The sequence below is a fragment of the Triturus cristatus genome, chromosome 1_1, assembly GCF_964204655.1.
Source record: "Triturus cristatus chromosome 1_1, aTriCri1.1, whole genome shotgun sequence".
Taxonomy (NCBI): domain Eukaryota; kingdom Metazoa; phylum Chordata; class Amphibia; order Caudata; family Salamandridae; genus Triturus; species Triturus cristatus.
The window spans coordinates 120315037-120459215 of record NC_140579.1 but is presented as its reverse complement, the minus strand read 5'-3'; the positions used below and the strand labels follow the sequence as shown (position 1 = coordinate 120459215).

Below are 144179 nucleotides of genomic sequence, written 5' to 3'. Positions count from 1 at the left end.
TACAGGCTAAGCCCCCGCCAAGTTTCCCAGCTCTGTCTAACCTAATAATATCATGAGAGGGAGGTACTAGGATGTCGAGAATCGGAGTGGAAGTGGGATTTAACCAAGTTTCAGTGAGGATGATAATGTCTAAGTCCAGGTGTTGTATGAGATCGAAGATATCAGTGGCGTGTTTACTGGCTGATCTGCAATTTAGCAGTACACATTTAATTCGTAGTGTCTTTGAGGAGGGAGGAGTCTGGGTGATGTTCACATGAGTGAGGTTGATATTATTGCTACCTCTGTTATTGATCGGCGGTCCTCTATTTGGGTTAGAAAGGATGGACTGTATTTGTCTCGGCGGGCTCCTGTTAGGGTTGGACCAAGTAGGGTAAGAGTTGAGCAGGTCCAGTAGCTCTGCGGACGCAAGGTAGGTCTCAAATCTTCTAGGGCGGGAGGTGTCATTAGGTAGGGGAATGGATTTCATGGTGGAGGAAGGTAAAGGCTTGACCGGTGAAAGTCTATCGCAAGATGGAACATTAGAAAGGTTAGCAGCGTTGAGGAAAGATCTTAGCATGGGGAAAAGGTCATTTGAGAGGGCTTTCAGGCCCTGTAGCTCAGATGTTAGAAGGTGCAAGCGAAGATAAATCTTCTCTAGGTGCGCCGCCCAGTCAGCGTGTTGAGCGAGAGGAGGAGAGTGGGGAAAGGAGTCTATCAGAAAGGGGAGGTCTCGGAGACTACCTATAAGGTCCGAGGTGGTGGGCGGGAGATCCTGAGGAGGAAGATGGTCATATGAGTCTGACTGAAATCCAGGAGATATTGAAAGTGAGGTAGGAGTCTTAGTGAGGGGGGAGTGATCGTTAGGCTGAAGGTTAGGACAAGGACGTAACCGAATGCTTGACGATGCCCGATTATGTTCAGAAGAGGGCATTAGCTTGGATTCTAGCCTCTTAGGAGACACCGGGGGAGGGCTGGGGGAAGATGACTCAGTAATAGGAGGCAAGGCAGGATGAATATCATGGGTGGTCTCAGGTCGGGGGACAGATCGGCTCGGACTGGCAAGATGAGTGTCGGGACTCGATAGGTGGGGCGTAGCAACCTGGGATGGGACCCCTCTATGGTGAACAGGTGGTGGGGCGTGATTTAGATGGAGAAGGGGAGATGAACTTCCTAGCGTAGCGGGGAGTGGACTCGTCAGGTCCTGAGAGATGTGAGGATGAATCTGGGGGACAATGGGTTACTCAAAGCCGCGATTTAGAGTAACGGGAAGATGTTGGTTAACTTAAGTAGATTGGCATTTGATGCTTGGAATAGGATGATACCATTGTTATAGAGGGTGATAGTGGCATTAGCGTTGAGTGAGGACGAAGGGGCTGTTGTGAGCTTGATACCATGAGGTGTTTTCTTAGAACTTGTTATTCTGAGCATAGAGTAGAAGACTTTTCGCCAGCAAGCTCTTTTCCTGGTATAGAAAATAAGGTCATTTACCTTGGGACCATTGATAGTAGAGAAATATACATCAGAGATTAGAATTTCGGGCCAGGCCCTGAGAAGATGATGCTTATATTTCCTGGTTGCAATTTTCGATAGGTTGGGTGGGTAGTTGATGATGGAAGCGTTGGAACCAGAGGGATCCGGAATCAGAACCATTGTGAGTAATGTGACTATTGATCAGTAGATATGAATTGATGGTGGGTGGAGGATGGTGTTAGCGTGGAAGAAAGTAGGCACAATAGAGTGTGAAGACACCAACCAAAAGGCAAAAAGGGATGGCAACACACCACACCTCTACCACTCATTGATCACATCAGTCCATCTCACATCAGTCCATCTCACAACATTCCAAAAGATGCACGGCACCACACTACCTAATTTCACACAGCATGACACCATACAAAATCCCACTACAGCATACAACACATTATCACACCACAACTCGTCCACTCATTGACCATCCCACAGATGCATAAAAATAATAGCTAGGGTGCAGCCAAGGCAAAGCCTGATTGTGCCAGTGTCCTGATGCCTATCTAGCGTTCCATTTGTATTTTCTTCTGAGGGTTGGAGACCCACGGGGGAGAAGAAGAAGGAAACGGGGGGGGGGGGGGATGGGCTCGTGAAGAAAAGAGTAGGATCTGAGCTTGTGATCGCAGACTGAGAGAGTTCGACAGGGAACTCAAGAGGGCTGAGGCCGAGAGAGCCTTAGCCCAGGAAAAAGAAAGGTGTGTAGCTCATGAACTGAGCTTTGCTGGGCTGGAGGTGAAAGCCATGAGGGCGGAGTCTAGCTCAGATGGTGTGAGCAGAAAGGTGATGTCTAGTGCAGAGGGAGAAGTACCCACATCAGATATGTGGTGCTTGACTTCAAGGAGGGGGTTATCAGAGTTTCTGTTGCACTAGACCTCCCAGTAGAGATGGGTAAACCGATGTCAGTGTTACACATCCATTTAGCAGTGCAAGCAGAGTAGAAGGGTCTGGGCTCTGGTGGTGCCCACACTCAGGCTTCTTTTTGTGTGGAAGCCGGTGGATGGCGTATGCAGGGTTCACTTGGAGTGGTGTCCAGCTGGCCTTAGAGCTGGATGTTGCTGTGCTGGGGAGAGGCATCACCTGTCAGCTTGTGCACATCCCATCAGGGTTTCTGGCTGTTAGGCATAGCTCTGGTCATGTCACAGGGGCTCCCAACAATGAAGGCTTTCACACAGGGAGATACTCAGAGGGTAACACACTGGCCTCACATCTGCAGTGACCAGGATTTCAAGAGTAAGATACATTTGAGTGCACCAGAAATGAAGTCGGGATAACAAGTTTAGTCCATCATCCTTCTTTATTTAAACTTGAATTAAAATTGGCCATCCGCCAATGTGTTTCATTTCTTTTGCATAAGGAACTTCATCAGGGCTTGGTTTGTAACATAGAGTATTCACTAAGATCCTTATTGGTCATGGTCGTGTAGCCCGTGTATTCACCTCAGAGTAAGGGAAAATCAAGTCAAATCCAAGCTTGAAATCCAGGTAGTCGGGTATCCCCAGTTACGGCAGCAGCAAAGGCTTTCAAGAGTACCCGATGCACTGTCTTGCGAGTTAGCAATGTCTGAACCCTTTTGGCTTCTGATGGACTCCACAGAGCTGTGACATAAGTGTTAGAGAGGAATGAAATGGAGGCTGATTTAGAATGTTGAGTTTGCAGTTGCACACCAAGAATAAAGACGTGCAATGCTACACCAGCCACCTTATGGGGGCCTGTCACAGTTTCATGAGTTTGCTGCAGGGGCTCCTTGTGTCGCCTCTAGTACTTTGTGGCGCCATCTCTACTGGTGCCAGGGCTGGCCTGGCCATTCTGGCATTTTCCAGAGCAGGGTGAGCTACCATCAGTTAACAACACCCCAACCATGCACCGTGGCGCATTCTGGTAGCAGGTTATGGTATATTATGTTATGTTATTTGGTATCTGTTATAGCGCACGTCTCATCCCCGAAGGGGCATTTCGGCTCTGAAGTAGCTGAGAGTCAGGAGCTGCTAAAAACAGCCATGTTTTAAGCTGTTTCTTGATGCAAGCAAAATCCTTACATGCTCTAATGCCCAAGGGGAGTTTGTTCCAGTGGGACGGAGCCAGGTGAGAGAAGTCCCGTCCTCTGTATTTAGATGTGCAGATGCATAGAGGCCAGAGAAGCAGCTGATTTTTTGATCTAAGGTTTGTATCAAGGCACTAAGGTCTCAATTTGTCCTGTAAAATGTGGCTCCCTTACCTGCCAGAGCCTTCTGTGTCAAACAGAGAAGTTTGAAGATTTCTCTCTTTTTGAGGGCCACGACTCATAGGGCAATAATTATTGCCATGGTCAGTCAGGGAGGGTTCCCGGGGGTGGGTGGCGCTGTGTATAGGGGGATGGGATGGTGTGGGGGGTTTTGCACGTTTGCTGGTGGGGAGCATTGGGAAAAAATAAAAAAAAAGTAATGTTAAATCCTTTTGATATAATAACCTCTAGGAGTCTTAGCAGAGGGTGGGACCAGGATAATGATGGCGGATAGACTCGTACAGGGATCAAGACGAAATCTGGGGTCTTTATGCTGGAATGTTACTGGGTTGAGAGTTAAAAGAAGACAGCGTTTGATTCTTCAATACCTATAAAAATAGCTCGGCTGCAATCTGTATGATTCAGGAAACTCATCTTCTGCAATCTGAGTGTAAGGCATTATTTGACAAGGCAAGACGGGTGGACAAGATTATAGCTTCAGATCAGCTGTGTTGTTCGAAAGGGGCAGCCATTATTCTTAAATCAAATTCAGGGATTGAGCTTATTAAATCTTGTAGACACAATGGGGCGTTGGGTCATAGCAGAAATAACATCTCAGGGTAGCACATATATTATAGTTAGTTTTTATGGCCCGAATGAGTATGACATAGGGCCATTAAACAATCTCTGCTTTGCCCTGGCTGACTTTTATGCCCCTCTTATAATGGGAGGAGATTTTAATGTTCTTCTGGATAATAGGCTGCATAGATCCTCCCCTCGGAAACAGATTGCTGTTCCGCGTGTCAAAGCTCATCTTATGTCCCCTCTTAAAAACCTGAATTTATGCGATGTATGGCGGAAAAAAAGGGTGAGGCTAGAGAATACTCCTTTTTTAGCAAAAAGAATTTGCAATTTTCTAGGTTAGATTACATATTTTTGGACCATTTTGAGTTGGACAAAGTATGTCATATAGAGTACATGCCTATTCACATTTCCGATCATGGGGCTTTAGTTTCTAATTTGGAACTGATTGGAATGCTGATTATAAAGTATTTGCGGGGATCTTGAACAATCGACTGTCTAAAATTGTAGGGCCTATTATACATGAAGACCAGAAGGGCTGCATTCTGGATAGGCAGATGTCTGAACTGGTATACACTCTAATTGGGGCAGCCGATTTGACAGTGTCTCAGAATACGCCTTTATCCATCATTACTGTCGATGCTGCCAAAGCCTTCGACCGTGTGAATTGGCACTTTTTAGACAGGGTTTTGAGGGCTTTTGGTTTTGCCGAAGAGTTCAGGGAAGTACTCAAGAAAATATATAAGTCACCTTATGCCCAGATATTGGTTAATGGAAACCCCTCCCCAATTGTTAAAATTGGTCATGGAACTAGGCAGGGCTGCCCTCTGTCCCCCATTCTGTTTGATTTATATATCGAACCCCTTGCTAAGAGCCTATGTCAGAATCAGAAGATAGCTCCTTTTGTAATAAATGGATTTGAGAGAAAGTCGCGCTTTATGTGGATGACTTAGTCTTAATGTCCTCAAATGTTTCTACCACACTTCCAGAGCTTATGGCTGAAGCACAGGTGTTTGGGAAATTCTCAGGATATGAGGTAAATGAAGATAAAACGGAGATTATGGTATGGAATATTCCAGACCATGAAAGTAAGTCAGTCAGGGAGCTCAGATACCTCGGAGTAATAATTACTCAAGATCTTGAAAAATCCCAAAAACTAACCTAGATAGGGTCTCTAAAGAGGTTGACGTTTTGCTGAAAAGATGGCAGAGTATACCTCTCTCTCACTACGGAAGGGTCAATCTTGTAAAAATGTCTATACTTCCTAAATGTACTTATTTGTTTAATAACATTCCTCTAGAATTTGCAAAAGCAGATCTGCTTAGAATTCAAGGCAAGATTTCATCCTTTATATGGGCAAGTAAGGGGATTCGCTTGTCTTGGAAAAAACTAAGGCGCAAACTGCACTATGGGGGTATGGGCTTACCCGATTTACAGCTCTATTGCTGGGCCTACCAGTTAAAGAATTGTAGGATGTTATTGCTCACCCCAGATAATTCATTAACAGGGAGCATGTTCACTGCCATGTTAGCCGACATAAAGACATCAGGATTCATGTATAAATTTGGCTCCTTTAAGTTCTTCAAAAAAGTGCGTTTGAAGACTTCACAAATGGCGTCCAAATTATGGTCAAGTTGTCGAGACTGTTTGGGCCTCTCATATAATAGCGAGTGGGCCCCTGTGTGGGGTTCCCCAGGAACTCCGGAGTGCTTCCTGGATGTTTTAGCTCGTCCTCTGTTAGAGGCTGGTGTTACGCACTGGAAGGATATTGTCTCAGGCAATGTATGTCACTCTTGGGATCACTGGAACAACATCACTAGAGGCGCCCTGTCGAGGTTCAAATTCTATCAGATTGTCTCTTGGTGTAAGAACCAATGTTGGCCTCTCTTGGAGGAATGCCCCATGGAAAGTGACTTACAAGATGTGGCCCCGAGGAAAAAGGAGGTGGCTCTTTGGTATGGCTACCTTCTAGCTGCAGCAGATAGGAAGATTGACAAGCCAACTCGAGTCTGGGAAAACTACTTGCCGAGAGAGGAGCTAGATCAGGTTTCAGGTTTTAATGTCTTTATTTCGATGATAAAATCATAAAAGACAATTTAAACAAGTATTTAAAAATAGTATCAAAATCTCCACAGTATACAAATTCATGCTAGAAGGATAAAAATCAATTTGTTTATCAAGTATACAATCAGTCTAAAAAAAATACAATTAAAAAAATTATTGAACCATTATTAGGACAAGATATTGGATATAGCTGATCATAAAGGTTGATTTAAACATATGCAGATAAACACTATACACATTGTACTTTATGATCCAGAGACAATTAAGTTCCTCCTAGCTCTAATTGCCCATGCCCAGCCTAAGTACTTAGCCAAGCATATCACAATAAAATCAGAGGTGTTTGTTTTTAGAGCCCAAATAGCATCCGAGGATTTTTTACATGTCATACGTTTAAAAATGGGTTTTAACCATTTTAAGCGGGGTTCTCTGTATTGAGGACAGGCGAACAAAAAGTGACCCTCGGTTTCCTTACATCCGGGGCAGCGACTACAAAAGTTGGTGGAGCTATTGCCCCAAGATGAGGTAAAGGAGTTTAGGGGTAATGAGCCCACTCGGAATTGGTGGTATAGTTTTTTATCCATTGACCTGGGGATAAGGTCCCAGTATGCCTCCCGGGCTGGATCCATTTTAAAACTTAAAAAGCGCCCCGTCAAGTTGTCAGAACTGGAGGCATGTGCCAAGGGAAGGCGAGTTGAGGCCCAAAATAAACCCCTAAATTCCTTTTTCGGTGGAAAGTTGTTCGTACCTGGCGAGACCCACAAATGGCTCAAGCCCATATCATGCAGGCTCCTTTTCACCGAGCGAAGCCATGGGATTCGCTCCGATCCCCACATGGCCTTTACCTCGGTTAGCTCTTTTGCAAAAAGGGCCAAATCCTCCGAAGTCCATATGCGCCTCCAAGTGGACACTACTCTGTATCTTGCCATGTCCGATATTGGGAGGCAGCCCATGTCGTGGCAAAGTGGAATCTGTGGGGTTGATTGGGGCAGCCCTACCAGATTACGAAGAAACCTACACTGTATCCTATACAAACTCGAGAGGTCCATAAAACCCCATAACTCTGCCCCATAAAGTGTCGCAGCATTAATTTTAACATCATAAATTTGAAGGGCGGGGACAACCCTTTTAGTGATTGATTTCTTTTGCTCACGCAAAAGACAACCAGTCAGTTGGGCAAGTTTTAGCTGTTGGGTCTCTATTTGTGGTTTCCAAGACAGTCGGCAATCCAGAGTGACCCCCAGGTACGTCATCGTATCAACTTGTTCCAGGTTAACCCTGTTAAGTTGTACACTACTACGTATTGGTTTTTTCCTGGAGAAAACCATAAACTTGGTTTTCCCCACATTTATCTGAAGGTCGTTCTGTTTACAATATTCCTCAAAGTGATTTAAAGCCGACTGCAAACCTCCCCTAGTCTTAGAAAGGAGAAGGGTGTCGTCCGCAAAGATCAACATTGGGAATTTAGTCCCCGCCAAGGACGGTGCGTCAGTATTAATAGGACCGAAGAATTTCACTACCTGATCTATAAAGAGTAAGAAGAGGGTGGGGGCGAGAACGCACCCCTGACGGACTCCCCGTGAAACCGGAAATGGGTCAGTATATTGTCCTTGTAACCCCCATCTTACCCTGGCAAAGTTATCTTCGTGTAGTCTGATAATCATCTCCACCAATTCTCCCGGCATTCCTAGGTCCCTTAGTACCTGCCATAATTTTCCCCTCGGCACCAAATCAAAAGCTGATTTCAAATCTATGAAAGCAGCAAAGATGGTGCCGCCCCCCAGTATAACGACCTTCCAGAAAATCATGCAGAACCTCAGAACCTGGTCAATGGTACTTATACCAGATCTAAAGCCCGCCTGTAGCGGGGACAGTATTCCTTCTAGTTCAATCCACCCTTGGACCCTCGCCAGAATCATACGGGCAAAAACTTTCTGAAAGCAGTCGATTAGGCTGATAGGGCGATAGTTCCCTGGGTTCGATCTATCACCCTTTTTGTGTATAGGGAGGATCTCCGCCCCCTTCCAAGTCCTGGGTATATGGGCACCTCTCGCTATAGTGTTAGATATGCTGGTTAAATAGGGAACCCAAAGGCCTAGGTTTTGCTTAAATAGGTCTGCTGGGATTTGATCTAACCCAGGAGCTTTCCCTCTCTTGGTTAGGCCTATTGCATGCTCCGTTTCCGCTTCTGTAAAGGACATAGTCACGTTGCCAGGGGGTATTGCCGGTAGCAGATTAGATGCAGACGTAGGGTCAACAGCTACTGTACAAAATTGGGAGGAGTAATGATTTATCCAGACTTCCGGAGATACGTTGTTAGACGGGATACGGAATTCACCGTCTTTTCCGCATTTAACGATATCCCAGAATTTGGTCTGGTTGTTAGATTTACTAGCGTCCAAAAGGTCTGCCCAAAAGTCGTCTTCCCATTCCCTCATTGCCTCCCATTGGACTCTTTTGTACCTTTGTCTGGCCTCTTTTATTGCACTTGAGTCTCTGGATTTAACTTTCTCTATTAGGTGACTGTGCGCCTCTCTACACTCTCTATTATACCATTTTGCTCTTGGAGCATTCTGGTGCCCATTGCTAGGCTTACAAGGTTTTGAGAGAATAGTTTTAAGCTCAGAGAAGCATTTGTCATGTATACCCATGATCTTGTCTAAATCACCCTGACCCCTCTCAACAACAGCAGACCTCACTTTATTTAAAGAATTAGTCACCACATTTTCAATGTTGGCCTGTATCATTGCATCATTTGATATGATTGACCATTTCAGTCTCCTGCGGTCATTTGATACGGTTACAACCCCTTGCCCCCTTGGATCTGGTTCCGCTAGTCTTTTCATGCCATACGTTTTAGCTTTCAGGGACAATGGGTTGTGGTCGCTTTCCGGACGCAATACAATTTCCATATCGACAATTAGACTCCAATATTCCATTTTTATGAGGATGTAGTCAATACGACTTTTCCTCGCACCATTGTCAAAAGTTGGATTGGCTCCAATGTCCGATTTGGTGCGTCCGTTTGCGGCCCTTAGTCCCCAAGTAAGGCAGAAAGCAGTCCAATTCAGGGCAGCCTCCGTTGCTTTGACTGGCTGTTTATTGGAAAGTTCGGGGATTTTCCAGGTCGCATCTTCTTCAAACCCCCAGTTGTCTTCCGGCAGGTACAGTGGTTCAATTGTGCAGTTAATATCACCCGCTATTATAATAAATGAGCCTTTATTCCAACCCATTAGTAATGTGTCTAGGGCGCCTATCAGCTTGGGGCCACGGCCGCCAGGGAGGCCTCTAGAGTATATGTTAATAATAAGCATTTCCTGCCCCCCAACTTCCCTCAGCCTTATAGCCAATATGTCTGGATTATCCACATACAGTTCAGAAACTGAAAAACACCAGGCCTGCTTTACCCAGGTGATCAGACCACCTGACGCCCGCCCTTTAGTACCTTTTATAGCTGGTTTAAAAAAATTTATGTATCCAGCCATATAAGACGGAGATGTGGCCCATGTTTCTTGCAGGAGGACAACCTCATGTTTACCTATAAAGGCCAACCAATCCTCAGAAATCATACGGGTCTTAACTCCAGCAACATTCCAAGATACCATATGTGAAATTAAAGAGTTTACCTCTACATGGTTATTGCTAACATTGGGGGGGGAATGGGAGCTCGGTAAGCTGTCATTTGTTAGACTAGTCACAACTATATTGGAGGTGGAAGCCTCTTCCTCACTTTGCCCCCTCAGCATACTAGTGTTGTTATGGAAAGGGGACTGTTGCTCCTTTACTAATTCCGAAGTGGGGTTAAATGGGATATGCGCTCCCTCCCCCTTCCCTATAGCTGTGTTCGGTAACTGGGTCGGTGCGCATAGTCAGTCAACCCATTCTAGATCTGACAGTGCCTCGAAATGATTGAAAAGGGGAGGGTAGTATTGTGGGTGATGGATTATGGGCTCCCGGGGCATTCCCCCTTTAAGTTTCCAATGATTGGGGCCCATTTGATTAATTGGGTACATATGTGGGTAGAAGTAACCAAGGTGTAAGGTCTGTACATCACCCAAATGGGCAAATCTAGCTTTCCTTTGGATTCTTTCCACCACCCACGGGTCTCTAAATGATACTAAAATACAGTCCCCTTCCAGATCTTTTTCGCCCTTGCCTACCCATTCTACTCTCCTTACAAAGAGGATTTCGGTGGGAGATGACGGGGGCAAAGGGCGATGTTTGTTTAGCCAGAAGATGACCTTATTCCGCAGATCCCCTTGTGATTCTTTAATACCTTCCCTTAGGGGGGCCACTCCGGTTAGAACGATGGTGTATTGTGACGTTTCGGGAGGTAGATTTACTCTGGGTGGCTGTCGTGAGTTTCTGTTGTCTGTCCTCGGATTCCTATCTTGGAGAGTGGATTTCCTCTCCCTGCCCATTATGGAAGTCTGTGCTGGAGTGTTATTAGGTAGATTTACTGCACCATTTGCTGGAGGTTTTTTCCCCTGCGTGTTGTTAGTTGCCACTGGGCATTTAGCCTTTGGTGTTTCTTTAGTAAGGGCTCTGCAAACAATAGTCGATGTAGTAGCTGTGGTTTTTACTCCTGTTAGTGGTTTTTTAATAATAATAGTAGAAGGTGTCCCTACGGGGATAGTTGCGGTTGACCCCCCTTCTTGGTTAGCACCCCCTTTAGGGCCCCTTGCCTTAAAACTAGTAGTCGTTAAGTTTTGCAAGAGGTCCATATTAATATTGACCGCTGCTTCCAGGACATCTATTTTAGCGGACAATATCCTGGTATTTTCTAAGATCGGATGCAATAAGGTTTTAATCATTGCTTCTATTTTTACCAACAGGACATCGTCACTGCTAAAACATGTTGGGCATGGATTAGAAGACCCTGAATGGACCAATGAAGGACAGTACACTATTGGGGGTTCTTGTATGGTCTGGGAATGAGAGGAGCTATTAACATGATCTATTTTAGGTTGTTTTTGTACAATTTCTCCCGTTGAGCTTGGGGCGTGCTTTCTTTTCCGTGGAACCTGATTGGTAAGTACTGGAGGCGAAGCAGGCATGCTGGATAAGGTTAGAGGGTAAAGTTGGGGGGTTCTGGACAGGCTACTCTCGTCGTCCTCCGTATTTTGGCTATCCTCTTCTAAACAGGTCAGGTTATTATCAGATTTTGGTTCAAAGTTATCATTAGACATGGATGTTGGATCTCCGTCCCCATCTACATGAGCTATCACTTCAGTCTCTGAAGTAGAGATACAATTAAATGCAGCATTAGTAAAAGGGCTTTTAACACGGGCCAGGGCACCAATAGATGAGCGTTTCCCAGTAACTAAGTCCAGGGACAATCTATGCTCGGCTAGTTCAATTTCTTTTTCTAGTATCCCTGTGGCTCGGGTGAAAAAAGCGTCAAGGGGGCCTGAGACAACACCCTTAGAGGTTTGAATATGCACAGGGCGCTGTTTACCCGATCTTAGGGCCATAGTTGAAAATTAATAAAGGTGCCACAATATAACGCAAAATGTAGTATGCGGTGTAACGAGACGGTGAATGTACAAAGAACCAAGACTCTAGGCCCAACCCAACCTCGTCCGACCCGGACGGCCACAGACGGTCCCGCCCTTGTCCCGGGCTTCTCCCGGCGCCCTCCCGCGCGCTCCCGCGCAGCGGGAATGTTACCTTTCCTTTATGGGAGATCTAAGGACCCCAAGGGGGCGGGGCCGGCAGGGAGAGGAGCCCAGCTGGTAACGGGCGCGCGGGGACTCCTGGTCCGTGGAGTCCTCCGCTCTACCCTCGCAGCCCTGCCGGTTGGAAGAAGCCCTTTGAAGTATTGCAGCCGCTGTGTTACCGCGAAGCGGGACCCGCGAAGCGGGTCCGGCGAGAAGGGGCGGTACACAGCGGTCGGAGTCAGCGGTAGGTGGCTGTGGTAGTAGTTACAGGTTGTCCAATGTTGATAGGAGAAATCCACCTGATGTGAGGCTCGACTGCCTTTGAACTTTACCGCGATTGGGGGCGGGGCCGGCAGGGAGAGGAGCCCAGCTGGTAACGGGCGCGCGGGGACTCCTGGTCCGTGGAGTCCTCCGCTCTACCCTCGCAGCCCTGCCGGTTGGAAGAAGCCCTTTGGAGTATTGCAGCCGCTGTGTTACCGCGAAGCGGGACCCGCGAAGCGGGTCCGGCGAGAAGGGGCGGTACACAGCGGTCGGAGTCAGCGGTAGGTGGCTGTGGTAGTAGTTACAGGTTGTCCAATGTTGATAGGAGAAATCCACCTGATGTGAGGCTCGACTGCCTTTGAACTTTACCGGCGATTGGGGGCGGGGCCGGCAGGGAGAGGAGCCCAGCTGGTAACGGGCGCGCGGGGACTCCTGGTCCGTGGAGTCCTCCGCTCTACCCTCGCAGCCCTGCCGGTTGGAAGAAGCCCTTTGAAGTATTGCAGCCGCTGTGTTACCGCGAAGCGGGACCCGCGAAGCGGGTCCGGCGAGAAGGGGCGGTACACAGCGGTCGGAGTCAGCGGTAGGTGGCTGTGGTAGTAGTTACAGGTTGTCCAATGTTGATAGGAGAAATCCACCTGATGTGAGGCTCGACTGCCTTTGAACTTTACCGGCGATTGGGGGCGGGGCCGGCAGGGAGAGGAGCCCAGCTGGTAACGGGCGCGCGGGGACTCCTGGTCCGTGGAGTCCTCCGCTCTACCCTCGCAGCCCTGCCGGTTGGAAGAAGCCCTTTGGAGTATTGCAGCCGCTGTGTTACCGCGAAGCGGGACCCGCGAAGCGGGTCCGGCGAGAAGGGGCGGTACACAGCGGTCGGAGTCAGCGGTAGGTGGCTGTGGTAGTAGTTACAGGTTGTCCAATGTTGATAGGAGAAAATGATCATTAATGGCAAGTATCTATAGACACTCTTTATTCGATAATCAAATCTGCTGCACTCAGAAAGAACCACTTCTTTACAATTCACAGGCTATATTGGTCCCCCCTTAAAATCTCAAGAAAGAGGGGCGGTGGAGAAGCAAGATGCCTTAGATGCGGCTCCTTGAATGCAGATGATATCCACATATTTGTCTCCTGTTCCAAGCTACATGAATATTGGAAAAATGTGGGTAAGACCATCTCGAGGGTGCTGGGTTCAGATATAGAGGTAAGCCCATCTCTTATACTCTTTGGGATAATCCTTAAACCTGGGGGGAGGCAAGACATGAATGTATTGCAATATAAGTTGGTGTTTTATATGATCCTCCTGGCCAGGAGAGAGATATGCAAATTGTGGCGTCAGATGGCTCCACCCTCTTGGAATGCCTTGTGGAATTCAGTTACTTATTTTAGAGCTCTGGATCAAAGGGTGAATGCCTATAGAGGTAGGCCCGCCACTGGGTTATTTTGGAACTTGTTGGATGAGAACACAATGGATACTAGATCAGACTAGCTTATGGTTAAATACCAATGATTAAAACCTCTTGGCCAGCTCATGATGTGTACTTTGGGCGGTCCATGAAGGAATAACTGCTGAAACTGAAACCACCAAGTCATCAGCACCAGCGGTGGATCAGGTCGAGAGGTTGCTATGGTTACGGAGGTTATATGATAAATATAAAAAAAAAAAAAAGATTCCTCTCTTTTTTATAGGGAGCCAATACAAGGCTCTAAGCAAAGGGACAGATGGGGTGCCCGAAGGCTGTTTATTAACCAGTCGGGCTACAGTATTTTGAACCAACTGCAGCTTGGCATGTAGTGATGCGTTGGATGCTACTACAAGCACATTTCCATAGTCAAGGTGGCTTATAATCAAGGCCTGGACGAGGATCTTGCGAGAGTCCGATGGCAGCCCCTGGAAAATCCTCTTACAGAGGCGCATTATCCTGAAACATATACCACATGTGGAAGTCACATGGTCCGTCATTGATAGCTTGTTTCAAAGAGGATGCCTACGTTCCTCACCGTGCTTCTAGGAGTGGGGGCAGGGCCAAGCACCATCAGCCACCAGTACTCAGCCCAATAGAGATGAGTTTTTCCAAGAAGTAGTATTTCACTATTGTCTCCATTCAGTTGTAAACAATTTGAGGACATCCAGGTTGCGAGGTACCTTATACAGGAGATGAATCGCGGTTTAACATCCTCATAATCCTGTTCAAGAGAGATGACCAGCTGGGTATCATCCACATAGTAGAGTATCTCGTAGCCATAGGATTTAACTAACCGAACAAGGAGGGGAGACATAAATATTGAAAAGAGTTGGGCTTAAGGCAGAGCCCTGAGGATCTCCCTTGTTCAGGGACACCGTCTTGGACTGGAAAGGACCTAGAGTAATAGTTTGAGTTCTATTTTTCAGAAAGTCTGCAAGCCACTGTAAGGCTGTCCCGTGGACACCTATCTCCTGAAGACGTTGAATTAGGGTATGATACGGTGTCAAATGCTGCCGACAGGTCGAGTAGGACCACCATAGCTGGCTTGCCGGCGTCCAAAGCAAGACTGAAAGAGCCTGTCACTGTGACAAGAGTGGCCTCTGTGCTGTGTTGAGGGCGGAAATCTGATTGAGAGGTATCCAACAAGGAGTAAGTCTCCAGTTAAGATGCCAGCTGTTTATTTACATGAGATTCCAGCCGTTTGCCAATTATTGAGAGAAGAGATATGTGACAATAATTGTCGGGGTCAGAAGGATCAAGGTGAGTTTTTTTAGAATAGGTGTAACATAAGCAGCTTTCCATTCCCGAGGGACGGAAGCTGAAGACAACAATAGGTTACAAAAAGATGTGACTGATGGTACCAGTGAGGAAGCTAGCATGGTGAAAGTATGAGGGGGACATGAATCCGCCGGAAAGACAGATTTAATTTTGACGATAAGATCTGACAATTGGATGTGTTTGATGGGTTCAAATATCTCCAAAGAGGCCTGAGTTTTACTGTAGCAAAAGTTAGCCAGGCAGTTGGAGGATGAAGTTGACAAGTTGTTCTGAAAGTTGAGGCAGATGTTATCTAATTTATTCACAAACTGGGAGCCTGGGTTATCACAGAGTGTTTGGGTGGCCATTGTGGTTACAGTACATGCATGTGGATTGGTATCATCTTTAACCACCTTAAAAAGTTCTTTGGCAGAATTATCTGCTCGTGTAATTCTGTTGATGGTACGTGCTCTACGTGTATTTTTGATCATGGGATGGTATGTTCCTTCCATTCGTTTGTAGTGTTGTTTGTCGAGAGCATCTTTGGTGCGTCTCCATTTTACGTTCCGATCTCTTGCAGTTTGTTTTGGCGCAGGGGTGTAACACAGGCCCCCGCAGCCCCCGCGGTGCGGGGGGGCCCCAAGCCCCAAGGGGCCCCCTTGGCACTGCACTCTGGCCGGAGAGCTTCTGATTGAGCCCGGAGGGGGCCCCTCTACGTACCGTGCAGGGAGGCCCCCTCTCTTTTCATTAAGCCAGTGTTTTGGCGGTTCCCAGGACGGCAGTACACCGAGGGGCGTTAGCCTGCATTGGTTTACTGATGTGCAGACGATTAGGAGGCAATATGTCACATGCCTCTGTGAGAGAAATGGAGAGCACAGTCCAGGGGCATTGACGTCTGTATTCTTCTCTAATTCAGGAGCCCTAACACAGACTGGAAGCTGCTGGGGGTCACCTGCTTCCGATGTCTTGCACTGCCATGTCTCCCCAAGGTGACTTTGGTAGGGATGGCATTGACAGGAATTTTTAATTTTAATAGAAAATGGTCTGTCCATGTCAAAGGTTCAGGTGCATCCATTTGCATGGACTGGGAATCGGTGAAGAGGAGGTTTAGAGGGTGACCCGCGGCATGGTGGGACTTGCGTCAGTCAGATGGAGGTCTAACGTTTTTAAATAGATAGCGAATTGGAGACATCAGAATCCGAAGCTATTTCAGCGTGATCATTGGAATCTCCAATAAGGAAGACATTTTGTGTAGATAACACATATGGGGCAATAAGTTCCACTAATTTGATACTGAAGTCCTTCTCAGAGCTTTGGGGACAATAGACTAGGGCTCCTTTCCATATAATGCAATTTCAGCCCAGTCGGTGAGCACTGAGTTGAGTAAAGTAACTTTGAGTGAGTCTGGGAAGACGATGGCTCCTCCCCCACATGGTCTTCATTTTCTGTCTAGTTTGACTATTTTATATTTTTCCGGTAGTGCTGCGGGAAAGCAAGGACGAGTTTGTGGTTTGAGCCAGGTTTCAGTGATACAACATAAGTCCAGTGATGGCTGAGTTATCAGGTCCCACATTTTTATAGTATGTTTAGGAATGGACCTTGCATTAAAATAGAGACTCTTTAATGTCAGAGAAGGATTAGCTGGTTACCCTTGAATGTATCCCTGGTATGGGTGGATAAGGTGTTATGAGTAAAAGGTACCAGAGGAGGTGTGGTCACCATATTTAAAAGCCCTAGAGGGTAAATTATAAACAGAGCACAAGATCTTACAATTGTGACATGAAAAATGGCCTTCTAAATTGGTGGCTGTTGAGAGGAGCAATGTTGCCCTCTGTACTTAAGTTTCTTTCATTCCTGACTATCATATTTTATCCAAACAGGCGAGTTAGGCTCTGGAGGTGGAGATGCAGGGTTCCTTGTATCTGGCGGGGGTCGGGCGCGGACGGGCGCTGACGGGCTTGCCTTTGGCGTGGTGTGATAGACTCTTTTGAACATTTAGCCGGAGCAGGGTTTGGTTTCCAGTCTGGTTGTGTTCAGGTTGGGTTGGGCCCTAAAGGTAGACCTGACAGTGCTGCGCACCACACTGCAGCACTTTCACTTGGGATCTCAGGCTCTGCTGGGGCAGGGCATGTTCTCTGCCTTCTTCTCAGCAGGGCTCAGCAGCACAGATCTCCTGAGGATTTAATCCCAATCCCTTAAAGGATAACAGCCATGGATTTTGGTCCTGTCCTTTCTCTCCTTGAGTGTGCAGAGCTTCAAAGCGTCAAAAGGTGAACACTGGATAGGCAAGAGAGTCTAACCAATCTCATATAGTGTGACGTTGTACAGTGCCGCGCTACATGATGTTAGGTGGAGTGGTGCAGTCCAGTGTCTTTTGGGGTGCTGTGGGATGATCTGATGCAGTGAATGAGTGGCATTGGTGTGGTGTGTTGTTGTGTTACATGATGTAGAGTGATGTTAACAGTGTCAGGGTGCGTAAGGTTAGGTGATGTGGTGCACTGCTGAAATGTTTAGGGATGTTCTGAGATGGTATGCTGTGGTCAGTGAGTAGAAGAGGTGTGGTGTTCTGTGGTGTGACCGGCTGTATTGTGATGTTGTACAGTGTTATGCCGCATGAAGTAAGCCAGTGTGGTGCAGTGTTGTATCTTTTGGGGTGCTATGGGATGGTAGGATGTGGTTAAGGAGTAGTAGAGATGTGCTGCAGTGTGACCGGCTGTAGTGTGATGTTGTACAGTGTTATGCCGCATGAATAAGCCAGTGTGGTGCAGTTTAATATCTTTTAGGGTGCTGTGGGATGTTCTTCTGAGGTGTGGTGTGTGGGGTAATGAGAGATAACACCAGTAACCCAAGTTAGACAGCGAATCAAATGTTACAACTTGACCCAGACACACTGTCGACAGAGGAATCGAACACTGCATACCTCATATGCAAGTAATTAGTGCCTCTTAGCTGTGTGTTTGCCAGCTAGTGTTTCAGAGGATTATGTGAAGGTGTGTAAAGTGAAGGTCACCCAAAAGGTAAAGCTCAGGGGAGGAAGGGACATAACAAGAACAGGTTTCAATGTGATACAGTTGTTGTCCAACCTAGAATAGTTAGTGTTTACATGATTGAACTGCACTTATGTGACATGTTGATGCTGTTGTCTTGTGTGGGAGGGTTACTGGCTGAAGCCTGCATGAGTGGTTTGAGTTTGTTTTTAAAACATTGGTACATTTAACTTTATTGTGAAATGCACTATAGGGGTGCAGAGTTAAGCGTACTCATGGGCTGAAGTGGAGAGGGGCCCACTCATAGGGAGTGCCTGTAGAAATGCTGGCTGTAAGCAGGCTTAAAAGTCAGGAATTGTTTGTTTTGTGTGGCATAGGGTCTCGCCCTGTGCCCGCCCCCCTGTGGGTGGCCTATGTCATGTATGTCATGTAACAATTTAAAGGTGTCATTATAAGTAAGACAGTTCTACTGGCTTTATCAAAGAGTCAAAACTGCAAAATATATCAAGCGGGCCTATTGACAGTATCAAGGTGTCAGCAGATCAACATATTTAAAGCTGGTTCATTGGCTTTGTCAAAACGTCAACACACAAATTGATTATTACCTACAATCCAATGTATTCCCATGTTTATATATTCCAATGGTTAACAATAATCCTTCCTTGTCATTTTAATGTTTAAAAAAAAGGATTTTTTACAAAACAACCATAGACTTGTTGAGGCTTTCTTTAAAAATTTTCATTGTACAAAAAGCAGCCATAGATTTAACCTCAAAGGATCCCCGCACTCTGACTGAAAAGCATACTGCTCCATCTTGGAGCACTTTAAAAACATGGAAAGCTCTCCTGGGATTGTTGGGATAGGTGAATATGATGTCAATGAATGTCATGAGATGTGCAGGCCCGACAACGGCTATATTAGTAAAAATAATGTGAACGTATGCCATAGCCTGTGTCCACATGACCGCACAATGCCTGTCAATGCAATGTCAATGTATACCGTAATTTGTGCCCACACAGCAGCGCTGACATCAGCAATAATGACACCACTGTATTCCATTATCCATGCTTGTACGATAATACTATTGTTGCCGATACGAACAATGTCAATGTATGTCCAGACCAAAGCAAACATAACCTTATCAATACCAGTAAGAACGATGTTGATGTACAATATGACAACAGTATGTGCAATGTTGATAATGTTGATAAAAATGATACCAGTGGCTGCAATATTATTCTTATGAGTTCCAATCAACTCACATCATTGCTGTCGATTCACCCAAGGTGACCTCCCATCAACCCCGAGTCAGAGATACGTGGTCAGGCGGGACCAGCAACTCACGGTCACAGGTGGGGTCCCCCGTGAACTAAAGGCAAACACACAGATAGATAGTTGCCCCACTAACAAATCTCAAGTAATTGGCCCCAATTAAACCCGTTTAGCTAAAGGCTCGTGTTTGCCAAAAATTCCACAACGCTAGATACCACATGTAGATAGGTACACTCAACCAACCAAGACACAACATGCACACCACACATAGGGCCCGATTCACAGAACTAACTTAAGACAAAATCGTAAACTTACTACCATTTTGGTATTCACAGAAGGCACTTACTCATTTTGGTATTCACAGAAGGCACTTACTCATTTCGGTATTCACAGAAGTTAGGAGTCCTAACTTTAGGACTCCTAAATGCCTTCTGTGAATACCGAAAGTCTTAAAATTAGGATTTTTCTCAATTTAGTAGTAGTAAAGCTAGGACTCCTAACTTTAGGACTCCTAAATGCCTTCTGTGAATACCGAAAGGCTTAAAATTAGGATTTTTCTCAGTTTAGTAGTAGTATAGTTAGGACTCCTAACTTTAGGACTCCTAAATGCCTTCTGTGAGTACCGAAAGCCTTAAAATTAGGATTTTTCTCAGTTTAGTAGTAGTAGCGAGGAAAAAGGTATTACAAGAGGAAGAGTGGGAAAATCTGACCATATCCTATGACCCTATGACAAGAGCATCTAGCATCTTGCATACCTACTTAGTTGATCTCATTGGTAACTATTTATTCTTTTTTGGCTCCACTTGTGTAATAAGATACAACTAGGATTGTTCTGGAGATATATTATGGTTCCTTTACTAGATTCCTTATTACACATACATCCACACTGTGGTTGATTCCTTCTTGCCGAGTGATTTTGTTGTTTTACGCTGGGGCATATAATTCATAGCCCATATTTCACCACCGTTTAATCAAACTACACATTATACACATATTAATACTCTGGGTGAACCTTATACCTTGAGGGTTCATCGTTGCTAATAATACTGTTGGTTCCGAATTCCACTTTTCATAATTCATTATCATCTTAATTAGAGATCATCGTATAATAGCGTTTAAATTATACGCTTTCAAACCCACTTGTGTAGATTCAGCCCTTCTTTTATGTTCTTGGTTAGTATTACAAATGCTTGGTAGGAATATGCGAACCGTCACGGTCTCTATTATCGATCCACCATTTGGTGAATATTAGTTAGTTATTAGGTCGTCATCATATATACAGTCATATTTTTACATCGTATGAATAGTAGACTCTGAGTACTTATTCTTTGGTTCAAACGCTAACATCCACAAATCTGATTACGTATTTCTTACTGGCAACATTCAGAGCTAGAGTTCTATACCAATATGGCGCCTAAGTAATGCGCCTTTTAGATTCAACACAAGCAGATGTAGTCCCTCGTTTATGTTCATGTCGAATACCACATCCGTTCGGCCAAAAACGCTAGCATCTATGGTCGTTTTCACCAAATGATTTCACGAAGCAAACGATATTGCCGGAAGATCGTAACTTTAAGATACAGTATCCAATGCACGCAGCATGCTGTTTAATCGATATACTGTATATTTTGGGGCTGATTGACCGACACTGCTTCTCGTATTCTGTTTACAGCTTACTGACACATTTAGCGCCTTAAAGGTAAGGACGCCTTCCAAATTTTTACATACGTTGGGTCATAGATCCATGCACATATTATATATTCATCACCTGTGTTTTCAGCACAGACTAATGTGGCAATATTGATGTTTTATTTTGTAGACCGTGTGCAAACGCCTATGAGGTAAGCTTCAGTAAACGCATATACATGTATTTCAACAAACCATCGGTTTGTTCGCCAAAGTTTTCAGCATCCGCTTCTTCGCTAAGATTAATGGCTGATATGTTCTGCTCTTTAATCAATTGGTTGGTTAGGCATTAATCATTACTACTTCCACTGAAGGTATGAATTTTCCACATACACATTGTTTCAAATAGTTTTGGAAGACGCTGACGTATTTAGTTTAAACATGACACAGCATTCATCACGGTACATTGTGTTTCTTGAGCCTCCATTTACAAGAAAAATAGATTACAACATATTGTTTTATTCATGTTTTCCAGAATTGCCCCTGAGGAAGGAACCGTGTGGTTCCGAAATGCATTGGGCTCTATCAAATCGTCGCATATATAAATGTACATGTGAAATATCTGTTTGAAAATTAGCATCTACAAGTAATAGATGCCTGTTGTAAAAAGTTTTTTTGTGTAAACAAAAATGTTTCAGTGAAAAATGTTTTGTACAATTACACAGGAAAATAAGGCTCATAGGAATGAAAGAAGTATTTCTGAGAATACAGTTAAGTTAGTTCTTGAACTTATGTTAAAATTTTGGTGTTTTTACACCAGGTGAACAGTGCGCAGCACACACAAGTTTCTTGACTTGTCATTAACTGAATCAATGGTTAGAGTGGCAGACCCTGATGCAGAGGTCTGGCCCGGGACCAGGGTTCAATTCCCGCCTTGGCGGGTCCTGGGCTCAATTTCCTCGAACTGTTAATTCTCGCCTCTGTGCCTATTCTAATCATGGGTCCCACTCTGCAACTCTGGGCAATAGCTTGCTTAATCTCCACAACGGCCCCAACAGTGCTGGGATGCCTGGCTTCACCTTGGGGGTGCCCAGGAGTGGACATTTCACAGGGAAAAGCCAGGAAGGGTTCCACAGCGGTATGAGTACAGCGCCAGGGCACCCTAGGGTAACAGTGCGCTATACAAGTACAACGCATTTACATTTACATTAAATCGTCCCATTTGACTGTTTATCTGCATCCGCCCGGCCATTCCTGCTCCGTGGTCCATCACAGTTACTGCTGTTGAAAAACCTGGAAATCCACTGCAAACATTTGGCTTTCCCACCCCCCGGGTAAACACTTTATCAACAATTTGTGCAATCCCAATCATTTTAACTCCCTCCATTCCCTCCCCCTTCCCAAGACCCCAAACATAACTCAATTCCATTATAACTACATTAACATCAGAATCATATAACCATTAACACATGGTATCCTAACAGCTGCTATAATCTGAATGAAACCTGTCCACAACTGTATCACTGATCCACACTCACATCTAAGACTCATACACTAAGCACTCAGTCATCCAAAATTGTAATCAGACCCAGAGTGTGTTAAAATGCGTCAAGCCACAACTGTGGACCACTCAGCACTCCACCTCGGCTCTCAGCCTCCATGCATTCAGCCGCACTCTCACCACTCATCCACCAGTCCAGTCATTCCATACATTTTTCCTTGAAATATACACTGAATAGCACCCAAAAGTTAGGAAAATAAAGAGATAATAGACTGAAAGTGGGGTAGAAATATAGCTAAGGGAGAAAGAGAGCAGAGGAGTAGGTGAAATGAGAAGGACTCCGCCCATCTTATATTTTAGCATCCAGCACAACTGCTGCTTACACCAGCCCTTACTCTAGGCCCCCATCAGCACTCAACCCCACAGCCTTAGGTTCAATCGCTCGGTTCACACTCCAGTTGAATTTACATACAGATTCCCCACTCAGGCTTGTACTTATATTATCTTGACTGGAGCCAGTTCAGTGTTCGTCTGGTTGTGGTGTATCTTTCACCACGTCACCCGCGCTGGCATCTGAGCTGCACACTGTGACCGCCTCCACCAAGGCTCTTGCCGCCTCATGATTAGCTTGTTGCAGGAGAAGATCTACACGGGTATCCTCTGATCACAGCCACTGGTGTCTGCGGGTTCTAAGTTCAAGGAGCCATCTTGGCGGACCACCACTCGCTAAGTCGAGTGCAATGATTTTCTGGACCTCCCCCCTTTGCCATTGGTGGTGCCAGGTATATTCAATCTCTCCTTCCCCCTGTATACAGTCCTGGCTTCTCCTCAAACTTCCAGCCAATCCCATGCAGCCTCTGGTGTGATAAAAAAATGTGCTAGTTCGTTATGCATCACCTTTAGTTTAGCGGGGTATAGTAGCGGATATTGTAGGCCCATTGTCCTGAGTTTCTGCTTCAACCCACCAAAGGATGCCCTTTGTTGTTGAGCTAGGCGTGTATAGTCCGGAAAGATGCAAATTACCTGGTTCTCATAAGTGGGATCACCCTTCTGGCATGCCGCTCTTAGTATGCAGGCTCTATAGCTATATTTAAGCACTTTGGCGATAATGGTCCTAGGAGGTGCTCCCATGGGGAGCTTTGGTATGTGTGCTCGATGAGCCCTTTCGATCACAAAAAAGGCAGACAATTGTGCAGTGGGGAGAGTGTCTCTGACCCATTGTTCCTGGAATAGTTCTGGGGATCTGCCTTTAGCACCCTCCGGGAATCCCACAACTCTGAGGTTGCCTCTTCGTGACCCCCCTTCGGCATCTTCTGCCCTGCGCTCTAGAATGGCTGTTTTGGAAGCTAAGTATGCAAGGATTGTTTTTAGTGGGGAGACTTCTTTTTGTAATTTGGCTATGTTCTGTTCTGTGTCCTAGGATCTCTCTGCTACCGTGCGGAGGTCGACCCTTAGTAATCCGATGTCCAGGGATATTGCATACATTTTGGCCTGAACCGCCGTGCTCGAGCCTTCTATAGCTGTGAGGATTTGAGCCCACGATTGCTGCGGTTGTAGATTTTCATGCTCTGAGGTGGGGGCCTTCCTTGGATGGTCCAGTTGTGTTGTGCCCCCTGGTGCAGCGAACTGATCCATCTTAGTTTGTTGTGCTCCTCTTTGCGGTCTGTCTTTGCCCATATTTCGCTCTAGCTAGGTGCCCCGAAAGGGCACGAGGAGCACAATGGAGCACCGTAGATGACACCTTACACCAGCGGGTCAGGGTTCAGGACATCAAGTGGATCTTCCCAGGTGCGTTTTATGATTAGTGAACCAGCCCGGGCCTTAGATATTGTAGTGGATCTGTGGTGTTGGCGGGCACTGGGTGTAGGAGAGGGATAGGCTAGACCGTGGTTTACAGTACCATGATTGTTGAGGATCTCAGGCTTTCCAGGGCCTGAGGGGGCTCGGGCCCTGCATTTCCAGCTAGAGTTGAGGTTACTGAGCTGCACCCCCTTGTGCCCACTATATAGTGTGCGTTGTGGGCCCAAGTGTAGTATCTCAAGGGTTCACCGAATCGTGCCAGACTATGCCTCCCCCACGCACCCGTGCACAGGGCCAGTCGGTCTAGTTGGGCCCAATAGGTTTCTGCAGTGTCTTGATCTGTGAGGGCCCACTGATCTGCAATAGAGTTCCTGTGGGGGATGGTTCACTCACCGTTCGCACTGCTTCACATCCATGCCGGAGTCACAGTGTCTTCAATGGGTCAGTGTTCGTGTCCTGAGTCCCCCATCAGTCGTACTCTTTCTCCTTTGACTGGGCCCATGCACTCCTTCTCCTTTGACTGGGCCCATGCACGTTAGTTTTCATATAGTCCAGCAATGGGAGAACCGACCGCCTGCGGGCCCTCCTCTGTCTGCCCCGCATTCCGCACTGGGACATCCTGCCGGATTGCTCTCGGAGTGAGTCCCACCCCTACCGATGCTACTCCGGGCCAATCTGTCTGCGTCGCCCAGGTTGACTCACTCTGGAGACCCGTATCTGCCTCGCCTGTGCGGGCCTTGCTGCCGTTGTTCCCTCGCAGTCCTGGCACTTCACCTTATCGGGCACTCCTCGCAGCCTCAGCACAGTTGGCAATGATTTGCCTGGCCTGCCTGTGTCGTTGTCGGCGGGCGACCTCCTGCCCAGGGAACACAGGTTACCCAGGGGAGGGGACGCTTTCCTCGTGGCTGGGCTCTGCCGAACTCGTCGCCCGGGGAATGTTCAGCCGGGACTACAATAAGTCAGAATGAAACTGACTTCGGAGGCCGGGGTCTCATAAAATGGGCATCTTCGGTACGGCGGAGAGTGGGACTGCTACTGATACGTGATGGTGACAACCCACATATAAAAACTTTCCGCCACCGCATGATGTGCTGCTTGGTCCGGTGGCAGGGGGGACGGCGCAGGCGAAGGGCTCGTGGTATGGTGCACCCATGCCCCGACAAGAGTAGGCGACCATTGTGTAGACAACAATGCTACGGGGTCAACGCCTCCACTCCCCTTCTGCCGTGGGACAGTTTCCTGGAAAATATCTCATGCGGTCCCTGCGTAACCCCAACTTAGAATGCTCTAGTGTGCAGACAACAATAAGCATTCTTGAGAATGTCTACACCACATATGTTATTTAGTGATAGATTGTTGGGCAACTTGTGGGGCTGTCAAAAATCAAGAGCGTCTCACTCAGGTGGATGTCCGTACAAAAGTGTGTAGGGAAGGAAAACACGGAGGAAAGCCCCACCATTCATAGGTAGGTAAAGGCATAAATGCAACATTGGTCTCCTGCACCTGATATGGATTAACAAGGGAAGGTACAGGGATGACTATTTCATTCATTTATCTACAGATCAGTATAAGTTATATACTATTGGCTTTGGATACTGCAGGGGGAGGGACTCAATCATTTTCAACCCTGCCAATATAAGCATAGTGATACACACTTTCCAGATTTGCCCTAAGTCCCAGCCTCATTTTGTTTAAACTCCGCAATGTGAGAAAGTCAACAATGGACTTCCAAAGGTACTGCAATGACCTGCTAATGCTAGATTGCAGCATCAAGTTACCTGTGTTAAAGTTTCCCGGGTGGTTTGGTGCACGGCACCGTCACTTTGTCACCACCGGCGCATGTGACAGTCTGCCACTGGTTGGTGCTGTCTGTCTACCTAAGAGATGACTGCTTCAACAGGCATTGAGTAATTCAAGTCTTTGAAATTGCAGGCATTGAGTAATTCAAGTCTTTGAAATTGCTATTGCTATGTTACTGTTATGCCTGGTCTGCACATAATAAATACATTGATGTCGAGAGTGACCGTTATAACTGGTGTGCAAGAGCTGGGCGGTGATACTTGCTTTGTAAGTGCAATTTTGTTATGCTCCCACTGCCTGTTCTCTAACAGGGGGTCGCTTACCCAGCGTTTTGGAGCCCACCGTCCGCTATCGAAGATGTGTCGCAGGAGCAGAGGCATGCACATGGCCAGGATGTTCCCCCCGTGTCGTGGTCCTGCCACGCACTCGGAGTTCCCTTCATTGAGCGAGGGTTGCAGGTATAACAATGTGTCCAGTGCAGAATATTGCCCAGCATTTCATTGCAGATGGGGTTTTCTCCAGGTTGCGTTGGTTTGAGGGTGTACCGGACACGGTGGCTGGGGTGGGGCTGAATAGGGATTGCCGAGTCTTCGATAGCTCAGTTGGTAGAGCGGAGAACGATAGTGGAGTGACGGACATCCTTAGGTCACTGGTTCATATCCGGCTCGAAGGACTTTACTTTCAGGAGGGACAGGAGTGTGCTGTCTCTGGCTGGGGGGGGTGTATCCAAATACCAGGTAATGCGTCTGAAAGTAGTTGGTAGATCAGACGCGGCACGGGCACTTCTACTGCTTGCTCATGGGAAACACTTGTGCATTCATACTCTCTTGGGAAAGTGTGTCGCCCAATTTCCGAACACGCACAATTTTGTCAATTAAGAATACTGTGTTCCATAGAATCCCTCGAGCCTGACACATTTGAAGGTTGGAAAGTATTTGTAGATCCGTTCTCTGCTGCACGCAGGGATACCCTGTTCTTTCCATGGGTCGATACTGTGCACAGGCATTTTTTACCAATGCCTTATGCCAGCAGCAAGTCTACCGGTGCTATATTTCGACCAGGTGGTTTCTGGTGCCCTGCCCCATCACTTAATTGTCAACTCTGGTGCTTGTGACGGCCCGCCATAAAGCAATGCTGTCTTTCTATTTGAGTGTTGACAACAACAGGCATTGATTAAGATGAATTATCTGAGTCTTAAGGAAGCTGGTCGGGAGAGTGTTGACCGGGCCTGGTGGCAGTGGACTATCACCTCCACTGCAGGGATCAGTGGTTGACCTCTGGGTCGCAGGCTCTACTCCCGGTGGGTACACTCAGCCTTTCAGCATGCAATCTATGATAACACCACAGAAAGGGAAAAGAGCTTGTTGTGTGTTTTGACCCACATGCCAAGTAACTTGACTGCAGGAAGTGATTTTCCTAACAATGGAAGCCTTGAAGGCACGGATGATCGTGCAATGGAAGTCAGTAGAATGTTCATCAGTCACCTGCCTGCTAGCGTCATATTGATCTACTAACAGGGGGTGTTTTATCCACCAGGTGGCACTGTCTTGCTGTTTACATTCGGTTGATGGTGTGTTTGGCAGGTGTGAGCCTACAGTGAGGAAGGTGGGGCAAACTCGCAGCAGCAACACATTGTTTTTGACACAAAGGTTTGAATTTAGTTGTTGTTTAGTATAGAGGCAAGCATACTGCTGGTGGTCATGCAGTGCGGATATCCTTACCATGCGCGGAATCACAGCAAATGTAAAAATACCTGGGTAAGCAAAGGCCTGCCCGAGTTTGCCCGGGCCTACCAGTGTTGAGTACGGCAGCTCACTGTGGGTAATGCAGTGGTGTAGTTAAAGTCCACGGCCTACTAATGCTAAACCCAGCATCAAGTTTACCTGACTAAAAATACGTATATAAATTGCAGGAACAAACGTTGATTGCTTGATTTTCTTGTCCCTTACATGTTGGCGAGAGGCGCTCCGCGGCAGCATGGGCTCAAGACAGGTTGAGGACTGGTGCCAGCAGGCATGGTGGCGACGTTCTGTGACAGTATGGTAACTAGGTGAGAGGTGTATGCAGTCTCCTCTGTGGTGTGCCTAGTGTGCTACTGTGGGTGTGCAGTTGGCACATTAAATTTACACTGCCTCTGGGATAAGCCCTAAGGCGCGGCCTAGCTACCTAGGGGGTGAGTAGAGGTTAGCAGAAGTACTCCCTTCTCCTGACTAGTGGTGGGTTCGGCCAGGCTCAGGTGCAGACCTTAGCCAACCAGAAACTCCACTTATAACATGGGTAGAGAATGCCTAGGAGTTGTTTGCAGTCCATTTGTGATGTAAAGTAAGCGGAGGATGCCTGATGAAGTTGTTAGACCTGCTATTAGTTATTAAAAACACCAGGTACTATGAATTAGTCATTTGTACTCAAATCATAGGAACTTCCAGGACACATGTTGTTCAATACACACACCATGGACAGGACTGCCCCCCCTCCCCCAGCAAAGGGGAGTAAAACATTATAGGGGTTGGCATGCTGTTGCAGAAGTTGGGGGTTAGCTCGCACACATGGTTGTTCTGCTGAGTTTGAGGGCAGGTTAGCATGCTTCATCCTGTCACTTCTCTGTCTGAGCCAGTAGACCCATTTGGGTGACAGCGCGCTCAAATACACATCATGTTGTAGGTAGGTCCAGGATGAAAGGTTGTGCTGGTTATCTTTCCAAGGGGCACATCTGGTTGTGCAGTACATAATTTTAAAGTACAACCGGGGATCCCCTCCTTTACGTCAGATCCTTCTTATTTGTTGTTTCCGCATAGTTGGGACAGGTGAACTGGCCGCATCTTGTCACGGTGGGTTTGAAGTTTGGTCGGGTCAATTGAACGAGTACAGCCATTTTCGCTTGGTATTTCTTAGTGTTGGACTTGGCCCTTCTGGCAAGTTCACCCCTAGAACTTTTTGCAGTATCCTAGCCTTTTTCCTGTGTTGTACTAGTGGTTTTAGGCCACTAGGCGCTTTCACACTGTGTCCCAGTGGAAAGCGCGTGCACTCTGTGTGGTTGAATGAGACTGACCTGCCCTCCCATAGGAATGCATGGGGGATATGAGTGACCGTGCTAGTTCCTGATGCGTGGGGAGTGCAGGGTCGAGTTTGATATGTGCAAACTCGTGAGAGTGAATGCTGCGCAATGATGTGTGCGGCGTTACTGTAGCTAGTATAGAAGCGCCACTTCTAGACACTGGCATAAATGTGCAGTGACTGTCTGGCGTGTGATTGGCTGGTGTGCCTGGCTCCAGGAGTCAGGGTGGGTCTGCCCCAGTGGTGGATGGAGAGCTCTGCAGGTTGATGAGGGGGAGGAGTACACCTGGGACCTGAATAGGGCTGGGCTTTCCCCACACAATGCTGGCTCCGCCCCCTGTGGTGCGACTAATGACCCTGGCCTGTTCTATGAATAGGGAGAGGGGCTAAGCAAAACAAAGTGCTCAAGAACCAGTTGTATCTGGTTCGCCCCTTCCCTGCACCTTTGGAGACAAAGGAACCTGTGTATAAAAAGGGGCTGTGACCCCATGTAAAATGTTCTTGCTCTGACTCGAATCTACCAGGGGCGTGCTGCTGCTGGAGCCCAGGGGAAGGCTTGCCTCCCTGGGCCCTGCACAGCCCCTGGATGCCCTGGCTACCTGGAAGACCTCTGGGACCTTGTTGGATTTATTTTCTTCAACTCCAGGACCTTTGCAGCACTCTTCTGCGCCCTATGAGCGCTATGCTGTAGTTATTTGTTTCCCCCCAGGAAAGGGAAATGCGTGGGATCTGTGCAGCGCTGAGCTGCCGTCTTTGATTCCCCTGTCCTGCCTTTAGTGGGAGCCCACCCCGCGCTTTTGCCTCTTTAATTGATTAATACTGAAGGCGGGAGCCCACCCCGCATACTTGTGCTATCGCGGGTGCCCACCCCGCTTATCTCCGTGGTTACACTACGGGAGCCCACCCCGTGTTGCCGCCGTCGCCGGGAACCCTGGGCCGCCACGCTGCCTGCGGCGACCCGGAAGCAAAGAGAAGTCCCGCCTGGTGGTGGGCGGGGCATTGAGGCGCGCGGCTTGCCGGAGCCTCGCAAGCTCCCTGCCGGCCTTCCCCCTTAGCTGAAAGAGAGGGGGGAGGCAAACGCCGAACCGAGTCCCGGTCCCGAGGAGGGGGACCGGGTGAAGCCAGGCGCAAGCACGATGCGGGGCTCCCAGGCTCGCAGAGAGCCCCGCGAGTGGCACCGCCGATCTACGGAGCCCGTGTGCTCCAACAAGTGAGAACTTCCCTCGTTAGGGGCGGCCTATTTGTTAAGAGCGCGTGACGCTCCAACCCCGGGGGCATTATTGGTTTTGAGTCCCCCGAGCGGGACTCCAACGGTAAAGGGGGCAGAGTGGTTAAAGAGCCTAGAGGGCTCCAACGTTCCCCGCATTGTTTGTTTTAGAGCGCTAGTGCACTCCAACGTGACTGAGGCAAATTATTTGTGTAAGAGCCTAGAGAGGCTCCAACAAAGAGGGCAATCTTTGTCTTAGAGCGCTAGGACGCTCCACGTTACGGGGGCAGATTGTTTGTTTAAGAGCCTAGAAGGCTCCAACGTTTGCCCCCCTCATTTCCTTAAGAGCCAGAGAGGCTCCAACCCAGCATTGTTTGCACAGAGAGCGAGTGCACTCCACAGTACTTTGGGGCAAGTTCCTTTGCTATATTGGCGCACAATTATTTCAGGAGCCCGTGCGCTCCATGGGGACATGTTATTTTCGAGCCTAGGTGGCTCCAACGTTTTGGATATTGTTTCAGGGGCTATTGAGAGCCCATTCTTACTATTTGCCTTCCACAGCTGTGCAGCACTTAGTGCCAGCTGCAGCGTTTAGGCCCTGTTCTTGTCCCCAGCTGCCCAGCAAGTAGTGGGCAGCTGCTACGTTTAGGTTCTGGTGCGACCTGGACCCTAATGTGATTGAGGTGTTGTTGTGATTCATGCTAATGGGATTGGATGCTAGGAAATGTACTGTGTATAGCATGTTTTGCGCACCCTGTGTTTTATACCTCTAAATGTGGTCATTTCTGCCTTGGAGGTTGTTTTACCTGTTTAGGGTGATGTTAGGGAGATTGTACTTCCCTGTGTGATGTACGCCCCTAGAGTAGTTATACTTATGTGGTAAGGTCTAATGCGTCCATGTGGCCCTGTCCTGTGTAAATAGTCCCTTGTAAAATTCTGCCCAGTGCCAGTTGGCACAGTGTAAATTGTGTGAATATTATCTAATGTGTTTTGGTACAATACAAAGGTTATTTTTATATATATCCTTGTGTGGAGTTTCCTTTGTGGTGGGCCTTGGGTGTTGTTGCTGGGTGCGCGCGCAAACGGTTTACACATTGCCTCCGGGATAAGCCTGACTGCTTGTGCCAAGCTACCAAGGGGGTGAGCAGGGGTTATCTTTGGCGTGTAACTTCCCAGCCCTGACTAGAGTGGTGGTTTCTGCCTGGCTTTGGCGCAAGCCCTAGCCAACCAGCAATCCCATTTCTAACACTTAGCATGAAGAAATGCCAGGCAAGATCCTAGCAAAGTCAATTATCGGTACTTATGGGGTATGTGATGTATTATCTCACTGGCAGGCCGCCATGCAAGGGGACCCACATATCAGGCAGAGGTACCCAGTGGAAGCATGGGGGGGAATGCACAGAACAGGACACTGCACAGGTTAGATGCCGGCGAATTGTGGCTGCACTACTGCACATGGCATAGTAAACCTGGACTGATTCACATGCGGGGTATGATGGTGGTGGTCCCTACCTCTTTCCTCAGGATCACTCCCTGTTAGGCTTATCGAACGATCATCTTAATGGGCTTTAAATTTACAGCCTTTCTGGTCTCTGCCATACTGTGAGTAGGTTAGCAATGGACTTTAATAAGTGCTGTGATGGCCCTCTAATGCGATAGTACAGCATTGAGTTTTCCGGTGCTATTTGTACCATCATTAGCACCAGCAGCGGCTCACAGGGGTAGCAGTAAAGCTTCCTTTTATTTTGCCTGGGATTGGAGCTGGCAATGTCATCACATTTTGCAGACAGAAACTGATTAGGCAAAGACATACCTGTAATGGTGCAACGGGCACTCAGCTGTAGAACCAGCTACGTTTCAACATAATCCGGGTATACCGTCAGAGATAAACGTTAGGTCGTGGGCTACACACGAATAGGCACTTTCTGTCAGCTGGGGCGTGATTGTGCCATTCCCAAGTGAGTGCGGGTTGCCTTGTTAGTGCTGATTATGGAGGGGATGGAGCACTTATTCGGAAATCTACCAGAGCACATTTTGCAGTCATAGTTAAGGTCAAATTGATTATATTGTTGGCAGGTTACCAGTTGCTTCAGTGAAGCGGATTTACCTTGGGAGTTGTCAGCGAACATTTGGACTACAATGTTGGTGGTTAGCCGGTTGGCAGGCCTTGTAGATGTGTGTTTCTAGCTCAGGCAGGTCCAAGTACGGGTTATGGTGCCTGAATTCTGCCCCGGGATACAAGTTCACAGGCTGGTGGAGCGGCGGAACTGAAAGGGGCTTGGGTTCAACCGCTGGTCACAGGTTCAGATCCTGGTAGGTCCACTTAGCAGTTCATCCTTCTGTGGTCGATGAAATGAGTACCATTGAGTTGAGGAACAATAACGTGCAAATTCTCCTGCCCTTTAGCCTTGGCTGGCAGCCATGCAGGTTGTGGAAATGGTCATCCAACGAGTGTGCTATGGGCCATAAGATTGGGGAAACCACTGGGTTAAGCACAAATGGGCTACGAAGTATTAAAGAACACTTGCATTCCCAGTATTAAAAAAAGGGCAGGTATTTAGACATATGCTGGCACATGCATCAACAAAGACTTTTGCGATTCCTTAATTGCGATTTTTAAGGAATCGCAATTAAGGAATTGCAAAAGCCTATGCATGTAGGAATCGCTATAAAAATAGCGATTCCTACAAATTCCTTAATCGCGACTCGCAAATTGCGAGTCGCAATTAAGGAATGCCGTCCCATTCATTCCTATGGGCCTCCAGGCCCATAGGAATAAACTGGAGATTGCATGAGCAATTTGCGAGTACCAGTAGATACTCGCAAATTGCTCATGCAATTTCAAGGGTGCAAGGGTGTCAAAATGACACCCTATTGCGCCCCTGAAATTGATCTGTGCACATATGTTGCACACACACATGCTCTAAGGGCATGTGTGTGCGCAACATGAAACTTTGAAAAATGCACAAAAGTGCATTTTTCAAAGTTTTTGCAAATTACCATGAAGTTCAACTTCATGGTAATTTGCTCCCCCTATTAGCGAAATCGCTAATTTTTTTACTTTAATGCATTGCATTTAAGGAATCTCAATTTGGGATTCCTTAAATGCAATCGCAATTTAGGGAATCGCAATTTAGAGATTCCTTAAATTGCGATTTTTGCATTTGGGATGATGCATCCCAAATACAAAAATACCGGTCGCAAAGGGGCAGATTCTGAGAATCTGCCCGTTTGCGACCGGTTTTTACATTGATGCATGTGCCTGATGGTTCCCCTCTGGCTCACACTTTCCTGTCTGCTCCCTGGTATACTAGCAGAAGTTTTGGAGGGCAAGGCGTCACTTAGGGTGGTGACTGGCTGAATGCGATGGACATACTCCGACAAGGGCTATACACAGTTACTGGGTGAGAGGAAGTAAGGCGGGCTTGTTAACTCATACTTCCACCGGCATCCCTCTCACCACTGGGGTCTGACAGCTGGGAGGCAATGATTTGACTTTCCAGGGTAGGAGGGACCTGCTGCCAGAATTGAATTCCCCCTGGTGTAAGTTATGCATCCATCCCTGAACAGAGGGGTTTGGGGTTTTATCAGTCTAAAGTCCCCAGGGAGTTTTAAAAGGATGGGGGCACCTGTCCAGAAGGGGCATGCTGGCCTTCGGTCCTGTATGGGCTTGGACTTGTTTTGGCTGGACCTGGGAGAGGCCCGGGAATCAGCAGGATGTAGGTAAAGATGCCTACCTTGGTGGGGGGCCCTGGTTGTGACGGTGACCTCCCTCTGAGCTGTGGAGGAGTTACAGGGCGATTCAGAGTCTGCAAGGTACAGAAGGGTACTATATGCAGCAGCACAACAAGGGTGCTAAGCCAAGGATACCCAGGGATGTCTTAGCGTTGTCCCCTGGAAGAACTACGGTGCCCCGTTAGTCCTACGGGTGGTTGTGGGTCTGAGCAACCTGGGACTGCCTGGAACGCTTCGCACACCTTTTGGGGGCCGTGAGTAAGAGAGTGGAGTGGACTGGCGGTCCACTGATGGGAGGGGTGGCCCCTCCAATAATTGGTAACCACCGACTGGCGACGGCCACGGTGCAATTTGGCTCATCAGGCGGGCAAGCGGCATAAGGGCTGGCCTGCCCTTGGATCGCCCGTAAGATAACCCACCATGTTGGCATATTTGTTATGCAAATAAACCTGCAGCAATTTTCTCCACTAACAAGGAGTTGTGTGGTTTATTTATGTATGTTGCTGTATGAGAACTGAGGAGTGTTGCCGATATTGGCACTATGCTTCCGGACATCATGCCCGATGTATGCCGCCCTCTGGGAACAGGCCGCAGCCATGAGCTTGGTCTCTCGGTTCCGAACATCATGCCCGATGTCTTGAAGTGATCAATTAATATTCCATATAAATAAACTTGATATGAATCCCTCAAAGTTCCTCTCCCACAAGGGCACCACCCCACTAAAAGCCTCTCCAGGAGCAGCGAGCTGCCCGCACCCAGCAGATACCCCATCCATGGCCCTGGTGCATAGCCATGGCTGTTGAATGCAGGGCCCGAGAGTCAAGAGGGGCCACTAACATAACTGGTGAACTTTCAAGGCTTGTTGGGTTCTTGTCCCCATCAATCTTAAGTAAAGTTTAACATATCATTTATGTATGCGCGCACAAAATAACAAATACACAGTGTTCCGTGCCCTCATACACATCTAGCATCCGTAGGATATGTGAATGCCATGCAAACACACGCACTCATACACACACACAAGCATGCACACACACAGGCACACAACTCACACGCACCCAACACACATAACACACACACAGGCATGCATGCATAAACAACACACACACACACTCTCACACGCACACACCGACACAAAACACAGACAGAACACCCACACTACACCTAACACATACCACCCACACACAAGCCGACGTGCACGCACACACAACACATTCACACTCTCACACGCACACAACACACATAACGCACACATACAACACACACGACACACACATACACACTCAGAAATGCATGCATACACAACACACACACCCAAAACACACACAGAACACCCACACCACACCTAACACATAACACCCACACACAAGCAAACATGCACGCACACACAACAAACACACACACACACATAACACATAACACACAGACACACACAGTTACCTTCTGCGCACAGATTTGTAGGGGATCTCCAACAACGGCTGTGGCAGGATTATCTGTTGAGTACATCACAACCACCTGCTGTTGGTGGCTGGGGAGCCACAATGCCAGCTCAGGTTGGCACCACATGCCCCGAAGGGTGAGGCCAGCTACCTGCTGACCCACTTGACCTCTCGGGTCTCTGCCACCTTGGGCGGTTCGTGGCTGTGATGCTGCCCCCGCCTCATAGACCGCATTTGATGGGGAGGGCAGGCCCTTTTAAGATGCCTGTCAAGGGATTGGCACTTTCAGGGGTAAGTCGATACCGGAGTTTATTTTTTGATTCTGTTCGTCATCCTTGGTCATTTTTCACACTTCTAAGCTTGCTCCAGCTCTCTCCTCTTCTCGATTAATGTGCACTTTGTCATCTCGCTTGAAGTGAATTCCTTCTTTAACAATAATCCACTTGACAGAGCCTCGCCCCCCCTCCTGGCCTGTGCTCAAGGACCTGTCCCCTCCTGAGTGTTTGCTCTGTGGAGGAATGCATGAATAATCATATCTGAGATTAGGCAGCGATTCATCGCTCTAGTGCTCATCAGCTGCCCAAGATCAACCCTCTCTATTGTGTCTGACTCTACCCTGCTGTTTGCTTGCTCTCCATCTCTGGTCTCCTCACCTTGGACGCCCAGAGTTTCCGGAAGCATGCCTTGCTGGTGCTTCACCCAGGAATGTACCCTCTCTGCCCACATCCCTTGACACTTAAACTTTAATTCTGAGTGAGACTTTGACTGTAACTGGGTTGGTGGCATTTAAGGAATTGTTCCGTAACCTGAGCCCTCCAAACCTTATCCGCGTTAAAAGCGTGCGCAGACCCAAGCGCGAGGACATAAGAGGCTTGCTCATTTTGGTGTTTCTGTCGTTGGAGTGGTTCACACAGTGCAGGACAGGTCCGCGAGCCATCATGGAGCAGAAATGTGTGGTGCTGGGGATCCGGTGGAGAGGAGCCCTCACGCTTCTGGTTGTAGCAGGTAAGGATCCTCCAGACCTCCCCAAGGGATCAGGAAGCTGCAGTGAGGAGACCTTCCTTCCTCTGGTTGTGGCCAGTAAGGGGCTTCCAGACCTCCCTGAGGGAACAGAAAGCCACAGTGTTGAGACCCTCCCTCCTCTGGTTGTGGCCGATAAGGATCCTCCAAACCTCCCCAATGAAACAGGAAGCTGCAGTGTTGAGACCCTCCCTCTTCTGGTTGTGGCCAGTATGGGGTCTCCATGCCTCCCTGAGGGAACAGGAAGCTGCAGTGAGGAGACCTTCCCTCCTCGGGTTGTGGCCGGTAAGGGGCTTCCAGACCTCCCTGAGGGAACAGGAAGTTGCAGTGTTGAGACCCTCCCTCCTCTGGTTGTGGCCAGTAAGGATCCTCCAGACCTCCCCAAGGGAACAGGAAGCTGCAGTGTTGAGACCCTCCCTCTTCTGGTTGTGGCCAGTATGGGGCCTCCATGCCTCCCTGAGGGAACAGGAAGCTGCAGTGAGGAATCTTTCCCTCCTCGGGTTGTGGCCAGTAAGGGGCATCCAGGCCTCCCTGATAGAAGAGGAAGCTCCCTTGAGGAGACCCTGCCTCCCCTAGTTGTGGCAGGTAAGGGGCCTCCAGGCTTGAGGGAACAGGCAGCTACAGTGGGGATACCATCTGATTTAACTTGTAATGCTGCTTTACATCCTTTCCCTTAGCTATCTGTTGCCTGCTGCTCAGCCAGTATGAATGTGGTGTGTGGAATGTTGGAATGCCTGATGAGGTAGTGGAATGCTGGAGGGCTGGTGTGCTTGAGAGAGAGACAGTTGGACTGTGTGGGCTGAGCAGCAAGGATGCTGCTCCTGATGGGGCTGAACTGCTGAACCTATTATCCTGTAACCAAGCTTAATTAACCTCATACCTACAACCTACTTCATGGCTACCTATGGACGTCTTTTGGATTACATCAACCCTCTTCTAGTTGTGACAGGTAAGGGGCCACCAGCCTGCGGGAAGATGAAGCATCACTGAGGAGACCCTCCCTCCTCTGGTTGTGGCCGGTGAGGGGCCTCCAGACCTCCCTGAGGGAACAGGAAGCTCCATTGAGGAGACCATCCCTTTTCTGGTTGTGGCTAGTAAGGGGCCTCCAGACCTCCCTGAGGGAACAGAAAGCTCCATTGAGGAGACCTTCCTTCTTCTGGTTGTGGCCAGTAAGGGGCCTCCAGACCTCCCTGAGGGAACAGGAAGCTCCATTGAGGAGACCTTCCTTCTTCTGGTTGTGGCCAGTAAGGGGCCTCCAGACCTCCCTGAGGGAACAGGAAGCTCCATTGACGAGACCTTCCCTCTTCTGGTTGTAGTCGGTAAGGGGCCTCCAGGCCTCCCTGAGGGAACAGGAAGCTGCAGTGAGGGACCTTCCCGCTTGTGATTGTGGCCAGTAAGGTGCCTCCAGGCCTCCCTGAGGGAACAGGAAGCTCCAGTAAAAGATGGGGGAGAAGCAGTGAGACCCGCAAGTTGAGGGTAGGGAAACCTCAAAGAGTCTTCACATTTGACTGAGAATAGATTTCCACCATAGTGAGTTAACCTTGAGCACTGTTGACAGAGTTGTCTTAGTTGAGTGAACCAGGCTGGATGAGTTTTTTTTTATGTCTTTATCTATGCATTTTGGGGTGTAATAGACCATGTCTCAGTTCAGAAAAAACATAGAGTGCTTTTCAAGGGTAGTTCACCCAGTACTGAGGTTTAGTCAATTATACTGAACGTCTGAGGTGCCATGACTCTGTGATGTACATGGCACCCCGCTACTAAGAGCCGGCTTTGGGCTATACATATGCAACATACTTACACACATACAATGATAAACCATGGTTTGCGATTGGTAGAGTGCAGTAGAGTGACCGCGTAACAAAGATACAACGGTAGTGCAGAGACACATGCCATGGTGCACCAATGCTTGCGATCAGCAAGTATTTGAGGAGTGGAGGCATCGGTGGAGCTCCGCAGACTGGGACGGAGTGAGTAGGGGAGCAGGTTGAGTAGCGTCTACAATTGAGCGGGTTACTGTAGGTGTTTCAGGAGAAGGCGAGCGAGTTTGAAAGAGGAGGGAGACTTATCTAAGGTCCTGAGTGACACCGTTCCAGATCTAGATGCATGGTCTGAAGACCTGGAGAGAAGAATGGATCCCTCTTTTAAACATTGAATTTCCAAAACGAATCTTTGCTGCCGGGGGTGGAGTTTCCACCACAAATAAACAGCTGATTTTTCAGTTCCTTTGGCATGGCCATTCTCACAACCAACCTGGCTTTCAGAGAGCTTAGGGGAACAGTTTTGGGAGTTTGTACTTTCAAGCTTTTGAAAGGCATGTATTCACTGTTCATTCTCCAGAGCACCAAGCTGTCCTGGCCAGGCTCTAACCCACCTTGTGTGCCACCACCCCAGGATGTGCGGTAACCACTGACATCTGGAAACATGCTCTGGTTGGTTGGAGGCAGCTGTGACGTCAGTGAGGGTCACAGCCTGTCCCATCTCTGGGAGGTGCCTGCAGGGGTCTTCTGTGTGTACAAGCACTTTGTGACTCATAGGTTGGGGGCTTCACACTCCCCCTGTGTGGCTGCAGTGCTGTCTGAATGGGGTCGGTACCCACATCCCATAAGAATGGCGTCCACTCTGAGAAAAGACTGCATGAAGCAGACAATGGCAGTCACCATCCACCTGTTCCTGGAGCCAGAGACATTTTAAGGGTTTCCGGCCTTGGGAAAAAAGTAATTTGAGGCCCCTGTTAGGAACAGCCTTGAATGATCCAGTTTCTGCTCTTTGGCCGGGTCACTGACAGCGCACAGACTCACTGGTCCAAATTCCAAACATATTTACATCCAATATGTAAGAAAAGTGGTGTGTGTTTCCAGTGGCGGATGGTGACATTTGAAAGTGGTGGGGCGTAAACTTTCTGTCGGAGTGCACCGTGGCGAGCGAGCGCAGCGAGCGAGCTCGACCACCTTAGAGGGGGTTCGGGGGGGTTTTTCCCCCCGAGAAAATTTTGAAAAAAAAGTGGGTAAAGGGTGCATTTTCAAGCAAATTTCAGAAGCACAGAGACTAGAGCTGCAAACACACATAGAGCCCACTGCAGAGGGTATGTTCTTAGGTGAAGTCCTGCTGAAACTAAAATGCATTAACATTATAATCTCAGTTTCCCCACTTAACAAAGAGAGTCTGACTAACGTTATGCCCACTTCGCCGGGCAATTATTAATACTGTCACTGGCTGCCCGCTCTCCTGTCCTTTGCTCATTAATTCTTTCACTGGCTGTTATTCCCCCTTTCCTCTATCCTAATGTTGGCTTGTATGTTAAAAACTACAAACCAACAGGTACATGGTACAGCATGAGGTATCTCAGATACCTCAATGGGCTTAACCCCCCCCCCCCCCCCCCCCCCCTTCCGTAGTGTGGCAGCCTGGGCTGAGACAGCTTCCCTGGCTACACACACACAGCCGCACCCGAGCACTTCACAGGTCTTTAAAAAGACCATTTATGTGTTAACGAGGCTTTGTTGCTTTTCACCCCTTCTTAGAGCCCCTGCATCTCCACTCTGCATATTGCTGGAAGAGTCAGCCCCTCCCCTCCCCGAAATTTTTCGTAGACCTCCCCCCCCCCCCCCCCCCCCCGAAATTTGGCTCTAGTGTTGCACCTCTGCAGTAGACACTGATATTAAAAACCGAATTAAAGCGCAGCCCTCAAACTGGACTGCTGTTCTTGACGCCTTAAGGACGATGCAGTGAACCGTGGAAGCTAATGCAAGCAAATAATACGGAGCCGTCAACTGGGTATTAAAATGCAGCTATTATTGGGGGTGGGGAGGCAATTGGCCTCTCACAACGAAGAGCTCCGGGGCCGCTGCATTTGCGTCACTATTGATAGTTACGACCTTGTGAGTTCGATTCTTTACTGGGAGTGGCCAATTTAGCCCAGGGCCTCGAGAAGCCTTGAAAATATGCTTGTAAACAGGGCCGGTTATTGTTTCATATTTCCAGTTGCAATAGTCATACCAGCGCAGCCTTCGTCTTCCAGCTCATTAGCATAATTTCTGCAATGATTTTTGAGCACTGTCAGAACGCTCATGTAATGAGATCTAATTTATGCCAGAATGTTTCTCACTATGGTCTTCAAATACGTCCACATCCAAACCAGCTGAGTGCATTGCCTAGTCAGGAGGTGGTAGTGGGACGGGGAGGGAGGAAGGAGGGGGTTAAAAAAAAGTTCACTTACCTGTCGGCTGCCTCCGTCCTCTCCCTGGTTCTCGGCCATCATTCATTCCCTATGAGGGCTCCTTAAACACACTCCGCTCGTGCTGCCAATTCTTACATTACTCGCTTTTCTTCATGTCCAGGCCCGCGTTGGCGCCTCTCTGCAACTGCCCCTTCAAACGATCCAGAACACCACGTCCCCGTGACGCAACCCGGCCCTCAGCCAATCCTGGCGCTGCAGCAGCGCCACTGATTGGCTGACGGCACAGCCTACTCCTCGCCCGCCGCCTGCCCATTTAGGAGACCGAGGGGCTCCTAATGGGCATGCGCAAGGCAGCAAAAATACAAGTACGCATGACTGGGCACGGAGTAAAAAATTAAGCTCCATGCCCACTCATGCGCACTTGTGCTGCCTTTCCCAAAGGCGTCCGACAATGATGTCAGTCAACATGACACCGGACCGCCCACGGTCCGACGTCATGCTGACTGACATTCACAGAGGGAGGACTCGGGAGCTGCGGTTGCGGACAGTCACAGAGGAGGGAGCTGCAGCTGCGGGCGCGGCGCGGGCGGGGGGGCTACGCCCCCACGCCCCAATGGACGCACCGCGCCTGTGTGTTTCCAATATTATTACACAGCAGCAGCTCACTAATATTGTTGCGAATCATCTTTGTGCCCCTCCCCCCTATTTTGATCTGAAAGAAACTTGGTTTATGTATGTTGCATGGTGTTGAAAAACAAACATTTCTCCGCAAAATGTCTCTTCTACACACGCCCATACATCACCCACATCATAAACAAACGAAAGGAAAACGGTATTTTTAACACGTTTTCAAGGTCATCAGGGCAGGACTCTGCAGAGCAGAGCTCTCTATGTCCGGGGCCCCTGAAAGAATGGGGCCCTTGGCCAGGGCTCACTAAGCCCCTGCCTTAAAATGCGTCTGTCTGGAGCTGCCCCTGGGGCTGCAGGACACCCCTCTCTGGCTCTGAGCCCTGACGGACACCGGGCTGACCACCTGGGCTGACCTGATCTCGGCACAGATGGTGTGCGGATGAGGGGGTCAGATCTGGAACCCCCCTTTTAGTGCTCCCAAGAACAGTCTGGGAAGTCACTTTACAGGCAGACGCACCGACCACTTAGTATGACGTCTTTTCTTGCTGCGTTCTTACTTGCCTTCCCTGCCAAGTGTGGGGGAAATGTTCCCCCTGTGTGGGAGGCTGTGAAAACTTTTCCCCTTTCTCAAAGTCCTGCCCCAGTAGCTGCGACGATGCTCTGTGTGGTATCATGAGTTTAGTAGCCGCGGCTTACAGTGTGCGCCCCCAGTTTTATGTCACCCCGAGCCACGTGTTTGCATGTGTCTGGAATACAAATGGCTCTGGGTTAGGAGGACAAGCCGAGGGCTGTAGAGGGAACCGGGGCTGTGATTAAAGTCTGAAGCACACGGATAATAGAGTTATTTACGATTTTGTTAGAAAATAGAAAACTTATTTATTTCCAGTCTTAGGGCCTGAGTACAGGAACCTCCAGGCTCGCGGGCTCGGTGGTCCAGCCACCGCCACACCGGTGGTTCCACCGCCCAATTACAACATTGGCGGTCAGACTGCCATTGAGCCGTTGCAACTTCCAGGGAACTGCCGTTCCCTGGCAGTGGTGCGGTGCCCAGGGGCTCAGCAATATGTTTCTGGTTCTCCTGAGACACCACCTGGTATGTTACGAGTTTCAGTACCACCAGGGGTGTCATGGAGGTCTTTACTTCATGAAACAAGCATTTGCAATGCAATCTGTCTCGCCTTTGGAGCCTTATATGCAGGCGCGGTGCGTCCATTGGGGCGTGGGGGCGTAGCCCCCCCGCCCGCGCCGCGCCCGCAGCTGCAGCTCCCTCCTCTGTGACTGTCCGCAACCGCAGCTCCCGAGTCCTCCCTCTGTGAATGTCAGTCAGCATGACGTCGGACCGTGGGCGGTCATGTTGACTGACATCATTGTCGGACGCCTTTGGGAAAGGCAGCACAAGTGCGCATGAGTGGGCATGGAGCTTAATTTTTTACTCCGTGCCCAGTCATGCGTACTTGTATTTTTGCTGCCTTGCGCATGCCCATTAGGAGCCCCTCGGTCTCCTAAATGGGCAGGCGGCGGGCGAGGAGTAGGCTGTGCCGTCAGCCAATCAGTGGCGCTGCTGCAGCGCCAGGATTGGCTGAGGGCCGGGTTGCGTCACGGGGACGTGGTGTTCTGGATCGTTTGAAGGGGCAGTTGCAGAGAGGCGCCAACGCGGGCCTGGACATGAAGAAAAGCGAGTAATGTAAGAATTGGCAGCACGAGCGGAGTGTGTTTAAGGAGCCCTCATAGGGAATGAATGATGGCCGAGAACCAGGGAGAGGACGGAGGCAGCCGACAGGTAAGTGAACTTTTTTTTAACCCCCTCCTTCCTCCCTCCCCGTCCCACTACCACCTCCTGACTAGGCAATGCACTCAGCTGGTTTGGATGTGGACGTATTTGAAGACCATAGTGAGAAACATTCTGGCATAAATTAGATCTCATTACATGAGCGTTCTGACAGTGCTCAAAAATCATTGCAGAAATTATGCTAATGAGCTGGAAGACGAAGGCTGCGCTGGTATGACTATTGCAACTGGAAATATGAAACAATAACCGGCCCTGTTTACAAGCATATTTTCAAGGCTTCTCGAGGCCCTGGGCTAAATTGGCCACTCCCAGTAAAGAATCGAACTCACAAGGTCGTAACTATCAATAGTGACGCAAATGCAGCGGCCCCGGAGCTCTTCGTTGTGAGAGGCCAATTGCCTCCCCACCCCCAATAATAGCTGCATTTTAATACCCAGTTGACGGCTCCGTATTATTTGCTTGCATTAGCTTCCACGGTTCACTGCATCGTCCTTAAGGCGTCAAGAACAGCAGTCCAGTTTGAGGGCTGCGCTTTAATTCGGTTTTTAATATCAGTGTCTACTGCAGAGGTGCAACACTAGAGCCAAATTTCGGGGGGGGGGGGGGGGGGGGAGGTCTACGAAAAATTTCGGGGAGGGGAGGGGCTGACTCTTCCAGCAATATGCAGAGTGGAGATGCAGGGGCTCTAAGAAGGGGTGAAAAGCAACAAAGCCTCGTTAACACATAAATGGTCTTTTTAAAGACCTGTGAAGTGCTCGGGTGCGGCTGTGTGTGTGTAGCCAGGGAAGCTGTCTCAGCCCAGGCTGCCACACTACGGAAGGGGGGGGGGGGGGGGGGGGGGGTTAAGCCCATTGAGGTATCTGAGATACCTCATGCTGTACCATGTACCTGTTGGTTTGTAGTTTTTAACATACAAGCCAACATTAGGATAGAGGAAAGGGGGAATAACAGCCAGTGAAAGAATTAATGAGCAAAGGACAGGAGAGCGGGCAGCCAGTGACAGTATTAATAATTGCCCGGCGAAGTGGGCATAACGTTAGTCAGACTCTCTTTGTTAAGTGGGGAAACTGAGATTATAATGTTAATGCATTTTAGTTTCAGCAGGACTTCACCTAAGAACATACCCTCTGCAGTGGGCTCTATGTGTGTTTGCAGCTCTAGTCTCTGTGCTTCTGAAATTTGCTTGAAAATGCACCCTTTACCCACTTTTTTTTCAAAATTTTCTCGGGGGGAAAAACCCCCCCGAACCCCCTCTAAGGTGGTCGAGCTCGCTCGCTGCGCTCGCTCGCCACGGTGCACTCCGACAGAAAGTTTACGCCCCACCACTTTCAAATGTCACCATCCGCCACTGCTTATATGTATTTAGCTGTGCAGCACATTAGCCTGGGTGATGAAACATCTACTGTTCTTTAACATGGAGGGAAAGTAAGCACCAAACCGCGTGGCACGCCAGGTACATGGTGTTAATGTGAACCATGTTGACCACTTGGTGGCTCTGACGACAGTGCTTAAAAGAGTGTCTTGCGAGATACACTAGATCCCATGTTCTATTATAAAAGATCATACTATAAGCAATTCTCCATTTGGGATGGTGGGAATTAACAATAATATCTGAGCTGCGCAGTCTGTTGACAAAGGTAACAATGGACACCATCACTCCGTAAAGATCAAGCAAAGAAATATAGCTCTGACTTTGCAAACCAGTCCTGTTTTGGAAAAAAATGGGAAGTAACTAAACGAGTTAACTTTGCTTCCAATGCTTTGGCCAGGCGTACACTAGGGGGCAGATTTACAAGCCCCTTGCGCCAATGTTGCGTCCCTTTTCCCATGTTAAAAGTGACTTAAAAGTGGCGCAAGGGGCTTGTTAATCCGTCCCTAGATATTTAAGTGTATACAACTCTAGGGATTACCTGACTAAGTGCTATCAGAAAAAAACGATGTGGCAATTTTAAAAATACATTCTGACAGCATGCGGGCAACAGCATCTACAATGATGTCTTTATACGGCCATCAATAGCAGCGAAAATAGACATGTTTAAAAGATAAAAGGAACTTGTCTCATAGAAACATATTATACATTGGCACAACATACTAACCACAAAAATTGGCCATCATCCCACAGAGAGCGCAAACGGCACATGATTCATCAGCAATGAAGCCAAAGAAGAAGAAGTTATGGGTGGAACCCAAACCTGGCTGATTAGGAATTCTGAGGACGTTTAAAAACATCCAATCACGCATTTCCAGTCGGGTTGTAAATCGAGAAACTTAACCTTGTAGCCAAGCAGAGAATGAGATTTGAGATTTCTTTATTTTTTGCACAGTTAATTAAAACCATTGCAATATAAATGTTTAAAACAAGAGTTAAAGTTTTCAGCAGACAGTCAGTGTAATTTCATCCGTCTTTGCTGCCTTTATCATTTTTAGGTCTCGCCTGGCTATCGCGTAAGCGATCGCACAGCGAGACTTTAGTAAGGGGCTCCAAAAAGTGCTCCCAAAAGCGGATTGCATCGCGAGCATGCACCCAATCACGTGCATCGTGCCGCCATGCAATCCATTTGCCATGTACTTCAAAGGGTCCGCTCACCAGCCTGGAATGCGCTCCCCCGCCCCCGCCAAGCACGCGCGCCACGCTCCGCATGGCTTGTCTTCTTTTTCTTGTTTTATTCGTGCATAGCATCTCTTCCGCCTTGTTGTGTTGGTACTTCAGGGCCGCCGCCGCTGCCTCAGAGCCACGCCAGCACCGCAAAAGCATGGGCATAGTGTGCCATGCACACTAGACCTGCCATACTGTTTGTTGTGTTTGTATGCGCTGCTCCCCGCTCTACTTCTGGATAAGCCGGCGCAAGCTCAGAGCCCTGCCAGTACCACAGCAGCATGGGCACAGTGTGCCCCATGCACACTCAACCTGATGAATCAGGGACAGACCCTGCTAACATGCTGCCCCATGACTTTGGGTGCATAAAAGCCTCTGCCGACCCTGTTAACGCGGCGCACCCCAACTTCCTGTGCACTTCATGGGCCGCGGCGCACATAGTTTCTATTTACATAGATGCCGCGCTTTGTTTGATCACGGCGCACGCTTGTTCTATACTGCCTTTTAATTAATTAATGCAGGCAAGGCGTTAATTCCGGCTTCTTCTCCAGCACATGGACCAAGCACAGATTCATTGAACTTCGTTAGTGTATCTCCTCTGCATACGCAGTGTTTCAGGTATTTTTTTTTTGTTTAACCATGTTCCTTCTTTCACCTCCCTCTCACCACTTCCCCATGCTGCTGACAACCCTTTCCCCACTTTTCCCGTCATCCGCGCTTGTTTACCGGGTTGGCAGCTTTCCTGGGCCATCGTTTTGCAGTGTTTACATCGTCTATCTCCGTGGCAGGGAGACAAATGCAAGTCCCTTCACTGTACACCTTCTGTAAATGTACTGTACTTTTCAACCATAATTTTCCTTCTATGGCTGGCTCCTTCATGTTTCTGCTCAGTTTGTTTGCTTGACGTTTTATAAGCCTTGGAACCACATCCCTCCAGTATTTCTTATCACACTCCAAGCTCATCTCCGAACTCCGTCCGAAAATAAACAATCTCGCCCCCAAATACACATGAACCATCTCTTTTCCGTCACGATGCGCAATCTGTGCAGTTTTTGTTTTCCATAATGCTGCAAACATCATGTTTTGTCAAAATAACGTGGCTTGTGAGCATCTACCTCATGTTTTATCTGTTGTTGCGTTCTGTTTACTTTGGTCTTTTCCTCCCTTTCACTATTCCTATCCCACACCTCTTCCTCTACCTCTCTCTATATTCCTCTTCCACTCTCTCCCATCATCTTGCTCCCTCCCTTGCTCGCTATTTATCTGTCCATTCTTTAAATAGGAAATTAACATTCCGGTTGAAAACAAGCATTTGCAATGCAATAGGTCTCGCATAACTGAAAATTAGAGCTGTTGGTGTTGCATTATTATTTGCTGCGCCAAAAGTTCAAACTTTTTTTAATGCGAGACCTATTGCATTGCAAATGCTTGTTTAAAATTATGAAAAGCAATCTTCAGATAAAACCCAGTTAAAACCCAAAGGTAGAATATTCTTCACAATTTAAAATCAGACTTAATCGTAGTCACTAAAAATGTCATTAAGTAGCTGAATGTCGTAAGTTACAGGCTCATATCTATTAGTTCCATCCTTGTATTCCCTTTTATCAAGTCATGTTAAGTATGTCGTTCAAAGTTATCTCCTCTTGTTGCAGGAATTATCTCTTTTTCTGCTGGCAGTGTGTCCTTGGAATGATGTGGCTTGAGACGTGTTCCCGTCAGCAGGACAGCCTGTAGCGTCAAGGCCTTGTGGGACTTTTGATGTTTTGGGCATTTTATGTTCAGCCAGCATAAGGAATTTTACCACTTTGCAGTTTAGCTGTATATTTTCTGGATTTAAGCAGGCTAGCACTGCTTGCCTCTTGATGCAGATGCCTTTCTTTTTGAGAGGTTCTTTTACAAGCTGTTGCCGTGCTCGGTGCAGTTCCTTGCATAAGCAGATTAGATGTAAAATGTCGTCTTGCTTGGTATTACACAGCCAGCACGTCTCTTGTGCTAATGTCCTTAGCCACGGTGGAAAACGTTCAGCGCATGGGAAGATTCCTAGTCTGTGCCTCAAAAAGTTCATTTTTATGGACTTAGGGTAACCCTGGTTGAAAAATATTTGTGGAGCTAGTAATTTGTAGGCGTTGAGGGTCATCCAGGCATGAGATCTATTTGAGAAGCTTGCCTTGTCCTGCACCAAGGAGATTTGTTTTATGGTCTTCCAGACTAACCCTGGGCGTAGTTCGCGAAGTAGCACTTCGCGAAGCTACGCAAAGTGCAGTTCGCACTACGCGAGCTACGCGTAGCACTTCGCGAACTGCATAGTATCTTGTTCGCACTGTGCCAGATGTCGTTTTCAATGATTGCACAGTGCGGACAAGCAACCGGCACTGTGCAATCATTGAAAAATGCATCTTGCACAGTGCGAGCTGTAGTTTTCTGCTGCTCGAGTAGATTTTTACTCGAGCGGCAGCTTTCTCAACGCGAACTGGTAGTTTCTCATCGCGAGCGGTCGCGAGCATACGCGACCACTCGCAATGAGAAACCTGACCTCCTCGCGTTGGGAATCTCGCCGGAAGGTTTATTTTCCATGCTCGCGATCGCCAACTTGATGTTGCTGATCGCGAACAAGGAAAAAGTCTCGCCGGGATGTCATTTTGCTTGCTCGCGGTTGCCAACTTGCCGTTGAGGACCGCGAGCAAGCAAAAAATGACAGCAGCACTACGCAACACTACGCTACGCGTGTTCGCACTGTGCTACGTGCAGTTCGCGTAGTGCGAAGTAGCGCGAACTTTGCAAACTACGCGAGCGTAGCGTAGTGCTTTGCCCAGGCTTATTCCAGACTCGTTTTTTGAAGTTGGATTACCACTTTGCGCATCCCAGAGTCCCGTAAGTTTGGTTGATTCTAGGGCTAGCTGAAGGTAGCTTTTAGCTTGGGAGTGCTCCCCGTGCTGTATATCATACAACCGCAGATAGTTTAACGTGTTTGTGGTGGCACTTCTAATTTTGTGCCAACAAATGATATAAGCACCATACCTGGCTAGAACTTGTTGTAGAAGGCCAAACTCCAACCTTATTTGAGCAGGTGATGTGTAGGGCAGAAAGAAGAACATAGGGGCATATTTACAAGGGCCACATCTCTGCTTTTTTGGCTTTTAAAGCCAAAAAAGCGGAGATAAAAATATCGCCCTATTTACGAGAGGGTGATAACATGCATTAGCGCATGTTAGCACCCTTTTACCCGATGCCTCACTTTGCATCTCTAATGAGATGCAAAGTGGGCGTCACTGGGCAGTACAACCTTGTAAATATCGCTGATGTACACATCGCGATATTTACAAGGCTGCCCACGCATTTTAGCAGACGTTAGTTTTTGGAGAAAACAGCTGTTTTCTCCAAAAACTAACGTCTGCTAAAATGCAGACTTAGGTATACTTACCATTGGGGGTGGATTATGCTGATACGACCACAGGGTCGTATCAGCAAGGTTATCACCGTTTTCCATGGAACATCGCTGGAAAACCAGCGATGTTCCATGGAAAACATCGCTACCGCTGGGAAATTATCGCCACTGCGCTATGCGTTGTTAATACAACGCTAGCATGGCGATAATTTCCGGCGATAGCCAGCGATAACATTTTTCTTGCTAAGAGCGGCCAGCGATAATTATCGCTGCCGCTTGTTAATATGCTCCATAGTGCTACAGGCTTTTACCTGCGTGTTATCCAGCTCTTTTGCATCTCTTGCCCTCATAGCCTCGCTACCAAAAGTGATAGAGAGGAGTAGTTTAGCCAGGACAACCTTCAGAAGCGGAGTCAGAGTCGGTCCCATCAATTTATTTGCAAGATTTTTCATCATCAAAGGAATCAGCAGACCTTTCCTTCTTGCTTCCTCTTTCTGGTACCAGAACAACCCTTCCTTATCGAATATGACTCCTAGGTACTTATATTCATAAACCGGGTTGAGTTTTGTGCCACCAAGGAACCAATTTCTCTGGAGATTATTTTTGTTATTTATTGACATTGTCCTAGTCTTGCTCATACTTATTTTTAATTTGTTTTCTGTGATGTAATTCTGCATTTCCGTCAGCAGATGCTGGAGACCAACGTAAGTGTGACTAAGCAGAACTACGTCATCTGCATACATGAGATTGGACAATGTTTTTCCTCCAATCCTCGGTTAGTGAGAGTTGCAGGCGTCAAGCACCTTTGGGAGGTCAGCCATTAATAGATTAAACAGGGTTGGTGCAAGCACACAACCCTGTTTCAGTCCTTTTGTTGTGGGAACTTTCGAGGAGATGTGTGTACCGCTGCCTAGTTTCACCTGCACCCAAGTATCTGTGTGTAAAAGCTTCAACATATTTAAAATAGGCTGTGGTATGCTCCATTGCGCCAGTTTCCCCCACAGTCTACCCCTTTCTACATAATCGAAAGCAGCGCTAAAGTCAATATGACATAGGTGTAAGGGTTTTTTAGAGGCTTTGGCTGCGTCGATTATTAGTGAAATTGTAAGGATGTTTGTAGATGTGCTGGCCATTTTGCGAAAGCCCGTCTGGTTCAGCGGTATTATCAAGTTCGCCTCAGCCCAGTTTGTGAGCTCCTCTAGTATGGTGCCCGCAAAATATTTTGCTTCATTGTCTATCAGGGCTACTAGACGATAATTGTTGGGCTCAGCCTTGCCTCCCTTTTTGTAGATTGGCACTATTGTCGTGCCCTTCCAGGATTCCGGTACTCTGTTTAGCCACCTGACTTCCAGAAATAGAGGTTGCGGAATATCAGCCCAGTCTTCACTCTTTGCTTTAAAGAGGGCAGGCGGAACGCCGTTCGGTCCCGGAGCCCCTTCTTTCCTTCCTTTGGCAATCTGCTTTTTGATTGAGAGGGACAGGGGGCAGTTAACTGCACCTGTTGGACTGTTTTCTTTGGGTGGAAGCTCCTGCTCCCTCATCTCGATTTTGCTTGCTCCGGCTTGTTCTTCTGACGTCTGGCTATTAGCCATTTGTGTTCCAGCACCTTCTATTTTATTGTTAAAATGTGTAGAAAGGAATTTTACCCAGTTTGATTCCGAAACATAGGACCCAATACCCTTATGATGTGGATGGATAAACCCGTTCACAGTTTTCCAGAAGCGGGCGCTGTTGTTGCAGTTTGTGTCGTGTAAAAGTTTTACCCAAAATGCGTTCTCACGATCTCTGTTGATGTTCCACCTTCCCTTTGATCCTTCAGCAGCGCTCGTACACTGGCGTTCCCTGGGAAAGTTGCATTTATTGATTTCTTGAGGTACATTAGCTGTACTCTTTGATCATTCAGGATTTTATTTTTTCCATATGCTGTCTGGACGCAGTCTTTTGTGGCAAAGGTATCTGCGTGTTGTTCTAGCAGCGTGGCAGTGAACTGTTCCCAGCATGCTATTTTGTCTTCTGAACTGAATACTTGCGAGCTGAAGAGTTGGATTGCTGCTTCGGCCTTAGAGTTTGTATGGTTTATTGTGCATTTAATCCTTCTTAAGTTGGAGGTAAAGATAGACCCCAAAGCTACGTCTGGCCTAATTGGTCTAGCTGAAGACATTTTTTTGGGGGATTCTTGAGGGCGATGATCGCTATCGCCCTTGTCCCCCATTCTGTACCCAGAGATATGTGGGAAGAGAGCGAGACTTGCAAAGGTGTAATCCAATATAGAACTTGTAGTTGGAGAGTAATATGAGTCAACTGGTGGAGAGTCTTCTGGAAATCTTCCGTTTAATTCTCGGAGGTTTAGATTTTCCAAATCTGCAAGTAGGCAGCTGTTACAACGTTTCTTCTTTGCGTACATTGGAGCGCATTGTATAGGAATATTGTAGATTCTGTTTTGTATAGCTACCTCCTCTCCTTGTGGTGAACCTATGAGATGTTGATTTAGGTCCCCTGTCAAGATAAACTTCGGATTTTTCATCACTGTGACATACTTTGCTACTCGGTTTACAAGTTCTATTGAGTCTTTTGCTTTGCTTTTGGGGTGGACATACGAATTGATTAGGCACACCTCTGTTACTTTTTCCTCAAGGGAGATGGTGATTGTAACTGCTATTATTGCATTCGCCGTCGAGCCCATAAGAGTTGTTGAAGGTAAGCTTGTTGTAGAAACAAAGGTGGCCAGCCCACCAGAACAGTGGCCAAATCTGCCAGTCCTAGTTGTTGGTGTAGCAAAGCAGGTGTAACCCTCAATGTGCTGAGGAACCATAAGCCAGGTTTCCTGTAGCAGGATTATGTCAAAGGTTGTAACATACTGCAAAAAGTTTGGATCCTCTATTTTTGTTGCTAAACCATTTATATTCCATGAGCATAGTCTGAGAAGGGGCTCCTTTACTCTGCTATGGATTGTGTCTCGCGAGTCGCGTCAATCCTCCTCTGAGCGTGGAATTATGGTGCGTGATATTGGATCCTTGTTGAAACCTTGGCTTGTTCTAGCAACTGCCCATGGAGATGTTTCTTGTCAGTCCCAGAAGCTACTGGCACTCTGATGACGCTATCTTCCCTGTGCGCCTCTAAGTACACAGTTTGAAAGTTTTTGGCCCAGCACTTGCATTGCTTAATAATGGAGATGGGTAGGCTGGTTTTTGAAAGGGGGCAATAGCGATATCCCAGCTTTGAAATGTGCCCAGTTCCGCTAAGATTGTCTCTGCAGTTTTACTTGTGATCCATGTTGTTTTTGTGGCCTCTGGATATTGAGGGTTGGTGGTGTGTATAAACTCTATGGAGAGTAGATCCGTTGATGTTATTCCGGCGAGATTTGGGATTGACCCTGTTAGTCTTAGGATATTGCCTCGTTTTAATGTGTCCTGATGGCCCTTGGAGGTATAAAGAGGATAGAATACCAGAGCCTCTGTGTTCTTGTGTTTTGATTTGTGTTGCCCGCAGCTGTAAGTTTGCTATGGCCATAGATTCTATTTGAAGTGTGCTGCTGGTTACTTCTTTAAGCTGTGTTTCCACTTTGGTTCTTGCTATTTCAACCTTAGAGTTTCTTGGGATGAGCTTAGGTGTTCTTGACATGGGTGAATTTTGTTTTGTTTCTTGCCCCCTGTGCTGTACCCCTTTGTCCAGAAACCTCAAGCTGGAACTGGCATTAGTTGGTGTGATAGGCCATTTGGACTCTCTGTGCGAAGACTCCAGGTTTGGCCACTGTGGCCTATCTGTCGTTCCACAAGCTTCTCTTCTGGGCCCATTCTCTGGGCTCGTATTGATGTTTTTTTGCTTAAAGTTGATCAGCTTTTGGGTCACAGAGTTGCACAGCTCTCCACGCAGAGAATGGGTGTTACTGGATTCAAATATACACGTGTGCTGGGCTCTAAATTCCTCAAGAAAAATGTATTTTGCCATTAGCCATATATTTTGGAGCTCCACTCAATGTATGTCATGTTCACATATTGATGTCTAAGGAAAAGACAGAAAAGAAAACACAGAGCTTACAATCGTGCATGTCAACAATGTCCTGAATGTTATGTAACAGTGACAAATGTACATGCTTGAAAAAGAATGCCTGAAAACACCTAGGAAAGAGTGAAATGTTCTTCATACAATATGAACCGGGTCGAAGCACCGTAGGCAAACCTAAGCTGCAAGCCACTCCTGCGGTAGCAAATGTTTTCGCCACCCCATAGGCCGTGGTTTTCAGGTGGAAGCAAGTGATCAGGTTGACGGTCTAGTTACTTTTACCTAGCGTCCCAAGGACTCAGTGGAGGCACCGCCCCCTCTGGACCGCGCGTGGGTTTTTTAGCTGGTTTTCCACTGTGATTGCCACTGCCCGGACCGGCTTTGTGAGGGTAGGACAACCGCCTACTCGTTCCAGAGGAACTGTAAGTAACCTGATGTTTGTGCCTGTGATTGCCGCCACCCCCCGGATGCTCGGGCTTGGGCCCCGCTTGTTGTCACCACCCTCCCGCATGGTTGAGTTTAGCCCGGCTGCGCGGCGGTCTTAACACGGGCCCCATGGTACCTATTGACTACGGGCTGGACCCGGCTATTAGTCGGTCATGGTGTAACTGGCACCCATCACCGCTGTTTGTTGTTCCGTGTCTACACCTCCATGTTACGAGGTCTGCATTCTTGTGAGTTGTTGAGACGCTTGTTGTTGCTGGGTTTGAGTCCCATCGTGGGTGAGGGATACTACCCTGCATTCACCATGGTGAGTGTCGGGTGAGCTACCCAGCTCCCTGATTGGGTTCCTTCGCAGTGCACAGCCTCCCACAAACACATATCAGTAAACGGTCTTGATTTCATTTGGAGTTCTGGCCTGACTGTTTGGAGTGTGACGCACTGGTCAGCTTTGTTGGCGACCTTTCTACTCGGTTTGTGCTCCGATCCTGCTGACCAATGCACCGAGGATTCCTTTTCTCATGCTCTCTCCTATTTTACCAACCAGAACACTACATATTAGTGTGTACACGAGCCGGTACTGATGCCACACATTATTGACCCTAATGGGGTGAGTTTTGTCATGCAGTTCTCTTCTCTGCTACGTAGTGTTCTTGTTTAGTTCCTATTATTACTAGCCACCATCAAGTGACCACATCACGCATGCCACTATCCACCTATGTGTAGCATGCTTGAACTGCACCATGAATACTTGTGGTGTACGCTTCTACCTTTTTACCTGAATTTCGTGACATGAATCATTAATGTTGTTATTTTGTTTTAATTACAGGTTGTGTTTTTAGATCTACAGGTACCACTTATTTGGGTGCTTTAATGGTGGTCAATTTCTCACTTCACACCACTGTTGACCACTACCAATAAGTGTAGGTAGATCCTAACTGGTCCTGACGAATTGCCATCTAATAGATTAAGGGGCAAGAAACATGTTGACCTTTTTGACAAAGTGCATATATTTCACATCCTTAGAGTGAAAACACGCGCCCTTTCACTTTTAATTAGGGTAGGGGCCACGTTTCATTAAAATTTTCTTGAGTGGACCACCTCCCCTATTTTGACCCACTTTCTTACACACCACTATCACCTACACTGACCTAGGGCCCTCACACGCACTTCACCCACCGGCATAAGGAATAAAGATCTCCGCCAGGAAGGCCATACCTCCGGTGCCGATCGGGTATTGCAGCGCCGACCCAATAAGGAGCAGACCCGATGATGAAGCAAGACACCTAGCTGGCTGGGTGTGTGAGGGTCTTTTTCCGAAAAGGAGAAGACTCTTCTCCATTTCTCCTTGACTCTACACCACCATGTGGAGCCAATGAACATACACAACCTTTAGTTTTAGTACTTAGGAACTGCATACCACCATTGTAGAGCTTCACCATCAGGCATGTATGCTGGACCTGGATAAAAAATCGCCTGCACTTCCCTCCTTTTGGTTCAACTATCCAGAAGCCAGTCAGAGCTGAGAAGCTGCCTCTGTCGGGTTTCCCCCCTTGAGAGAAGCATATGACTTTGTGAAAGTGAGTGCAGACTATATCTCCACCTTCATGCAGTGGGTGTAATTCAGGCACCACGGGGTGTCGGCAGAGAATACATTGCATACTCCATTGTGGGGACCACCAATGCTCTCAAAGGATGGATCACCCTTGCATATCCTCACAGAGACGAGTGTTCTCATACCATTCTGTGAAGGCGCTACATGTTTTACTCCTACATTGTCACTACACAGCTAGCCAGGGTGCTTGTTATATAAGTCGGATGCAGACGATCTTTGGCTGCTGGATGGGGTGTTTTATGCAATATGCATCCGGCGTAGCTCTGTTGCTTTTCATATCTAGGTCCTTTGCAAACCAGGCTAGTATACCTCCTCAGGCTCTTTCAATAGCGCACAACCAGAAACTTGCTCGGGTGATGTGTTGTCTACAGAAAAATAGCAAAAATCAGAGTGTTGCGCCTGCAAGCAGTCACATGTCTCCCCTCCGAGCCTCACAGTTCACCTGAGCATTCCAGCCCTCACAGCGTCCCACACATTGAAAGAAACCCGAATTATGCTGAAGAGGTAATGACCGAAAAGCTTCTTCTTACCCGATAGGCCTAAAAGGCATAGCAGAGCAGAGTCAGAGCAAGCGCTATCGCGTTCATGTTCACTCTGACGGAGCTTCAGGTTGTGCCCTAGGGCTGAAGCAGAGCACCGTCACCGTTTACTGTTTAAAAAAAAAAAAAAGTCCTCCCTTGAAAAAATTGAGCGGTCGCGAGTGTACACAGGCTGTAGGTTACCACCGACACAGCTGGCAGAGGCACACAAGGGCCTGATTATATTCGTTGTTGGCACTGCTGCGCCCACAGCTCCGCCGCTTCCCCTTCCTCCCGCTGTGTCGGAAGCCTCCTGCACCACTCTGAGTCACAGTGAACCCGCCGCATACTCCCAAAAGGCTCACTCTGGCGCATCGCACCTCCCCACGCCAGTGCCCCCCTGTCTGAAGCAAAAGACGCTAGTAATAAAGGCCTCACTGTGTGAGGGGGGAATATATTTACACAGCGCACACAGCAAAATTTATTGTAGGGAGAAGCTGTGACTAGACAGCCAGCCAGCTGGAAAACCATCACCGCACACCGGAAGTTAGACTGACAGTTGTACCAACGTTTACTACCCTAAAGACTTCCTGGGGCTAGCTCCGCCCTTGGTCAGGCAATCCATCTGACTTCTGGTTTTCGCGGCTCTCGGCGGCGGTTTCACCGGGCAATGGGAGTAGGCTCCCGCTGGATTCTTAGGCTCCCGCTGTAGCAAGCACGTACCAACATGCAGGGTGGGATCCCGCTATGACTCCAGGCAATGCGGGGAATCCAGGCATCGCACGCATGTTAATGCGCACTACTTTAAAAACAAGCATTTGCAATGCAGTAGAACTGGCATTTACGCGAGTCCTATTGCATTTTAAAAGGGAGTAGGGGCGGGCAAAAAGGCACAAACGGGAGTGGGGGGGGTGGAGTACCGAGAAGTCATGGACTACGAAAGGGGAGGGGGTGAGCCACGGAATAAAATTGTGTTTACATTAAAGGGGCAGATAGCCATGGAAGGACACAATTGACAACATGGGCATCAGTAGAAGAGACTAACAAGCCTAAAACCCAATGGGAAGGCTGCATTTCGGACCTAAGCCAATGAAAAAGATGGACCAGGGGGTGGGCGGAGCTTCCACTAAGCTTCTCACTATAGTGTATACTGCATGCCTCGCAAAGCGATGGCAACTCATTCGTGCTGCATCGCTAGGCGAGACCCAAAAACAGGTGGTCCTGAAACAAAGGGAGCCCTACATTGCTCCCTGTTGCCCTTGTGCATTGGGATGTATGCAGGGGGCATAATATGTGCCCCCTTGTGTGCATTCACCCCAGTTCCTGCACGGCATGGACTTTATAGTCCATGTCGCGTAGGAACTGTTTTTGACGTGTCTATCGCTGTGCCCATTTTCAGAGGCACCACCGTGGAACTGCTCAAAAATGCCAGCCAGACATGAGGAAACTCGTAATCTGGAGGTGGTGCGCATATGGGTGTGGCGGTGCGGCTCCCGCACTGCCAAACTCATAGTCAGGCCCTTAGTGGAATATATTGGTTTTTCAAAATATTCTATTGGTTGTTCTTGTATAGAACAAAACAAGACATTTATCACAATTATTGAATTTCATTGTTGATATACATGATGTGATACGTTGAAAGAAGTGGTTTGTAAGAAGGCCTCTGGGTTAGGAGGACAGGCTGCGGGCTGTAGGGGTAGGTCTGCTTCTTCATACTCTCCGAAAGACAAGGATATCGGGTGACCGGGTGAGTCCCTCGGGGGTCCCTAACCTGTCCATGACAAACCAACCCTGAAGGTATTGAAAGGAAGAGATCACAAGAGGTACTGCTCAACCTTTACACTTTGTGCTGGAATGTGTGAGGGAGATAATTAGAAACCAACAGAATATTATTAAGGATAACATTCCATATGAAATCAATATTATTAAAGTAATACATTTTTGTTCTCTGTCCCGATTGCAGGAGGGGAAAAGATTAAAATCTTTTTGAGATAAATTGAGCGGTTACCACTGGGTGAAAAAAATACCAATGTATCGGGATTTTTAACAAGCAGTTTCTTGTTGAAGATAAGGGTATCTTTCATGGCCGTTGCTTGTGCACTCCTGTCCACGTCACCAGGGAACTGATTTCCTGCTTAAAATGATTTAGAGTTTGGCTGGAGGTGTTACTGTCCTTTCAGTCCCCCTTATTACCCAGCAAATTATGCAGCATAATGAGGCACAATTTGGGTATGATTACATAATTATTTTGCCATTTCTACACATGGTAATACTGTCTGGGCAAAGACCTTATTTCATTAGTACCAGTTTAACAGCCAAATATAGAAATAAACAAACAACTAAATATAGAAATAAACAACTGTCTGAAACTTGACCTGTTAACCTTTGCGAAGGGCCTTCCACTGCGTGAATATATGTTGCCACTTTTTTAGTAACTTTTTATCCGATCGAGCTAGAAACTATTTTTGTATGTGTGTGTGGGGGTGGGGGGGGGGTAAAATCTGCAGATTAGGCAGCAGATAATGGATGTGGCAAATGTGGCAAATCCATAACTACGAAAAAAAAAGCTGTAGCCGCAGAATCGTAAATTTGCAGTGGATCCTATTGTATCCGATGGCATTTGTAACAAGGTGGGTGGGATATCTGCCACGTCTGCGATGGAGAGCCCGTCCACCAAACTGAATATCAGGCTCTAAACTGCCATCATCCTGACCATTACATGGCCTCATATTGTGTGTGGTAGGCACACACTCTTTGTCCTCCAAGTCGATAGAAACAGAACAGGGTGTGAAGGCGGTACCAGCGGACACTTGTGGTACGGCTCCAGAGACGGTGAGGATGGTTCTGCGGCATGCCGTGGGTTATGCTGGTTTGCCTGTTATTCTGGAGACCCCAGAAGAGGACGTTGACGGATTGAATAGATATGAGCAGCCATCTTAATCGCGTCTTCCTCATCATTGATCCATGACCTCGCTAATCCAGGGAGTCTGTAGCTGATGTCTAAGCTTATGTCTAAGATCTATCCAGTTATTGATGGTGATCTGGGTTTGACAGACACAATTTTAGGTGATGCAATGCTCCCCAGTCTCACAGGGATCATTTTGATTTCTTTCGAGGGCCTGAGACCCAATGATCCAGTGGACGGCAAAGTAGATGCTGCACTGAAGAAAGCTGATGGAGGATTGCTACTTTCATTGAGAACGGGGGGATATTCTGGTTGTGTAGGAACGCTTTTAAGGAAAGCTTGTGTCTCCTTATATGACCTCATGCAAGAAGAGACTGGTTGCTCAGATGTTGTGTTGACCATGGAAGATCAGGTCCCTGCCTTGTTCTTTGTTTTTTTTGGCTGTAATTTGTGATTGCCTGCTTGTCTTTTCTGTATTTCTGTGCCACTGTGATTCTTGCCTCCGTGTTATTTTCTGCCCATTCCTGATCTTGGCCGCTCGTGCTGTCTCCTTGCCACGCTTCCCGCCACTGCACACCCAGCCCCTCCCCTCTCCCCACGCCCGTTCCCGCCTCCCAGCTGAGCGCCCCTCCCCTATTAAATGCAGACCGCTGTGTGACGTGAGCAGCGGGCGCGCCGCTAGTGGGCTGCTGGCATGCCTAAGGCAAGCCCGTCTGCGCCCGTCCACGCCTGGACCAGGCCCAGCGCCAGCCCACTGGCCCAGCGAGCGCCACAACACCCGACGCCGCTACGACGCCAACACCCTCCACGCACTCAACGCCAGACGATCCTCCACCTACTTCCAGGCCATCCCGAAGCTCACCCACGGACCCTTTGCCTGCCAAAACTGCAGTTACACCTGCCAGCACCCACCTGCACGTCCTGCCCACCCCACCAAAGCAGACCACAATCACCTCAGATGCATACTACTCAATAACCGGTCAGTCCACGAGCATGCCGTTGAACTCTGGGACATGCTCGACTTATTCTCCCTGGACGTCGCCTTCCTGACGGAGACCTGGATGAACGCCTCTACTGCGCCCGACATAGCCATAGCCATCCTGGATGGCTACAAGATCACCCGCAGGGACCGAAACAACAAACCAGGAGGAGGAATCGCCATCATCCACAGGAACACCATCAGAATCTCGACCAACACCGAAGACTCCCTCAGCATGGCCGAACACCTACACTTCCAGATCCGCGTCAATCACAACACCACCCTCAGAGGAACCCTCGTATACGGCCCCCTGGAACCCCGACCGCAGTTCAGTGACTCCTTAACTGACCTCATCAACACGCACGCCCTCGCCTCCACAAACTACATTCTCCTCAGAGACCTGAACTTCCAACTCGAGAAAGCAAGCAACAGCAACTCCACAACCTTGATCGACAACCTCGCCAACCTCGGACTCAAACAGCTCGTCACGTCACCCACCCACTCTGCCGGACACACCCTCGACCCCATCTTCTCCGCCAGCAACCACGTCACTTTCAGCCACACCACCGAACTTCACTGGACCGACCACCACTGCATCCACTTCTCCTTTGAGAAACACACCGCGCACATCCAACCGCAACAAATCCCACATCGCAGCTGGAACAAAGTTACCAAAGACTAGCTTATCCCCACCCTCACCCGAGGCCCTCCTACCGAGCCCTCAGACACCACACGCAGTGGCCCACAACTTCAGACAATGGATCGACGACTGCGCCAACACCCTCGCCCCGATCAGGAATCCCTCAAAGAGGCGCACTGACACGAGAGCCATCTGTTTCAACGCCTACCTCCAGACTTCCAAGCATACCTGCCGAAGACTTGAGAAGCAGTGGCGCCAAGACCAGACACCAGACAACCACGCATACATAAGCACCACCAACTCATCCGATCCGCCAAAAGAACCTCCTTCAAGGAGTGCATCGACAACAATGCACACAACAGCAAAGAGCGCTTCAACATCGTGAAAGAACTCGCCACCCCCTGCTCCAGCTCCAGCGACATCCCACCGTCGCAAGAACTCTGTGACTCCCTGGCCACCTTCTTCCACTGCAAGATCGCAGACATCCATGACATCTTCGACACCCAGACACTGACGACAGATGCCGACACCCCAGACTCAACGTCCACCAAACACCCCGACCTCCTACTCTCCTGTAACATCGTCAACAACGAAGACACCATCAAAATCATTAACACCATCCACTCCGACTCACCTTCAGACCCCTGCCCCCACCACGTCCTCAACAAAGCAAGCTCCATCATCGCACCCCAACTCCGGAAGATCATCAACAGCTCCTTCAAGACCGCCACCTACCCAGAGAGCTGGAAACACGCAGAGATCAACGCCCTTCTCAAAAAACCCAAGGCGGACCCAAAGGACCTCAAGAACTTTCGACCCATCTCCCTGCTCCCTGCTCCTGTTCTCGGCGAAAGACAACTGACCCACTTCCTGGAGGAGAACAACATCCTGGACTCCTCCCAATACAGCTTCAGAAGCAATAACAGCACCGAAACCGCCCTCATAGCCACCACCAACGACATAAGGGCCCTGCTGGACAACGGCGAAACCGCGGCCCTCATCCTCCTGGACCCCTCGGCCGCCTTCATCACTGTCTGCCACCACACCCTGCGCACACGCCTCCACGACGCAGGGATCCACGGCAAAACCCTGAACTGGATCACCTCCTTCCTTACCGGCAGAACCCAGAGAGTCCGCCTCCCCCTTTCCGATCCAAAGCCATCACGACCACCTGCTGCGTATCCCAGGTATCATCCCTCAGTCCGACCCTTTTCAACATCTACACGGCACCTTTCGCCAACATCGTCTGGGCGCACCACCTCAACATCAGCTCGTACTTGGACGACACCCAGTTGATCCACTCACTCACCAAGGACCCGGCCACAACCAATTCAAACCTCCACGAGGGAATGGAGGCCGTCACAGAGTGGATGAAGACCAGCCGCCTGAAACTGAACTCGGACAAGACAGAGGTCCTTATACTCGACTCCACCCCCTCCACATGGAACGACTCCTGGTGGCCGGCCACTCTGGGAATGGCCCCGACATCCACCAACCATGCTCACAACCTGGGGTTCATCCTGGACTCAACGCTCTCTATGACCCAGCAAGTCAACATGGTCTCCTCCTCTTGCTTCAACACCCTCCGCATGCTCCGCAAGATCTACAGATGGATCCCCACCGAAACCAGAAGGACAGTCACCCAAGCCCTCGTCAGCAGCAGGCTGGACTACGGCAATGCCCTCTACGCGGGAACGACTTCCAAACTCTAGAAAAGACTTCAACGCATACAAAACGCCTCTGCACGCCTCATCCTTGGAATCCCTCGCCACAGCCACATCACCGCCCACCTGAGAGACCTCCACTGTCTCCCGGTCAACAAGAGGATCACCTTCAAGCTCCTCACCCACACTCACAAAGCACTCCACAACGCGGGGGATGTATGACGTTACAACGCACACTTTTACAACGCATGCACTTACAACGCATTTTTTACAACGCATAATCCATTACAACGCATGACATTACAACGCATGACACTACAACGCATTTTTAAAAACTACCTTTACAACGCATTTCCATTACAACGCATACTACCTTTACAACGCATACCATTACAACGCATAATATTAAATTGCATTTAAGGTAAGTATTAGATAGTATAGGGGTAAAAGTTACTTTTCTAACTCCAGGGGGTGCAACAGTAGGGTAAGTGTTGGATAGTATAGGGGTTAAAATTACTATTCTAACTCCAGGGGGTGCAACAGTAGGGTAAGTGTTGGATAGTATAGGGGTAAAAATTACTATTCTAACTCCAGGGGGTGCAACAGTAGAGTAAGTGTTGGATAGTATAGGGGTAAAAATTACTATTCTAACTCCAGGGGGTGCAACAGTAGGGTAAGTGTTGGATAGTATAGGGGTAAAAATGACTATTCTAACTCCAGGGGGTGCAACAGTAGGGTAAGTGTTGGATAGTATAGGGGTAAAAATTACTATTCTAACTCCAGGGGGTGCAACAGTAGAGTAAGTGTTGGATAGTATAGGGGTAAAAATTACTATTCTAACTCCAGGGGGTGCAACAGTAGGGTAAGTGTTGGACAGTATAGGGGTAAAAATTACTATTCTAACTCCAGGGGGTGCAACAGTAGGGTAAGTGTTGGATAGTATAGGGGTAAAAATTACTATTCTAACTCCAGGGGGTGCAACAGTAGGGTAAGTGTTGGATAGTATAGGGGTAAAAATTACTATTCTAACTCCAGGGGGTGCAACAGTAGGGTAAGTGTTGGATAGTATAGGGGTAAAAATTACTATTCTAACTCCAGGGGGTGCAACAGTAGGGTAAGTGTTGGATAGTATAGGGGTAACAATTACTATTCTAACTCCAGGGGGTGCAACAGTAGGGTAAGTGTTGGATAGTGTAGTGTAATATTATGCGTTGTAATGGTATGCGTTGTAATGGTAGTATGCGTTGTAATGAAATGCGTTGTAAAGGTAGTTTTTAAAAATGCGTTGTAGTGTCATGCGTTGTAATGTCATGCGTTGTAATGGATTATGCGTTGTAAAAAATGCGTTGTAAAGGTAGTGCGTTGTAAAAGTTGCGTTGTAAAGGTTGTTCCCCCAACGCGGGACCAGCATACCTCAATGAACGACTCACCTGCTACACCCCGAACCGCAGCTTCGCTCCATGGACCTCGCCCTCGCCACCGCCCCACGCATCCGCCGAACGACCACCGGCAGCAGATCATTCTTCCACCTCACCGCCAAGACATGGAACATCCTCCCCACTCACCTGTGACAAACCCAGGACCTGCTGACTTTCAGGAAACTTCTCAAGACCTGGCTGTTCGATCAGTTGCTGCTCTCCCCCTCCCCCCCCGCACCTTACAAATGTTTGATTGATTGATTGATAGAATATTTAATTAATGTGATCAGTCGGCCAAGGATGAAAAGGTCCAATATTTAGCGGGTGTGTTCAGTCGGCCATGGAAAAACAGGTCCAATATTTAACAGATGCATTTAGTCGGCCCTGGAAGAACAGGCCCAATATTTAATTGATGTGTCCAGTCGGCCATGGAAGAACACATCCAATATTTAATGGATGAGTTCATTCTGCCATGGAAGAACAGGTCCAATATTTAATTAATGCGTTCAGTCGGCCGAGGAAGAAAAGGTCCTATATTTAATGGATGAGTTCAGTCGGCCAAGGAAGAAAAGATCCAATATTTAATGGATTTGTTTAATCGGCCCTGGAAGAACAGGTCCAATATTAAGCAGATGCGGTTAGTCGGCTATGGAAGACCAACTCCAATACTTAATGAATGCATTTAATCGGCCATAGAAGAGCAGGTCCAATATTTAATGGATACATTCAGTCAGCCAGGGAGAACAAGTTCAATATTTGATGGATGCCAATGATAGTAACAACACAACTGCTAAACACCACACATCTACAAGTGTGGCATATCAGACTATTTCTGGCTCCAAAGACATAAGCATGGCTTGTGTGACAGGTAGAAGTCATGTTTAATGTATATTGAATGAGTAATTGGCTGTTGTTGTGGTCATATTTAAATTAGCCAGATAGCGCCATTTTGTGGCAGACTGCCTAGGCGTCGGTGTTGTCAATTAAGTGCTGGTGCCGAGCACCAGAAACCACATACTCAAATTAAGCACTGGGACCAACCCATCTCATACAGTTTCAAGGATTCAGTTCAAATCCCTATGCATCGTTCACAAGATTCTTTCTTCCAAGGGCCCCCCAATTTTGCACTCCATCATTTCCCCTTATTGTCCCAGTAGAGCCCTGCACACTGGAAATAAGCGCATGGCAGTAGTCCCTAGGATATATAGGTCTAGGAGCGGGGGAAGACGATTCTCCTGCATCGCTTCCAAAAGCTAGAACACTCGGCCAAACTGCATTCGTCTTGAGGACGACTATATGTCCGTCCGTAGACAGCTTAAAACGTTCCTGTACCCGGTCGCTTAATGTCCGTCATTTGTGTAGGTTCTGTTCCTAAGCGCTGGGAGGCCTTCTGGTAGCCATGCGCTCTACAAATGCCAGTTCATTCATTCATTCATTCATTCATTCATTCATTCATTCATTCATTCATAGAGCCCACCCATGTCATAAATAGAGCCCACCCATAGCATACATAGAGCCCACCCATCTCATACAGAGAGCTCACCTATCTCGTACATAGAGCCCTCAAATCTTATACATAGGGCCGACTCATCTCATAGATACACTCCACCCCTCTCATACATAGAACCCACCCATCTCATACATAGAGCCCACCCATCTCATACATAGAGCCCACCCATCTCATACATCGGGCCACCTCATCTCATACATAGAGCCCACCCATCTCATACATAGGGCCAACTCCTCTCATAGATAAAACCCAACTATCTCATAGATTTCACCCATTTCATACATAGATCCCACCCACATCAGACATAGAACCCACCTATCTCATGGATACATCCCACCAATCTCAGGCATAGAGCCCACCCATCTCATAGATAGATCCCACCCATCTCAAACATACAGCCCACCCATCTCATACATAGAGCTCACCAATCCTAAACAATCTCATACATAGGGTCAACTTATCTCATACATAAAGCTAACTGATCTTATACATAGAGCCCTCAAATCTCATGCATACACCCCACCCATCGAATACATACAGCCCACATATCTCATACAAAGAGCCCTCCCATCACATACAAAGAGTTCTCCCATTTCATACATATGTATATATATCCCACCCATCTCATGAATAGATCCCACCCATCTCATGGGGAGTATTACAAGAGACACCTCAACTCTCCAGCGGGCACCAGTCCACATGAACGATGACAGAAAAATGTCCAGTCACTGAAAGATGTTTTTAGGGGTCAAGCAGAACATCCCCATAAGTACATATGGACATCGAGGTAATGTCACCATCTTGATAACTGAAGCTCTGCCTGTCTTAGAGAAGGGGTGTGCCTGCCAAAACGGCGCTGATTCCCACATCCCTTCCAACGTGCAGCCGCTGTTGAGGTTCCTGGAGTTGTCCGGCTCGTGTGGCGCCCTGATGGATGGACAGATATCAGTGGCCGGGCACTAGTCACCGGTCAGGGAAGGCAGGCCTCCAGTGTGTAGCCTAGTTTTCTATCACACATTTTTGTCTTAATTCCATATGGATCATTTAGGAGCTATTGATGTACTTCCAGGGGGTGAGACAAATATTCATCTGGAAGCTTTCAATGCCCCTGGCACAGCTCTGCTGGATTTAGTGAACAGCTCAGATCTGAGAATGGGAGTACCTATGTGTGACATTTAGAGCAAATAAAAGGGGAGTTAAACTGCCCACAGCTGCCCCTAGCAGACGGAATCACTCTGAATAATCAGGCTCATGAAATGGCAGAAATTCCTCTCTCTCTGCAGTGGAAATCTATGTATGTATGTATGTGTGTGTGTAGGTGTGTATCTGTGTGCATGTATGTGTGTATATGTGTATGTGTGTGAATGTATGTGTTTGTGTGTATCTATGTATATGTATGTATTTATGTGTTTGTGTGTGTTTACGTATGCATGTATGTATCTTTGTTTGTGAAAGTATGTATCTGTGTGTGTGTATGTATGTATCTCTGTGTATGTGTGTGATTATGTGTGTGCATGTGTATATGTATGTGTGTATATGCATGTGTGCATATGGAGGCATGTGTGTATGTATGTGTGTGTATGTACAGTCATGTGTGTACATATATTTATGTAGGAAGAGGTGTGGAGCAGAAGCCAGGGCGGCTGCCTCTGGAGCCTGGAGCTTACGGTTCCATTCCCAGCTCGGGAGGCAGATCAGCTCAGAATCATGTGTGTGTATGTGTGTGTGTGTGTGTGTATGTTGTATGTTGTATATGTATATAATAGAGTTCTCCTTCTGACAACACTTGAAACCACAGTTCCCAGAGCTGCACACACTGGCAGGAGACAATAGATTTTTAGTTTTTCAAAATTCATTCATTCTCTGCCTATGTGTGTTTGTCGTTTCCAGTTAAGGACTGGTTTCTCATGTCTTTAAATGTATTTGTTAAGAGATGTATATACTCTATATGTATCTGTGTATTTCTAATTTTCGTGACACATCTGTTGTTTTTTCAAAGTTCGTGTTGAATGGTTCAAAAGTTGTTATAATTTCGTGCTGCCCTTTAGAATGACATGATTTTAATGCATCAAACATTTTTATAAAAGTGATAAAGAAAAGTGAAATCAATCACACGAGCTTGTGTATTGGAGACATCGGCTCGTTTTGTGTCTAAAGCTTTATAGCGTACTAATGCAACTAGATACTTGCTCTGTATGCAATGTCACAGTGGGCCTATCTAGTTTGCATAAGGGCCCAAGCCTTCTTTAGGTTATTAGTCCATGAAGCTTTTAAGTGCTGCATCAGAAGTAGTAAATAAAAGGTTATGCATAATGCTAGTCTCCAGTCTTGTCATAAAATCTATCCTTACCACGACTTAAAGAGCAGATCTAACCTTTCTTGCAGGCTTTGACTTCAGGGGCTGATCCGTCTTTGCCAAGGCCATGCACGCGCCTCTTACTCAAGACTTAACTGACAGTGTCCCCAGGGGAGGATGTGATTTCATCAGATCCTAGAAGGCCTTTCAAAACTCACAATGTCCGTAGCAGAATATTTCACTTCACTATGATCATAGGAGCAGTCTGCGTTCACCAAGACCCTTGAGGCAGATGAACACTTACTATGAACTTAAGAAAAGATCTCACTTCACTAGAATCTTAAGAGCAAAACACACTTTTCTTTCCACAACTTATAACACAGACCTAACTAACTTCAGAACAGCCTTTGGACCAGGCTAGATTTAGCATACCATCGTCTTTGAGCACCCTGCAGGAGAGGGCGGTGGAGTTCCTCAGGTTTTCTTGTCTGTTATTGCTGCATTGGTGTGGTCTTTTATGGGATGATGGCATTCAAGTAACTAATGTTTCTCTAATTTCTCTACAGGTTTCTATGTTACCAATGGACAGACAACTGAAACCACCATTAGTGGGGTGACTACTGACGTCACAGATATCAGCACTGGATTCACAATGAACATCATTGTTTGGCCCTCCACAGTGGCCATCACTGAACCCTTCACAGGAGCCACTGATAGCCTCACCACTGAAGATACCACTGAAGTCAATACTGAAAGTACCACTGCTGGTGCTACCACTGGAGTCAGTACTGAAGGTACCACTGCTGGAGCGACCACTGGAGTCAGTACTGAAGGTACCACTGCTGGAGCTACCACTGGAGTCAGTACTGAAGGTACCACGGCTGGAGCTACCACTGGAGTCAGTACTGAAGGTACCACTGTAGTCAATGTTGGAGCTACCACTGCAGCCAGTACTGGAGCTACCACTGCAGCCAGTATTAAAGGTACCACTGCAGCCAGTACTGGAGCTACCACTGCAGCCAGTACTGGACCTACCACTGCAGCCAGTATTGGAGCTACCACTGCAGCCAGTACTGGAGCTCCCACTGAAGTCATTATTGGAGCTACCACTGCAGCCAGTACTGGAGATTCCACTGCAGCCAATAGTGGAGATACCACTGAAGTCATTATTGGAGATATCACTGAAGTCATTATTGGAGCTACCACTGCAACCAGTACTGGAGCTACCACTGCAGCCAGTACTGGAGCTACCACTGCCACCAGTACCAGAGCTACCACTGCAGCCAGTACTGGAGCTACCACTGAAGTCATTATTGGAGCTACCACTGCAGCCAGTATTGGAGATTCCACTGCAGCCAATAGTGGAGATACCACTGAAGTCATTATTGGAGATATCACTGAAGTCATTATTGGAGCTACCACTGCAACCAGTACTGGAGCTACCACTGCAGCCAGTACTGGAGCTACCACTGCCACCAGTACCAGAGCTACCACTGCAGCCAGTACTGGAGCTACCACTGAAGTCATTATTAGAGCTACCACTGCAGCCAGTACTGGAGCTACCACTGCAGCCAATAGTGGAGATACCACTGAAGTCATTATTGGAGATATCACTGAAGTCATTATTGGAGCTACCACTGCAACCAGTACTGGAGTTACCACTGCAGCCAGTACTGTAGCTACTACTGCAGCCAGTACTGGAGCTACCACTGCAGCCAATAGTGGAGATACCACTGAAGTCATTATTGGAAATATCACTGAAGTCATTATTGGAGCTACCACTGCAGCCAATACTGAAGGTACCACTGCAGCCAGTAGTGTGGGCACCACTGCTGGAGCTACCACGGCAGTCAGTACTGTGCCAACCACAGCAGCCAGAACGGCAGCCACCATCGCAGACACTACTGGGACCACCATTGTCATCAGTACTGGTACTGCAGCTTCTTCCAATCTTGGAATCACTACTGCAGCTAATGCTGGACTAACCACTACAGCCAATACTGAGGCCACCACTGTATCCAATACCAAAGCTATAATTGCATCCAGTACTGAGACCACCACTGCAGCCAGTTCTAGAGCTACCACTGCATCCAGTACTGAAGCTACCACTGCATCCAATACTGAAGCCACCACTGCATCCAGTACTGAAGCTAGCTCTGCAGCTAATACTGGTGTGTTCACTGCATCCAGTGCTGGAACTACAGCCAATAATGAGGTCACCACTGCAGCCAATACTGGGGCGAACACTGGATCCAGTGCTGAAACTACAGCCAGGAAAAATGCTGCATCTACCTTTGGAGAAAATACTGGAGACTCCACAGCAGCCAGTAATGGAACTAACACAGCATCCAGTACTGGAGCCACAACTACAGCCAAATCTTCAGCCACCACTAGAGTCAAAACTGAAACTAGCAGTGAACCCCCCACCAGAAGAACCGCTGCAGCCAGTACTGGAGTCACCACTGTCACTTCTGCAGAGGCTACTGCTGCAGCCAGTACTAAAGCCACGGCCAATGCCAGTGCTGGAACTGCTGCCAATAATGGGTCCACCACTATAGCTAGTACAGGGGCTAGTGCCAATACTGGACTCACCACTGCAGCCAGTGCTAAAGCCACCGCCACAGCCAGTGCTGAAGCCACCACTGCAGCCAGTACTGCAACTAACCCTAGCACTAACACTGGAGTTCCAATTGTAGCCAGTACTAGAACTCGCACCACAGTCAGTACGGGATCTGGCACTACAACCAACACTGTAGCAGGTAGTGGAGGTTCCTCTGCGCTCACCACTAAAGTCACTGCTGAATCCAACACTGGGGCTACCACTGCAGCTAGTACAGGAGCAACCAGTACAGCTAATCCCAAATCCACTAATACAACTTCAACTGTAAACACCACAATGGGCAAAGTTAGACTCACTTCTGCAGCCAATCCCAGGGCGGCCACTGCTGGCAATACTGGGCCAACCACTGTAGGTGGTTCCTGGCCCACCACTGCAATCTACACTGCAATCTACACTGCAGCCAAAACTGGATTAATTCCAGCTGTTAACACTGGAGCCAGCACAGCAGTCAATACTGGGCCCTCCACAGAAGCCAACACTGGATCTGTTCCAGCTGTTAACACTGGAGCCAGCACTGCAGCCAATACTGGGCCTATTGCAGCAGCAGATTCTGCAGCCACCACCACAACGGATCCAGAAATCAGAGGTAAGAGCTGGCTTGCTTGTCACTTTGCACTGCACAGCAGGAGGCAATGATGATCCTTGCTCAGGGGTGAGAAGATTTGACACCTTTCCTTATCACGCTAGAGTGCCGTTTCACATGCACACTGACATGTCTTGAGCTTTTTCACTGAGCTATACAGGATGACGCGACACCGGTGACAGACCTGGGGGATTATTTACTAATAGTTCAGATAAACACAATACAGCAAGGCACTTTGCTGCATTGCACTGATGGGAGGGAGCTAAACAGTGCCATATTTACCAAGGTTTGTACAGTTCATCTCCTACTAAGTGCTGGCACACTTGTGGCTGTCTAGCGCTAAGTCAGGCACCCTTGCACCATGGTGCCCGTGTTACAGGCAGGGTTGGTTTTGTGCAGAAAGCTATTCCTTCGGCACTAAAACAATCCTTAGCAGCTTATTCATTCTTCCATGTGTGCTGCAAGAGGAAGCAGTGAAGATATTTCTCCTCGTTGCGCCTCTGTGAAGTAGGTGCACCACATTGGTGCAAAGACAAGTTTACAAGTCTTTGTGAATCTAGGTTTGTGTCAGAATACACGGGTGGCTGCACAGGCAAGTGCAATGCACTCCACTGCATTACATTGTATTTACTAAGCCTTTGCATGGCTTAGTAAATGCCAAAATATATTTTCCATCAGGCTTCGCACAAAATGTACGCAAATCCCAACACAAAATCCTAGTAAATCTGCCCCTGGGAGTCATACTCCAGAAATACCACCCACGAGCGGCCCAGGATACCTACCAAGGATACCTCTAGAACCCATGGGCACAAAAGAGTGGACTCAATAAACTCAGGGCCATGTTTACTAACATTGCGTGTCAGGTTTGTGTAACTTTTTTGATGCAGCTGTGACGCAAATATATATTGGGATTTAATAAGGTGCACGAAGCCCCGTTTTCACGGTTTTGTGTGACTCGAGAAAAAAAATAATACAAGGCAGCATCGTGTTACCTTCCACCTGGAAGGGGTTTCATGGGTGGTGTTAGATTTGGGGTCTCAAGGGCCAAGTCCAGCATGTGCGGCAGGGAATTTTCGCGCATCCACCCATAGATTTTGATGCAAACCCAAAATTATTTGCTCCAAAATGGTGCACCTACCTGAGACTGGCAGAGTACAAAGAAATATCTTTCTTTCTCTTTATTTATTGCTCTTTGTATGTGTACTACATTGTGCATCACACATGGAGCAGATCGTTCTTTTGCTCACCACACCACCCCAGGTTGGACTCAGCCGTATGCAAATCAGCATTGCTTTTGTCTCCCTAAGTGGGAAGGAAAAACCCAGACGTGGGTCCCGTGCTCTCCGTGCCATTGGATTCAAGCTATCTTGGCTGATGAGGGGTGATACCCCAAAACCGGTCCTAGGATGCTTGTTTCTAGTCCAGGGAGGACCTGACATGGCAGTTCGGGTTGGACTGGTCCCATGAGGAGTGAAGTGAGCAAAAGAACAATGGAGTCAACCCAGATCTTTGTGACTGGTGCGGGCTGGTTTGGCCGTAGCGGGCACTGGGCGTTTCCCCAGGGTGGGTGGCTAGTTTTGGGCCCTTGGGGGGCCGTTTTTGTTACTAAACCCCTCCACTCAAAGAAAGTTACCTTAATTCACCCATACACCCATCCTTGCACAAACACCAACTCCTTCACATATCTTTCGTTTCACGTGCATTCCCATCCACAGCCTTTCTCTATTCATTTTGTTGTACATATAGTCATGCAAATTCAGTATTCATCAACACAAACATTCACGAGCCATTCATACGTTCACTCACCAACTCTCTCCACAATTCTCTTCTCCATCCATTCACTCATGTATCCTTACAGTCATAGGCCCTTCCACTCATAGCATAACATGGCATAAGATATGTTTTCTAAAGTGCATGTTCATCCTTTGGGATGTCTTGTCACTGAAATAGGAGCTGTTTATACTATCCATTCTTAACCATTTACTTCCTCAATCACCCATGAATTTACCAATCCGCAGAGCCAAACTGCGACACATGTGTCGACTACGCAAGGGTGTTACTGCTGCGGTATACTGTGCTCTACCTGCTATGTGAGAGAGTGTCTGGTCAGGATGCTTACCCGTTATCCTGATTCTGGTCTTCCTCTGCCCAAGGTAAGGGCGTGTGTTTCCTGACGCCATAATGTCTCCAGACACTGGAACATGTGATAGGTAAGTGTTCCTGAGAAGCTGCCATCTTCTCAGTAGGAAAACGCAAAAGGCAAATAAATCCTCCTTGCTAGATGAAGGCTTCAAATGACAGAAGAAAATCAGGAATCAGGAACCCAAGAGTGGAATTCTTCTAGAGCAAGGAGTCAGGATGAGCAACGGGAGGAAGCGAGGAACTATTGAAGGAATATAGCTTTGATGCTACGCACCCTCCAACCAGACTAAAGCAAAAGAACAGAAAAATTGAAATGACATCAAACATCACATAACAGGATTGTGAAAATCAGAAATGAACACAGAGGAGAAAACAACTTGGACCGGTCTAGTTGCAGAGTAGCTTTCAAAGGCATAGGCATACTCTTACTTAGACGAGTGGCATTTTGGAGCACCCAGGAGACCAGAATCAAAAGACGAGGCGTCTCAGGTGAGTGAGACTCACAGCGCTTGCTGAGGGCTTCTTGTGACATTCTATGACACCCTGAAACCGCAGAGCCACACAAACCACCATGGATCCCAGGCACCTAGAAGGCTAGGGTGTTGGGGCTTCAACAGTATATTCCCACTTACAAAGCCCCATTCTTCTTAATAAAGACCATAAAAAATGGAGAATCAATCTTGGCAAATTGACTGAAGAGACAAGAACCTAAAATGTTCACTAGCTGGCAAAGAACTGTGATTGATCTCTGAAAATCCAGGAATTGCAGATCTCACTAACCTCCTCGTTCATCATGACAGGAGGAGCAGAACTCAGATAAAAAGGACAAAGCACACAATGCATCAGCTGGAAGATATGAAAGTGAGGTAAGCGTTCCAAGAATTAGAAAGACAGAGCCAGAGGCTAAAGGCATCAGACTTGATCAGTTTGGGTATCACAGACACAGGACCGGGGGGGACACCTATGATGCCCCCCTACATATCACCTGCACCATGTGGCTGCCACGTAGTAAAGGGATATGTGTGGGGTGTTTGTGTTGAACTGCGGCGGGTGCTGCAAAGCCCAGCACCCGCCACAATACAAAACATGGGCAATGAGACCACCACGGTGGCGGTCACATCCTAATTTGCCATGTGGGACCGCCGCCTTGTATTTAGAAATTATTTACGAACAAAATACGTAGGGGCAGATTTATGTTTGACTTGCGCCTCATTTACGCCACCGTTGCGTCACTTTTGTGACGCAGCAGCGGCGCAAATCCTGCGCCATGGTGCGGGGTATTTACAATGTGACGCATCTGGGAGATGCGTCACGTTGTAAAGCCCTGCGCCACATGTAGGCGTTCCAGAGCAGGTGGGGGCGTTCCGGTGCAGGAACGCCTCCTAAAAGTGGCTGAGTGAAATCTACAAGATTTCACTCAGTCACTTTTGAGCCCATGCTGCGTCTAAACCCTGCGCCTGCTTGAAGCAGGCGTAAGGATTGACGCAGCATTGTGCAGATAGGGCCCCCCAGAGCCTTGCTGGAGCTGCGCTGCGCTTGCGACGCAACCCAGCAATGCGCCACTTTTACGGCACAGATGCGTGACGCATCTGTGCCGTTTTTGCCCCATGGTGCGCCGCATTATAAATGCGGCGCATCCATGATGGCGGAGCTGGGGCGCAAAATAACTGGCGCATCCCTGCTGATATGCAGGGATGCGTCAGTTATTATGAATATGCCCCGTAAATTGAATGGAGTCACTTCCCAACGTATAACTCCACAAAACTCACAACCCCTACATAAAATGTAACAATAAATATATAAAAATGTATCCACACAAATTATCATCAATTAAATATTATTACTTAATTATAATTAATGTACTTCCCCAAAAAAAAACACTTTACACAATTAACATAATTATTATCAAATTGATAATGAATATGGATCAAAAAATATTTATTCATTACTTAAAATTAATTTACTTCCCATCAACATCCCAACAAAACTCAAAACCCACATCTAAAATCCCCCCGAATGTTTGATTGCACAATTAACATAATTAATTATCAATTCAACAAATATTAATAATTAAAAACTAAGGGGCCTATTAAGATGTCGGCTGGACCCCGTCTCGGTGTGAGAACCGACCAACCATAGGTCAGTGGTTCCGCACCCCCTATTACGACGTGGCCGCAAAAACTCCTATTTCTTTATGGGAGCTTGTGCTGCAGTCAAAAAACGGCCGCAGAACAAGCTCCCATAGAGAAATGAGAGTTTCTGGGATTCTCTGCTTCCAGTGGCAGGCACCTCACACTGCCTGCCACACAGTGCAGGGATTTTACAGGGAGGCATAATATGTGCCCTCAAGCCCCCAACCAGAGGCCGCTGCAGGATTGGGGCCCAGCTAGGGATCCCTAAGTCGCTTTCCGATAGGCTTTCCATGTAGGAAACCCCAACATGGAAAGCCTGTCTGAAACGAACATCATAATCCTGAAAACGGAAAAACTCTCTGTAACGGATTATGTTGCAGTTTCCGACTGGCAGACAGGCTCAAGGAGCCCATCGGAAGCCATATGGAATGCCCAGCCAATTTGACTTCCAATCTCCGTAATCGTAATACGGCAGTCAGAAGTCAAACCAAGGATGTCAGTCGGAAAGCCTCCAAACTGCAGTCAGAGGCTTTCCAACTGACATCCTAATTAGGCCCCGAGTATTAATTCATCAAAATAAATTACTTCCCATCCTTTAACCCTATAACCCCACAACCTGCACCTAAAAAAACTATAATAATAATAATTACACAATAGACACAATTAATTATCAATTAAATAATTATTATTCATTTCCAACAACTTATTAATTAATAAAAAAAAAATTACTTCCCACTCTGTACTCCATCACCCCACAACCTGCACCAAAAAAAGAATATGTCACAATTAACAAAATTAATTATTTATTAATTAATCAACAACTAATTATTAATTAATTAAAAATAAATTACTTCCCGCCCTTTACCCCTATAAGCTCACAACCCACACCTAAAAAAATACACAATTTCCATAATTAATTAGCAATTAATTGACATTATTTAACAAATAATTATTAATTTATTATAAATAAATTACTACCCCACGCTATTCCCCTGTAAACCGACAACCCGCACATAAAATCTACATTATAAAAATTAAAAGCATATTTACTATAATTAAATATAAATTAAACAATTATATTAAATAAAAAATAATAAGTTATTTATCATAATGAAATTACTTCCAACCCTATACCCCTACAAACCAACAACCCCCTGCGGAACTAAAAAACACAACATTTAATAAAATTAAATGTAATAACCACTAAGAATTTAACACATGTATTAAAGGACATAAACAATAATAATAAAAAAAATTACATCATAGCATTTCAAATATATACTAAAATACGTAACAGTAATTAAAAAAACGATGCTTTAAACAACTATAATTTTTCATATAATATTAATGACTTAGATATTTCAAAAATCGATATTACTTACCTTAGAATCGATATTCTTGACATCGATATTCTTGCTGATGATATTTCCATATCACAATATTTGTGACTTCTTTTTCTGGTTTGGTGATATTTTATACTGTATTTTGTCCGAATACCAGTTTACCTTAATGAATCGGGCCCATAATTTCTAAAGTGGGTCCAAAATGCCATCCTCCACTTTTCATCCTTCCATATATGTAGCATTTGGTAAGCTCCATGGAGATCTAATTTAGTGAAGTATTTAGTCCCCTGAACAGACCCAATTATGTCTTTGATAAGTGGAAGCAAGTAACATTCCTTTAGAGTGACCGTACCTTATTCAATCTACGATAGTCTGTTCATGGTCTTAGCTCTTTGGACTTTTTAAGGACAAAAAAGAGAGGGGGAAATAGATGGGAAAAATAGGTATTTTTCAAACATTTTGTCCAAACTTTTCCCCAGAACCTGCTTCTTATACCGGGAAAGAGAATATGTCTTCCATAAGTAATTATGGCTCAAGGTATATACAACCCTCAGCACACGTCTGCAGGGTAAGACAATAACAATGTGAAATAGTGTACACAAATTATAAACAAAGTAGTCATAATCCTGTCTTTCTTTTATTCTTTTCATTTTCTTGTTACTTTATAGAGTTCTTAGCCAGCCAACACATGTTTGGTCGCCACACTGGGAAATTGGCCCACGGCTTTTTCAAGGCTAAGTAAACAAATAAGAAATAAAGAGGCCATTGTGACACCATACAGAAATTGATGTACAACTGACATGTAAATAAGTCTCACCGTGACTTTGTATGGCTCCAATGGCAGATTGGTGACACATTAGCATACATGCACAGTGTGGATCCCTCACAACCCAATTGAAAATGGAAGAAAAACAGGTGGAGAAGGTCTTATCATCTGGATGTTTAGAGGGGACCCCAAATAACCCACACCTTTTAAGTGGTGATGATAATAATGTGCGTGAATATAGCAGCTGTGGGATGCAAGAACAACTGCATATCAATGATACGTAGGAAAGCAGCAAAGAAAAGATGGAAATGTGCAATGAACACCAACCAATTCCAAAAAATCATGCGTAAATAAAACGTTCCCTGAACCGGATACAAGCATCCTGGGACCGGTTTCGGGGTAACACCCCTGATCAGCCAGGCTAGCTTGAATCCAGTGGCCCTGGGGACCACCACCACCCTGGGGCTCAGACAATTGGTAAAAGGAGGAGGGGTGCTGTGAGGCCCCACTCCTGGGCTGTATTCAGTCCCAGGGGCCACAACCTCCCTGGGGCCAGGCTGATTTCAAGTAAGGGGACGAGGGCCATGGGGCTACCTTCCCGGGCCGTTTTTGGCCTCAAGGATCACCACGTCTCTGGGGAACAGCTGATCACTTTAAATAGAGTGGGGCCATGCAGTCCCTCTCTTGCAGCCATTAATGACCCTGGGGACCGTCAGTCCCCCCAAAAGAGGCAGAAGGTGCCATGGGTGGGCTCCAGGGCACCAACTATTGATGGGCTAGGACTCAGGGAATAGGAGGAGGGGCCCCCACTCCCCTATTAAGTATTGGATCCGCCTCGGGAGATGGGCTCCCTGGGGCTGATATCAGCATGTGGAGCGGGGCTGCGTGCCCCCTCCACCTAATAATAATTGTTTGGGCCCACTAAGCAAAGACCATGCATGGCGCAGGGTTGGGTTTCTGCAAGGGGTGGACTGACCGCAGAGACAGGTACATTAATGTTAGGTTCAGAACTTACACGCACAAAACCACAGAAATTCAGCAGTTATATCTATACTTATCTCAGAAAATTATAACTCATGCCCCAAGGTAACTAAATCTCACGCCGTCACCATGCACTGTCAATTACTCAACAAATTATACCAGTAATGACTGCCGCTTTTGCAGTAAAATTATTGATGAGAAAACGGTGCATGAGAGTTATAGTTTTTTGAGATAACTATAACTGCGGAATTTCTATGGTTTTGTACGTGTAAAATCTGAACATAACTATAGGTTATTTAGTGAATATATGTGTATATATATATATATATATATATATTTTGCTTTGTGGAGAAGTGCATTTATATATTACAACAATGCAAATGTCTCATCCCATAGTTTTTACCATAACGATAGCGATAGAAAATTATTGCCGGTTTTGCTGCTGTTTTCGGCCGAAAAGCGGCGATAATTTTATCGCCTAATTAGCAAGGTCACGCTAACGTGTGAAACCTTGCATTAGCACCCAAAATCTTAACGCCCAGCTTTGCATCTCTAATGAGATGCAAAGTAAGGGTGGGCGCAGTGCTCCGCTCCGCCCGCGGAGTGTTCGTAGTACTGCCCACTTCGCAAAGTAGGCGTAGCAGGGGCAGACTACGCACACGCCGCGGCAGAGCAGAGTTGCCCACCACCCGCCTCCCTCCCGCCCTCATTTTACAATTACTTAGAACATTACATATAAAGAAAATTACTTACCTGAGCTGCCGCGTCCCGCCGCATCCCGGGGCTCCATCTTGCTACTTCCTTGCTAGCTTCTTCCTTACGAATGCGCATGCTAGCCAGGAAGCAGCAAGATGGAGCCCCGGGACGCGGCAGCTCAGGTAAGTAATTTTCTTTATATGTAATGTTCTAAGTAATTGTAAAATGAGGGCGGGAGGGAGGCGGGCGGCGCGTAGTGGGGCTATTCGAAGTGTGTGGGTGGGCGTAGATTTGCCCCCTCTCTGTAATGCTTCACGTAGTCTCACTACGCCCACTACGCCCAGCCTTAATGCAAAGTGGGCGTTGCTGACCTACCATGACAGGAGAAATTTCGCTAAGTGACATTTCTCCTATCATCAAGCCCCACGCTATGAAGCAGAGCGGCAAGAAAAGTAGCGATAACCTCTGTTATCGCTACTTTCCTTACGCCTGCTTCAGGACTGACGTAGCCATGATATCCTATGGAAGGTGGATATCATGGCTACGTTTGTGAGCCCTATCAACAAGCTAACACCACATTTTGTGAGATTATCGCTGGGTTTCCAGCAATAATCTCACGTTAGGCAGTTAGCGCTAGGATTTTTATCGCTTTTGAGATAAGCGTTGCTAATAGCACGCTATCTCAGCGATAAAAATCCACGTTAGCCGGCGATAATTACCCTAGCGCTAAGTGCGCTTAGCGATAATTATCACCGGTTGTTGCTGATATGCCCCGAAATCTTAACGCCCAGCTTTGCATCTCTAATGAGATGCAAAGTGGGCGTTCCTGACCTAACATGACAGGAGAATTGTCGCTAAGTGACATTTCTCCTATCATCAAGCCCCACGCTATGAAGCATAGCGGCAAGAAAAGTAGCGATAACCTCTGTTATCGCTACTTTCCTTACACCTGCTTCAGGATTGACTTAGCCATGATATTCCATGGAAGGTGGATATCATGGCTAAGTTTGTGAGGCCCTATCAACAAGCTAACGCCACATTTCGTGAGATTATCGCTGGGTTTCCAGCGATAATCTCACGTTAGGCAGTTAGCGCTAGGATTTTTATCGCTTTTGAGATAAGCGTTGCTAATAGCACGCTATCTCAGCGATAAAAATCCATGTTAGCCGGTGATAATTATCCTAGTGCTAAGTGCGCTTAGCGATAATTATCGCCGGTTGTTGCTGATATGGCCCATAGGGGCATATCAGCAAGGCGGCGATAGAAAATTATCGCCGCTTTTGTGGCCGTTTTCGGCCGAAAAAGCGGCGATAATTTTATCGCCTAATTAGCAAGGTCATACTAACGCGTGAAACCTTGCATTAGCGCACGAAATCTTAACGCCCAGATTTGCATCTCTAATGAGATGCAAAGTGGGCGTTCCTGACCTAACATGACAGGAGAAATGTCGCTAAGCAACTTTTTTCCTATCATCAAGCCCCACGCTATGATGCATAGCCGCAACAAAAGTAGCAATAACCTCTGTTATCGCTACTTTCCTTACGCCTGCTTCAGGACTGATTTAGCCATGATATCCTATGGAAGGTGGATATCATGGCTACGTTTGTGAGCCCTATCAACAAGCTAACGCCACATTTCGTGAGATTATTGCTGGGTTTCCAGCGATAATCTCACGTTAGGCAGTTAGCGCTAGGATTTGTATCGCTTTTGAGATAAGCGTTGCTAATAGCACGCTATCTCAGCGATAAAAATCCATGTTAGCCGGTGATAATTATCCTAGTGCTAAGTGCGCTTAGCGATAATTATCGCCGGTTGTTGCTGATATGGCCCATAGGGGCATATCAGCAAGGCGGCGATAGAAAATTATCGCCGCTTTTGTGGCCGTTTTCGGCCGAAAAAGCGGCGATAATTTTATCGCCTGATTAGCAAGGTCATACTAACGCGTGAAACCTTGCATTAGCGCACGAAATCTTAACGCCCAGATTTGCATCTCTAATGAGATGCAAAGTGGGCGTTCCTGACCTAACATGACAGGAGAAATGTCGCTAAGCAACTTTTTTCCTATCATCAAGCCCCACGCTATGAAGCATAGCCGCAACAAAAGTAGCGATAACCTCTGTTATCGCTACTTTCCTTACGCCTGCTTCAGGACTGACTTAGCCATGATATCCTATGGAAGGTGGATATCATGGCTAAGTTTGTGAGGCCCTATCAACAAGCTAACGCCACATTTCGTGAGATTATCGCTGGGTTTCCAGCGATAATCTCACGTTAGGCAGTTAGCGCTAGGATTTTTATGGCTTTTGAGATAAAAGTTGCTAATAGCACGCTATCTCAGCGATAAAAATCCACGTTAGCCCGCGATAATTATCCTAGAGCTAAGTGCGCTTAGCGATAATTATCGCCGGTTGTTGCTGATCTGCCCCATATTTCCTCTCTGCACTGGTAATAAATAACATATTACACTTGGTGCATCTACAGATATATAGGTGCTGCTTAGGATCCTGGAAAAACCGGGTACGAACCGTCGGTCGGAGGGTTTACTCCGTCCGACTCGTACCCGGTTGTAAAACTTTACAAACATGGAAGTACGATTCGCACGGAAACACCATTTCCATACGAGTCGTACAAAACACCGACCGACGAAAATATACATACAAATGTGATCCGGGGAAAGCGCCGACGTGATGTCGGGACGCTTTCAGGCAGCGTTTCACGAACCAGGAAGTACGATTCGAACCGACAGCAGTCCGGACGGCAATATTTTTACGGCACCCAAAAAGTGCCGGAAAAGCGAAGTACGCCACGAAACGACCAGATTAGGGGGCCCGGTATGCGCCGTACCCCCCCCCCAGCCCCCGTGAGTACGCGCCGAACACCCCCAGCCCCCGTGAGTACGCGCCGAACCCCCTCCAGCCCCCGTGAGTACGCGCCGAACCCCCCCGTGTATGTACACCCGTGTACGTACGAGTCGTACCCCCCGTGTATGTACACCCGTGTACATACACGGGGGTACGACTCGTACGTACACGGGTGTACATACACGGGGGTACGACTCGTACGGGGGTACGACTCGTACGGGGGTACGACTCGTACGTACACGGGTGTACATACACGGGGGGTACGACTCGTATGTACACGGGTGTACATACATGGGGGGGTTCGGCGCGTACGTACACGGGTGTACATACACGGGGGGGTTCAGCGTGTACTCACGGGGGCTGGGGGGGTACGGCGCGTACTCACGGGGGCTGGAGGGGGGGTTCGGCACGTATGCGGGCACATGTCTCCATGGTTGCTATGGGAGTTCGGTCCGTACGGTGCATTTTCCATACGGTTGTAACATCGGACGCACGGGATGGATCGTACTTGCGCGGTCGGACTTCACTTTTCACATTTGTACGGTAATTCGTCCGGGGACGTGTCGGACACATTTTCCGACCCGAGGACGTGTGGGGAATTATTCCCAATGCGATTCGTATGGACTTTTTCCCATACGAATCGTACTTGGCAGTTTGTACGGCACTTGTACGATTCGTACGGTAAAAAGACCGGATACGAGTCGTACGGGGACATTTTTTCCAGGATCCTAATCGGCACCTATATGTATATTGTATGTCCTACCATGTGGCCTGTTTTAAGAATCATTATCACACCTGCTCTGCATCTGTCCTACTCTCCTCGAGGATATCAGAAGATTCCTTCAGCATCTTTTGATTAAAGAGGGGACTCGGAGATTACCAGCGGCCATTAGTTATCTATTGAACAATTCTCAACCGCAGGCAATTACCAAACTTATAAAATGTTTGGACACTACAGACAAATCATCAAGGAAAAATCCAGCGTTTTAATGGTTACAGCATCCAAGGAGAGCTTTTAGAATTAAAGTCACAAAATATGTAGCCAAGTAGTCTGCATCGATAATCTGCTCTATTCAGATTACAGGTTTTATTAACCACACCGCTACTACAAAAATATGCAGAGAAAATAGACATAATTGGCTCTTTTAAAGGGTTCAATTTCGAATGATTTGATTCTTTGTGTATTATTGATGTGCTTAAATTATATGGCGGCAATTAGAAAAGCAGACTATCATGATCTATTTACCTCAAGGTGAGTTGCAATTTTATCACTAAGGCGTCGATTCCGATCTCGGTCGGAGGGGCTTCGAATCAGATGCCTGGGAACCCTTAGCGCTGACCGAATCAGTTTTGAAAGGCATTTGGTAGAGCCTTTCCGTAGCCGATTCGTACAGCTCAATGGACTTGGTTTCCGAGCGAGCAAGTACGATGAGCGATTCGGACAGCCTTTCCAATTCGGTTTGCCCGGAACAAAAAGGCTGCCAGAATCAGTCTTTGGGGCCCATAGCAGGCCCACTTCACCTAGGGCCCTTCAAATTGGGCCTCTGGGTGTACTCAAGGGACCCCCCCTTTTCAACCATGCACATTGTGGCAGGCACTATGGGTGCCCACCACAGGGTGCAAGGTTTTCCCCAGCCATCCCTTTCTTCAATGGGAGCCTGTGTACTCGTTCGGAACACAGACTTCCATTGAAGTCAATGGGAGCCTGACCGAATTGTATCCGGATGCATACAAATGCATCATACTCGTTCGGTCGGACTCCCCCCATCTGAGTCATATGGAAAGCTTTCCGGAACCGATTCAGTCGGCATGCTTTCCGAACCAGATCGGAATCGGGCCCTAAGAGTGAAAACTGTCTGTCCTTTAGGTTATTGTTTATTTTATACAGTACAGGTTCCTAAGAAAACCTGTATGACCGAGAAGCTGTTTTTCACTGATTAATTTTTAACATAATATGGCTAAAATTACATATTGTTTCTTTGTTAATCTTTTTATGGCACTTTGCACTTTAATGGGCTTGACTGTCTAAATAAAGTATTTTTAAATTGAAATTGAATTGTATGTCCTATTTTCCCTTTTAGAAGTGTGGGAAGTGGTCCTCTGAGATGGTTTCTTATGTTTCACATATATCAGCCTGCCTCACACAGTGTAACTGTCATGGCTACCCTCTCTCACATTCTCTGTCCCTCACTCTCCCTCACACACTATATGCCTCACTTTCACTGTCTCACATTTACTGTCTCCCACTCTCCATCATTCACTTTAACACTCATTGCCCCTCACTCACTGACCTTCACTCACAGTCTCCCATTCTACCATACACACTTGCAGCCTCTCACCCGCTCTCACACATTCACTGGCTCATACTCTCCCTTGCTCTCTCACACACTCACTGCCCTCACCCTCTCTCACGCACTCACTGCCTCCCACTCTCCCTCACTCTCTAACACACTCCCTATCCCTCACAAACTCTCCCACTCCCTATCTCCCATTCTCCCTCACACACTTACTGCCCCTCACCCTCCCTCACACACTCGCACACTCACTGCCCCTCACTCTCCCTCACACTCACTGGTTCCTACTCTCTCTCACATACTTACTGCCCTTCACTCTCTCTGACACACTCTCACACTCCCTGTTTCCTACTTTCCCTCATATACTCATTGCCCCTCATACACGGTTAAACTCCCTCTCCTTCACACGCTCACTGCCACTCACCCTCTGTCACACACTCAGTGCTCCTCACAATCCCTCACACTCACACACCCGCTGTCTCACACTTTCCTTCACTCTCTCACACACTCACTACCTCCCACTCTCCCAAGACACTATCTGATTCCCGACTTGGTTATTTTCAAATATTGTTAAAAACTCACCCTCATGCACCCCGTCCCGGACATTCACTTTACGCCTTCACATACTAGAAGATTTGGAGGGGGGGGCCCTCTTGTTTGAAATATTTGTACAAGCATAAACCGTTGGAGTTCAATCAATTGTTTGAGCTTCCTGCCACTGGCTTTTGCATACTCTTCTCAAGCGTGCATGGAAACTATGCTGCTGTTGAGTAGATATTTGTAACCATGATGAGGCCATTTATTGTGTCTAACACGTCCAGGCAACAATCAGCATCACATTGCATTCTGGGATTTGTAGTTGTGTAAGTATTGTGTTGACCTTTGTGCAAAATTCCAACACAACACACTCTCTCTCTCTCTCTCACATCTTTTCCTTTTGGTGGCATTTCAGAAGTACACCCAATTCTATGCATCTGACATTGTGGAGGTATCTGGCGGGTTAATGGACTGATGCATCTACTGTGGGGGGCCTGTGTTCGAACTCATGGTCACGGTTCACTGATAGAATATCGACCCCCAAAATATCCCCATACACAAATATCTAGTTATAAATATCGATGTCAAAAATATCGACATCCTATATTTATAATGGTAAGTACAAAAATATCAGAAAAAAGATTGATGCGCACAATATAGTTGTACAAAATATTGATTTTAATATATGTATAAAAAATAATAATAAATATATTGAATAATAAAATTAACTTAAAAAATTAGATTTAATATACATTTTAACAAATATAAAAAAATACATTTGAATAGAAAAAGTAGACATACGTATATAAAATGTAATATATATATTTACTTTAAAACAATTAATATGCAGCAAGGTCAAATCCGGCTCTCCTGCTGATCCCATGAAGCCCGATCAATATATGAAACTGCTACCTGTGCTTCTTACACCGCTGGCCCAGGTGATCAACATGTCCCTGTCTATGACAGTTGTTCCCAGGACTTGGAAGCAGGCGAGGGTTGTCCCCCTGCTAAAAAAACCTTCCCTTGATTCAGCCAAACCTGAGAACTTTCGTCCTATCTCTCTCCTGCCGTGGGCATCTAAGATATCTGAGGCCTACATAAACTCCATCTTGACAGGCTTTCTGGAAGAGAATATCATACTTGACCCCTCTCAGAATGGCTTCCGCCCGGGCCACAGCACGGAGTCGGCCCTCCTTGCGGTGACCGAACATCTGGGTGTTGCACTGGATGAGGGATGTACTTCGGCACTGATTTTACTTGATCTCACTGCCGCGTGCAACACGGTATCTCATCAGATCTTACTGCTAAGGTAGGAGGAGGCAGGCATTGTGGGCCCTGCACTGGCCTGGTTTGACTCTTTTCTTTCTGAGAGGACCTTCCAGGTAACGGCCCCCCCTTTCACCTCCATGGTTCATACCATTAAACAGGGCGTGTCACAGGGCTCAGCTTTGAGACCAACGCTTTTCATGCAGATGATACTCAGTTGGTAGTTGCACTCTCCGATGACTGTGTGCAGGGCGCTCATATGTTTTGGAGCGATCTTGCTGCTGTCGCGGGGTGGATGACTGCCAACTGCCTCCAACTCAATGCCAGTAAGTCTGAGGTCATGCTGGTAGGGAAAGATCCTGAGTTGTGGAGTGAACAGTGGTGGCCAGCTACCCTGGGCTGGGCACCCACCCCCAAACAGGTGGTGAAAAATCTTGGTGTTTGGGTCGACTCGACTCTCAGCTTCTAGGCCCAAACTAAGAAGGTTGCAGGGACTTGTTTCGGCATACTAAGGGGGCTCAAATCGCTATTGTTTTTTTTCGATCCATTAATCTGGCAGGTTATTGTGCAGGCCTCCGTTTTGTCAAGACTGAATTATGCCAGCTCGCTCTACCTGGGTGCAAACAAGGTTGAGACCTGCAGAAGGTCCAAAATTCAGCTGCCAGAACTCTCCTTGGTCTTCCTAGAACCTGTCCCACCACCAGCGCTATTTGTTGGCTTCACTGGCTGCCGGTGGCCAGACGAGTGGAGTTTAAGTCTCTCTGCATTGCGTTTAAGATCTTTAATTTTCCTCTCCTGGCACCTTGGCCAATCTGCTCTCATCATACACCCCCACTCGCCAACTCCGCTCAATGGGTCATCACCTGGCGGTTGGTCCCTGGGTTGGGACGATACGAGCTGGTGGGCGCCCTTTCCGCACACTGGCGGCTAAACTCTGGTACTCACTTCCTATACACATTTGCAGCATCGATAATTACCTGGCTTTCTATGAGGCTATTAGGACCCAACTTTTCCCTTCAATTTAGGCCTCCCTCTGTGACTTGCCTCCCTTTCCGTCTGCTATCAGCACCGGGATGCCCCTTTGCCAGGGCAGCTGTGCGCTCTATAAAACCTCATATCACAACATAACAACATAACAATTGTATATATGAAAATTTACAAATAAATATATATATATACATACAACTATAAAATAAAATCTAATAAAAAACATTATATTATTAAATTAAAACATTAAGCTATTTAAAAGTTTTTATACTTACATTTTCCACTTTAATGAGTGCAACAGTAGGTAAGGTGTTGTATAGCGAAGGGGTAAAAATGACTATTCTATCTCCAGTGAGTGCAGCAGTAAGGAGAGTGTTGGATAGCGGAGGGGTAAAAAATACTATTCCCACTCCAGTGAGTGCAACAGTAGGGAAAGTGTTGGATAGTGGAGATGTAAAAATTACTATTCCCACTCCCGTCAGTTCAAAATGAAAAACAAACAAAATATCACCAATAAAAAATATTTTCTAAAAATGAAAAATATATAAAAATATTTACAAAATCTAAAAAATAGAAACATATGATAATGTTAAATGGATATGACAAATAGCTAGAAATACTGTATTGAAAACATTTAAAAATAATTTACAAACAAATAACTATTTTAAATTAGAAATTAGTTATGAACAAAAAAATGAATTATTACATAAATGTAATCTTTTTCATTTCCTACCCTATAACATAGCATAATTCACAACACACATCTAAATGTACCTCCATAATCAGCATAATTAACTATCAATTAAAGAAAGAATATTAATTAAAAAACAGATTAAAACAGATAAAAATGAATTTACTACCCAAATGTTACACCTATAAAACCAAAACACACGCACAAAAATAAAACAAAATTACCCTAATTAATGATCAATTGATGAATTAATATTTATGATCAACTAATTATCAATTAATTAAACATAAATTACTTTCCACCCTCTACCCCTATAAATCCCACAACCCACACCTAAAAATCATTACACAATTTCCATAAATAATTTTAAAATAATAAATTAATATCAATTAACAGCTACTAAATAATTAATTAAAAATAAATTACTTCCTACTCTTTACCCGTATAAACCCCACAGCTCACATATTTAAATTTTAATTAATTAGCATTAATTAACAAATAATTAATTAATTGACAATAAATTACTTCCCACCCTTTACCCCTATAAACCCACAACCCGCTCCTAAAAAATTAACACTATTAACATAATTAATTATCAATTAATTAATTAAGTAATAATAATAAAGAACCAATTAATAATTACTTAATAATAAATTACTCCTTACAATTAGCACTGTAACAACTAAATTAAATAAATATTAATAAATTTAAAGAGATCATTAATTTATGACAATTTAATTACTTCCCACCTTTTGCCTCTATAAACCCCACAACCCGCTCCTAAAAAAATAACATGATAACCATAATTTATCACCAATTAATTAATTAATATTAATTAACAGCCAATTAATAATTAATTCATAACAAATTACTCCCCACAATTACTACAATAAAATCGAAATTGAATAAATATTAACAAATGAAAAATCATCATTAATTTATTATAAATAAATTACTTCCCACCCTATTCCCCTATAAACCCACAACCCGCTACGGAACTAAAAAATGCGAAATTTTATTCAAATAAAATTGATAACAACAAACAATTTAACACATATATTAAAATCAAAACAATACGTATACAAAAAAATAGATCACATTCATTTAAAATATATACTAAAATACATAACAGTAATTAAAAAATCGGTATTTTAAACAACTATGTTCTTGCAAACAATATTAATGACTTTTATATTTTGAAAACGATATTTCTTACCTTAAAGTTGATATTTTCAACCTCGATATTCTTGCTGTCGATATTTCTGTGTCACAATATTTCCACCTCGATATTTGTGTAAATCGACATTTCCAACTCGATATTCTGTCTCCATACCATGCTCACAGGTTCAAATTCCAGTGGGTCCACTCAGCTTTTCATTCTTCTGGGATCGATAAAATGAGTACCATTGAGTTAGGTAACAGTAAACATCTGTTATTCAGCACCAAGATATCCTTCTGGGGGAACGTTCACTGTATAAATACACATGGTATGTTACACAAATGTTATGTTATGAGAACAGATATATGTGTTTTAAAATAGTGAAACAATTAAAATGAAAACATGTATGTTCATTGAATGGTCATATGTGCAAGGGAGTTCAGCCAATGCCAGATACCAGGTACCACCTCTACACCAAGATCCCGTAAAGATGCCATCTGTTTCCATGACTGAGTTGGGGGTGGAGTGTCTGTCCCATGCCAATGTAACTTGGTTCCCAGCAACATTGGCTTCTAACTCACAAGCCTGGTTCACCTGACATGCCAAGACTGAAGTACCACTTTCATGCCAAGCCCAAACCCATGCTAGCACCCGAGGATTGGCATTCAGGGAGGAGGAAGTGGCCCAGATTAAAGAGGGGGTAGATGGAAGTGGTCCAGAATAAGGAGGGGGGATGGAACTGGTCCACATTAGAAAGCGGTAGATGGAAGTGGTCCATATTAACTAGGGGTGGATGGAAGTGTTCCACATTTAGGAGAGGTGGATGGAAGTGGTCCAGTGGTCCAGATTAAAGAGGGGTGGGTGGAAGTGGTCCACATTAAGGAGGGGTGGATGGAAGTGGTCCACATTAAGAAGGGGCAGGTTAAAGTGGTACAGATTAGGGAGGGGTGGGTGGAAGTGGTCCACATTAAGGAGGGGCAGGTGAAAGTGGTACAGATTAAGAATGTGTAGAAGGAAGTGGTCCAGATTAGGGAGGGGTAGATGGAAGTGGTGAAGATTAAGGAGTGGTAGATGGAAATGGTCCAAAGTAATGAGTGTGGATGGAAGGGTTCAAGATTAGGAGTGGTAGATGGAATTGGTACAGATTAAGGAGGTGTAGGTGGAAATTGTCCAGATTAAGGAGAGGTAAATGGAAGTGGACCACATTAAAGAGCAGTAGCTGGAAGTGGTACAGATTAAGGAGGGGTGGCCAAAAGTTGTCTGAGTTAAGGAGGGGTGGATAGAAGTGGATCAGATTAAGTAGGGGTGGAATGAAGAGGTCCAGATTAAGGAGGGGTGGATGAAAATTGTCCAGATTAACTAGGGGTGGATGGAAGTGTTCCAGATGAAGGAGGGGTGGATGGAAGTTGTCCTCATTAAGGAGGGGTGGGTGGAAGTTGTCCAGATTAAGGAGAGGTAAATGGAAGTGGTCCAGATTAAGGAGGGGTAGGTGGAAGTGGTCCAGATTAGGAGGGGCAGACAAAAGTGGTCTGGATTAGGGAGGGGTGGATGGAAGAGGATCAGATTAAGGACGGGTGGGTGGAAGTGGTTCTGATTAAGAGGGGTGGATGGAAGTGATCCAGATTAAGGAGGGGTAGGTGAAAGGTGTCTAGATTAAGGAGGGATAGGTGGAAGTGGTCCAGATTAAGGAGGGGAGGGTGAAAGTGGTACAGATTAAAAGGGGTGAATTGAAGTGGTCCACATTAAAGAGCAGTAGCTGGAAGTGGTACAGATTAGGGAGGGGTGGACAAAAGTTGTCTGGGTTAAGGATGGGTGGATAGAAGTGGATCAGATTAAGGAGGGGTGGAATGAAGAGGTCCAGATTAAGGAGGGGTGGATGAAAATTGTCCAGATTAACTAGGGGTGGATGGAAGTGTTCCAGATTAAGGAGGGGTAGATGGAAGTGGTCCAGATTAGCTAGGGGTGGATGGAAGTGTTCCAGATTAAGGAGAAAGGGTGGAAGTGGTCCAGATTAAGGAGGGGTGGATGGAAGTGTTCCAGATTGAGGAGGGGTTGATGGACGTGGTCCACATTAAGGAGGGGCGGGTGAAAGTGGTACAGATTAAGGAGGGGTAGATGGAAGTGGTCCAGATTAGTTGGTGGATGGAAGTGTTCCAAATTAAGGAGAAAGGGTGGAAGTTGCCCCGATTAAGGAGGGGTGGATGGAAGTGGTACACATTAAGGAGGGGCCGGTAAAAGTGGTACAGATTAAGGAGGGGTAGATGGAAGTGGTCCAGATTAGCTAGGGGTGGTTGTAAGTGTTCCAGATTAAGGAGAAAGGGTGGAGGTGGTCCAGATTAAGGAGGGGTGGATGGAAGTGGTCCAGATTAAGGAGGGGTGGATAGAAGTGGTACAGATTAATGAGGAGTGGATGGAAGTGGTCCAGATTAAGGAGGGGTAGGTGAAAGTGGTACAGATTAAGGAGGGTTGGATGCAAGTGGTCCACATTAGGGAGGGTTGGATGAAAGTGGTACAGATTAAGGAGGAGTGGATGGAAGTGGTCCACATTAAAGAGGTGTAGGTGAATGTGGTGCAGATTAAGGAGGGGTGGATGGAAGTGGTCCACATTAAGGAGGGGTAGGTGAAGTGGTACAGATTAAGAAGGGGTGGATGGAAGTGGTCCACATTAAGGAGGGGTAGGTGAAAGTGGTACAGATTAAGGCGGGGTGGATGGAAGTGGTCCACATTAAAGAGGGGTAGGTGAAAGTGGTACAGATTAAGGAGGTGTGGATGGAAGTGTACCAGATTAAGGAGGGGTGTTTATAAATGATCCAGATTAAGGAGGGGTAGATGAAAGCAGTCCAGATTAAGGAGGGGTGGATGGCACCAGATATCCCCTGTGATATTGTGCTCAGATGCCCAACATCCATGACTGAGGTACCATCTTCATGCCAATGCCCAAGGCCAGGCTAGCACCCGGTGACTGACATTCAATGGAGAGGAAGAGGTCTAGATTAGGGAGGAGGGTGGATGGATTAGGGCCCCTCTGGATGACCTGACATGCTTGTGAAGAAGACTGGAGTGGTGCTGTGTGTCTAGGATTCTTGTACACACACTCATTCACTGTCAGTTCACACTCAAGCACACATCGACTCTTGCCCCTACTGTGACCTGCTCTGCTTGTGTTTTTGTACAGAGGCGCCCGGAGCATCCAAAGAGCCTGTCAAAGCCAAGGGTCTACGTCACTGGGAGATCCTCCTTATCTGCCTGGGGACCATCTCTGGCACTGCACTGATTCTCGTCTTGAGCTTTATGGTAAGAGGGGGAAATGTAGAAACTATTCAATAGTTGCAATTTTAATGTTTGTGTGAGTATTAGTGAACTCAAGTAACAGGATGGACGTGAAGGAGTCACATCAAATTTGACTTTATATTACTTGTAAAGCTATTTAAAGTCAAATAAAGAATTTGTATAAATCATAGACTGAATAATGTTTAAAAAATATTGTACCATTTGGTGCAGACCTAAAATGAATAGGTGTGATATATTTGTTAGACACTGTTTTGTCCATGACAACCAGGTATCATGCCCGTTTTAATTTGAGGGTGGGCTCTCAGGCTCCGTATATATCACTCTCTAGTTTTAAATGTCTAAAGAATGAATAATTATGAGTTTTAAGGCATGATAAATATGTGTTCTTTTTAACGCCATTGGTAACATGTTTTGGTATGTTATGTTAATACATTTCTAAGAGCGCTTGACTGTCCAGAGGCTTCTTGGCGCTAGCTTTGATGCTATCAAGAAGAAACCGTGAAACAAGGAGTGCCGATATATGTCGAGACTGATTGATATTTTTGAATCTTCAATATCAGTCGTGCTGCGGTGATTTTAGGAATTTGAAGCCTGTTCAGTAGGTGCTGAGGCAGGTTTAGATACAGTCCATTGCAGAAGTCTATGCTAGTAAGTACTCGTGAGCTGACTATGGTATTTTGCAGATCCAGGGGGGATAAAAGGTAGGATTTTTTTTTATGGTCCTTAATGTATTAAATGAAGAGGATGTCATGGCAATGACTTGATCAGTAAAAGCAAGTTTGTTATCAAGTATTACCCCTAAAATACGGGCTGTAATAACTGGTGATGGCAGTATCCCTAAATCCCGCGGCCACCAACTTGGGGTCCAAAGGAAGAACGAGAGCCAAATAGCAAAACATCAGCTTTTCGGGAGTTCAATTCTGAACAGTTCCATTCATCCAGGTGCCCACGGCCACCATGCAGTCATGGACTCTGGATCCTGTCTCACTTGTGTCAGCATAAGATGTGAGGGGAAAACTGTAGGAAAGATCCTTAGTCCCTCCAATTACAGGAATAACGAGCAGACGAGGAAATCCGGTTGGAAAATAAGTTTATTCCATCTTCATAGCTTCGTGTCATCTTCAGAATAATTAACGTTCCCACTAACGCTCACCACCGCCCGAGCCCAGTGTTTCAAAGAACAACACCCTGCGTGGTCTCCACGAGCAAGATACAGGAAATGCTCGTGGAAGCCACGCTAATGGGCACGATACAAAACCACACAGTGAAATGTATATACAACACATCTCCCCCCCTTCTTTTTTTTTTGTGTACTAATCCATAATATAATCCTTAAACCTTTCCGGACAATGGTGTTCACGTTTTCCTCTAGGAAAATCCCTTTTCCAATGAGAACAGCCAGGTTGTTGATCATACCTTATCTCATTGTGCACATTATCCAATCGTGTATCATTAAAAACATTCCTAAAAGAACTGTCACTGCGTACATCGTCTACACATGTGTCATTAGAAACATTGCTAGCTGATTGTATAGGACCCTTAAACATAGATACTCTGTTCAGATTCCAAAGACCTCCATCCTCTACTCTCACCGCATTACTGAAAACTTGAACAACTCTTTTTGGGTCTGACCAACTTTGGGATCCTTTAAGAACATTCTCTTTCCTTTTTATACGAACCAAATCACCAACCCCAATTTTTTGTTTGCTCGTTGAACCTCTCTGCTGGTCCATAACGTCTTTCATTTTGTTTTTGTACTCATTGACCCTTTGTCTAACTATATCATAATCTATAGCAATCAATTTCTTATCATCCAGACCTTTCTTTAACCACCACGGAGCCAAACTAGTACTGGGTTTCCGTCCTCTCAAAAGCTCAAATGGACTAACTAAAGTTACCGAATTAGGGGACGTCCTGTATGCTAGTAACATGGACTGTAAAGCATTGCTCCAATTAAGTCCACCCTTAATAGCAAGTTGAATCGCTTCCTTCACCACACGATTAAAACGTTCCACCTGACCATTTGACTCTGGATGGAAGACTGAAATTGTCCTATGAGTTATGCCACACTTTCCAAAAAATGACTCCATTTCTTTGCTAATGAACTGGGGACCAGTGTCTGTGACAATCTCCTGTGGAATTCCTTCCCTACAAAATATGCTATCCAGAAATTCAATAACACTTTGCGAAGTGACTTTCTTGACCATTTTGACTTCGGGCCACTTTGAAAAATAGTCAATCAAAACAATTCCAAAACATCTATCCTTGGGCAAAACATGAAATGGACCAATGATGTCGAGTTCTAGTTTCCTCCATGGACCAACGGGATACTCAACAGGACAAGATTCAACTCTCAGAGGCACCGCTGATTTATCACTATTCGAACATTTATTACATTTGCGTACAAAATGTTCAACAGCAGAGTCAATACCAGGCCACCAAAATGCCTCCCTTATTCGCCTTCTAGTGAATGAAACTCCTAAATGTCCCTCATGACCAATTTCCATGATGGCATTCCTAAGAGAAAAAGGAGGAATTATTTTGTCCATTCTCATAACCAACCCATTTTCAATAGCTAATTCATCATGAATCTTTGAATAGCTCATCATATCACCAGATAACTTCCTTACTGCTGGCCAACCTTGCACAATGTAATTCTTAACAATGTTTAGTTCATTATCGTTCCTCATTGCTTCCATCCAAACATTCTCATCAAGACTTGCCCTATTACCATGTATAAAGGTTGATATCATGTTTCGTGAAAGCGACCTCACAATCATCCTCCTGATAATCTTTATCACTATCTAGAGGTAACCCGGACATGCAATCCGCATGCATATTCGCTTTCCCCTGGACATACTCAATGTGAAAACGAAAGTATTGTAATCTTGATGACAGTCTAGCTAACCGCGCAGACATGGATCTACCTCCACCAGGGGACATTAGAAATACCAATGGTTTGTGATCAGTTTTAATTATGAAATCAGTTCCCCACAAGAAACTTCTAAAATGTTCTGCTCCCCATACGCAAGCAAGTAACTCTCTTTCAATGACTGAGTAGTTTTTCTCCGCATCCCTTAATACCCTGGACGCATAAGCTACAATCCATTCGCTGGAATTATCTTTCTGTAGTAATACACCTCCAAGACCAAGATTACTTGCATCCACCATAACTATGCATTGTTTTCCTGGAACAAACGGTCTTAAACAAGGTGCATTGACTATAAATGCCTTCAAGTTCCCAAAAGCTTCAGTCATGTCACTTGTCCACATAAATTTTGCATTTTTTTTAAGCAAACACCTGAACGGTTCAATTTTCGCAGAATAATTAGGAATAAACTTGGCATAGAATTCAATCAATCCAAGGAAAGCAACCAACTGTTCTTTCGAGGTCGGTAAAGGAGCATTGGTAATACTCTCAATGTGCTTATGTTTTGGTTTAATTCCCTTCCCACTAATTGTGTGTCCTAAATATTCTACTTCCTTTGCTTTTATTTTACATTTATCCAACCGAAGAGTGAGACCTTTTTTTTTGCCAAAGCCGCAATAACATTATGCAAGTTTTTATCATGCTCCTCATCATCCTTCCCGTAAACCAAAATATCATCTTGGAAAGTAATGGCCCCTGATAGCCCTTCTAGGGTTTCCTTCATCAACCTCTGGAAAACAGAGGCAGCACTGGCTAAACCAAATGGCATACGACAATACCTGAAAAGGCCTTCTGGTGTGATAAACGGCGTAAAATTTTTTGAGCTGTCAGATAAGACAACCTGGTGGTACGCGCTTGCTAAATCAATACAGGAGAATACCTGCGCATCAGATAGAGTGGAAACAATCTCATGCAGGTTAGGAAGAGGATGTGCATCCACCCAAATGACACGGTTCAAACTGCGCAAGTCCACACATAATCTGAGTTCCCCTGAGGCCTTCACTGAAATCACAATGGGAGAAACCCACGGGGAAGACTTTATTGGTTCAATAATGCCATTGTTGCAAAGATTTTTTAACAAATCTTTCAACTTATCTCTGTATGACAACGGTACATTTCTTACTTTGTGACGAACAGGAATGGAGTTTTCATGGAGATTAATTACGTGTTCAAACCCTTCGTATTTCCCAAGCTTCCCACTAAAGACACTAGGGAATTCCTTAATTAACTTATCCACAATGACTGACCCATGGTGAAGTTCAGGATCAACAACAAATACAGGAGGATTAGCTCTGGGATCAAGTTTGATGCTTTCCAGACTTTGCCACATAAATCTTACTGAAAGTGTGACGTCCTGCAAATTTTATATTCGCATAAAAATAACCAAGTAAGTCAATCTTGTGCCCTGTATAACCCCCTGGGGAAACATCAGGGTCAATTAGTTCCCTATTTGGCCAACTTTCATGGAAAACCTTCAAAGAAATGATGGAATACCAAGCACAAGAATCAACCAAAAATCTCAAAAGGATGCCATCAACACTAATGAGACAGGCAGGAAATTTTGAAACTTTGTCATCGCCACATACATTAATTACTGTATTGATGTCATTTTCATCATTATCATAGGACGTTTCGTAATCCTCAGAGAACTGTATGTAATTTACTTTCTTTGTAATCGTTTTGCAAAACCTGCTAAAATGACCTTTCTTATTGCATTTAGAACAAACTTTCTCAATAGCTGGACAACCTTTAAAGTTTGCTAAATGACTGTTGCTTCCGCACCTAAAACAAAGTAATGATGGATTATGTCTTTCAACCCTAGAGTTTGAATACTTGAATTTGTTCACATTTTTAGCAGGGTTGTCAGATCTTTGAATACATTTTTTTTTTGTTTGTCACTATCATGTGGCTTTTTGTTGACACTGAATACATCTGATTTTTCATTGCCTCTAATTTCCTTCACAAACTCTTCAGAGTGTTCAATGGATTTTGCAATGTCAATAGCTGCATTTAATGACAAATCAGATGTGGACCACAGTTTTTCCTGAACTTTCTTGCAGTTTGTACGCATTAGAATTTGATCCCTCAGTACTTGTTCGTATGATATGTGTTCAAAATTACAAGATGCTGCCAAAGACCTGAGTGCTGAGACATAATCTTCAATAGATTCATCGGTGCGTTGTTTACGAGAATAGAAAATAAATCTTTCCATCACTACATTTTTCTTTTTCCCAAAACGTATATTTAGCTGTGACGAAGCATACTGGTAGACATTAATTCTTCCAGGACTGATTAGAGCAGGTAATATTTTAAATTCTTTTAGTCCAAAACCACCTAAACAATGTTTTAATAATGACAACTTCCTTTCTGGCTCACAATCATCACCTTCTAGAACCTCCACATATGCCAGAAATACTGGTTCCCATACTTCCCATGGCATAGGAGGATCACCAGATGACGATAGAAATGAGGGAGGAGATACAATACCTGACATGTTGCACTATTAACAATAAAGTTGACTATATAGTTAATATGCAGAAATAGTAATTATTTGCTAAATAAAGAAATAATAAACTCACGGCACTAAAGAAATAATAAACTCATGGCACGAAGTAAAACTAATGAAGTTATGTCAAGGATAATGTAACTCACAAATTGTTTGTTGGTAGATTTTTCCTTCATAAATGTGACAAATTAATCACATTCCATTCAAATCCAGTCTTCCAAGATACATTTAAACATTGCTCTCTCTCTGTTACACTAATACTAACACATAACACGTTATTTCTGTACTGGATCTTGGAATTCCGATTTGTGTGGTGAATCAGGCACTCAGGAAACAAAGTTAGTTATAAATCCGGAAGAACAACGTGATGCGATGATGCTATGCGCGCAAGCGCATTACATTGCAGGAAGGATCGAAGTCGAAAGAAAACAGGTCCGAGAATTCCAGTAAAATAGTGAGTGAAACCACTTGTTTTTGCTTCAGTTGTGCACTAAATGAATTCTCTGCTGCTCTCTTTACACTGATCAACTGCTCCCTTTAACTGCATCCTCCAAAAGATTCAACGCCGTACTCCCGGAACATTAAACAGCATTTCCCATCATGTACTTTTTTTTTTTTTTTTTTAAATTCCTCAATCTTTCCGAAACTTCCCACTAGCAATCCAGGCAAGGGGAAATGAATTCGTTAAATGAACGATGATGTTCTCGAAGAACTCTTCCCTTCCAATGCCAGTTTCAAACGGAAGTTAAAACAGGATTAATCCTTTTGAATTTACTGCTTAATATGCGTGGGCAGGTCCGTGCCCGATCGTCGCCAATGTAGGAAAGATCCTTAGTCCCTCCAATTACAGGAATAACGAGCAGACGAGGAAATCCGGTTGGAAAAGAAGGTTATTCCGTCTTCATAGCTTCGTGTCATCTTCAGAATATTTAACGTTCCCACAAACGCTCACCACCGCCCGAGCCCAGTGTTTCAAAGAACAACACCCTGCATGGTCTCCACGAGCAAGATACAGGAAATGCTCGTGGAAGCCACGCTCATGGGCATGATACAAAACCACACAGTGAAATGTATATACAACAAAAACCATGTGATCGAATGACTTCTGCTAAGGGTGACATAGACATTAAACAAGGTGGAGCTAAGCGATGACCCGGGGGACCCTGCACGGAAGTGAGAAAGGCTCTGAAAACAAACTCACCGAACGCCACTGACTGTTCTCTACCCCGGATAAACGATCTTGGCAAGTCCTGGGCTGCCCCAGTAACGCCAATCACGGCCAGCCGGTCTATCAGCAGCCCATAGTTAATGGTATCAAAGGCCGCAGATAGATCTAAGAGGATGGCGCCTGCTTTTCCTCCCTCATCAAGGGACCGTAAATCCGGTATTTGGAAAGCACAAACTACTCACCCTGAGGGTCTCAAGGCGCTGGAGGCCGTCGGGGAGATTAAGTGAGCTATTGCACAGAGTCACATGGTGCTGAGCTGCCACTGGCGCCGGGGATTGAGGCGTAAACCCTGCGCTCTGAAGTCAGCCGCCCGGGCCGCTGCACCAGACCTCTCCCTCTAATCTCCCCATTAGCTTTGATCAGAGCTGACTCTGTACTAGGACCACTGCAGAATCCAAACTGAGTAGGATGTAATGAATTGTTATGTAGAATGTGATTTGACAATTGTTTGTTCAGAAATTTTTTTTCCGGCTTGTAGATGCAGCCTTGATATGGGACGGTAACTATTCGGGTCCAAAGGGTTACGGGAGGTCTTTTTAATTAATGGGAGGGGGAAGGGCTTGTCCCATGTGCAGAAACTATTGACGAGAGACAAGCCTTACCTTGTATCAATCTCCCACCTGCCTCAACCCTGTATGTCATTATTATAACAGGAGTACCAGAGCTTAAAAGTGGGCAAAGGGAATCACAACATGAAGAACAAATTCATGTTTTTGCTGGCCAAGCGGAGGCAATTTTCTTATAAAGATGCAGGCAAAATCCTTTTGACACAGGTTGGCTGGGTGGGCTGGAGGCCGAAAGATATGCAGGGGGATTGCATTGTGATTAACTTCAGAAACCAACAGGTCGCACAAGTTCTCCTGGACAGGAACCATCACAGGCAGGTTGGGGGGTATAAGGTCTTTTCTGCTGGGCTACTTTTATCCTTCAGGGCGTAACCCACACACCAGAAAGCAGAAGAGTCGTGAGGTGAGGATGTGGTATCAAACAATCAACCTGCTAAGTTGGGTCAGGATAAACCCAGTCTATTATTTTTAAATATACCACTATTTAACATACACATGGCACCGACTGAGAAATTTCACCGCCAGAAGGTGCCCTTGGGGAGCGTTATCCAGCAGGGGGAGTTCTTTCTACAGTGTGCCACTTAGGCGCGATGTGGACAAGGGGAAGGTGTGTGTTTACATATTGGGAGGAGCTGATAGGGAATATTGGTACAGGGCTACAACAAGCCGTCCCTCGCCTAATCCACCCTTTGTGACTATGCAGTCTCTTAATCCATCCACATAGGTAGCTCAACACTCCCCATCCCTCTCACTTGTTAAAAGTTCTACTAGTATTGATTCAAGGTCAGTGAGGGTGGAAGGGACCAGCCCTCGCCAACAAGAACTTGGTCCACTAACAACTGCTGGCCAGTTTCTAAACTCAGATATCTGTTCAGGCCCACCCAGGCTGCAGGTTTTATCTTGGAACGTTGCTGGACTCACTACCAAACTGGATAACCCTGAGTGGGGGCATTTATAGAGGTCTGCATGTTCCAGGAGGCCTGGGCTGGGGTGGATGTGCACAGATTCGGCTATGCGTTGTTCAGTGTAGCCGCCACTTTCAGGGGAAAGGGAAGGCCCTCAGGGGGGCTCTGTATCTGGGTTGGTGTGCATATGGGTTGTGCAGCTAAACAGATAGAGACATCCTCTAGTGATATCCTTTGTATTTTCCTGATTTTTCCCTTAAAGGCTAGAATTGCCCTGGTCAATGTTTATTCTCGACCGGTTGGCTATAGTCAAGAGTCAACGACTCTTGATTAACTGACTACCTTTTTATCCACCATACCCGACAACGTTTTGGTGATTCTGGGTGGTGATTTTAATTGCCAGTACGCGCCCCTGGATGGTTTGGACAGAGGTAACCCCAGTGAAGAGGATCTACATTGGGATATTCCAGAGCCCAATATTCCACCAACCAGGGCTTGGACTCAATTGGTGCCCCAGAAGAACATCCTTACAATCAACCATTCACTAAGGGCATGTAATGGTCCCACAAAATCTGACACACTGGGGAATCACACCTTTAATAGAATAGGACATGCTTCCATCCTAGATTATATCTTGGTAGACACAAAATCTTAGCATAGGGTGATACATTTTAAGATTGTGTCCTGTCATGAGAGTGACAATATTCTCTCATTCTAGAGATGGCCTTGCCTTGTGCCAAGAGCGCATCTGATTCAAAATCACCACCTGACCCCAGACTAACACTGACTAATTGCAGGAAGAGAGTGCAATGGGGGGATATTTGCCAATCTCAGGAAAAGCTGTCCTCTCTTTATCAAAACCTTATCCCGTTCATCTTGGCCGCAAATAAATCTATCTTGACCAATGGCATTTCTCTCTTTCTGTCTCTCTCTCTCTGTCTTGCTGAGAACAATCACGTTTTAACTACCACTATGGCTAATATTTTTTATCCCAATAAAAGAATAATGGAACATAAAAAAAGACGTCACCCTTGGTATAGTGATAATTGCCGCATGGCGAGACCAGCTCTCACCTCTGCTATTAAGGGCAAGGATAGGCTGCTAATCAGAGAAAAAAGGGTGGCCTATAAAAGTACCACAGACAAGACAAAATAAAATATGGGAATGTGAGAAGTGGGATACCTTGAGAAGTGCCTTATGTACCCATGATTTGAGTACCTTTAAGAATGTGGTACACACGTACTACTATGAAGGCAAACAGGCAATAGAACCCAATATAGGGGCGGATGTGTGGAAGGCTCACTTTAAGGCCCTCTATTTAAAGGCAGAGGATGAGGGTAGTGTAACTGGTAATAAGTTCTCCCCCTGTCAGACAACTTGCTCTGAGGCTCCCGTGATCACCCTTAAGGATTACCCTTAACTGATGCCCTGAGCAAAGTAGCACCAACCAAAGCTCTAGGGCTAGAGGAGATCCCTGTGGACCTCTTTTGCAGTGAACCGATTATCTGGGCCCCCAATTTGTGGACACTATTAAATGCCATCCTACAAAGAATGTCAATTCCCATTACTTGGGCAGGTGCTGAAATTTTACCAATTTCTAAAAAGGGATCACCAGTCCTTCCTTTAAATTATAGACCTATAAGCCTCATTGATGTTAGCTAAAAAATATTTGCCCGTGTGCTGCTGGGGCGACTCCAGAGCTGGATGGATGAGCACAATGTCTTAGCCCTTTTCAAGCCAGTTGAGAGCAAAGATGTCCACAACAGATCAGATTTTTAGGTTACAACTTTTACACTGGAAAACAGTGTGCATAGAGGGTGGCAGCCTCTATTTAATATTTGTGGACCTAAAATCCGCGTTTGATCTGGTGCCGAGGGACAAACTTTGGGCTATTCTACTGGACTTGGGAGCTCCAGCTTATCTTTGCCACCTCCTGAAATGACTTCGCGAAGGCAATTTTGCCCAAATTAGGTTTGGCAAATATGGAGAACTTTCTGCCCCCATACCTGTAGACAGAGGTGTATATCAAGGCTGTGTTCTGGCCCAACCGTTTTCTGTCTTTTTATTAATGGGCTAGTTGAGGCTTTGATTGTAGGGAATGACATATATGTCCCTAAACTGGCAAGCCACAAAGTACCTACCATGATGTTTCCAAATGACACACTCTTGCTTTCAAAAACACCTATGGGCATTCACAGGGTCCTTGATAACTTTTATGTTTTTGGTAAGAATAAGGGACTGGAAATTAATCTTCAGAAAACCCAATACACGGTGTTTAATGCAGGTAAAAGCACTCGGCCAAATCCCTGCTTAGAAGGCAGACCTTTTGAGAGGTTGTCCCTTTTTTAGTACCTTGGAATTACACTTACGGAAAAAATGGACTGGGGTGCTCAAATCAAGAAAGCTAGCCTAAAGTTGGCCAAGACAACGGGAGGCCTGACCAAGGTATTTAGGAATTGTATTCATAAACCTGTATGCCTGGTGGTGGAAATATACAAAGCACAAGCTAGAGGTGCCGCCCTATATGGGGCTGAAATCTGGGGTCATTGTCCATCTGGCAATATATAAAAATCAAGAACACCTTTGCCAGGCAGTTATTTGGCCTTCCCCCTAGTTCCCGTCTTACACCACTCCATCTGAAACTTAGGGGTAGACCGATTGCAGTCGAAGCTGCCCTTAGAACCCTCCTATTTTGGCGACATCTTTGGGCCACCCCAGAACTGGCCGTATATAGGGAAGAGTTGAGAGAGGTGTTGAGTTTTCATGGCGTGAGCAAATTACAGTGGTTTGCTTTTATTAGGGACACATTTGTGGCCATGGAAAGGGGCAATCTGTGGCACAATGCAGAAGAAACCTGTCCCACAATTTCTAGGAAGGACTTGATAGGGAGCTATAGGGAGAACAAATTTGCCAAGCTAAAGGGATCTGCATGTCTGGTTCACTGACCACAGTGTTTTTAGAAATAAAAGATCAGTACAGACTAGAGCCAGTCCTGGATAATATCCAGCTGGCCCTTGCAACGAAGTTACACCTGCAGTTCAGGCATGGGGTACTTCCGCTGCGTGCTTTTACAAACAAATGGGAGGGCTCACACAATTTGGGTTGAACGGCCTGTAGCAATGCAGCGGAGACAGACTACCACATAATGTTTTTCTGTCAAGGATATAGGAAGGCGAGACACTGATGGCTGATTCAGCTATGTGGAAACCTGTGACCCAAGCACTGCACAGAGGCTTTTAGGATATTGAAATATGACACCCACTTGCCCATTGTATTTTTAATATCAATTTTTTTTATTCTCCATGTGGTGGATGCGTAGAGGTCTCTTGAAGACTAATCCATAGGATATGGTTGACCAACCCATCATATTTTTAATAGAACAAGGCATATTGTTAATCTGAATAACATTTTTATGATTTATTATAATAAGTATTGTTTTCAATCACTACATGTTGTATACTTGGTTTTATGTATATTTTATATCTGTGTAAATTCTTTTAGTGACCAGGATATGACGGCTCCTTTCTTAGCAACATGAACCCTGGTCCCTTGGAAAGGGCGCATGTCTGTGCAGTTTGCACACATGAAAAGATGTTGTAAGGCACTTGCACTTCTTTGTAGGATATGGGGCTCGTGTTCGTGCCTATATGAACTGCCCTGTGCTTTTTTTTTATCCTGTTACTGCTTTTGTTTTGCACATGTATTGCACTCGCACTTTAACGAATCCTGTATTCGTAGGCCAATCCCAGGATATTGGAGGTGCGCATGTGAAATTATAGAGTGTTTTATGGAATACTAATGTGATGCACAAGCACTTGTGTGAGCAATTCTGAACTATCTTATTGACATCTACCACACGAGTACAGACAGGACTCGTTCCGCAGCTGCACAATACAATTTTTGGTTACTCACATTCTTTTGCATAACAGTGTTAATTGAGGGCATTATAACCATTTTTCTAAAAGGTTGATTTTTCCAGGTTGAACTGCCTGTTTGAAAACTGCACACACAGGCTCCACCGACAGGCCAGAGACATGCTTAAAGGGGCTACTTGCGTGAGTGGCACACTCAGTGCTGCAGGCACATTAGTAGCATTTAATGTACAGGCCCTGGGCGCATGTAGGATCACTTTACTAGGGACTTGGCAGTAAGTTACACAAGCCAGTTGGGGATAAGCTAATGTTTCATGTTTAAGGGCGAGGCAGCGCAGGCACTTTAGCATTGGGTAGTAGTGGCAAAGTAAACAGAGCCCTAGGGTCAACAAGAATGAGGTCAGCCAAAATGAACGAGGAAGGCATAAAGTTTGGGGGAGACCAACCTAAGGCGGATAGGTCTGACAAAAAGCTACTTCTAATATTTAGCCAATGTCAAGCGCATTGGTGACAGAGTGGTAGCTGGGGAGATCTGTAGGGTCCTGTTGATGTGAGGGTTTGGCCTGTGGAGAAACGTCAATAGAAGGGGTGGTGCTGCCATTGTTAAATTGGGGAGTGTCTCTCTTTGTGGGAGTCTCTGAACTGGGGGCTCTTGAGTTTGTGCATTTAACGTGTTTGTGGTGTCTTTCTTGGAGAACAAGAACAGAGGTGGTGTAGGTCGGATGTATAGGGGATACACAAGAGACCCTAGAGACATATCTGTGCAGTGGCCACAATGGTGGGATCGCTGCTGCCCATACATAGGGATATGCATCAGGGCGGCTGGTCCGCGTGCCGATCACTTACTTCAAAGACAGATAGGGAGAGGACTGTACCCTTGCATCTGTGCTCACCTGAAGTTACCTTTTTATTTTTCCAGGTTGGCTTCTATGTGAATGCCGGGCGGAGTGCCTTCTACAACATAAGAAACTGATGAGCGAGCCGAGGGGCTACCAGCTTCATCGACTCTTACTCGGCATGAATGCGCAACTACCCTCTCATGGCCCCTGACCTAAGCCCCTTCACCAGTCGCATGGCACGGGGTGGAATCTAAGGTGGCAGGACAGCCTGGAAAACACAGCATGTACAAGAAATCTGAGCCACAATGGGACATGAGCCACAGCCAGCCTTCCACCTCCCACGACTACTCAGGACATTGACTAACGATATCTGCGGTACATATAGCCGATGACACTCTGAAACAAGATGAGCCATACTGGCAAATGGCCCGCGGACTACCTTTGACTTATAGCTGGTAGCGGTGATGTGAACATCTGTGCCATGGTGGAAGATAGAACATCTGCAGTCTTCTCCTATAGCTGGAATCAATGCTATTGACAGCTGTGTAGTGGATCTAGCATTGCCTAACTCCTAGGGACAGCAGCACCATATGGGACAGCCCTTCCTATAGTGAGACTCATGTGCTACATGTGCCTACAGAGCTGCTGGCAGCCTCTCTCAGATGGCGAAAAGGAACAGGTCCACCCAACAAAGTCTGCATCATGGCATAGGGCTGCTCCTCTGACCACAAAGGTCACAGTCCAGTGGGTCCAGCCTCCAGTGAACAGATTCTGTATGCACAGGATACACAGGTAATGTAGAGTCATGCCTCAGACAGCAGAGGTATCCCTCAGGTTTCACAGATTCTACAAGCTCAGGCCTCCGAAATCCTGGCTATAATCAGCTGAACCCCTGAGAGGCAGCAGTGTTATCCACCGAGTTACTCTGATTTGCCATCCTTGGTCCTCAGAAGGCAGAACTAACTTTTAGGATACACCAATTCAGGACTCAGACAACAGCGATATCGCTCAGACTGTTCAGAACTTAAATTTACAGAGGAATACATCAGTCTACAAAGCTCTCAGCAGCCAAGGCTGAGCTACACCCCAGGTTACACATGTGTCGAGGATGAGCACCAGGCAGCAGAGATCTTATGTCACACATCTATCATAGGCTGAAGCTTCAGACAGAAGAGCTATCGCTTAAGTGACACTTCTTTCATGGGCTGAAGCTTCAGACAGCAGAGCTATCTCTTAAGTCACACATCTCTCATGGGCTGAAACTTTAGACAGCAGAGCTATCTCTTAAGTGACACATCTCTCATTGGATGAAGCTTCAGACAGCAGAGCTATCTCTTAAGTGACACAGCTCTCATGGGCTGAAGCCTCAGACAGCAGTGCTGTCTCTTAAGTGACACAGCTCTCACGGGTCTCAGACAGCAGTGACAGCTCTCATGGACTGAATCCTCAGACAGCAGAGCCATCTTTTAAGTGACACAGCTCTCACAGGTCTCAGACAGCATTGACACCTCTCATGGGCTGAAGCTTCAGACAGAAGAGCTATCTCTAAAGTGACCCATCTCTCATGGGCTAAAGCCTCAGACAGCAGAGCTATCGCTTAAGTGACACAGCTCTAATGGGCTGAAGCCTCAGACAGAACAGCTATCTCTTCAGTGACACAGCTCTCACGGGTCTCAGAGAGCAGTGACACATCTCTCATGGGCTGAAGCCTCAGACAGCAGAGCTATCTCTTAAGTGACACAGCTCTCATGGGCTGAAGCCTCAGACAACAGAGCTATCTCTTAAGTGACACAGCTCTCATGGGTCTCAGACAGCATTGACACCGCTCATGGGCTGAAGCTTCAGACAGAAGAGCTATCTCTTACTTGACACATCTCTCATGGGCTGAAGCCTCAGACAGCAGAGCTATCTCTTAAGTGACACAGCTCTAATGGGCTGAAGCCCCAGACAGAAGAGCTATCTCTTCAGTGACACAGCTCTCACGGGTCTCAGAGAGCAGTGACATCTCTCATGGGCTGAAGCCTCAGACAGCAGAGCTACTTCTTAAGTGACACATCTCTCATGGGCTGAAGCCTCAGACCGCAGAGCTATCTCTTAAGTGACACAGCTCTCACAGGTATCAGACAGCAGAGACACCTCTCATGGACTGAAGCCAGACAGCAGAGCTATCTTTTAAGTGACACAGCTCTCATGTGTCTCAGACAGCATTGACACCTCTCATGGGCTGAAGCTTCAGACAGAAGAGCTATCTCTTAAGTGACTCATCTCTCATGGGCTGAAGCTTCATACAGAAGAGCTATCTCTTAAGTGACACATCTCTCATGGGTTGAAGCCGCAGACAGAAGAGCTATCTCTTCAGTGTCACAGCTCTCATGGGTCTCAGAGAGCAGTGACATCTCTCATGGGCTGAAGCCTCAGACAGCAGAGCTATCTCTTCAGTGACTCATCTCTCATGGGCTGAAGCCGCAGACAGAAGAGCTATCTCTTCAGTGTCACAGCTCTCACAGGTCTCAGAGAGCAGTGACATCTCTCATGGGCTGAAGCCTCAGACAGCAGAGTTATCTCTTAAGTGACACATCTCTCATAGGCTGAAGCCTCAGACAGCAGAGCTATCTCTTAAGTGACACATCTCTCATGGGCTGAAGCCTCAGACAGCAGAGCTATCTCTTAAGTGACACAGCTCTCATGGGCTGAAGCCTCAGACAGAAGAGATATCTCTTAAGTGACACATTTCTCATGGGCTGAAGCCTCAGACAGCAGAGCTATCTCTTAAGTGACACATCTCTCATGGGCTGAAGCCTCAGACAGAAGAGCTATCACTTAAGTGACACATTTCTCATGGGCTAAAGCCTCAGACAGAAGAGCTATCGCTGAAGTGACACATTTCTCATGGGCTAAAGCCTCAGACAGCAGAGCTATCTCTTAAGTGACACATCTCTCATGGGCTGAAGCCTCAGACATCAGAGCTATCTCTTCAGTGACACAGCTCTCATGGGCTGAAGCCTCAGACAGCATAGCTGTCTCTTAAGTGACACAGCTCTCACGGGTCTCAGACAGCAGTGACACCTCCCATGGACTGAAGCCTCAGACAGCAGATCTTTCTCTTAAGTGACACAGCTCTCACGGGTGTCAGACTGCAGAGCTATCTCTTAAGTGACACAGCTCTCATGGGTGTCAGACAGCAGAGCTATCTCTTAAGTCACACAGCTCTCACGGGTGTCAGACAGCAGAGCTATCTCTTAAGTCACACAGCTCTCACGGGTGTCAGACAGCAGAGCTATCTCTCAGTAAGAACAGCGCTCATGGCCTCAGCCCTTCAACGTCTCAGCTCAGTTTGTAGCCCTTTGTTGCCGCCTCTGCTGGTTTACCATCTTGGTGACCCTCTCTGGTCATTCCATGGTCTCTGTTTTCAATGTATCCAATGGTTATTTATGGAATAAACTATGCTATTTATTAAATGATGGAACCCTTGTTGCATGTGATTTCAGAGACAATTGTGGTCCAATATTTGGATTTCTGCATGTGCCCAGGTACAGATCAAGCACCTGTACAGGTGACACCTGGCACCTGAAGATTTCCTGTGAGAGGTCCTGGCTTCCAGCCCTTCCACCGTTTCTTTGTAGTTCTCCTGACTGTCACTCATTTACTTCCTGGCTTTCCATTATCAATGATTAAGCTTCTTCTCTTCCCTCCCCTGATGTTTTTTGGTTTACAGGGGGAGGGCTTGAGGGGTAAAGATAATCTGTCTTCAAAGTTCCCAGAGGGAGGGATTGAGGTGTAAATACAGCCTATCGCCAAAGTCCTAGAGGGAGGGATTAAGGGGTAAAAAGAGCCTGTCTTCAAAGTTCCCAGAGGAAGGGATCGAGGTGTAAAGGCAGCCTGTCTCTAAAGTTCCTGGAGGGAGGGATTGAGGGGTAAAGGCAGCCTATCTCCAAAATCCTAGAGAGAGGGACTAAGGGGTAAAGGCAGCCTGTCTCCAAAATTCCCAGAGGGAGGGATTGAGGTGTAAAGGCAGGCTGTCTCCAAAGTTCCCAGAGGGAGGGATTGCGGGGTAAAGGCAGCCTGTCTTGAAGGTTCCCAAATGGAGGGATTGAGGGGTAAATACAACATGTCTTCAAAGTTCCCGGAGGGAGGGATTGAGGGGTAAATACAACATGTCTTCAAAGTTCCCAGAGGGAGAGCTTGAGGGGTAAAGCCAGCCTGTCTCCAAAGTTACCGGAGGGAGGGATTGAGGGGTAAAGGCAGCCTATCTCCAAAATCCTAGGGGGAGGGATTAAGGGGTAAAGGCAGCCTGTCTTCAAAGTCCTAGAGGGAGGGATTAAGGGCTAAAGGCAGCCTGTCTCCAAAGTTCCCAGAGGGAGGGATTGCGGGGTAAAGGCAGCCTGTTTTAAAAGTTCCCAAAGGGAGGGATTGAGGGGTGAAGGCCGCCTGTCTTCAAAGCTCCCAGAGGGAGGGATTGAGGGGTAAATACAACATGTCTTCAAAGTTCCCAGAGGGAGGGCTTGAGGGGTAAAGGCAGCCTTTCTTCATAGTTCCCAGAGAGAGGGATTGAGGGGTAAATACAACCTGTTTTCAAAGGTCCCAGAGGAAGGGCTTGAGGGGTAAATACAACCTGTCTTCAAAGATCCCAGAGGGAGGGATTGAGGGGTAAATACAGCGTATCTCCAAAGTTCCCTGATGAGGGCTTGAGGGGTAAAGGCAGCCTATCTCCAAAGTTCCCATCTTCACCATTTCTTTCACAGACCAGCAGTTCTGTGTCCTCTGGTTCATGTGTGTGGGACCCGGGCTGCACCTCCTGCTCCACACGTGCACTGGAGGAGCAGGTGGGTTTCACACCCTACATCAGTAAACTGTGACATGAGGCCTTTAGGGACGATTATTGAAAGGAGAAGTCGGGAAGTGTTTTACCTCACTACAATGATGAATCCAGAGTCTTGAACTCCCAGGTAGAGTGAAAATATCCCCCAGGGGGACTATTGAAAGGGGTTACTAGCTCCACAAATGTCACACACAGGGTATACACTAGGAAAGTGAGAGATCAGTGTCTCGACCCTTGAACACACTCACTCATCAAAGACCTATCCAAAGGACCAATGATTTTGCTACATACCTCAACCCATATGTCTCAAAAAATCAGCATTACAAGACTACCTTGCCACCACACTTACCGTTTTAAAAGCCCAACACACTCCACTTTTACTCTCACTCAGAGGCTCCTATCGATGTACTAAAGTTTGATGCACGGACTCTGTTGGTTTTGATGGTCACACACCAAACTATAATTTTTTTTGTTTTTCAAAAACAAACTCCCAAAGTGGAAATTTGTTATTGAAAGAAAAAACCTAGAGAAGCCCCCAGCCTGGGAGTTTTCTCCCAGGGTGTTGTCGGGGTCATTGTTGCTTTTTTCCTGTCCTTCTCGCCCAAGTTGTTTCTGGTGGTGAGGGCAGGCAGTGGTGAAATTGGGCGGGTTCGGAGGGGCACGAGGTGCCCATACTTATCCAATTTAAGTAAAACAGTTCCTCTCCTTTTTGAGAAAAGAGAACCATCCAGGGACTGTTCATTTAGAGAGCTGAAATACTTCAACTGCAGTGTAAGGCTAGGAGTTTCCTGTGCGGTGAAACCGAGGGAGAAACAGACAGCTAAACAAGCCTTCCTGCCAGGGTGCTGCCACTGAAGTAAATGTAAATGTGCACAATTGGTAAATATGCAAATCTAAAGGGTGCTTGGAAGCTGGTATTGGCTTTGAGATAGAATCACTTGAAGCTTCCTGGTACATTGTGTTATTCCAAGGGAGTTACCAGCTGAGCTGTGAAGTGTGTTTTTAATGAACAGTTACAAAATAATTGCACTATGTACAGTCTGGGTATTACTAAAATCTATATTTTGGAAACACTTTATATTAAACCTTTTTGCACATTTTGTATCAGTCTATTTTATACCGTGCAGTGTAAGTTTAAAATAATGACTTACATATTCCCAGTGGTTTCTTCACATACTGGCACCTCGTAGCACTAAACATACACAAGTCACTATTCTCCACTGCACCAACCAGGATTCAATTCTTTGGTTATGGGGTTACAGACAAGGTCTTCTGCAGTGCATTAACTAATAGAGGTTTCATAATGTACGATTTTTCATTAAATTTGTGCTGTATTTCATATGTAATAACCTGGTGAAAGACAGTTAAAAGTTACAGAATATTTCTTTTTTTTAGCCACAACTTTGAGCCCACCCCTACGCTCACTGACCCAGCCCCCATCACACACACCATCTTAGTTCCCGCACTTTTTGTAATGCACTTCGACCACTGGGGGCTTGAAATAAAATCATTACACCATCCACTCTAAATACAGCGGTCAGTGTAATGTTCTTCCTCTGTAGTCCCCTACTTCGGTGGGCCGTCAGAGGAAGTATTCAGTCGATGCAACTAATGGGGACTTCGTCGACAGAATACCCCAGGTCCGCCCACCTCTAAATGAGGCGTGTGAACTGAGGGTTTGGCGGGCAGAGCTTGCGAGGGAGTACCCTGTCTGCCAAACTCTAAATCAAGGCCCAAGTCTTCAGTTGATACCTGAACAATGTGAAGGACCTTTCCATTTGCAGGCAAACCAGCGCAGCCTTCCAAGGTTTGAAGATACATGTCGCACAACTTCGTCTGCCTATTATGGATTTGCGAAATCTAGAAACAGTCATTTGAGGGCAGGAGCCTCATGGGAAGGACATTCCCAACTGTGAGTCTATGTAATAAGCACTTAGATTTGAAAGAGATGCTTTGTTGAGGAGGTTGTCAAAGATGTTTTTCCAATATGACATACTATGAGCAAAGCGCGATCCACACGTGACTGCCTGTCGGATGCCTCTAGCATCACCTGGAGCTTGTGGAGGTCACTGTACCTTGAGCAGGTGTCTCTTCGCTCAAGCCAAAGGCTCACGAGCTTGAACTATCTGCACCCCCCTCAGGTGGACAGAAATAAGCCTTCCTGTTTCAAGTATGCATCTATTGGCATTTACAGAGGAGGAACCCACACACATGCCAAATATGTTAGGAAAGGAAAGAGGGAGATTTTGGAAAAATAATTCCCCCATTGACTTTTATTGAAGCAGAGGTAATTTCAAGCAGGAAGCAGCCAAAATAAAGCCATTTTTTGGCTTCAAAAAGCATGAGTTTCCCACCTCAGTTGGGTCTATTGTCATGTATGGATGGACACGGCACAAGGCAATGAGTTCTTTACATAGTCAGCAAACAACGACAGATATAATGCAGGACACACTGAAGTGATATGAATGCAAAGCAAGAAACGGACACTTGCCTTTATAGTGTCTGAAGGAAGGGGGGGGGGGGCATGGAGTCGGAACCACGCAGTTCCTTCACCGGGCAGACACCACAACAAACTGTATCGCTACCACGCGCTCCTTTAGCACACAAGTCGTTACAATGACTTGCTTTAGGGCGCGCATTGTCTACCTCAAAGCTTATGAAGCACTCTACACACTGTGGTGCCATTCTTACAGCCGCTCACCAGCAGGTGCACCGCACCCCTCGTGTATCCAAGCACTCTATCACTACATCTCTTATACTGAAAAGGCAATTGGGGTCCAAGCTTGGAGTACAGTTCTTTCTCCTGGGTACAAGGGGGAGCAGGACCAGTCCTTCAGGGCTCCTTTTAGGTCAGAGGCAGCAGGAACAGTCCTCTTTTGATCTTCTGCAGGTCCAGAAAGTGTTCTGGGTAGGGTTCCTTGGTGTGTCACATGTATGTCTGGCACTAGCGGTGGGTCTGGTTGGTTTCTAGACACTCTATACCCACAGGGGACTAAGCTCCTGGGTGGTAACCCTACTCACCTTTTCAGTTCCAGTTTACCTTACTTCTAACAATTCCACAGTGCTCCTCACCTCTAAAATCCAAGATGAGGAAACCTTTTATTTCTTGTGAGGAGCTCTTGTGGCCACCCAAAGGTTTGTCCAGGAAAACGAGTGGTAGCCTTCCCTGTGTCAACTCCAAACAAGTTCTTGGAGAAATTTCTCTGCCAATGGGTTCGGAGCCAGCCTGGCTGGTGGTGGCTAGAGTGGACCTTGAGAATAAAGGCTTACCAGTCTCCAGGTCTCTTCTTAAACTAAACTATGAATGGACAGGCCTCACCTGTATGCATGTATGTATATGATAGTTATATAGCAGAAACCTAGCCAAAAGGCAATAGGGTACTCATCTCTCTCCATTTCCCTTGCGAAAGTTCCTAAGTCCACCCCAACTGTCCTTCCTTGGCTGATAGTAGGCATTGGCAAATTTTAAATCACTTCGGGTAATTCGTATAATTTTGTGTAACCCTTATTATGCGAAATCCCTGAGATTTTGCTATTAACTCACTCTGCTTAATTACCCCCCATTCACTGTAAAAATGTCATGCAAATTCACTGGAACAAAAGAATGTGAGGTGCTGTTGTTTGTAGATCTTTTGTTTAAATATGTCCCAGCCCTAAAAATTGACATGAGTAAGTATTCCAAGCTAAAATATAGTGCATTGACGGATTTGCATTTTGAGTAATTAAACATAATTTCAATAAAATGTATTGTAACTATGCAAACCAAATTACGCACATCCTTAGCTGTGGGTAATCACATGCACCATATAAAGCCAATCCTGTCACCAAGTCGAAGCCATTGTTCTGCTCTGTTTTCATCTGTCATTAAGGTCAATAAATGCTTGGGCAGCTGCTGGCAGGCTAATACAACTTAGGCTTCTGCAGCTTCAATCATGGAAAAGATAATTTTATAAAAGCTACTTTTCCTAAATAGTTATAAAAAAATCTATCTTCACCAATGAATTGCTCTTTTAATAAATATTAAAAATACCTTTGAATGACCATTTTCACAATTTTCTGAGGAAAGGTATACATTAGAGTTTATAAAATCTGTTTAAAAAAAATATTTTCTAGGATCTAGCCAAAGCCCTACCACTCAACAAGAGCTTTTATGATCTGGTCACTGTAAGCACATGGAACATTTATTTTTGCACATGTTTCACTTTTGAATATCATGCACTCTACCTTATAGATGACAAGGTGTACTTTGGGGTGGCTAATTTATATTTAAATGCACAATTTCCTGCCTGTCAAAAAGGTTTATTTTTTAACAGATTTGGTATGAGGCTTGGAGGCTGCTGCAGTCAGGCTACACATGATAGGCTTCTAGCCATGTTTTACAGGTCAAATCTGTGGGTGGCACCTTAGGTTCTGCAGTCCACAGGTAGCATTTGACTTCCAGGCCCTTTCCGACACCTTACAGACACGTTAAATAAGTTAATCAGGCCTAATCCAATGTCAAAAGGGAATGTTTAAAGGGAATCAGATGCACTTTTACTCTTGTTTAGCTCTGATCAAGTGCAGAGCGTTTTAAGTCCAGTAAACGAGATAGGGCTCAAATTGGGACTAATAACGCCAAAGATAGTCAATCCTACTACTACAGTACTGAATTTCCCTTTTTCAATGGCACCTGGAGCTGTATTCAAATATTGCTGGCTCCACAGTGACATCTATTCATGACTTGTGGTACTGCACCTTATTGCTGCTGAATCCAAATGGACATTTATCCTAGGCTGGCATTTCTTAGTCGTCATGCTTCTGCTTTCAAAATGACATCTGGTAATGACCTTTGTGATGCACCGTATTGCTGCTGGCTTCTTAGGGCATCTGTGGTAAGGCACCATCATGCTGCTGACTCCATAGTGACATCTAGTTATGGCCTATGGTACTGCGCTCTCACAATGCTGACTTCACAGTGACATCTAGTTATGGCCTATGGTACTCCGCTCTCACAATGCTGACTCCACAGTGACATCTAGTTATGGCCTATTGTTGTACTGCAGCTTGTTTACTCTGTTATACTGCAGCTTATCTGTACTCTGATGTTTAAGTGTTCTAGAAGGTTTACATGGTTACCTAGGAATGATGTGGGTGTACATTCTTGCTGGAGCTGTTGGCAGAGTGGGTCCTCCTTCTCTGCTGTTCATGTAGCTAATAAACTACCAACTTACTACTTCTTGTATTGGCCTCATCACTACAAAATTATGGCGACGAGGATGGGATATAAGCAATGGGATCTGATTACGTTTTACGTGAAGTGACTAATTTTGTCAGGAATGGGTGGTCAAGAGAAAAGGTAGTTTGATTGGTGTCATGATTGTGCTACACAGTCTCCTTGGCAACGCCTGTCTCGGCTCGCCGGTGACACGCACACCTTGCTTGTATACAGTATCCTGGGCAACGCGTGTCTCTGTTTGCCGGTGACACGCACACCATTGTGAATAACCTTTTCAACAACGTGTGCCTAATAAATCTCGGTGACACGCACACCATATTAATTGTGCCATGGTGAATTATTTTTTTTTAAAAGAAAGAGAGAAAAGAAGAAGCCATTGGCGTGTATACTAACACTCGGTGATACGCACACCATTGCATAATTACTGGTTTCAACAACGTTTGTGTCATTACTACCGGTGACACGCACACCATACTACCTATTGATACAATTATATTCTAGGCGTGTTACTTATCCTCGGTGAAACGCACACCAGAATAATGTGGTCATGCTGTGTCAAATGCAGTCATAAAGTAAATAACAGATACAGTTATATGTTAAGAGTTGTAATAAGTAAATCTTTTTTTGAGTTGCAATTTAAAGGAAGGAGAATTCAAGGAAAAATGTATGTTGCCGTAAAAGGTCTTAACATATTAGGTTGGTTTCACCAAGGCCTCTTCGGCATGATACTAAAACCTGGTGAAAAAGAACAAGTATTAATTGTTGGTTGCGAAGCTTCTAGTTTGGAATGGAAGAATAAGTACCCTGAGGTTTTCAGTAACGAATTGGGGAAAATTAAGGGGTTTCGACACAAGATAATTGTAAACAGTGCGTACCATCAGGTAGAACTTGATCCTGAGTCACGGCATCTAACTGCGTTTGTTTCGCCTCTTGGAACTTTTCGCAACTGTCGCATGCCTTTTGGGCTTGCGTCTGAAGCGTCTGTTTTTCAGAGGATAATGAGCAGCATACTCAGAGATGTTGATGGTGTCATTGTATTTCAGGATGATGTTCTTATCTTTGGAAAAGATGTTACTTCTCATTATCTTGCTTTAGAAAAGGTGTTGACTCTGTTAAAAAAAATGGTGTGATTTTAAAGGAGGCCAAGTGTAAATTTTTATGCTTCAAAATGGAATATTTGGGACATGTTATATCCCAAGAAGGGGTCAGTCCACGACCGGGTCTTCTTCAAGATATAGTGGAGTCACCTGACCCGGTAGATAAAGCAGGAGTTAAGTCGCTATTGGGTTTGTGTGAGTACTATTCTCAGTTCATACCAAACTTTGCCACTATTGTCCGTCCTATAAGCAACCTCTTAAAAAAGGGAGTCAAGTTTGATTGGTGTCATGATTGTGCTGTGGCCATTAAGTTTGTGAAGTCCGCTTTGAGTGATGGTCCTGTACTTAAACCGTTTGACCCAAGTTTGCCATGTTGCGTCACTGTTGATGCGAGCCAAGTAGGCATAGGTGCGACATTAAATCAAATTGACAACAATATTGAAAGCACTATTTGTTTTGCGTCAAGGGTACTGAGAACTCCTGAACTTCAGTATTCGGTCATCGAAAAGGAGTTACTTGCCTGTACATGGGCTATTGAGAAGTTTAGACATTATGTTTGGGGAAAAAGGTTCATGCTTTTGACAGATCACAAGCCCTTGGTAAACATCCTGGGTGGAAGTGGAAGTAAATGCTGTTCTCCTAGGATCATGCGTATGGTTACTAAACTTCTACAATACCAGTTCTCAGTACAGCATATTCCTGGTGGGAAGAATGGGAGGGCAGACTCTTTATCCCGTTTTCCCATCAAGTACAGTAAGATTGACGATGTGAGTCTTGAGGAATTTTCAAATGAGGATTGTGATGATTGTTTAGTTGCTGTACTTGATTTACCTGACTTAAGTCTGGGTTGGATACAAGCAATGGGATCTGATTACGTATTACGTGAAGTGACTGATTTTGTCAGGAATGGGTGGCCAAGAGAAAAGGTACTTTCTCCTGCTCTGCAACCTTTCTGGAAGGTTGAGGATGAACTTTCCATTGAAGATGGGTTGCTACTCAGGTGTGATAAGTTTGTTCCTCCGGCTCTTTTCCACAAAACTATTATTGAAAGGGCTCACGAGGGTCATCTGGGCTCAACGCTTACAAAGTGGCGCATCAGGGATGTTTATTGGTGGCCAGGGATGGAATCTGAGATCGATTCTATGGTGTCCGGTTGTTGTGTTTGTGGCTCCTCTGACAAAAGTTTAAAAGTGTCTGTTCCTCCATTAATGCCCATTGAGTGCCCAAAAAGTCCGTGGTCCAAACTGGGAATTGATGTGATGGGTCCTTATGAGGGTCTCCCAGGTGGATCTTGTTTTATACTCGTTTTAATGGATTACACACCCAAATGGCCTGAGATCAAATTGGTGAAGGATGCCAACACTATTGCGGTCATAGATTTTCTTAAGGACATGTGGTTGAGAGAGGGCTTTCCCAAAATATTGATTTCGGACAATGGGAAACAATTTGTCACTACTGAATTTGAGTCTTTTCTAAAGGATTGTGGGGTAAAACACTATAAAAGCTCACTCTATCACCCACAAAGTAATGGTTTGGTTGAGAGAATGAATCGGGTGGTGGGGGAGTGTGTTAAGTGGGCTAGAGCTGGTGGTCATGATGTTTGCAAAGCACTTAACGCCATGATTTGGTTTTACAGATCTACACCCCATTCTGCTACCAACATTTCACCTTTTGAGCTGTTGAGAGGACGTAAACCAAACTCCAGTTTCAGACCTGCTTGGATGAGCAGATGGGTTAGGTCTGAATCAGATGTTGCTCATTTGTTATCCTTAGTGAGTGAGAATATGTCTGCATCTCAATCCAAACAAAAAATGTGGTTTGATTCTCGCAAAGGTGTTAAAGTAACTTCACTAGAAGTGGGGAATACTGTCAAAATCAAAAGTGGTCTTCATGCTAAGAAAGGTGATAGCAAATTTAGTCGTCCTGTTAAAGTCATCAAAATTCTTGGTAATGCTGTTATGGTTGATGGGGGGCATTGGTGGAACCTCAACAGAGTGGTTAAGGTTTGTGACAGTACTATTGTTTCTCATCCAACAAAGAGCTCTTTTCCTGTGTTTGATCAAGTACATTTGAGGAAAAGCTCAAGAAAGATTGTTAAGCCTGCTAGGTATAGGTCATGAAGTTTGTATCTTGTTATAAGTTTCCTTTTGTTTTTTTTTAGTTTATTTTGTTATTTGGAAGAAGAGAAGATATGTTGTACTGCAGCTTGTTTACTCTGTTATACTGCAGCTTATCTGTACTCTGATGTTTAAGTGTTCTAGAAGGTTTACATGGTTACCTAGGAATGATGTGGATGTTCATTCTTGCTGGAGCTGTTGGCAGAGTGGGTCCTCCTTCTCTGCTGTTCATGTAGCTAATAAACTACCAACTTACTACTTCTTGTATTGGCCTCATCACTACACCTATGGTACTGCGCTCTCACAATGCTGACTCTACAGCGGCATCTAGTAGTGGCCTGTGGTATTGTATTCCTATGCTGTTGACTCCACAGCAGTGTCAACTAATGGCCTTTGGTGATGCCTTTTCACGCTAAATACTCAACTGCGGTATTTAGTTATGGTCTGTGGTATTTGACTGTCAGGCTCCTGACTCCACATCAGCATCTACCAGTGGCCTACGGTCCTGTATCCCAATTCTGTTGACACTCCAGTGCATTTACTATTGGCCGGTAGTACTGCAACTTCATGATGCTGACTCCACAGTGACATCAAGTTATTGCTTCTGATACTGCGCTCTCACAATGCTGACTCTACAGCGGCATCTTGTTATGGCCTGTGATACTGCGCTCTCACAATGCTAACTCTACAGCGGCATCAAGTTATGGCCTGTGATACTGCGCTCTCACAATGATGACTCTCCTTTGACATCTTGTTATGGCCTGTGATACTGCGCTCTCACAATGCTGACTCTACAGCAGCATCTTGTTATGGCCTGTGATACTGCGCTCTCACAATGCTGACTCTACAGCGGCATCTTGTTATGGCCTGTGATACTGCGCTCTCACAATGCTAACTCTACAGCGGCATCAAGTTATGGCCTGTGATACTGCACTCTCACAATGATGACTCTCCTTTGACATCTTGTTATGGCCTGTGGTACTGCGCTCTCACAATGATGACTCTCCAGTGACATCAAGTTATGGCCTGTGGTACTGCGCTCTCACAATGATGACTCTCCAGTGACATCAAGTTATGGCCTGTGGTACTGCGCTCTCACAATGATGACTCTCCAGTGACATCAAGTTATGGCCTGTGGTACTGCGCTCTCACAATGATGACTCTCCAGTGACATCAAGTTATGGCCTGTGGTACTGCGCTCTCACAATGATGACTCTCCAGTGACATCAAGTTATGGCCTGTGGTACTGCGCTCTCACAATGATGACTCTACAGCGGCATCTTGTTATGGCCTGTGGTACTGCGCTCTCACAATGCTGACTCTACAGCGGCATCTAGTTACGGCCTGTGGTCCTGCACTCTCAATCTGCTGACTCAGCAGTGACATCTACTTACTGTGTGGTTTTGCACTCTTACTTTGCTGACTGAGCAATGCCATGGAGTTATCGCTTGTGGTATTGCACCCCTATGGTGCTGACTCAACAGTGACATCTAGTTATGGCCTGTGATATTGCACCCCTATGTTGCTGATGCCGCAGCTGCATCTACGAATGGGCTGTGGTGCTGCACTTTCTCACTACTGACACTACAGCGACATCTATTTATGGCTTGTGGTATTGCACCTCTATACCGCTGGCTGCACAGCCTAGTATACAAAAAGCGAAAGATGGAATGCTTGAATTAATCTCAGTTACTGGTAATTATTCAGGGCCACATCCCAATGCAATGATATATTACACACCATGTCACCTCAGTTTGGACTCAGCCACATGACAGCCAGTCTTGACTCTGTTCCAGTAGGAAGAGCCCAGCATGAACTGCCAGGCCAGGCCCTCCCTGAGGCATAACACAAGCAATCAAGGACTGGTTTTGCCCTTATTTGGATCCATCAGCCATGACCCACATCTGGGGATCCCAATTGAGGTGCATATCGCTGAGTCCAATTAAGGTGACATGGAGTGCAAAATAACGATGGACTGGTATGCGGCTCGAGTGATTACCAGTTTACTGAGATTAATTCAAGCATTCCGCCCAACAGTTTTCAAAGTACTTTAGTTTGACTCCACATCAGCATCTACTGATGGCTTGTGGTACTCCGCTCAGTGCTGTGACTAAAAAGAGATATTTGATAACTGCCTTCTTATGCTAATGACTCCAAGGAGTGATCTATCAATAGCCTGTGAAAAAGCACCCTTGTGAATTTAGCTGCATAAGGGCATCAGGGGACATATAATAATGGCCTTTGGTATTGAACACACGCGCTCATGTCCGTATTGCAGCAAACAAGTGATAAGATGCAACTCTGGCAGAAATAGGTTTCTGCTCAGTGGATTTACAATTGTGTTTCATGAGGCATTCGGCATTTGTGAGGCAGGGGCATATCTTCCATTGGTGCAGCAGGTGCAGTTACACCAGGCTCAGAGTTATGATAGGTCCACTGAACCATGATGATTGTTGTATTTCACAGTTCAGACAGCAGCCAGGGGACCCATTTACTTCCCTGCACTAGGGCCATGACACGCTGTTTACACCACTGATATGAGGTATTGTGGCAGCGTAGTTTACATAAAGACAGAGCACTGTATACTGCTCAATAAACAAACTATATGTATTTCACTCATATATTTGCATGTGAATGTGGTAAAACCGGTTGCTTGAGTAAGCTTAACAGGCATGGCGAGGAGTGGTAACGGTGTTATTAATGAAAATATGCCAGTGATTCCATCAATTTGCATAGATTAGATAAGAAGTAAACAAAGGTTAGGGCTTAAGAGACGTGTAATAACGTCTCATATTACTTTAATTGCACTTAACACCGATACTCATCTGTGTTTATCATATGCATATGTGACCCAGCATGGCATAGTTCACACAGGGAGATACACTGTGAGTAATACAGGCCTGTAGAAGGGAGGGGTGGGTTTTCCAAGGAGTTCACAGGGATAAACATCCAGTGAGAGACATTTCCTTGTGTGCAGCTATAGGGAGTGAATGCCAAACCTTGGCTGCTTTCTATTCTGCAATGTGTGTATGGTGCATGGCTACCAGAAGTCCTCCCAGCGCTACAACAGATACCGCCAAGCATCAGGGACTAAAATGGGTTCCCTGAACAACCAGGTCTTCAAGGCTTTGCGAAAGGGGAGTTCTTGCTCCAAAAGGTGTAGTTATTGAGGCAGAGAATTCCAGAGTTTGGACTCCAAAAAGGATGTGGAGCATCCACCCCAGCACGATCTCCGAATCCTGGGGACCTTGGCCAAGTGGGCAGAGGCTGATCTGAGAGGCCTTCTAGGCAGATACAGGGAGGCTAATGATCATAGCTGGGGGCCTCTACTATTGATCGCCCTATGCATGATACAGAAAGATTCAGGATGAATCCGGCACCCCACCAGGAGCCAGTGGAGGTCCTTAAGAGCCCTACTAACTAACTGATGTTTGGATGTATTTGTAAGAAGTCGAGTAGGTGCGTTCTGCACAGTTTGCAACTTTTTGACCACATAACAGGGTGAGCCAAGGTAGAGGGCGTTCCCATAATCCAGGACGCCAGCTCCAAAGCCTGTACAATCACTCTTCTGGCTGTAGGCGGGAGGAGCTTGAGAGCTGCCCTCAGTAGTCTACGAATGCCATAGCAATTAGCAGAGATTTTTTCAGCTTGGCGTTCCATCGTGGGATTGCGATATAGCCACATCCCCAGGCTCTTAATCGAGCCTTTGGGGGTCGGCAGCTTACTCAAACATTCAGGTAAGGGGCTCGGGACATTACTCTGGAAGTTGCTGCCCAGCAACATAACTTCTGTTTTGTCCTCATTAAATTTTAATTTACAGCCGGCCATCCAACTGGCTTCTTACTAGAGGCGCAGGCTCAGAGATAGGTGATTGAAAGTATGGTCCGGGGCGATAGATGTGACCAGCTGGGTGTCGTGGGCGTAGGAGACCAATGACAATCCAAACGATTGCACAATATAGGCAAGGGGGAGCATGGACAGATTAGAGAACGGGTGGGACACAGGGAGAAGCCCTGAGGCTCCCAACAACTAAGGTGGTGACTGGTGAAAAAATTGGCCTGATCCAGAAACTGAAAGGTTCAATTCCCCTACAACAAAGAGAGCCATTTGCTGTGGAAAAGATACACAGCTCACCAACACCAAAGTGCGAAGTTCAACTAAGATTTATTGAAACACACAACCTGGAGTCAATCCTCCATGAGAGCCAGGAACAAACTGCCTCCCCTGGAGCACTTGCCACTCTAGAACAAGCATTGCATGTCATAACACATCGCCTTCTCTTCACCCAGAGTTAACATTGCTTTAATTGAAACAGAGAAAACACATATGCATAAGATTGAAAAAAACACAAATAGACATAAAGTGAACAAAAATGCAAATAAAAACAATAAAAACAAAGCTGTACTACAACTTGCCAGACGATGAAAGAATCATCTTACATATTCCTCAAGATAAGAAGTGGCTTGTGAGCCCTACCTTCTGTGCTGACACTGGGAACGTCACAACTCTCTCTCCAAATGCTGCTCATCTCTTTGTCACTCATAAGCATAGCCCCTGAACATCCATCATTCCTTTTCTCATCTTCTTCTCTTGTACACTATCCTCCTTTTTGATATAAAGCAACCTTCCTCAAGTTCCACCTTACATCACCTTCCACTACTACAAAGAATTTACCAACTCTCTCCACTCTCAAAGGACCTTTGAATTTAGAATTCAGACCCTTGACACGTCCTGACTTAATCTTGACCCAAGCATTATACTGAATTTTTGTAAAAGGCCTCCAATTCTTCTCACATGTACCCCATCACCAGATTTCACACAATCTTTTAGCCACGCTGGCACTGATTTGGTCACGGGAAAAACGTCCCTGCATTTCTTGAAATGGACATTTTTCAGTCTTTTCTTTCTTTCCATGAACTTGGGACAAAGCAGCCTAATCCAATGGCACGAGCAACTACAGTGAGCACTGACTTGAGCTGTGTGTTAAACACTGCCAAGATGTTCACTTCACAAATGTTTGATTTTATTTTCTCAAAACATACTTTTTGATCCTTGCCCTCCACAAACTTATTGCCCTTGTGTAACAACTTTCTCAACTCCTCTGTCTTCTCAACAAATCTTTCAACAAACTTTGAGTTATATTCTGTTAACCCCAGGAAATACCTTATTTGATCTTTTCCTGAGGACAAGGTGCCAACTTGATTGCATCAGCCACAGATTTTTTTGGTTTCATCTCTCCATTAGCTATGGAATAGCTCAATCCGTTGTGTAAGAAATGTAAAAGATTTTTTACTCAAAGTCAAACCAGATTCTTTTACTTTCTTTAAGACCTTTTTAAGAATTATGTTATGATGTTCCGCCAAATCTCCAAAGACCAGGATATTGTCTTTAAAAAACACTGTGTTTTTCATCTTTTAAACAACTGTGCCATCATCCACTGAAAAACACTTGCAGCTGATACTAGGTCAAAATGCATACGAGTGAACTGAAATGTATCGCCAGCTGTTATAAAAGCAGTGAGGTGCTTGGACATTTTGTGCAATCTCACCTAGTGGTAAGCACTTCTCAAATCAAGTTTTGAAAAATACCTACCATCTTTTATGGAAGCCAAAAATTCATTTATGTTTGGAAGAGGAAAGTATCATCCACTACATTGTGGTCTTGTGACCTCAAGTCCACACAAAATCTTAGATGACCATGGGCCTTCTGTGTGATTACTACAGGCAAAATCCACTGAAAGTTCTCCACCGGTTCAATAATGCCTTCTTCCAACATTTCATTAATCAGTTTCTTGACTTCACCTCTCACAGCCAACAGTACACATCCTAATTTATGTTGAATGGGAATGCCACCATCCTTTAACACTATCTTATGTACATAGCCCTTAAGATATCCAGCATTTCAATAAATACCTCCATTGCATCTTGGAAAAGTACTTCCTCTACCACCATGACTTGGTTGAATGTCCTTGGATTAACTATTATATTAAGGTCAAACTGATGTACCCACCCTGAGATAGGTGGTCCGTCTGCAGACACACTCACTTTCCCAGTGACCTCATACACACCAAAGCATATCCTGCCTTTCATGTATCCTACAATATGAATTGTTTCTCCCTGATACCCCCTGGATTTTTATTGTTAGGTAGCAGTTCAACATTCTTCCAAAGTGCCCCGAACACTTCTTCTGGAATGATCGTATACATGGACCCTGAATCTATCATAAGTGCCACTATGGACCCACACACTTCAAACTCCGCTGTTAGTAAACGCCTCTTATCTTCACATACCCTATTTGCTTCCTTCAACTCACTTACAACCAAACTCCTGTCAGTGTAAATTGTTTCCTGAAACACTGCCCCTACCCTGAATTTGCCATAATCCTTACTGCTTTTATTGCTTTCTTTACACATTCTCGCAAAGTGGCCCTTTGACTACACCACCTGCACTCCTTGCCAAGCGCAAAACATCGCTTAGAATCAGAGGTGTGGTACGTACTCCCACATCGGGTACATTCCTTAGAGTTGCTCCTCATGTTACTCATGCCTCCAGGTCCTTCTCTGCCACTGTGTCAAGACACTGAACTAATCTCCCCCTCTTCACCATGACTGTCCCCCTTCCAAACTGCAACATCCCCACTGTTCATGTCTTTCCTACTCAACTCCTTCATGCAGCATTATGACTCTTCTATCACTTTGGCCATCTCTACTGCATCTTTAAGTGAGGGATCCTTGGTTGCCCATAACCTATCCTGTATTTTCTTTTTTCTGCACTGAACAGTTAAATACTACTGAATCAACTCATCCGTCATTACTCCAAACTGACACTTCACTGGTAGTTCCCTGAGTCTCGCCACAAACTCATCAATGGACTCCTTTTCCGCTTAAAGCTGAATGTAAAATTTGTAACATTCAATCACCAAATGAACCTCCTTCGCAAATCTATTTTGCAGCCTCTGCATTGCCTCCTTGTACTCATTCTCTATCTGCTGACCACTAGGTCCCACTGCTACAGGTAAATCTATTTTGCAGCCTCTGCATTGCCTCCTTGTACTCATTCTCTATCTGCTGACCACTAGGTCCCACTGCTACAGGTAAATCTATTTTCCAGCCTCTGCATTGCCTCCTTGTACTCATTCCCTATCTGTTGACCACTAGGTCCCACTGCTACAGGTAAATCTATTTTGCAGCCTCTGCATTGCCTCCTTGTACTCATTCTCTATCTGTTGACCACTAGGTCCCACTGCTACAGGTAAATCTATTTTGCAGCCTCTGCATTGCCTCCTTGTACTCATTCCCTATCTGCTGACCATTAGTTCCCACTGCTACAGGTACATATGTAAACACTCGTTGCCCTTCACTTTCCAGTGCATTTAAGAACAGCGCCTTTTTCCTGGCGGTTGAAACACTTGTCCCATCCCATGCTATCATGTAGCTCTCAAACATCCCAACCCAATCATCCCACGTTATGGTTGGTACACCTGGTTGAACTGAAAACTATAATGGGGGAGGACTTCTATCATATGCGATGCCATAACAACAGATCACTAGTAAACACTATACAAAAGAACTGCCTTCAGAATAAATACCAATAGCGTGGTACCCACAAACACTATGGCACTGATACCATATTGCAGGTGTGCAGCTCACCGTGAATATGTTGTCATAAAATGCGATGCTGCACTGCAGTTACTGGTGTGCAAATCACCGTGATTATTGCTTTCCACTCATGTGCATATGTCACTTCAAACTGCTGACACTGTAGGTGTGCAAATCACAGTGAAGGAGATTCCTGACCTGCACCAAAGTTGGAGGTGTGCAAATCACCATTAAGAAATAGCAATGCCCTGCTCACGTGAACCGCGGTCCGCCGTGAAGTGGAGATGAAAGCAGGTTCCCGAAGATACTGACAGAATATTCAGCACATCAGCTTGCTGTGAACAGTTACTCATGCTGTTCGTTGCTTTTCAATTACAACTTTAAGGTGGTCTCCGATGATGTTGGGACCTCCAAGATGGTGGCCCGTGCTTGTGCAGTGCATTGCATTCCAACTTCAGAGTTAAGTGCATGTTCCGATGGAATGACATCACTCACTGTGTGGACATGACCGGAGCTGGTCTGTGCTCTGGTATGCACGTGCAAGATCCACTTCACCGCAGCATGAGCATAAACTCGAGAGCTCGTCAACGCTCACCGGTGAGTGCCCCCCTCCAATAAAGTAAGTGAGAGGCAAGTACCTTTCTGATGCCAAAACATTTAGCACAGTTATCCTCCATGGCGCTCTCCACCACTTCGCCAGTGGTCCGTCTCCAATTCCGTTGCTGGTCAGCTTCCGATTATGTATTCTTGTACATCGGTTATCAACAGGATCACCAAGGTTGTGTGCTCTCCTCTTGTCCTCTACTCACAAGTCCTTCAAGATCATCACCAAAATGTTGTGGGAAAGATACACCACTCGCCAACACCAAAGCGCAAAGTTCAATTAAGATTTATTGAAACACACAGCCTGGCCTCGATCCTCCATAAAAGCTAGGAACAATCTGCCTCCCATAGAACACCTGACATTCTAGGATAAACATTGCATGTCACACCACCATTCTAGTGATCTGCCCCGACACCGGTATTAGAAAGTCTCTAAATGAGAGTTGGATGGTCCACGATGTGGAAGGCAGCACTGAGATCGAAAAGGATAACGGCTGCGGATCCTCCTTTGTCCAGGAGTTCTTCGACCACTGTAAAGAGTGCAGATTCAGTGCTGTGTTGTGGTGGGAACCCCATTTGATTGAGTATTGCCTTAGTTTCCAGGACGGTTGAAAGATTCTTGTTAACAAATGTTTCTAGAATTTGTTCAACTCCAGGTAACAGAGAGATGGGCCTCTAATTGCTTAAACAAAGGGGGTCAAGGTTAGGCTTTTTTAAGAGTGGTCTAACTATTGCATGCTTCCATTGGTGTGGAACAGAGGGAGATGTTTAACGACTCTGTCAGTACCGGAGCAATGCAATCAGACCCTTGGCGAAGAACAAGGAGAGGGGCCGGATCCAATGGTGAGCCCGATTTTACCACTTTTAAGAGATCTTTAACAAGACTCTCAGTAAGAGTGGGAAAAGTTGTGAGATGGTCATCTTTTAGATCAGACAAGGATTGACTGGGAGGGGAGCAAGCCAAGTCAGTCCTATCGGGGAAGGAGGAGTAAATGTCTAAAATTTTCTTCTGAAAGAAATGTGCCAAATCATTTCTGTGGTCTGCAGAGGCATCTACAGTAGGCAGCATGGTGATATCTTTAAGAATCTAAAAAAAATATTTGGGAGGGTTAGAGGAATTGGCAATTTTGGAGGTGAAAAAAGGGTCTTGAACCGATTTAATTTCTGCGTGGTACTGCCTGACAGATTTCCAATAATCAGATTTGCTAAACTCGTCATAAGTCTCTCTCCATCTTCTCACCATACATTTACATTTTTGATTCAAGGACTGTAAAAATGAATTGACCCAGGGGGATTTATGAGCCCATTTGCTATCTTTCCTCCACCTGACTGGAAGAACTCTCAAGTGATTCAGTAATCCACGGACTAAACTGTTGGGCTGCTAATGCACCGCAATCTGTGAGAAAAGGTGTTTTGGCTCCCATGGCCGTTTGCCCATCATCCACATTAGGTTTGGGCCAGGCGCAATCTAATCGTCTGACCGGAGAAAGGGGTGTGGGTGATGGAGACGTTATGAGAGTAAAAGGAATCAAAAGTGGTCTGACCAAATTAGAGGTGAAGGGGCTGAACCTGCAGAGTGCCCATATTACTAAAACACGGTCCATACTATGGCCGTTCTCATGCGTAGGACCTTCCTCCAGCGGAATTCACGGTAATGAGCCATATCATGTAGAAGAGTTTTCAGAGCACCATCTTTTGTGTCATTCGTATGCACATTAAAATTGCCTAATACAGGGAAGTTGCTTTATCTATGGCCAGCTCCACAACCACTTCTGTAAAGGCTTGAAGAAAATGGGCATAAGGGTCTGGGGGTCTATATACAAGAATTCCAGAGAAGGAGAAGGTGGGGGATAGTGTTAGAGAACAGAAAAGGCTCTCACAGTTAGGGGTATTAAGCAGCTAGGCGAGGCCCTTCCACGACTCCCTATTGACAATTGTTATCCCACCGCCACCTTTATCCTGCCTATGTAGATAATCAGAGGGAGGAGCCTGAATTATGTCAGGTTCAGAGTCATCCGGCATCCATGTTTCCGTGAGGAATAGAACATCCAAACAGGACTCGGCGAGGAGATCGAATATATCGCGCTTGTGGTGACCAGGGAACAATAGTAAATCAGACAGGCCCCAGCATCTAACGGAGATGGTATAAGGCCAGGATAACACTGATTACGCCCTAGCTTAGGGGACCATCTACAATTAGGCTGGCCCGGGACGGCTGACTGGGTCTACGGAGTGTCTGCAGGCACTGGCGGGGGTTCGCCAAAGAGTTGCAGTTGGTCTGAAGTATATTGAATCTTACCTGGTGAGAAAGGGGCAGCACCCCTGGTCCCGGACGGGTGCGGACGGGCTTGCCTTAGGTGTGCCTTTGGTGCGTCAGCAGAGCGCCCGCTGTGTGCATCTGATTGCGCGTCTGCGCCATGTCCTCCATTTTAAGGCAGCCAGTTGTAACGCCTGGAACGCAGCCGTGAACGCAATGCCGAGCTCCTCACTTCCTTCAGTGCTCCAACAACACAAACAGTAATGCTGGTAAGAAAGGCTACTCAATGTTTCCAAATGCTGCAAGATGTGTTTGTTTACTACTTACAGAATTTCATTGGTTGATTGGACACAACTTTGCGGAGTCCATTTTTACAACTAATTTGCTTTTTTTGTTTGAAGTGGGTCATTCTGTGGCTCTTTGATTCAGGTGTTTTGCGGGGAAAAAAATTTCTTTGGTGGCCTGTGTCCATTGGTTACAGGCGTTTTTTTTTATTTGGCTCCATCTTGACTTCACAGTGGTGTTTTTCCCCTGCAGTGGTTCCAGAGCAGTGTAGGCACTTGTAGCTCACGCGCCTTTCCACTCCCACTACCTGGGCGTTTGTTTCTCCGATTATTTATCGTGGTTTCAAAAAATAATCACAGGAATTGAATAGTTTTGTTGAGCAAAATAACAAACATTTCCCACCAGTACTCTAGACTTTATGTCACAGATGACATCTCTGATGTCACATAACCACTGACACCATTGATGACATCACCAAAACTGTTTAAACATTCACCCTGGCCGGCCCTCAGACACAAGGGTTGTAGCACCTAGGGCCTACTTTGAATAGATCAGTGGGCGCACCATTTGCTCTTCTTCCACCACCACCACTTTGACCATTAGCACTCGATTTCCTGTCTACCCGGGAATAAGCCAAAACCGATATGGGCTGGGGTCTCCTTCCCCCCAAGTACCTTTCTTCTCTCCCCGCCCTAAAACAATGGTGTCAGAAGAGGCACTGGAAGTTATCAAAAACCTCTCTGTGGAGTACACAGCATTGTTGTAAGCTGTCCAGTGTTTGCGTCAGGAACTGTCACACGTGATTGACATCCTGCATGGCATGCTCTCCTGTGCTGAGGCACTAGGAGAGAAGTTCTCTTCTAGAGCCCCGACTGACGTCAGTGAATCTGACACACCTTCCCTATTCTTCCTTCAGACCTTATCACCTCCAGAGACCATTCCATCCCCTGTTTCATCCAAAGCCCTGACACCATTCCATCCCCTGTTCCATCCAAAGCCCTGACACCATTCCACCCCCAGTTCCATCCAAAGCCCTGACACCATTCCACCCCCTGTTCCATCCAAAGCCCTGACACCATTCCACCCCCTGTTCCATCCAAAGCCCTGACACCATTCCACCCCCTGTTCCATCCAAAGCCCTGACACCATTCCACCCCCTGTTCCATCCAAAGCCCTGACACCATTCCACCCCCAGTTCCATCCAAAGCCCTGACACCATTCCACCCCCTGTTCCATCCAAAGCCCTGACACCATTCCACCCCCTGTTCCATCCAAAGCCCTGACACCATTCCACCCCCTGTTCCATCCAAAGCCCTGACACCATTCCACCCCCTGTTCCATCCAAAGCCCTGACACCATTCCATCCCCTGTTCCATCCAAAGCCCTGACACCATTCCATCCCCTGTTCCATCCAAAGCCCTGACACCATTCCACCCCCTGTTCCATCCAAAGCCCTGACACCATTCCACCCCCAGTTCCATCCAAAGCCCTGACACCATTCCAACCCCTGTTCCATCCAAAGCCCTGACACCATTCCACCCCCTGTTCCATCCAAAGCCCTGACACCATTCCACCCCCAGTTCCATCCAAAGCCCTGACACCATTCCACCCCCTGTTTCATCCAAAGCCCTGACACCATTCCACCCCCAGTTCCATCCAAAGCCCTGACACCATTCCACCCCCTGTTCCATCCAAAGCCCTGACACCATTCCACCCCCTGTTCCATCCAAAGCCCTGACACCATTCCACCCCCTGTTCCATCCAAAGCCCTGACACCATTCCACCCCCTGTTCCATCCAAAGCCCTGACACCATTCCACCCCCAGTTCCATCCAAAGCCCTGACACCATTCCACCCCCAGTTCCATCCAAAGCCCTGACACCATTCCACCCCCAGTTCCATCCAAAGCCCTGACACCATTCCACCCCCTGTTCCATCCAAAGCCCTGACACCATTCCACCCCCTGTTCCATCCAAAGCCCTGACACCATTCCACCCCCTGTTCCATCCAAAGCCCTGACACCATTCCACCCCCTGTTCCATCCAAAGCCCTGACACCATTCCACCCCCAGTTCCATCCAAAGCCCTGACACCATTCCAACCCCTGTTCCATCCAAAGCCCTGACACCATTCCAACCCCTGTTCCATCCAAAGCCCTGACACCATTCCACCCCCAGTTCCATCCAAAGCCCTGACACCATTCCACCCCCTGTTCCATCCAAAGCCCTGACACCATTCCACCCCCTGTTCCATCCAAAGCCCTGACACCATTCCACCCCCAGTTCCATCCAAAGCCCTGACACCATTCCAACCCCTGTTCCATCCAAAGCCCTGACACCATTCCACCCCCTGTTCCATCCAAAGCCCTGACACCATTCCACCCCCTGTTCCATCCAAAGCCCTGACACCATTCCAACCCCTGTTCCATCCAAAGCCCTGACACCATTCCACCCCCAGTTCCATCCAAAGCCCTGACACCATTCCAACCCCTGTTCCATCCAAAGCCCTGACACCATTCCACCCCCTGTTCCATCCAAAGCCCTGACACCATTCCAACCCCTGTTCCATCCAAAGCTCTGACACCATTCCACCCCCTGTTCCATCAAAAGCCCTGACACCATTCCAACCCCTGTTCCATCCAAAGCCCTGACACCATTCCACCCCCTGTTCCATCCAAAGCCCTGAAACTTCTGACCCCGTTCCACAGACCACCCCAGTATCTCCTTTGTATGTGGTTGCGTATTGTAGTATGTTGCAAAGGTTAACCATTACCTTCTATCTGCCGGTCTTTAGGACTACTCTCTGTTGCATTTTGGAAGATGTAGTTCATTCATTCCCTTTCCCATGTGTGTTAAACAAAGTGGTGGTGTTGTTGTGAGGACCTAGTGTGAGTGGCATTCACAGGGTTCTTGTGTGCAAATACATTTAACTGCAATATTTTGGTGATTAAATGTAGGAATACCTTCTGATATTGGGCTTCACATCAGGCTATAATCCAGGCCATTCGTTATGTATGCAGAAACCTCGGTTACGTATGTGAGTGCAATGTCTGGCAAGTGAGTGTGTGTCCAGCCCTTGACATATTGTGGTTGGTTTTTATACATAACATATCAGTGACTGGGTAGTGGCCATATGTACTTGAGCTACATTGTTGCATCACATGATGTTGGAGTGTGGGGTAACTTTGAGTAGTTGTGTGATTTATGTTAAACACTCCAAATGTAAAACAGTATTGATATAAATGCAGTTTCCAAGACTTAAAACAGCTTCGATATGGAGGGTTAGCATTCCATGTAGACCATGACCATGTAGCTGTGTTGAAAATGTGCATTCACTAATTGACTTAAGGTGTGGGGGTGTAGTAAAATAGTTTTAAGTGAGTATTTAATATGGGAATGATGTATGCACCATGATGCCAGACAGGGATACCCAGCAAAAATATTGTGCATAAATCATTTATTGGCATTGCTAGTTAATATAGTGCATTTTTTACGTATCTTCTATTTTGCTGTGAATAGTGTTGTATGTACTTCATCCAGCAATGCCAGGTAAAGTCCCAGACCTTGGAGTAGCAGGCATCTTTTCATTGGTCGGCAGAACAAATGAAAGACTAAAGGCACTTTAAATCTGGTAGAGGTGTCCGTCAAGGATGGCGCCACTACCTTTTACCCTTTATATTAATAATTTAGAAAAATGTTAAGATTTGGCAAGTTTGGACATCCCGCGATTAGGAGAAAGGGGTATTCCTGTTCTCCTATACGCGGATGATGCTGTGTTATTAGCCCGTGCAGCCATAAGCCTTCAAGGGCTGTTGGATGCCTTTGGGGCCTATATGAAGTCCTTGGACTTAATAGTGAACATAGCAAAATCCCACGTTATGTCTATGGGTCGAAGAAACAGAAAAGTTAAATCCTTTTATTGCAATGGAGTTGAGGTGTCTTGGGTGTCCTCTTTTACCTATTTGGGGGTTCTATTTGATGAAAGAGGTTCCTGGGTCTCCCAACATCTATGTAGCGGACTTAGCGAGGATAATAAAGGCCTATGGGATACAGTTAACATCGTACGCAGACGATACCCAGCTGGTGCTGGGTATCCATAAGGATGGCCTTACTGTAGCAGCCAACTTCCAGAAAGCTATGCTCGAGGTCAGTACTTGGATGGCCTTTAACTGCCTCAGGCTTAACTCGGACAAGACCGAGATCATGACCTTTGGAAAACTTTCCCCTGAATGGTCCCTCGGTTGGTGGCCAGAAAAGCTCGGCCATCCACCTGTCCCAGTGGAAAAAGCCAGAAATCTGGGAGTGATTTTTGACAACAAGCTGGTCTTTGACCTCCATATCAATAAGGTTGTGTCATCTTCATTTCACATCTTGAAAAAGATTAAGAAGCTGCTACCATATCTCCCTCCGTCAGCTGGGAAGACTCTGGTCTCTACCTTAGTCTTCTCAAAAATAGATTATGGGAACGCTCTCTTCCTCCATACTCAGAAGCGTGTCATAACGAAGCTGCAATCTATTCAGAACGCGGCTGCTAGGATTCTCCTCAACATCCCTCGCCGCAAATCTACCACCCTTGGTATTCGTCAGCTTCATTGGCTGAGAGTTGAGATCCGCGTTAAATTCAAGGCCCTCTGTATTGCTTATAAGGCCATACATGGCACTGGACCCAGATTCCTGATCGAAGCTTTTCAGTTCTATACCCCCAGAAGGCAATTAAGATCGGCCAATACCAGCCTTTTGCCGGTGCCACGTACAAGATCAGTCTCCTGGGGCGACAGGCGCTTTCTCGTGGCCACTCCAAAACTTTGGAACCTCTTGCCAATTGCCATTAAAGCCGCTCCGAATCTGATCAGTTTCCGTAGGCTTTTGAAAACATGGTTGTTTAACCAGTGAGAAGACGGTAGGATGATGAACTTAAGTTGCTCCACAGCGCCGAGACACCTTCGGGTATTTGTCGCGCTATAAAAGTTGCGTAAATAAATAAATAAATAAATAAAATCAAAAGAAATGCAGAGGTAAGATCAACGGCTGCTATTCAAGGGCTCGCACAACGTCTGGGGGCTAGGCCTCCTGAAGCCATGCTTAATATTTATAGATCTAAATGCTTGGCTATTGCTCTCTATGGCTCTGACATCTGGAGCTACAAGCACTTGGAAGGGGTGCAGATAGTTGAAAATAAATTCTGCGTACCCTTTTGTCAGTCCCCCAATCAACCCCAACTTTTGTTATTCATCAGAAATTGGGGCTAGGATACGCGTCAGACTCGAAGAGGTTGGCCCCGGTAGTATGCTGGCTTAGGACCTGGCTTAACCCAGACTTAACCCTGAATCATCAGATCATTTGGGACTGTGTTATCCTGGAGAAAGTCAGTAGTATCCCGTGGCTGCACTACGTCAAGCATATGTTTTTTAAATTGGGGCGCACCGATCTTTTTGATTATCCGGAAAGGATTAAAAAAGAGAATGTTAAATGGGTTAAATCCCAACTTTTGAATTTATTGAGGATGGAGCGTGAGGAGAGGGAGTTATTGAAACCCTCGGTTAGGGTTCACTTTCTGTTAAAAACCTCCCCATTGATTGAGCCCTACCTAAGAATTGTTACCAAGCTCTTTCATCGTTGGCTTTTAAATAGGTTCCGTTTTAACTTCATCCATTTCTCCTTAGGTAATCTGCAAGGCTGGTGCAAACCAGAGGATATAGGCCCATGTCCTTGTGATAATTTTTCATCACAGGACACAATGCATCTCATAATGTTTTGTGACTATTATAGTGAGATTCGTAGGAGGTTTTTGGTTCCTCTGTTGAGGGGAAAGGGTTTCTTACAGGTCAGACCAGCCTTATTTTATCTTCAACTGCTTAACGATCCTTGGGAGATTTTTAACATTGACAGTTTTCTAGTGGCAGCGGTTCGTCTTAATAAACAAAGGTACCCTATGTTAAAATCTGTATGACTTTATATCATATTGATAACCTCTGCCTTATTTTTTATGAAATTATTCTTAATTGTGTTTTAAGCTCTTTTGCATTAGAAAATTGAACCTGCTGTATTAATTCCGTATAAAAAAAAAAATCACTCATATGTTTTATTGGGTTACAGGATATTATTATATTGTGCAATGTGTACTGTACTTTTATGATTTTAATTAATCGAATAAAGTGATTTGACTGACTGACTGACTGAAAGACTATTGTGACGTTTGTGACCACAAAAGCGTTTCTTTTTGTTAGATACAGATTTATTTAACCTGTTCTCTCTACAATGGGTAGCCTTATGTGATACCCATATGAAATACTGATTTGAAATATAACCAACCCAGAGGCTTCCGCGTGAATGCCTTTGGAGGGTGTATCCATAGTTCTTGTCCAGATGAAGATCCTGTTTACTCTAAATGTTCACTTTGAGGTTGAAATGTTGTTGCTATTTATGATTAAATGCTTGGATATTGTTTTTCACAATACGGTGACACTTTACAATATTGTATGGGTCACTGTGTAGCTAGATGTTTAGATCAAATCCAACCAAGCATCTACCCATTGCTTTTAATTGTCATCTGCTCACTTCCCATTTTTTTATATCTCTTGGGGTAACAGTGACATGTTGTTTGAGTAGGTTTGTGGTTGCTGTGGGCAGAGTGGGCTGTTTATGCTCCTTTTTCCGCCAACACAGGTGTGGAGACTGAAAATAATACTATACATATGCTGGACAGGGCAGTGACTTTCCGTCGCTCTGCCCATTATGTTTAGGGTATAACTCAATAGACTGAGGAAGGAAAATGTGACAGAGGTGATGGACAGTTGACCGAGTTTCGTCCATCAACACACTATACTTCAAATCTGATGGACAAACCTTCAAGACAGTGGACTAGTAAACAGATGAATTCTGCATGCATCTGTCAATCACTTAGAGGGAACATTTCCCACCTAAATCTTTTTTCATGACAGAACAGTTCTACTAAAAGGAAGATTTGCAGGATTTTGTTATTGTAAAACCCACTTATTGTTCCATTTTTCAACCCACATTTTTAGATCTGGCTACACATAACATTTGTTATGTATAAATGTTATGTTTTTACTGCCTCAAACAGTACACAGAGCGTGCTTTTGCGTGTCCTCCTTCAGTCATTGACTCCATGTGATTCCAGAACACATGGCAAGTCCTGCTTCAGGGCTAGGAATTGTTTTGTGAATTTTGCCCAAGAGGTTACAAGTTGATTTTTCTTTGAGTTTAATGTCTTCCTAATAGCTGTGCCGTATATTTGTAGTGTGATTGTTTTGCCTTTATCTGGGATAATTTACTTTTGCATTGGTCTCCAGCGCCCTAGGATTTCAGTTGTCCGGTTACAATAACCTACGATATTCAAGAGTATCTACAATAGTAGCTTCTTCCTTCGAATATGAGCCACGGAGTCCCCCTTTCCTTTCTTCCTCCAGTGTTTTTTACTATGGATGTGAGCAAGCTAGGTAGGGAGGCAAATCAGAGCACCCAGCCAATTCAGAGAAAAATTTAAATGACAGAATATCAAGGAAAACAATGTTGTCGCACCAAAATATCAAAATAATATTGATTACAAAAATATTGCCACCCTGTATTTAGCCATAAATAACGCAAACATCAATGATAAAAATATTAGTCAAAAATATCTAAATGTAACAAGATCGAGCACACAAATATCGAAACATAAAACTTAATATATAGACAACATAAAAAATTTGAAACATACAATATCGACTATAATGATATTGCTAAAAGTAAGGAAAAAATAATATTTTATATCATAAGCACCGTTTTTAAATTAAATACATATGACATATAATAACAAACAAACTACACCAAAAATAATAATATATTAAAACAACAAACATAAAATTATTGACATATGTAACCATATCTATTCACCATGCACTTACTATTAAAAATAAACACATTTTAACCCCTTGGCTGCGGCAGGAATTCCGCCGCAGCGCTGGGGGGGATTTGGGGGCAGTGCGGTGGGGCTGTGCTCATGACGGAGCCACTCCGTCATGAGTCACGGTTGAGCTGTGCTCATGACGGAGTGGTTCCGTCATGACTCCGCCCACGGCGCTAATCGCCCGCACAGGCGGGGAATTAGCGCCGCGTGGGAGGAGCGGCCGCCAACGGCCGCGGCATGACGGAACCACTCCGTCATGAGCACACGGCACCCGTGGCTCATGACGGAGTGGTTCCGTCATGAGCGGGGAAGGGGTTAAAGACACAAACATTATTACAAGAAAATATATATTACAAAACATTTTAAAATGAATAAAATAAATAAATGTAATATTAAAAAAATATTTATAATACAATAATCCAACAAATGCACATATTTAAAAGTGAAAGGGAAACACTAATTAGCCTCCACAAAAAAAGGTAATGACTGAAACAAAATTCAAACTAAACACAAAATAGCTAATAATATTTACCGTAAATCAAACTAGAAATATAAACATAATTAAGTGAACACTATAAAAAAAAGCACAAAACCTCTATTTTCCACAGCAAAAACTTAACAACTGAAAGAAAACAACACGTTGCCGAGCTGCAAAAATAAAAGCCAGAAGGAAGACTTCAAGAAAATACGAAGGCAGCTTCACAAGTAAATAAAAAAATTCATTGAACTACGATGTAAGCTGATATTATTTTAAAACCAAATGTGTAAATTATTAAACTCTCTTTCATTAAGTATATTAATAATTCGATATTAAACAAGCACTTCAGCCATTATGGAGCACTGCACTTTGAAAAATCCAACCACACACTTCTAAATCTAGACATGCACTTTCAAGTAAAATAAACATAGTTCTAAACATAAAATAACCCCTCTGTGTTAAACATAAAATTAAAACCCTACTTCCCTCCAAACCTTTATTTTTAATATGTAACTAAAGCAAGCATTTTCTCACCAACAGAAAACAAAAGCCCACCTGACCCAAGTCTTAATATCATCAAGGAGATATGGTAGAAAGTCAAGTGCAACTTGAAGCAAAAGCACATATGCAAGTATAAAATGTTAAACTTAAAGCCTGTTTAAAATATATTAGCAAACAAACATTTTTAACAAAAATAATAATTTTAAAATTACTTTACTTTAACGCAGAATGTCAGAAAGAGGCACATATATTATTTCCAGGGGTGAGCGTAACTGCGTAACTCGTGGAGTGAAACATAAAAAGTCAGCATGGTTCCGGGGAGTTCCACCAACGGGACGAAATTATTCACATCACACTGCTTGTGCTGCAATTTAGTGCTGATATCTCACTGGCATCTGCATTTCTGGAGCCCTGAGGGGAAAAATGTTTTGCCACAAGGCGAGTGGTGGAATTTGGCAAGAACTCCGCGTTACTCTTGGCCAAATTCTGCCAAGTCCGCAGAAGGTATTAAACATTTCACAGAAAACAATTTCTTTTGTATATGGGGTACAGATGCAGCCAGGCATGCACAAGCGCCAAGAACGTGAATTGGAAATGTACTAAATATTACGCAAGTGCTTAATATGGGAGGGCTAAGAGAAAAGCGATTTTATAATTAACATCAGAGAGCACAACCACCCCAGAAATGTAACAGAGATAGAAGTAAGGCACTTACTTCATGGTTTAAAAGAGACAAGCACTAGTTCCACAGGGACCACTACTAAAATGTTAAAAGACAAAGTACCTGAGCACATTAGAGGTCAGCTATCAGCAATATTGAAAAACAACTAATATCGCATAGTAAAAAGGACACAGGTCAAATGTCTGTTGCAGCTTAAAGAAACCAAGACATACAAATTCCAGAACACCTAACTACTACAAATAATGAAGAACCCTTCCTCCTACATGGCAACCACGATAATCACAGAGACATATTAATAGTTGCAACTGAAAATAGTTTACCAGCACTAAGCCAGTGTGAAACATAGATGATGGATGGAACTTTTTCAATGTGACCTCCACTGGTCACACAGATATACATGATACATGGTGAATAATATTACATTAACATGCCCCTCATTTATGCACTACTGCCTAACAAACAAAGTGTGAATTACTATGAACATTTACACCACACTAAAGTAAAAACTAACATCCACTCTCTATATGAAATTATGATAGAATTTGAACAGGCAATGATGCAAACAATATTTAAACAATGACAAAACACAGCCATACAAGGCTGCTATTACAATTTCAACCAAAGCATTTGGAAACATCTGCTAAGATCTGTAGAATATGCAACAAACAGCCAGTTTGCTTTCAAAATGAAAAGGTTAATAGCTCTAGCATAAGTACCTGTAACAGACATAACTAACCACTACAACATATTAATAAAACTCTCATTTGACCAAACAAAAGAACAGAAACTAAGTACACTAATGGATTACTTCGAAGACTCTTGAGTTGGCAGTCTACATAACTCTTGACACAAATACCAACCTATATTCCAAATACTATGATGGAATGTCTACGACAGCACCATGGCCAAACATTTCAATATCCACAGCACAGTGGAAGGATGGCACAATGCCTTCCAAGCCAAACTTGAAAGAACCCCCACCAATACTCTTTAAATTTATAGAAGCCCTCAATGAACAAAGAGGCTAATTACGATGGCAGACGGTCTGCAGTCCGTCCGCCATCATCTCGGGGAGTGGGACTGCCTGCCTACATGACGGCAGTCCCAAAGGGTGTATTATGATGTGGCCACCAACACGGTGGCCGCAGTCACCATACATTACATTGTAGCGGGTGCTGCTGGCTGAACCTCCAACCGCAATGTAAAAAATTAACTTTTTACATTTCCCTGTACTACGGCAAGCACCATGCGGTACCTGCCACATGGTGCAAGTAAATGTCAAGGGGCACCATAGGTACATCCTAACCCCAAAGTACCGGTGAAAGGAGGGCCTGCTAATGGCCCCCAAAGTCGATCCCCGCCAGCCATTCCATGGCGAGTGAACTGCCATGGAAAGGCTGACGGGGATAGACCATCGTAATCCCAATAATAATCCCTAGTAGGCACCGCCGCCATTTATGGAAATACGAGGGCCTCCGCAGCACCAGAAGGGTCAAGGAGCCTGTCGGATGCGTGGCGGTCGAAGTTTCCGACCGCCACGGTACCGCTCGCCATTATAATATAACATGGCGGGCGGAAAATGGCCTCACAATGGCGGTGAGCCCGTCACATGCGTGGTGGTCGAAGTTTCTGACTGCCACGGTACCGCCCGCCATTATAATATAATATGGTGGGTGGAAAATGGCCTTACGATGGCGGTGAGCCCGCCACCGGCAGCCTGTCGGTAGCAGGTTCACCGTTATCATAATAAGGCCCAAAGGAACAAAACTATTAACAATTAAAGATAGAACAGTCGGTAAACCAAATTGAACCTAAAATAACTAAACAAACCTGGAACCTGAATGAAATACTACAATTCAAAGTCACACTCTTTGAAATTAAGGATTAGACCACCTAGAAATGATAGCTGAATAACTATTATGAACCACCTACCAATCAATATACTCACAGCTTAAGTAGAACAAGACCTAACCCCAGTATAACATACAAAATGTTTAATAAATATTAGAATACAAGTTTTTATAAATCATTGTATAACAAAAATACAAGAATAAAGTGCAAAATGAGACTGATATTATCAATTTTTAATGAAAAATATTCATAGTAAAACCAAAGACCGATTCCGATCCGGGTTGGAAAGCACTCCGACCGAGTCGGATCCGGAGTGTTTTCCAACCGAGCCGGACCCCTACAGTCCGACCGAGCGAGTACTATGCGCACGTATGCTGTCAGACTCGGTTCGGTCGGACTCTCATAGAAGTCAATGGGAGCCGGTCGTACGACACGTACATGGGCTCCCATTGACTGAATGGGTACGTCTCGAACAAGTGCGCCCCCTACAGTGGGTACACGTCGGTGCCATCCGCACCGTACATGCCTGTGTTGGGGAGACCCATAGGTCTCCCCCTGTGTGCGAGTCGTACAGCTGCGGGTGTCGGGGGGTCGGACGCGGACCCCCGAAGTCCGACTCCGGGAGCTTTTGCGAGCTGGACACTCCGGCTCGCACAGGCTGTCCAACGCGTGGATCGTACTGGCTCGGTCGTGAATCGCATCCATTGCACGCCACGGTTAGCTTACGACCGAGACGTACGGAGCGGTTCGGACCCGGAAACGACTCAGTCGGTGAATTTCATGTAGCTCGCATCGTACTGGCTCGCTCGTACAGCTGTACGAGTCGGCTGCAAAACACGCGCACGGCTTGTAGTTTTTCCGGCCGGATCGCGTTCGGTGCCCTTCCGATCGGAATCGGCCGCATAGTATAAAAAATATACAAAGAAGCTAATCAATTAAAACACATTGAAAATAACTCTTTTCCATGGCAGTAAAAGCAAAATACATACACATGGTAAAATGTTACATTTCCCATCCAAAATAAATAAAATATATTGTATTTACAGTTGTGTAGCTGAAGTTCTTGATTAGCTCCACCTCCCAAAAATCTAATCCACAAAAAAGTAGAAACTGAAAACTAAACCCAAAATAGTGCAAAAATTAAATGTTCAAATTAAATCCATCAAATTAATTTACAGTCATTTGGAAGCCATGACAAACCCAAAAAATGTGTATTAAAAGCAGCTCCAAGAAATCGGAATAATCAAAAGAAATTAAATAAATTATGTTGATTTACATTAAACCAAATTAATGTCCTTTAAAAAATGATTTACAAATATCTGGATACATGCAAACATTCACCATACATACCATACATACCTCACAATTACAAAAGAAACATAACATGACAACTTTCCAAACATAGTAAAACACATAACGATATATACAATAACATACGACTACTACTACGAAACTATTGTTAGGCCTACTGCATTATATTACATAACAATACAACACAAACTACTACTAAACAGCCTTACCAAATAAAACTAACATCATAACCCACACTGACTGGACCGACCCACATTCCCCCCATTCTTAGGGTCCTAAATAAAAACTAAACAAAGATCTTACCTTGTCCATCAAACAGCAACACGAAACTGTGACTGACAGAAATGAAATCCACTTCAAAATGACACTAATAAAGTGCAAAATAGAGGCAGGAGTGAAAAAATATGGTCTCTAAATGTAAATAAAATGAATACTATTTACATATGGAAATTAACAGAAATGTTACAAAACATATTAACAATTGTTAAAATATATGTAAAAATGTATTAAAATGTTTGAAAAGTAATAAACAATAAATAGAACAAATATAAATGTATATGTAAATTATGAATTAAATAGTACTCTAAAAATATAAAACTATATTAAACAGTTCTAATTCATATCTACTAAAAAATACAAAGTACTATGTATGAAAAAATATTTATGTACCATTTTTGGTTAAATGTTTAAAAATATATGTCTTACACAGTATGTCAATGAATATATGTAAAAACCTTGACACATATTGGCTATAATTGTAAATAACTGCACACTATGCAAAGGTACAGATTACAAACCAATTCAGGAAAGGTATTTGACACTAAAATAGTAAAATGTAGTATTCCCACTCTAATGTAAACCATTTTGGGGAAGGTGCTCAACACTAAAAGAGTTAGATTTACTATTCCCACTCCAACATAAACCATTTTGGGGAAGGTGTTGGACAATAAAAGGGTATAATGTACTATTCCCACTCCAATCTAAACAATTTTTGGGAATCTTTGGGTTACTAAAGGGATAACTTTTATTATTAGGACTCAAATCTAATTCATTTTGGGATGGTGTTGAACTATAAAGAAGTCCACTTTCCTATTTCAACTCCAGTCTGAACAATTCAGGGAAAGATGTTGGACATTTAAAGGGGTAGATTTATTATTTCCACTGTAGCATAAACCATTTTGAGGAAGGAGGTGTATACTAAAGAGGTTAAACTTATTATTCTTATTCAAACCATTTTGGGGAAGGTGTTAGGCACTAAAGAGTTTAAATTTACTATTCTCACTACAATCTAAACTGTTTATGGAAAGATGTTGAAGATTACAGGGAGTACATTTACTAGTCACACTCCAATCTATACCATTTTGGGGAAGGTGTTGGGCACTAAAGGGGTTCAATTTACTTTTACCACTCCAATCTAAATCATTTTGGGGAAGGAGTAGGACTCTAAAGGGGTAATATTTAGCATTCCCACAAGACAATACATTATTTTGAAAAATCACAAATAGCAATAAAATACTATATAACTTACAATGCATATTTAAAATGTTCATAAATACCCAAATACATAAAACAATATAAAATAAAACGTAACAATATGAGCAACATTTAAAAACAAATACAAACCAACATTTAAAATTATGTATAATTAAAACTAAAAAAAGAAATATACTAAAATAGGAGAACTTTTTATACAACTTTACTAACAATCTAAATATCATACAAATTACAAAGTAATAACTTATACATTTAACTTATTTGTTCTTGTTAAATGGAATATAGTTAAAATATATTTTTAAGTCATATACATTATTACCATAACATAATATATCATTGTAATACATTTTGTAAAATTATATTTAACATTTTAACAACTAAAAAATATTCAACTTTAAAGCTTACATTTCAAAATGTAACATTTTTCTTTAAAAAATTACAAATACAGTACTTAAAATACAGAACACTACATAAAATTTAGGGTGGATGGAAGATTCCGCTCTGCCGATGGAGTTCCCTGAGTTTTGCCCACTCTTCGTGAGTATCGCAAAGTTCTGGCAAAACTCTGCCAAGTGCTGCGTGGCAGAGTTTTTTCTCCCACGTTGCTTGCCAATGTTAAGTTTGTGAGCTTGAGAATTTGCGTCCCCGAGTGTGGTTTTCTAGTGCTAAAACGTCTCCTGACGATCGTGACAGGTCGCTATTGCTTGCATTAAGAAAGCTGCTGCTCAAATAGAAAATCTTTTTGAGCAGCAGAAAGAAGCAGCACCCTCCAGCGCACCGACTTGTACCCTTTGTGCTGCTTTTACAACATGGATCATGCTCCTTGTGAAATAAATCTGCATGAGCAGTGTGATTTTCCAAATTCCGCCCGCTCATTGAGTTTTTATGAAACTCTGCGGAATTGCGCGAACTCCGTCCAACCCTATATAAAATTAGTAACAAATACATAAAAAGTCACCCCACACTATTCGCTTATAAATCCAACATCCCACTAATAAAAACTATTGCTGTTGTCTTTAGAGTTTGGTTACAGAGCAATGATGGCACCTATTATTAGATTACATTTCCCTATGTATATAATCAATTTCTTTTACAATACTATACATGGCATCAACTAGGAGTCTTTGTTTGGGAATCTGGTTGCTATGTCTTCTCTTGTATGTCCTCCTTTAGTAAACTGTGGGGCAAGATAAGGGTTGAGGAGGTAATTTTCTATACTGCAATCTTCATTACTCTGACTATGATTTTTTTGTGCAAGTAGGTGCCTCAAGCTTGGAGATGCCACACTGGGGTTGAGACCTTGCCTTAATTTGTTGCCCTAGTAAGAGGCAATGTGAAGGAGGGGGAAAGCTAAGGTCGGGAGGTAGAAGTGTTTTTAATCATTTTTGCTAGGTCATATGGTGCTTGTATGTGGTAGGAGGCGCTTCAAATAGTAAGTACTGATATGGGAAGAGTGTAATCAGATTAATCAAGATTACCGGTAAGTAATTAGAATATTACAAAACACTTGCCCTAACAAAGAAGCAGATCTATTGTCTTTGCCAATGTTTGTTTTCAACCTTGCCACTATCACAAACATGGAAAGTGTCAAGAAAAAGGGAGGAGACAGATCAAGTGTGAGAATCATGCAGGATGCAGGATCTGTTGCAAATGCCCGCATACAGTTGCTGAATGCCACCCCATCCTGTCTCCCGGCAGAGCAACCTGAGATTTACTTTGGCACGCTAGATGGTGTCAGTATCCCTAATGAGAAGATGACAAGAAGACACTCTGATG

General features: G+C 45.6%; 1 protein-coding gene across 1 annotated transcript; it reads left to right on the top strand.

Annotated features, from left to right (window-relative positions):
- The first annotated feature begins 36287 nt into the window (after positions 1-36287).
- LOC146869729 (uncharacterized) lies at positions 36288-110109 on the top strand. Its single transcript, XM_085613664.1, has 4 exons — positions 36288-36413; positions 67563-70202; positions 91230-91348; positions 104271-110109. Exons 1-4 carry the CDS (start codon positions 36347-36349, stop codon positions 104322-104324), a joined length of 2880 nt encoding a protein of 959 aa, XP_085469790.1. The 5' UTR covers positions 36288-36346; the 3' UTR covers positions 104325-110109.
- Positions 110110-144179: the final 34070 nt, after the last annotated feature.

Coding starts and splice junctions, on each gene's coding strand:
- LOC146869729 (XM_085613664.1), top strand. CDS start 36,347: ATGGAGCAGAAATGTGTGGTGCTGGGGATCCGGTGGAGAGGAGCCCTC. Junction 70,203..91,229: donor AACGGATCCAGAAATCAGAG/GTAAGAGCTGGC, acceptor GTTTTTGTACAG/AGGCGCCCGGAGCATCCAAA. Junction 91,349..104,270: donor TTCTCGTCTTGAGCTTTATG/GTAAGAGGGGGA, acceptor TTATTTTTCCAG/GTTGGCTTCTATGTGAATGC.